The sequence below is a fragment of the Mirounga angustirostris genome, unplaced genomic scaffold (assembly GCF_029215605.1).
Source record: "Mirounga angustirostris isolate CCGP_5_RB_7025 unplaced genomic scaffold, mMirAng1.0.hap1 SCAF_12, whole genome shotgun sequence".
Taxonomy (NCBI): Eukaryota; Metazoa; Chordata; class Mammalia; order Carnivora; family Phocidae; genus Mirounga; species Mirounga angustirostris.
Genome location: NW_026991720.1, coordinates 35,404,716 through 35,540,808, shown reverse-complemented (window position 1 = coordinate 35,540,808; position 136,093 = coordinate 35,404,716). Strand labels below are relative to the sequence as shown.

General features: G+C 36.3%; 2 long non-coding RNA genes, 1 other non-coding gene and 1 pseudogene across 3 annotated transcripts; 1 reads left to right on the top strand and 3 right to left on the bottom strand.

Annotated features, from left to right (window-relative positions):
- The first annotated feature begins 64,672 nt into the window (after nt 1-64,672).
- On the top strand, nt 64,673-103,183 carry LOC135362082 (uncharacterized). The gene is made up of 5 exons (XR_010406419.1): nt 64,673-64,780; nt 67,820-68,019; nt 81,833-81,937; nt 91,886-92,042; nt 102,648-103,183. It is a non-coding gene; the product is annotated as an uncharacterized LOC135362082 (long non-coding RNA).
- Nucleotides 70,861-70,967, bottom strand: LOC123836239 (U6 spliceosomal RNA). The gene has a single exon (XR_006788916.1). It is a non-coding gene; the product is annotated as a U6 spliceosomal RNA (small nuclear RNA).
- LOC129045471 (uncharacterized) lies at nt 93,679-122,467 on the bottom strand. Its single transcript, XR_008505237.2, has 3 exons — nt 122,247-122,467; nt 101,638-101,809; nt 93,679-95,250 (listed from the first exon to the last, which is right to left on the bottom strand). It is a non-coding gene; the product is annotated as an uncharacterized LOC129045471 (long non-coding RNA).
- On the bottom strand, nt 112,147-112,224 carry LOC123836228 (U4 spliceosomal RNA; annotated as a pseudogene).
- Nucleotides 122,468-136,093: the final 13,626 nt, after the last annotated feature.

Below are 136,093 nucleotides of genomic sequence, written 5' to 3'. Positions count from 1 at the left end.
GCCTGAGGCAGTTTAGTTGTATTTTCTCTCATATACTTTCACAGATGATAGGATGGAATTGTAGCACTGGAAACAGATCTTAGAAATCACCTAGTTCTTCATTGTATAGGACATGTAAGTTTAGAGTGGTCAGATGACTCATCCAAAATTCGCACTTGTAGCAGAGCAAAGAGTCTAGAGCCTACATTCTCCAGTCAAATCTCTTTTAATTAGATGATATTTGTATTATTATTATAGTTGATTTTTAACTCTAAGTAGATAACTAACATGTCATTCATATTTACTCTACTGACAGGTAGAATATCTCTATCTATCTATCATCTATCTATTTATCTATCATCATCATCTATCTACCTATCTATAATCAGCTTTCTGTCTTTTAAGTCATTTGCCTTCTTATGGCTACTTGTTTAATAGGTCTGAGACACTTGTTTTTTGCATTTAGGCAACGTGCCATCTGGTGGTAGGTAAGCTGAATTACAGTCAGCAGTCCCACATTGCTTAATCGCTCGCCGATCAACCAGACACTAATCCAAATGTCTCAGACACATCAAGTCTCTCATACTATACAAGAACCTGAATGTGGCTTTTTGTTTTGTTTTGTTTTTAATCATAAATTTTAAAAATTATCTCGGTTTTCCAAACCAGACAGTAAGGACCAGGTCCTATAAGCCAAAAAAGGAGGATTTAAAAGGCTGTGAAGATGTCCAAATGTATCATAGTGTCTCAGAGCAATGCTGTGCCTGGGTATATTCTGGTATATAAAAAAAGTTTAGAAACAGAATGACGTTCCCTAAAATACTATTCTGAAAGTTTTCTGAGAACCTATCAGAGTGCTCAGAAGTTGATATGAAGTTCAGTTACTGGTTCTTTTCCAGTGAATATAAATATGGCTACTCAAGATAATTCAAGGGGCTAGGGTCTAGCTTAACATTTATTTTATTTGAAATAAATTTAACAACACTAGCTTTCTTTGTTTAGTATTTTCCAGTGTATCTTTTACTATCTCTTTCTTTCTACCTTTCTATTTTGATGCTGAGGTAGTCTCATGAGACAAAGCTAGACTAAACAAATCCAATCACATTTTTGTGATTATTATGATATATATGGACTTACTTCCAACACCTTATTTTGTTTACTATTTTACATGCTTTTTTCACTTAACTTTTCTGCTCAATTTTTTTAATTCGCTTTTTATTCCTTTACTAGTTTAGAAATGTCTTCCATTTTCATTACATATAGCAGTTGTCCTTTTATTTTTTAACATCCTCTCCTGACATAAAATCCAGCTTTAAAAAATATCTTTGCCATCTCAAAAAGATTAGAACAGTTTAATCTCTACCACATCCCTCATTCTTTTATGTTACTTGTCTAGTATTTTAGATTCTGCTTTTTTTTAAACTCCTCAAAGAAAGGTGTTTTTGCTTCTTTTTGTCTGTTTGTTTTGGCAATTAGAGCTTATTTAGTTTTACCAAAATATTTAAAATGGGGATTCTTTTGCATTGCAGTTCTTTCTTCAGAATACTCTTTTTTTTGTACTGAAATGCATAATTTAATATTTATTTCAGCAAAGTCCACAGATCGAAAAAGCTCTCAGACTTTGTCTTAAAAAAAAAAAAAGCCTTTATTTTATTTCTTTCTTAACCAATCATCTAGCTGGGTATAAAAGTCAATTTGTTCACTCATTTCTCCTGAGCTTTTTGAAGGTATCTTTCCATTACCTTGTGTAGCTTTTGACGCTAATAAAAAGTCTATTCTCATTCTGATTACCTTTCCTTATTAGGAGATCTGTCTTATCTACTGAAACCTTTTATTATTTTCTCTTTATTTTTTATGTTCTTCAATCTCACAATATGGCTAGTTGTAGATTTAATTTTAGTTTCTTGCTCTGAGTTTGTGTGCCACTTTAATGTAAAATCTCATGTTTTTCTTTCAATTGTGACAAATTTTCAGGCAATATTTCTGTAAGTATTGACTCCCTCCTAGTCTCTATCTCTCCTTCTAGGACACCATTCAGACAGATGTAATGTTTTCTCATTTTATCTTCCACATCTCTTAATTTTTTTCATTGTGATGGTTAATTTTATATGTCAGTGTGACTATGCTAAGGTGCCTGTTTGTTATGTTAAACAGCAGTCTAGATGTTGCTGTAAGGTATTTTTTAGATGTGATCATATCCAGATTTGGGGGAAGCAAAGTTTCTTGTGTTACCCCTGCTAAATCTTCATCATAGTTTGATTCTTCAGAGGAATGGGTTATTTTTCTGTTGAAGACTTGTGATTCTTAAGTTGTAAGAATGTCTCTACAAAGGTTGCTTCTCCTGAATTCTTAGGAGTTTCTGTGGTTCTCAGCTAAATGTGATCTCATCCTTGGACCTCCCTGACCCCTGGCTCTGTGTAATGTTCTTGATTCCCCATCACTCCTCACCCCACTATGTAGATTAACTTTCTTCATTACAAGATTTCAGAGAGTACTTTTTATTTGATATCACTTATCTGAGTTTGTAATTATACTTTTATTAGTACGGTTATTTGACAAAACTCTGTCACTGCCTCACCCTCAATAGACTCTTAGCTCAATGAGAACAGGGAATATATATGTTTTTAGTTTACTATGTAATCCCTAGCACTTGGCACAATGCCAGATACATAGTAGTCATCCACTTAAATATTTATTTGTAGATCAAATGAATGAGCAGGTAAATACACCCTTTTATCCTGCTAACCATGAAAAAGTTTCTCCTAGATGTATTTCATTCAGATATTGAATGGATCAGATTTATTGAAACTGTTTTTTATTCTCTCCTGCATCTGCTATTATTGGTGCTACTATGGTTAAAGCACTCAAATACCTGAAACATCCAAATACAGATACATTACTAATTATAGAGTTTCTCAGTTTTTGAAATTTTGAATTTGGAGTCATGTAAAAACACCAAAAGTTGCCTTTTATATAAGTCTACAAAGTAAATGAGTTTCTCCAATAGAAGAATTGCAGACTATCCTCTGCATGAAGAAACGTTAGATCAAAGTGAATGCCATGAAGTGGTTGCATACTGGAATGAGATTCCTAATTCATGATTTTAAGAACCTTAATCTTTATTGAAGTTGGAAGACTGCAGTCCAGGACTTTCTTAATGCTCAGGTGAGATGTTTGGTGCCAGGAAGTTTTTGACTTTTAGAGAAACAGCATGAGAAGTTTCCACTTTTTATAACAAAACATTATGAGACTGTTAATTTTAGAGTTTAAATGAAACTGCTGGTACCTCTTTCTGGCATCCTTCAAAATCACTATGTACTACAAGAGTCATTAAGGGATATAAATTTAGATACCAAATTCTGAAATCAAAGAAGGATCCTCCTTGCTTGATTACTGGTTGTTGACCTCCTATACTGGCTTCAGCTTCACAGTGATAAGGGTGTGTGTGTGTTTGTGTGTGTGTGTGTGTGAGAGAGAGAGAGAGAGAGAGAGAGAGAGAGAGAGAGTATTCTAACAGCCCCAAACATTTTAATCAGCTAGCTCTTTTTTTTTTTTTTTTAAGATTTTACTTATTTATTTTGAGAGAGAGAGAGAGAGAAAGCACATGCAGGGGGATGGGCAGAGGGAGAGACAATCTCAAGCCGACTCCCTGCTCAGCATGGAGCCCAATACGAGGCTCCATCTTATGACCCTGAGATCATGACCTGAGCCGAAATCAAGAGTCAGGCACTTAACTGACTGAGCCACCCAGACCCCCCAGTCAGCTAGGTTTTAGTGGTAGTATTCTTTTTTGATTGTTTGGGTATCCTTTCTGAAGAATTAGCATCCTAATTCAGTTAGTGGTTCAATAACTCGGTTGTTTAATATTTTGACTTGTATGTATGTACATGTACACAAGTTTGGATGGAAGGATGAAAGAGTGGGAAATGCACTTGTTGCATGCATTCATCTGGTTTAATCAATCTCTACATGGCTTCTGAACAATGAAATGAATTTCTTAAATATTCAAACCTTGACATTAAAAATAACCAGGTCTATAGGCCTCTGTTATATTGGCCTCTGTTATGTTGTCTCACTTAAAGAGAACTTGAATTAATTTTCATTTTATAACTGGCACAGTGCATAGATTTACTGTAAGTACAAAGCAAAACTTTTCATCAGAAGTATAATCTAATTATTGGACATTTAATGGTTGGTCAATTACAAATGGCCAGTAAATCTTTTTTTTTTTTTTCAGCCTCATAAATAGTCATCTGGCATTAAATATTTGTGATCTAGGCCAGTAAACTTTTTCAATCTCACAGGACCTTTTTTAATTAAACTATATCTTTGTCCCATGTCTGTAATCCTCTTACTGACATTTTATATACAAGACACCTTGCTGAAAAAAGGTCAAGCGGTACAGTTATAAATGGAAAAGAGATTAGAAGAATTCTCAAGCCATGGTGTGATCTAAGAGCGAGTTAAATATGGAGCAGTACTTAGTAGACATGCTCCGTGGACAAGGAGGAATCCTCTGGGTAGATTTTAACGATTGGAGCAGCAAATCAAATGAAAATTATTTTTATAGCAAAAAAATGAAAATTACACTTTTTTTTATAGTCTTCCATAATTATCATGAAAGACCATGAGGCTTTAAAAGCCATAAGATGTTCAGGAAAACAATTGTGAAATACAGTCATGGCGTTTGTGTAATTCTTGCCTAGAAAGACACTTTGGTTGCTCCGTAAACCTTGCAAATGTCAGTCTTGTGTTAAGGCTAATTAACTCTAGAAGTAAAAGAAACATGTTGAAACTTATATGCATCAATGAGAGTAAAAAAGGAGTGAAAAAACTAAGTAAGGAAGAGGGAGAGAGCAAATGTCACGTTACTGAAAAATCTATTTTAGTACATATATAAGAAGCTATGTGTTTGGAAGATAAATACATTCACAGAAGAAGTGACTTACATTATTTTCACCAGAACATTAAGCAGAAATTGAAAACGGATTTCCCCCCCTTAATATTCTCCAGCTGGCATGTTATGACTAAAACTTGCTGAATCCATGCCACACTGTGATGCATTTAATGGTGTACATGGGTACAACTAAACAATACATTACTTGTAATGTCTGAAATAACCTAGCAAAGCATGGTACTCAAGTGTTGAAATACCACTCTCTGTTTCTCAGAGGTTGCTTAGTTATACCCAAGAGGCCAACCTTCTCTGAAAAGCCTTTACTGCTAATTTCTTTCTGTCACTTTTATATAGTCCAGTGATAAAAGAGTACCCTTTCATTCCTATGTCATCAAAATGGCATTATTTAGATGTTAATGCTTGAGGCATAGTAGTTGACACCAGACTTTTAATCATAGGACTTATGCTTTCAGGGTTCTTCATTTGTAAATGGTCCGCTTGGTTGCAAATATCCCTTAATTTTTAAAAAGGAAAAGAAGATCTAAGATAAAATAAAATAAAATAAAATAGGACCAGACCTTTAAATTTGACTTGAGCTAAATCTCTTTTTGTGTCTCCCAGGCTTTGGGTTTCTGGACAGAATCTTTGTCGGTGCTAAATGAAAAGGTTACTGTGTGCAGTTTCCTTCAGCTATTATAAGACTTCTGGCAGTGACTGAACTTGTCAGGTTCCAGCAGGCCAGTCCCTGTTCAAAGTAACCGGATGCTGTGTTTGAGAAATGTGATAGTTGACGGGCTGACATTATGATGCTTGTGACCCAGCCTGGGCCCCAAGCTTTGAATCAGCTATCAATCCAAACAATAAGAACAGTTTCTAGGCATAAAAGCTTGTTTGTATATTTGCTTAATAGAAAAATACTTTCACTTAGTAAAGCTAGTTATGTTTTTAAAAATCAGTCAACTAAAAAAAGTTCATTGAGTTCTGATAATTTTCAACATGTTCTGTTGAAATCAGCTTTTTTTCTTTCAAAATGACTTGTTCATCTCGATAAAATTTTAGACTCAGACCATTTGAAAAGATAGAAAAATTCAGTTAATCAAATAGTTGCTTTTTCTAAATAAAAACTTTCAATTAATTTTCTGAACTGACAGGATGACTAATTATTTTGCCACTGGTTATGTTGAGCATTGGTCTGCAAAATGTATTGAACTTTTGTCTGAGATTATGCAAAATGACCCAGGCCAGTCAAGACAAATTGGGCATTTGATAAATGATATTTTTCACTTTGTTTCCTTAACAGATTAACCTGTCAAATAGTCAGAAACAAATTTACTGTGGGATAGATTATGAAAAATAATCTATTGAATTATATTCTGTACAAAGCACCTGCCAATAGCTCTATTACTCTTGTTGTTACCATCGTTGGTGTGTTGAAGTTCAGGAAACTAAGATACAGGGAGGTTGTATAATTGCCTTAGGGTCGTAAAAGTAGTAAGTTGGTTTGTCTCTAACTTCATGTTTTCCCAATAATATCAATACTCTCTTCCATTTACTCATCTGTCTGCAGTGTCATCAGGAATAGTGGTATTTTTCCCTTTTTTTATCATTTGCCCAGATATAATAGACAAGAATTTAATTATATTTGTCTACAGACCAATGAAATAAACAACTGAGAATATCAAATAAAGGCATATGTTAAAATTATATTCAAGGAGTTTTGTTTAAAAAGAAAAGCATGTAAATTTTATCTTGAGGCACAGTCTCTCTCTCTCTCTCTCTCTCTCTCTCTATATATATATATGTATATAAAATAAGCAGCATTTAAAAATGTAAATATGGAATATATTGTTTATGATTTATCTTTAAGGTTTTTCTTTTTCCCTGCTTCTTAAAAGCTGTAATTTTTCATGACTCTATAGATATTCAGAAATATATGTTCACTACTAGAAAAAGAACAAAATGTTTGTGATATGGTAAATACACTAAGAATTTGCTAGATGGTGCTGCAACATATATTTGTAATATTCTACTAAAAGTGTCATTTGGGAAATTTTCTTGCAATTAGAAACACATTGATATTGATATTTGGAGTCTTCTTATGATATAGGCATTATTTTTTTAAAACAAAATTATGTTACATCCTCAGACCCTAACTAGATTCCAACCTCTATTTTTATTAAGTTTGGGCTATATTTAACAAATTACTTTTTTATATTTATAGAATATTTTAACATATAGACCAGGCTTAACAGGCCACTGAACAACAATGAAGATTATCTGTAATACTGTTTCTTGGAATACAGATAATTTTTTCAGTCATCCTAGTAGAAGCTGAATATAGTTCAAAATCAGATGATTTAATTTTAGGTGTGCTAACTCAGAACAAAGTAAAATTACTTTAAAAGGCTCAATAATCTGAAATGCAAAACTATCCATTATACGCAACCTTTCTTCTCTTAAATAAATAAATATAAATTAAGTAAATTAAAAGCAACAGAAAAAGAAATGTTTCCTTTTTTTTAAGCCAAAAATCTTTTTTTTTCCTTTTTTTTATTCTTATGTTAATCCCCATACATTACATCATTAGTTTTAGATGAAGTGTTCCATGATTCATTGTTTGTGCCTAACACCCAGTGCTCCATGCAGAATGTGCCCTCCTCAATACCCACCACCAGGCTAACCCATCCTCCCACCCCCTCCCCTCTAGAACCCTGTTTGTTTTTCAGAGTCCATCGTCTCTCATGGTTCGTCTACCCCTCTGATTTCCCCCGCTTCATTCTTCCCCTCCCGCTACCTTCTTCTTTTTTTTTCTTAACATATATTGCATTATTTGTTTCAGAGGTACAGATCTGAGATTCAACAGTCTTGCACAATTCACAGCGCTTACCAGAGCACATACCCTCCCCAGTGTCTATCACCCAGTCACCCCATCCCTCCCACGCCACCCTGCACTCCAGCAACCCTCAGTTTGTTTCCTGCGATTAAGAATTCCTCATATCAGTGAGATCATATGATACATGTCTTTCTCTGTTTGACTTATTTCACTCAACATAATACCCTCCAGTTCCATCCACGTCGTTGCAAATGGCAAGATCTCATTCCTTTTGATGGCTGTATAATATTCCATTGTATATATATACCACATCTTCTTTATCCATTCATCTGTCGATGGACATCTAAGCCAAAAATCTTTTTAACATCAACAAGGTATTCTCTGTACTATGGCTAGCAACCTTAATCATGTGTTTGTCCTGTCTAGCCTACATTCTAGGCAATGTCCTGCAAAATTAAGTTATAATCATAGCGAAGTAGTGGCCATATATATAAGGGAAAAATGGGTGACTGTATGTCAACATTAGCTAAATTGATTTCACTGCAGATATTGTAATTATAGTATCTTTTGAACTTCAAAGCACTGGGGATCTATATGACCTTGAAAATAAAAAGAGATAAAAACAATGAATTCCTTTTTCCTAAGCCTGAGGCTCTCAGGGTCAACCCTTTGAACAGGTTCTCAAACTACGTATAGTGAAAAAACAACCAGATATGTCAGAAGATTAAGTAAAATATTAATTAAATTTTAATAACTATTTACCTTGGAAAAAAGATATTGTCTCTAAACATTCTACAATATCTATCTCATAAAAATATATTCATGATGCAATAATATTAAACAATATGTATTGAATTAATAAGCAATATAGTACTTTATAGTCGAACTAATTGGGATGACATCACACAGGTAAATACTAAGATTACGTTGTAGAATTCCCAAAACTTTAAACCCTGCTTAGTATGAGACAGAAATTTCCACACATGAGGAAATTTAAATTGCTATTCTAGAATTTTTGTACAGCAGGCTAGTTGTTATAACTCTTCTACTGAGAACAATTAGAAAAGCTAGATAATTTTTTAAATGTGTTTTAAGTCATTGGAAAGTTCACAAAGCAGCAACAAAGGTTTTGAGGGGCACAGAAGTGAGCCTGACATTTGGCTTTTCTTATTCCTTCAAGGCAGTATGCCAATTCCTAAATAGCTAAGAAGCTGAGCAAATCTTACTGAAGACTTACAGTTATAGAGAGAGAAAAACTGAAATACAGATCCTAAGAAGAAAGAGGGGCCCTGGTAATTACTTCAGGATTTTAGTTGAGACCCCAGAAGGGTTCTGATGCAGAACCATCAGAAGTAGCCTTCAAAATGAAAGTGAGGTAGAGACATGACAGGAGAAAAAACTAAGGAATTAGCATCTGCAAGCCAGCACTAAAGGAAATAACTAAAAGGATTGAGCAGAATATTAAAAACTCACAAGTGGCAAAATTATTAATTTATATCAGACATTTAAAAGTCGAGGGTGCATTTGTAATTTCTGGGTTAGCCATGAAAAGAAAAGTAAAAGACTGTGTAAGTAACACATTCATAAAGGATAAAGATAAAAAATAAAATAATTAAAATAGAGTAACCAAAGGGCACCTGGGTGGCTCAGTTGGTTAAGCGACTGCCTTCGGCTCAGGTCATGATCGCAGGGTCCTGGGATCGAGTCCCGCATCGGGCTCCCTGCTCAGCGGGGAGTCTGCTTCTCCCTCTGGCCCTCCCCCTCTCATGTGCTCTCTCTCTCTCTCTCTCAAATAAATAAATAAAATCTTTAAAAAAAATAGAGTAACCAAAAAAAGATAGAATTCTAGAAATTAAAGATAAAACAGTTTATAAAAACAGAAAACAAAGGGGCACCTGGGTGGCTCAGTTGGTTAAGTGACTGACTCTTGATTTTGGCTCAGGTCATGATCTCAGGGTCATGAGATCAAGCCCTTCTTTGGGCTCCAATCAGCGGGGAGTTTGCTTCAAATTCTCTCTCTCCCTCTGCCCCTCCGCTCATTCGTGCACTCTCTCTCTCTGTCTCTCAAATAAATAAATAAAATCTTAAAAAAGTAGAAAACAAAAGTAATATGGTAGATTTAAATGCAAGTACATTAGTAAGTAATTATTAGAGTTAGTCACATAGAATTGCAGGTATTCTATCTGTAAAGATGGCAATTGCATATGACTCAACCTAATGTATTAAAAAATTGAAATAAGTACTCCAATTAGAAAACAAAGATGGGGGGCGGAGCAAGATGGCGGAGGAGTAGGAGACCTGGATTTAGTCTCCTCTCAGGAATTCAGCTGGATAGGGATCAAACCATTCTGAACACCTACAAACTCAACAGGAGATCGAAGAAAAGAAGAGCAACAACTCTCTCATCAGAAAAGCGACCACTTTCTGGAAGGTAGGACGTGCGGAGAAGTGAATCCGAGGCGATATTCGGGAGGATAGACGGCGGGGGAGGGGCCTCCGTCGGCCGCTTCTGGCAAGTGATAGAGCCGCGGAGCACAAAATCGGAACTTTTAAAAGTCTGCTCCGCTGAGGGACGTCACTCTGGTGGCTAAGCGGGGGGTGGAACCCTCTGGGACAGTGTGGTCTCAGGACCCTCGGGGTCACAGAAAGACCGGGGGTGCCTGAGGGCGGCAGAGCTCCCAGGTATCGGAGCAGGGAAGCCGGCTGCAGAGGCGGAGCCCAGGCGCGGGCTCTCAGCTCGGGGTTGCCATAAACCGTGATCCGCGGCCCAGTCGGGCCCCTGCTCCTCCAGCAGGGACCCAACAAGCGGCAGATCCGGGGAGACTCACCTTCCTCCCCCGGGAGGAGCCGCGCGGGAGTGAACCGCAGGGATCTGCTGGGTTTGGAGACTCCAGACCGGGTCGGGTACCGGAGATAGAAACGCGTGGTCACAGGCCGGTTGAGCACGGAGTGCAGCTGCAGACCGGGGAGACGGGAGTGACTGGCGGCTTTTCTCTGGGGGCTCACTGAGGAGCGGGCCCTGAGTTCTCGGCTCCTCCGGGGCGGAGATTGGGAGGCCGCCATCTTCACTCTCCGCCTCCAAAGCTGTACGGAAAGCTCGCAGGGAACAAAAGCCCCGGAGACCAAACCCGAGCAGATTACTTAGCCAGGAGGGGGCAAGGGCGGGGCAATTCCGCCTCCGGCAGAGACATTTGGGAACCACGGCAACAGGCCCCTCCCCAGAAGATCAGCGAGAACAGCCAGCCAAGACCAAGTTTACCGATCAATGAGAACAGCAGAACTCCAGCGCTAAGGGACTACTGCACATAGAATTCATGGCTTTTTTACCATGATTCCTTAGTCTTTTAAAGTTAATTTTTTTTTTGAACTGTCTTTTTGTCTTTTTATTTCTTTTTGAATTTTTCTTTTTCCCTTTTTCAAACAACATCTTATCAATCCCTTTTTTAAAAAAAAAAACATTTCTATTTTTCATTTTTAGAGTCATATTCTATCCCTTCATAGTAGTTTCCCGTATTTTTGGCTTATATATATAAGTTGTTCTCTCTTTAAAATTTTGAGATAGTTTCTTCTAACAGATTAAAATATACCCTAAATCTCTAGTATATGGTGTTTTCTATTCCCCTGCCTGATCCATCCTCTCCCTTTTTTTTTCTTTTTCCTTTTTCTTTTTTAAATCCTCTTCTTTCTTTTTTCAAACAACTTCTTATCAATTCCTTTTATAAAATTTTTTATAATTTCCATTTTTACAGTCATTTTCCATCCCTTCATCATATCAAACCTTATTTTTGTACATATATAAGTTTTTCTTTCTTTAAAATTTTGGGAGACACTTTCTTCTAAAAGACCAAAATACACCCCAAATCTAGTGTGTGGCACTGATCTATATACCATATAGATCATATTTGATCACATTCTGGTTTTTCTTTTGTTGTTGTTGTTTTGTTTTGTTTGTTTTTGTTTTTATCTTTATCTTTTTCTTTTTTTTTCTTTTTCTTTTTTCTCTCTTTCCCCTTCTTATCCCACTGCTTCAGGTCTTTTCTGATTTGTTTAGAGTATATTTTCTGGGGACGTGGTTACTCTGCTAGCATTTTGTTCTCTCATTAATCTATTCTCCTCTGCACAAAATGACAAGACGGAAAAAATCACCTCAACAAAAAGAACAAGAGGCAGTACCGACTGCCAGGGACCTACTCAATACGGACATTAGTACGATGTCAGATCTAGAGTTCAGAATCATCACTTTAAAGATACTAGCTGGGCTTGAAAAAAATATGGAAGTTATTAGAGAAACTCTTTCTGGAGAAGTAAAAGAGCTAAAATCCAACCAAGTAGAAATCAAAAAGGCTATTAATGAGGTGCAATCAAAAATGGGGGCGCTAACTGCTAGAATAAATGAGGCAGAAGAGAGAATCAGTAATATAGAAGATGAAATGATGGAAAATAAAGAAGCTGAGAAAAAGAGAGATAAACAACTACTGGATCATGAGGGCAGAATTCGAGAGATAAGCGATACCATAAGACGAAACAACATTAGAATAATTGGGATCCCAGAAGAAGAAGAAAGAGAGAGGGGGGCAGAAGGTATAATGGAGCAAATTATAGCAGAGAACTTCCCTAATTTGGGGAAAGAAACAGGCATGAAAATCCAGGAAGCACAGAGAACCCCTCTCAAAATCAATAAAAATAGGTCAACTCCCCGACATCTAATAGTAAAACTTACGAGTCTCATAGACAAAGAGAAAATCCTGAAAGCAGCTCGGGAGAAGAGATATGTAACCTACAATGGTAGAAACATTAGATTGGCAACAGACCTATCCACAGAGACCTGGCAGGCCAGAAAGGACTGGCAGGATATATTCAGAGCACTAAATGAGAAAAATATGCAGCCAAGAATACTCTATCCAGCTAGGCTGTCATTGAAAATTGAAGGAGAGATAAAAAGCTTCCAGGACAAACAAAAACTAAAGGAATTTGCAAACACAAAACCAGCCCTACAGGAAATCTTGAAAGGGGTCCTCTAAGCAAAGAGAGACCCTAAAAGCAACATAGACCAGGAAGGAACACAGACAATATACGGTAACAGTCACCTTACAGGCAATACAATGGCACTAAATTCCTATCTTTCAATAGTTACCTTGAATGTAAATGGGCTAAATGCCCCAATCAAAAGACACAGGCTAACAGACTGGATTAAAAAACAAGATCCATCGATATGCTGTCTGCAAGAGACTCATTTTAGACCCAAAGACACCCCCAGATTGAAAGTGAGGGGGTGGAAAACCATTTACCATGCTAATGGACACCAAAAGAAAGCTGGGGTGGCAATCCTTATATCAGACAAATTAGATTTTAAACCAAAGACTGTAATAAGAGATGAGGAAGGACACTATATCCTACTTAAAGGATCTATCCAACAAGAAGATCTAACAATTGTAAATATCTATGCCCCTAACATGGGAGCAGCCAATTATATAAGGCAATTAATAACAAAAGCAAAGAAACACATCGACAACAATACAATAATAGTGGGGGACTTTAACATCCCCCTCACTGAAATGGACAGATCATCTAAGCAAAAGATCAACAAGGAAATAAAGACTTTAAATGACACACTGGACCAAATGGACTTCACAGACATATTCAGAACATTCCACCCCAAAGCAACGGAATACACATTCTTCTCTAGTTCCCATGGAACATTCTCCAGAATCGATCACATCCTAGGTCATAAATCAGGTCTCAACCGGTACCAAAAGATTGGGATCATTCCCTGCCTATTTTCAGACCACAATGCTTTGAAACTAGAACTCAATCACAAGAGGAAAGTCGGAAAGAACTCAAATACATGGAGGCTAAAGAGCAACCTACTGAAGAATGAATGGGTCAACCAGGAAATTAAAGAAGAATTAAAAAAATACATGGAAACCAATGAAAATGAAAACACAACTGTTCAAAATCTTTGGGATGCAGCAAAGGCAGTCCTAAGAGGAAAGTATATAGCAATACAAGCCTTTCTCAAGAAACAAGAAAGGTCTCAAGTACACAACCTAACCCTCCACCTAAAGGAGCTGGAGAAAGAACAGCAAATAAAGCCTAAACCCAGCAGGAGAAGAGAAATCATAAAGATCAGAGCAGAAATCAATGAAATAGAAACTAAAAGAACAGTAGAACAGATCAACGAAACTAGGAGCTGGTTCTTTGAAAGAATTAACAAGATTGATAAACCCCTGGCCAGACTTATCAAAAAGAAAAGAGAAATGACCCAAATCAACAAAATCATGAATGAAAGAGGAGAGATCACAACCAACACCAAAGAAATACAAACAATTATAAGAACATATTATGAGCAACTCTATGCCAGCAAATTAGATAACCTGGAAGAGATGGATGCATTCCTAGAGATGTATCAACTACCAAAACTGAACCAGGAAGAAATAGAAAACCTGAACAGACCTATAACCACTAAGGAAATTGAAGCAGTCATCAAAAATCTCCCAAAAAACAAAAGCCCAGGGCCAGATGGCTTCCCAGGGGAATTCTACCAAACATTTCAAGAAGAATTAATACCTATTCTTCTGAAACTGTTCCAAAAAATAGAAATGGAAGGAAAACTTCCAAACTCATTTTATGAGGCCAGCATTACCTTGATCCCAAAACCAGACAAAGACCCCATCAAAAAGGAGAATTACAGACCAATATCCCTGATGAACATGGATGCAAAAATTCTCACCAAAATACTAGCCAATAGGATCCAACAGTACACTAAAAGGATTATTCACCATGACCAAGTGGGATTTATCCCTGGGCTGCAAGGTTGGTTCAACATCCGCAAATCAATCAATGTGATACAGTACATTAACAAAGGAAAGAACAAGAATCATATGATCCTCTCAATAGATGCAGAAAAAGCATTTGACAAAGTACAGCATCCTTTCTTGATCAAAACTCTTCAGAGTATAGGGATAGAGGGTACATACCTCAATATCATAAAAGCCATCTATGAAAAACCTACAGCAAATATCATTCTCAATGGGGAAAAACTGAGAACTTTCCCCCTAAGGTCAGGAACGCGGCAGGGATGTCCACTATCACCACTGCTATTCAACATAGTATTGGAAGTCCTAGCCACAGCAATCAGACAACAAAAAGAAATCAAAGGTATCCAAATTGGAAAAGAAGAAGTCAAACTCTCACTCTTTGCAGATGATATGATACTTTATGTGGAAAACCCAAAAGACTCCACCCCAAAACTGCTAGAACTCATACAGGAATTCAGTCAAGTGGCAGGATATAAAATCAATGCACAGAAGTCAGTGGCATTCCTATACACCAACAACAAGACAGAAGAAAGAGAAATTAAGGAGTCGATCCCATTTACAATTGCACCCAAAACCATAAGATACCTAGGAATAAATCTAACCAAAGAGACAAAGGATCTGTACTCAGAAAACTATAAAATACTCATGAAAGAAATGGAGGAAGACACAAAGAAATGGAAAAACGTTCCATGCTCATGGATTGGAAGAACAAATACTGTGAAGATGTCAATGCTACCTAGAGCAATCTACACATTCAATGCAATCCCCATCAAAATACCATCCACTTTTTTCAAAGAAATGGAACAAATAATCCTAAAATTTGTATGGAACCAGAAAAGACCCCGCATAGCCAGAGGAATATTGAAAAAGAAAAGCAAAGCCGGTGGCATCACAATTCCGGACTTCAAGCTCTATTACAAAGCTGTCATCATCCAGACAGCATGGTACTGGCACAAAAACAGACACATAGATCAATGGAACAGAATAGAGAGCCCAGAAATGGACCCTCAACTCTATGGTCAACTAATCTTCGACAAAGCAGGAAAGAATGTCCAATGGAACAAAGACAGTCTCTTCAACAAATGGTGTTGGGAAAATTGGACAGCCACATGAAGAAGAATGAAACTGGACCACTTCCTTACACCACACACAAAAATAGACTCCAAATGGTTGAAAGACCTCAATGTGAGACAGGAGTCCATCAAAATCCTAAAGGAGAACACAGGCAGCAACCTCTTTGACCTCAGCCGAAGCAACTTCTTCCTAGAAACATCGCCAAAGGCAAGGGAAGCAAGGGCAAAAATGAACTATTGGGACTTCATCAAGATAAAAAGCTTTTGCAAAGCAAAGGAAACAGTTAACAAAACCAAAAGACAACCGACAGAATGGGAGAAGATATTTGCAAATGACATATCAGATAAAGGGCTAGTATCCAAAATCTATAAAGAACTCATCAAACTCAACACCCAAAGAACAAAGAATCCAATCAAGAAATGGGCAGAAGACATGAACAGACATTTTTCCAAAGAAGACATCCAAATGGCCAACAGACACATGAAAAAGTGCTCAATATCGCTCGGCATCAGGGAAATCCAAATCAAAACCTCCATGAGATACCACCTCACACCAGTCAGAATGGCTAAAATGAACAAGTCAGGAAACGACAGATGTTGGCGGGGATGCGGAGAAAGGGGAACCCTCCTACACTGTTGGTGGGAATGCAAACTGGTGCAGCCACTCTGGAAAACTGTATGGAGGTTCCTCAAAAAGTTGAAAATAGAGCTACCATATGATCCAGCAATTGCACTACTGGGTATTTACCCCAAAGATACAAAAGTAGGGATCCGAAGGGGTACGTGCACCCCGATGTTTATAGCAGCAATGTCCACAATAGCCAAACTGTGGAAAGAGCCAAGATGTCCATCGACAGATGAATGGATAAAGAAGATGTGGTATATATACACAATGGAATATTATGCAGCCATCAAAAGGAATGAGATCTTGCCATTTGCAACGATGTGGATGGAACTGGAGGGTATTATGTTGAGTGAAATAAGTCAAACAGAGAAAGACATGTATCATATGATCTCACTGATATGAGGAATTCTTAATCGCAGGAAACAAACTGAGTGTTGTTGGAGTGGGGGTTGGGGTGGGAGGGATGGGGGGACTGGGTGATAGACACTGGGGAGGGTATGTGCTCTGGTAAGCGCTGTGAATTGTGCAAGACTGTTGAATCTCAGATCTGTACCTCTGAAACAAATAATGCAATATATGTTAAGGAAAAAAAAAAAGAAGAAGAAGAAGGTAGCGGGAGGGGAAGAATGAAGCGGGGGAAATAGGAGGGGTAGACGAACCATGAGAGACGATGGACTCTGAAAAACAAACAGGGTTCTAGAGGGGAGGGGGGTGGGAGGATGGGTTAGCCTGGTGGTGGGCATTGAGGAGGGCACGTTCTGCATGGAGCACTGGGTGTTATGCACAAACAATGAATCATGGAACACTTCATCTAAAACTAATGTTGTAATGTATGGGGATTAACATAAGAATAAAAAAATGAAAAAAAAAAAAAGAAAACAAAGATTGTCATTTTGTATGAAAAATGCAGAAGTATGCTACTTATAAGAGACACACCCTAAACATAAGAATACAGAAAGGTTTAAAGTAACAGGGTGGAAAAGCTGTGTTCTATAAACACCAAACCTAAGAAAGTTGGTACAGCTATATTGATATTAGGAAAAGTAGATTTTAAAGTAAGAAGAGTTATTAAAAATAAAAAGGGATATTTCCTAGTGTTATCTTCTACCAGGAAAGGATAACAATTCTAAATTTGTATGCACCTAATAATAGCTTAAAATATCTAAATAAGAAGATAAATGAAAAGCAGTCAAATCTACAGTCAGGTTAGGAGAAATTCTAAGACCTCCCTCATAATTGAAAGAATATGTAGATTAAAAACATTAAAAACAATAAAAAACTTGACGGTAATGAGCATTAAGAGAACACTGAACACAACTGCAAAATATTTTTTGAGTACATATGAGTCATTTAATAAAATTTACCTTTTTCTCAAACATTAATTCTCAAAGATTGAAATCACACAGTGAAATAAAATTGAACATCAATGACAAAAAAGGCAAGTAGAAAGAAATCCAAATGTTTTGATATTAAGCAATTATTTCTGGATAACCACTGGATAAAAGAAGAAATCACAGTGAAAGTTATAAAATATTTTGTAATGTAATATAAAAATCTCCCAAAATTTGTGCGATACATCTGAAATGATAATTTGAATACCAATAAATCTGGGACTTTTTGCAAATTAAGAACTTCTGAAATAATATCATTTATGAAAACTGATATAGGAAGAAATAAGAAATCTGAATAGTTGGGTCTAATTAAGGAAACAAATATGTAAATAAAATCCTTTCTCAAAAGAAAGACTTAGGCTATGTTGGTTCCAGGAATGAATATTACTGACGTTTAAGATAACACCAAATTTACAAAAACTCAGAGCATAGAAAAAGAAACACTTTCCAACTCGTGTTATAAGCTAAATAACTTTGATGTGAAAACTTGACAAAAGCACTGCAAGAACAAATCATTATACGCTAATGATACAAAATTCAGATACAAAATTCTGAAGAAATATGCAAACAAATCCAGAGTTATATAAAAAGAAATTATATCAACAGCCAAATAGATTTACTCCCAGGATGGAAATACACACACAAACACACACACGTATGTATTTTTTATTTTTACTTATATATATATATATATATATATGCACACATTCACACACACATATGTACGTGTCTACACTTGCATGTATACAATTATTTCAACATTTGCTAATTTTTAACACTCATCATAATATAAGTTAACTAAGAATAGAAGGGAACTTTCCTAATCTGATAAAGGAACCTCTCATAAACCTTTTAGTGAACACCAGACTTATCATAAAATATTAAGTTTTCCCTCTGAGTTTCTACCTGAGAAGAGGATGCCTGCTCTCACCACCTATATTTAATATTGTATCAGAGTTATTATCTAGTGGAGTAAGGCAAGATAAAGAAATAAAACTGATAAAAATTGGAAAGGGAAGAAAATGCTATTATTATTCACAACTGTATTCACTACTATGTATTCAAAAAATTTTTAGTAATTATAAGTCAGAGAATATGGCAAAGTCACTATAGTTGATCCTCATTATTTATGAATTCTGTGTTCATGAATTTTTCTACGTGTTAAAATTGATTTGTGACACCAAAATCAATACTCATAAAATCTTCATAATGATGTGTGAACAAGCACAAAGGGGTGAAAAATTTCAGTAGCCCAACATACATGTTCCCAACTGAGGTCAAACAAGGCGATATTCTACCTTCTTGTTTCAGCTCTCACACTATAAATGATAGTCCCTTTTTGTGCCACAATTTTTACACATTTTTGTGGTTTTTTGTGGGTGACTTTGCTGTTTAAAATGAGCCTCAGTGAGCTCCCACCCTATGCTCAAGAAGGCTGTGATCTGCCTTACAGAGAAGATACACGTTAGATAAACTTCATTCAGTCATGAGTTATAATGCTGCTGACTGCAAATTTAATGTTAATGAATCAACAATATATATTAAATAAGATTTCTTTAAGCAGGGGCGCCCGGGTGGCTCAGTTGTTTAAGCGACTGCCTTCAGCTCAGGTCATGATCCTGGAGTCCCTGGATCAAGTCCGGCATCGAGCTCCCTGTTCAGCAGGGAGTCTGCTTGCTTCTCCCTCTGGCCCTCCCCCCTCAGGTGCTCTCTCTCTCTCTCTCTCATTCTCTCTCTCTCAAATAAATGAATGAAATCTTTAAAAAAAATTTCTTTAAGCAGAAACATAAATAAAACAAGGTTATGTGTTAATCAGTTGATGAAAACGTGACCAGAGGCTCACGCAAATCTTACTCCCAGGGGAGCCATGGTTCAGTATTCACTAATTCAATGTTCATGGTGATTTTATGCAACATAACTACTGTGAATAATGAGAATTAATTGTATATGCAAGATCTATATACAGATCTTTAGAGTTTTTATTTTTATCAGGAACAATTAGAAGATGAAAATGTTGAGATATCATATGTAATAGTTTTAAAAATAAGGAAACCTAGGAATAATTCTAGAAAGAGATAAATAAGACTCTACACAAAAAAGTACAATATATTATTAGGAGAGATTAAAGGAGCTACGTCTTTCCTATATTCAGCCTCATACAGACACGCATCCATAACATGCATGGAAATAAAATTTCATCCTTGTGTTTTCCTTATTACCCGTAACCTTCAAAGTCAGACTTGTCTTAAATATCTGTAGTCAAATATGGTGACAAACTTTCTGATTCAAACTTAAAGAACTTCCTTGGACAAATATACAACCCACTCAGTTTTTTCAAAACTCATCATTCCCAAATATTCTTTTGGCTGACGAGGCATTTTAATTTTTAAGATTTCCACATGAAATGCAAAATCTTTTGAGTGGGTGGAATCTGAAGCTACATTTCACTAGTACTAGTTAGGGAAGATCCTTTTGGAATGGGAGAGGGGCAGAATGGGAAAATTACAGGAGGAAGGAGATGTGTAAAAACCAGTGTTGCATAATAGTGCTTGATAAACCCTGCTCACACTTACAAGGTGCTTCCTTTTACTAAAATTTAATCTTACATTTGACAATTAAAATCCTTGTCTTCCTTCTGAACTGGGAGAAATGGAGAAAAGTGATGCTTTATTAAGGCACATTTTCTTAGGGAAGTCTGTTATGAAGATCTTGCTTCTTTTCACATGGTCTAAATCTATCTCCGTTTTCCTCTGTGGCCCCATTTTGACTCCTGAATCAGCTTTACTGCTTACTGAGTCTCTTCACTCACTGCTCTTCTGAATCGTTATGGGTATTATTAATATAAAACTGTTGCTTAGTCATTTTTGGGTTTTGCACTATTTGAGACACACATTATGTTACAGACTATAGATTCCACAGTCCCAAAATAGGAAGTAACATTTTTAAATGCTATTCTTTGAGGGATCTAAGTATTATAATGTATAATGTTAAGTTCTAGATGCTGAAAAAACATGCCTCTGGTCATATTTTTGAAACCTCTCAGTGGCTTCAATGTCTGAATGTTAGAAGAGAAACTGAGTCTCTATCAAGCTCAACTGTATCATATCCCAGATCAGGAAACTGAGCTTCCTCTACAAAAAAAAAAAAAAAAAAATTGCAAAATTATAAACAAAGAACCTAGAATCTTGCCTCGCTGGCAATTCTTCAAGTGCTATCTCGTGGTGAATAAGAATCATTCATTTCCCGCTCATCTTTGCCAAGTGAGTGTTTCATTGTTCAGCTGAGCTAACAGAACACATGAAGGCAAAGAGGCAATACTCAAGAGCACAGTTACTGATAAATAATTACAACAAGGACATTATAATTATTTAATTAAAATCTGCGCACGGGGAGAGATTATGAGTCTTTCAGCTTGCTACCTCATTTAGATGATACTAGTCATTAACCAATTTAGCTAGAGTCAGCGCCCAAATGTCCACATGCTTCACTTTCTCTTTGAAACCCATGCAGTCAGCAGCCGTGGCTGCATGCTCTGTGTCCCGCTGGTGGGGAGCACAGGCACCTCAATAGCTTTAGGAGACACTTGCAAGTCTTAACTACCCATAACCACCTCATAAACCTTCTCTGGGATTCTGAAGTTTTTCCTCTGAAACATAGTGCCCAGAAATTTTGGTGGCATTTACTTTTATTAAGAACTAACTGAAACTTCTGCTAAAGAATAGAAATCAATAGAATACAGGCTTGATGAAGCGCTCTCGAAAAAGGTTTATTTTCTGATGTATTGAAACCAATTGTTTTAAAGGAGGAGGGGTTCATCTATATGGCAATCCTACACCATCTACCCCAAAGACAACTCTATTTTTTTTTTAATTTTTATTTATTTGACAGAGAGATAGAGAGAGAACAAGTAGGCAGAGCAGCAGTCAGAGGGAGAGGAGAAGCAGGCTCTCCCCTGAGCAGGGAGCCCGACACGGGGCTCGATCCCAGGACCCTGGGATCATGACCTGAGCCGAAGGCAATCTCTTAACCAACTGAGCCACCCAGGCGCCCCCCCAAAGACAAAGTACCCCAGGGTACTAATATTTCAATCTCCACATAGAAATTAAAGTACCTGTTCTTCAGGTGTTTCCTTTTTGAATATATATAGAGAGAGAGAAAGAAAAGGCTACTACACTATTACTACAGAAGAGACTGTTGGGACAGAGGAAATAACAGAGAGAAGCACTGATCTTAATTTAATGGGGTCTCTCACTCTCTCTCTCTCACTCTCTCTCTCATACACACACTTTATTTATTTTGCTTTTACCTTGATAAGTCATTTATTTTACTCTGCTGTGGCCCAGTTCTGCAGATTCACCTAGTTTCTAAAAATGTAACAAATTACTCTATTTCTGAAATCAGCTTGAAGTAGGACATCTTGGCAAATCAATACAGTCCCACAGACCTCAGTACTTAAGAAAAATAAGACAACTTAAACTATGGTGAAGTAAAAATTTTAATAAAAATAAAATATGTGATACCTGGACCCTGGGCCACTTCCTTGAAAGTCTAATATGATATAGCTACCCAAACTGGTGAGTCTTCTCTGGGAATTAGAGAACTAACAACATTTTTTACATTTTATGTAATCTAAAGAAGCTGTGTAAAAGAGGCTTCTGGTTTTTCAATGCCTCCCCCAAAATACAAATTTTGGAAATACTAAATGGTAGCAATATGGTAGAACACAAAGAAAACCAAATCCACAAATACCCTCTTGAAAGAATTCCTTTACCTAATCCACTTCTTTGACATAGGAGATGACTGCTACTCAATATAGGAGAAATGAGACCTGGACTAAGTAGAAAAGGGCAGACTAGACAACTTTGAGGATTAGTTTTATCTGTATTAACTACTCACTGATATGTAGGTTCATGTGTTTTTTCTTATAAATTACTTCTTATAAAAAAAACCCTACTTTCCCTTTTACTCAACTTAAATACATAGTCTGCTACATTAACTCTCCCTGCTTCTAGGGACCAGTCTAGTTTCTGTCTCAGGGCTTTAACCATTGCTCTTCCATCTACCTGGAATGTTCCCTTTTTTTATGGATCTTTACATTTCTAGCTCCTTTTTGTGTGCTATTAGCTTAAATATCACCTCCTCAGAGAGGTCATCCCTTATCACTCTTAAAATAGGCAACCATTTGTTATTCTTCATTCTAACACCTACTTTTTATTATCTTCATAGTACTCATCAGTATTTTTAATTACATAACTATTCCTTTTATTACTCATATATAGACCGTTTCTGTAGACTATCACCTCCATGAATAGAAGTGCCATGTTGGCCTCATCCACTGTTACAGTCCCATTGTCTGGCACAGTGCATGAATGAATGAACCCCCAATCAGCTTGGAAGTAATAAATAGAAAGTTTCATTTAAATAACTTTGCTTCTTCTTTTATCTTCCCTTTTTATCTAAGCTGGTTAAATTATTGACTAGTGGTTGAATATGGTTGACAAGTATTGTCTAGACCTTTGTGCATTATTACCATGTAATTTTTACCTTTATTCCTACAACATGTTTTGTTTATTTTGACTTTTTGGTATTTTTCTCTATTGAATCCCATTCTGTTTATTTTTGACCAACTTCTGTAATTGAATAGTATTAAAATTTGAAATCTAGCTCATAAAATGATATTAAAATATGCTATTTTAAATTTCCTTCATTTTTGTTTTCTTTTTTTTTATCTCATTGGGATCTTGATTTCTATCATTTACAGATAGTTCCCCCAAAGAAACCCTCAATTCATCTTCTAGCTCAAGATTATCAAGTTAGTCACTATAGAATCAATCCATCCATACTTAGAAGATTACTTCACTGATAAATGAAACTAAAACAGTATTCTAGTAATTAGTCTGTCATTCGGGGGGGTTCACTAGATTTCTTCCTTTGTTAAAGTAGGCATATATCATTTTTTCTAATGATAAACATTAAGGTTTTTCTAAATTGATTTGTTTGCCTATTGTATAATAACATTACAATTCTACCCTGGGTAAATTTTTTTATCACATATATAAAATAATGAACAAGACTTGAACAATATTTTTGCTTATGCTGAATTAAAGTTACATGTCATTCTACCTGAAGCAAAGTATTATGAAGTATTAAAACTGTGGTTGGCCAAATCGTGACAGTTCAATATATTATATTGTTCCTGGGATTGGAATGACTAAGTTATTTGCAAAAAGACTGTTTGTATCACAAGGTCTGCTACAGTTTTATTTTCCTTTTTATATTATTGTAATTTAATTATGAGTATATTAACACTATTCCCTGGCATTTATTTTCTTTTACTACTCCATGTAAGCTATGGCTAAAACCTCTCAGAACTCTTAAACCATGAAGTTGATTATATACTGTTACTTTCAATACTATGGGTATAAAAGTTGTTGCTGTCTTTATCATGGAATGAGGAGCAACTGGGCAAGTTGAGACAGCAGGGCAACTTATCCAGTGTCTATGGGTTGGGTATTATAATGTAACTGTGAAATCTTGTTTGGAGTTTCATCCATTCCTGGAGTGGGTATGAGAGGACTATTTATACATAAGAACAAGAATTATTTTGGAGCCAAATATAAACAGTTTTCCAATTCTCCACTATTTGAAATTTCTCGCATATCTCCTAGTCTGAGACATAGATATTTATGTTTGTTTGAGTATCTTATTTTATAATTTTGATTAAAGCATTAATGAAGATCCCTCCAAAATCACTACAAATAGTAAAACATAGAAAACTTGCTAGAAAGTCAAACATCCCAATTTTACCCTGCATGTATTTCTGTGTTGTTTTATTTTCTTATCTCTGCAAATGGTGATCATCATGAGAGAAGTGATTTTTTTTCTCATTACTTTTGTGTACCTCTGAAGTTTCTACTCTGAGGCATAGACCTGGTAAGTATTCATTCAACATTTGTGGGGAAAAATGTATTAAAACTCCTTCTGTTATGAATGACCAACTTTAAAAATGCATAGGATATTAAATAATCTGACATTCTTAAGGTAAAAACTCATTAAAGCTATTGAGACTCTGTAAAATATCAGGGTATAAACCCAAATTTTGTTGAGTTTCCAATCTAAACTACTTGTTTAATAGAAAGAGGTTTTCCCCTCCAGACAACCTATTCAGAACAGATACCCATTTCTGAAATAGCACCATTTTGAAAACCTGTGAGGTTAGACTCAATATCATGCAAGAGATTAGCTGAGCCAGAAAGAAAAAGTTCCCATCCTCTTAAAAACCTTTAACATAAATAAGCAGCAGAAATAGTTGCAAAAAAAAAAATGTAGCTAATAACACAATCTCTTACAGATGAACTAGCATTACAGTTTCTGAAATATCACTGTGAAGTTTTGCTTCTCAACTTGAGGTTGACTCTCTTTATTAATGTAACCTCTTGGGGGATGATATTACATCACCTTGTACGTGCGATCTGCACATGGTTGTTAAAGACCTTTAAATCTAATGTGCACTGACCTCTTGAACATTTGCTCTCACTGGTGGTTTCCAATTTCTTCTATATCAAATGGTGACCTTAACATTCTAACTCATGGATATAACTATTAGAATTGAGCTGACATGATAAATGACTGTTCTTGCCATCCTGGTCATATTTTTATTTTTCAGAGATTCAGTTGATAGTTTGGTCTTTTCAGTTTGCCTTTTATTTATCCTGAATAATGGCCATTTCATTGTTAATTTGCCTCCCCCTACAGAAGAAAAAGAAATACTCAAATAATTTCATTAGCAAATATAATCTCTGCAATTCATGGTTTGATATTATTGATCAACTTATTTGATTTTTTTCAAAATTAATCTAAGAACAGTATAGGCAACCATGTCTACTCACGATTATTTAAAAATCTGTTATCTTCCACATTTGCAAATTTCATCATTTACTCTATCCTGCCCAGTCCTACAGTTCTCACAATTATCTAGTTATTTTTAAAAGCTTTTATGATTTAGGTGACTTTCAAATTTTTCTGTAGCCCTAACTCACCATTGGTTAGTTTCCACAGTTTAGCCCCCCATTGATGTTTATCTTCCTGCTACCTGATACTAAATATGTCTGAACCCAAATTTACTCTCTCTAGGCATTGTCATCACCAAACTGTCCGTCATTGATTATCATCAATGGTGGAACAGCCCTGTCCCAGCTTGGCAACAACAAATTGAGACTCATCCTTAAGTTATGTCCACATAAATTATCTGTACAACATGAAAGATTATTCTTCACTTACCAAGGTTTTAGCAACTCCAATTAACATATAATGGTTAGCTTAGATATTCATCAATTGGCTTAACTGAATTTGTAGCTATCTGATTGCCTAAATAAACTTGATATATAACTGCAGTATAGTCAGATAAGAATTTTTAACGTTAATGAGGATTTGTTAAATGGACAATAATAATTCCATTATTTAAACACTAAAAGGCTAAATGCTACAGTCAAAAATTAAACTAAGCCATTTCTTGAATTATTAATCTGTTTCCACTTAGGTGTCCTCCTTACAATGTTTTGTAATCTCAAACACTGTGACTGTTTTATGATTGTTAAATTTTTACTGAAGGGGTTAAAGCATTTTCTGTCTAATACACCTCCAAAAATAACCTTGTCTAACTTGACAAACATGGTCCAATATATATTTAAGCTATTTTGAAAATAATGGAAAAATCTTATTAATAACTGTTTTCTCTAGTGGGGTGTGGTGAATAGTAATTTAGGGCAGGTGAGAGCAAAGCAATTTAACATTTCCCTTGTTAGTTCCTTTGACCTACAAGTTTGGAGGTCTCTGCAACACCCTTGAGCTTTTTCCACAGGGTAAAGTAATAGTTGCTAAGACTTTGCCAAAAAAATTCTGTTTTGCTGTTAGGTTCTGCCTCTATCTTGTTCAGGTATTTATTTCTTGTATTATTTCTGTCTCCAAGAAGAGACAAAAAAACGTATGTGTATGTGTGTGTGCATTGCTTATATATATTATATATGGTATATACAGTTGGCCCTTAAACAACATGGGTTTGAACTCCATATGTTCACTTATATGTGGATGTTTTTCAATAAATGCAGTACAGTACTGTAAGTGTATATTACCTTTCTTATTATTTTCTTAATAATGTTTTTCTTTTCTCTAGCTTACTTTGTTAGAAGAATACAGTATATAATACATATACAAAATATGTGTTAATTAACTATTCATGTTACTGGTAAGTTTTCAGGTCAATAGTAGGCTATTAAGTTTTGGTGAGTCAAATGTTATACATGGATTTTCAACTGTGCTGGTGGGTCAGTGCTCATAAGCCCTGTATTATCCAACTGTATTATATTATAGGAGAGCATATATCCATATTATATGTTTCTTTCCACATAAATTGTCTCTTTGCTGAAGTTGATATTGTTCAGGGAATGATGCCCTCTAACCTGATCTTGTATAATGATCTATGTGTCTGATGAGTTAGGAATATATATTGCCTTTATTTTAAACAGTATGGCCATTGGCTTTAACCCATTTATGGAATCACCTCTTACAATTGTCTTTAATTTCTGTCTTGCTCTTCAACCAGATCAAAAGAATAAATCCATGCAACCAAGTAAATGACTACTAAAAATTACTTATTGAAGTAAACGACTTGATTACATTTAGGGCTTCTCTGAATCCTTTTATGTTCTGGGTTTGTGGGTGACTGCATATTTTTGCAATTCAGAGCAAATGCCAAATCAAAACGTTGTCCAGTAAAAAGTGCTCAGAACTATGAGTCAGCCAACCTAGAGTGCAATTTTAACTCTACCATTATCTAACTGTGAATTTTGATAATCCTTGAAATTTCCTGGATTTCATTTTCTTTGTTTGTAACATGAAGCAGTTAGATTATCTAAAATTTCCTGCTTTCCAAAAGTTCTGTGGTTGAGAAAATTGTAAACAGAATTGAGAAAAAGTAGTTTGACTTCAGTAAATTTCCATTCTCAATTTCACCTTTCCTCCCTCCGGAGGTGCCAGGTGTTCTCATGCTGCCCAAGGCCTCCTGAACACAGAAATTACCTGCCTGACTCCTAACAAGTTTGAGCTGGTGACTTCTGAGCCTAGCCATTGTCGACTTCCAATAAATGCAACCTGAGATGAAAGCAAAATCCTAATATCTTATCTTTATCATCTTCTACTCCTTGATCTATCTCACCGATGCCGACTTCCAATAAATGCAACCTGAGATGAAAGCAAAATCCTAATATCTTATCTTTATCATCTTCTACTCCTTGATCTATCTCACCAGCTCAGGAGTGTTGTACAATAATATTATCTACTAGTATAGAAAACTGCCATTTTCATATATTTCAGTGGCAGTTTTAATTAGTACAGTTTTTATACAAAGTAAATTGGTAATAAGCACCAAGAGACTTCCAATTTTTTCGTAATCATTGACCCACAGATTCAACATCTAAGACATTGTTTTCAAGAAATATTAGGAGGGACACATAAAGATATAAATACAGCACTATTCCTAGGAAGGTGAGGGGTAAATTAAAAACAATATAAATATCCAAAATATGACATCTATTAAATAAATTATGAGGACCTCTGTAATGGAATATTATATAGCCATAAAAATCATGGTTTAAAGAATAATAATATGGCAAAAAGGTGACTGATTAATCAGTATAATTTCTAATTGGGAAAATTCAGGGAAGAATGTAAAAATAAAAATATCTGGATTCCCACTGCTCAAGAGTATTATTGTTTACACATTTGTGAACTTCTCCTGTCTCTATTAAAACCAACTGTTGCTTTGTAATGTGAACAACAGCAAAATCAAACAAAAAAAACCTCATTTTAAAGGACTTTTCTTTGCCAATGGCCACATGTTAAGAAGAGACCAAGATATGTGTTTGTGTGTGTGTGTGTGTGTGTGTGTATTGAGGCATAAAAACCAGGGATATTGATTCACAGAGAGGGTTTATATACATGTAAATGTAAAAATCATATAGACACATGGAGCCTTCAACAATATTGCAGTTTCTCCCTCTGAGCAGGGTTTTTTCAACATCAGCAGATAATTACTTCAGGGAGGGATTTCTCTGTATATTGTAAGATGTTTAGTAGTATCCCTGACCTCTCTCTGATAGATGCCACTACTAATTCTCCCCTCGCCAATTTGTGATGACCAAAAATTCTTGCCAGATGTCACCAAATTTCTCTTGGGAAGGCAGTATTGTTACTTCTTGAGAACCACTGCTCTAAAGCTATATTCTCCCAGACTGTGTCTTTTAAGCAGCAAACAAGATATGTCATTAGATTGTTTTTAATAGTTAGGAAAAGCGGAAGATCCAGATAAAGTCATTGTTGGGAAAAATTGCCACATACTCCTGACTCCTAAGTGCTGGTTTGTTGTTGTTTTTGTTGTTTAAATGTTTCCAAGAACTGGCACAGTCTCCTAGGGTATGGCTCCCTCGTGCAGCAGCTGGGACAGGACAGGTCACAAACTTCTGATCCCCAGTACTCTCTTTCAGTCTTTAGCATCTGACAAACAGGCATAGTCTCAAACATTATTTTTATATCTCTAGATCTACCCCATCATTAGTCCAAGAGAAATGGAACTGCCACAGCCTCACCAATATCTCCCTGGCTTGGAGGGGTAGGGATGCCTCGATACTGTTCCCCATGAACTCTACTGACACCATGGGGGGATGGAGGGACCTCGTTACTGCTGGGCAATGGTGAATGGCCTGACTCTCCACTAGGCTTCTTTTGATACCATGCCAGGGAGGATGAGAAGGGCACCAAGTTATGCCAGTGACGGTAGAAGTCCCACATGGTCTCCACTGACTCCACAGGGTCCACCTCATCCTTGATAGCAGTCAAATTCCTGACTCCCTCCCTGGCCTTCTCCAACACTACCCTAGTTGGGGAGGGGTTGGGACACCTCATTAAGACTTGGCATGGGTGGGGGGCGTCTGGGTGGCTCAGTTGGTTAAGCGACTGCCTTCGGCTCAGGTCATGATCCTGGAGTCCCGGGATCGAGTCCTGCATCGGACTCCCTGCTCAGCAGGGAGTCTGCTTCTCCCTCTGATCCTCCCCTCTCTCATGCTCTCTCTCTCTGTCTCGTTCTCTCTCTCAAATAAATAAATAAAATCTTTAAAAAAAAAAAGACTTGGCATGGGTGGAATTCTAGGCTCCCCACATGGCCTTTGCTAGTGTAGGTGGAAATGGAGCTACTATTTTATAAGTGGTGTTTAGCTGGAGTAGAGCGGCTATTTACTAAAAGCTTTCTATCTTGCCAGGCTGCCCCTTCCCTCATCATTGGCTAGAGAGAGCAGGCTTTCCTTGGGACTATTTTTGTCTTCATCCTTTGGCATTTCCAGGTTGTCTGCTAATTCAGCTCCAGATCTGGGAAAAATGAAGTAAAAACATATGTACTTATACAATGTATAGTTTCCCCAAATCATCTATTTCATTGACATTTTCAAAGTTATTAGCATAAGAAGGAACAAAGAAATATCTTGATTTTAATCTTTTACATATCTGCAAATTCTTCACTTTTAATTTGTGCTCTTGTATTTTCCTGAGGTCAAGAAAAAATTTTGCACCTAGGCCACACAGAAGGTCTAGAATATTGTTTTGAATTGATGTATATTATTGCTCTTTTAGAATAGTATTATAAGGAAAGGTAAAATTACAATTAGACAGCTCAAGATTGGGACTGCTCATTAATCCCACATGGGTCTTATTTTCATCTTCTCAGATAGAGATGAAATATCTATCCTACAGTTTTGTAATGAAGCTGAAATAAAATTAAACAAATAATTAACACAACTTCTGGCTTTTAGGAGGTGCTTGATACATGCTAGATGTTAGTTGTTGCTGGGAGGAAAAAGTTTTCCTCAACCCTCAGGGTTCCTGGTCAGGTTTGAAAATTAAACTGACAAAGACAGATTAAGAGGAAAAAAGCATGTAAATAGGATTACATGATACAGGAGCCTTCATAAGGAAATGAAGCCCCAAAGACACAGACCTGTATTTTTATGCTAGGTTTTATGGAGAGTGGAGTTTGATAGCAATATGATAGGTAAAGGAGTATGAGGTAACTGTAGTAAATTGGGGGAAATTTAGCAAGTCCTGTCGTTAAGATTCTTCTTGGTGTCCCTTTGTCTTTGGAGAAAAGGATGCTCCTTTCCTTTGTATATACAAGGGCACCTCTCACAGGAGGATTTTATGACCTATTTAAGGGAAGAGGACAATATGGGTAGGTCAGAGTGACTTTTCTGCTTCTGCCATATTCTCAAATTCCTTCAGCTTAGTTTATTCATATTTTGGGTAGCATGTCCTACACCCCATCACTATTAGAATATAATGAATAATTATATTGATGGTGACATTCTTTATCTTTTCAAATTTATTAGTAAAATATTCTAATTTTAATTTATGTTCTCAATAAATTTGTTTTGAATACTATGTAATATTTAATATTAAATTATTTAATTATTAAATTAATTATTTAAATATTGATGTTAATTAGTAAGGAAGTTTCCCAATGAAGTAATTTCTCAAAAAGAATGCAAGCCAAAGTAAAGAAATTCATGACATTCAGCTTAGTGAGAGGTTATTCATTTTCTTATATGTCCATCCTCTTCTGTGTAAAATGGACCCTATTATGCTCTTGTTATCTTTACACACCCCATGTTTAATCCCCAGCTCTTTATGCTCTCTCCTGTGATCCTGTTCCCCCAGTCTATGCTTTAGTAGGCTACATCTATAAGAATTTTCAATATTAGAACACAAAAACAACATGGAAATTTGGGGCTTGGTGATCAGTGATAAAATAAGAGGTTCAGCTATTTTAAAGAGTCTGAAAACCACTTAACTCAATATTTATTTTTTCAGTCTAGATCTTGCCCTGCTACCTAATTGGTTGGACACAGAATCCGATTAGAAACAAAACAGACAACACAGACAAGAAAATCCAAGAATTCCATAGATTTACATGTCAGTGGGAAAAATAAATGGTAAATAAATTGGGATAAGAATGATAAAATAAAGTATGCAAGGAGTATAGTTGGAGAGTACAAACTGTACACTTTACCTAAGTATAGCATAAATGTAGAAAAGTGTACCAATTATAAGTGCCCAGCTTAATGTATTTCACAATGTGAACACATTTATATAACCATCATCTAGATTAAGAAGCAGACCATTAGGAGAGCTCCATGGCGCTTTCCAGGCACTGCCCACACCTGCTCCAAGGGTAATCTATTCTATGTTCATTCTGAAGCTCCATAACACTGGCAAGAGCTATATGCCATGACTTTTGGAAGAAGAGACCATTCTATTTGAAATCCAACATGAGATAAGATTTCCTCATTTTATGAATGCCATAATGTTTTTCCTATTATAAAGCAGCATTAAAATCCCCACACTCCATTCTCTCAAAAAAATCTTAAGATTAACCATATCATAGCCACTGTGAAGACACAGTTTTAACTAAGTTCCAGGTATGTTATGTAATCACAAAATGACCCAATAAAATAGGGACTATTTATAATTATCCCACATTTATTGTTGAGGAAACTGAGGATAAATTAATTGGCCAAAGTCTGTTTTAACAAGTAACAAAGTTGGGATTAGAATGCAAATTAATGATTCTAATGTGTAAATTCTTAACCACAAATTTGTTCTCACACTCTCACGCAGATACCAATAATATGTGTGATATTATTCAAATTCTCTCCTCTGTTTTGCCTCAGTTGTTTCACATTCGGTGGCTCATTGTAAAAATTGCTTCCATCATTTCGTCCTTTTAAAGTTAAGTTAAATGTAGAGGCAAAGATAAAAAAGAAAGCTGTTAGAAAAGATGTGCTCAGTAAAATCAAATATTCTGGAAGTTTTCATGAAGACTTCTACTTCAGATGATGGACTACATCCATGATTTTGAACTCTTAAGATCATAAAAACTTCCTCTTAGATATGGCGTTTGGCTTCAGGAATAATCATTGCATGAGAAGGTCATGTATTGTAGCTTCTGAAATATTTTCAAACTTTGTAATTAATAAAGGTTATTTGGAATTAAATAATTAAGTCTTCATGGGGTACTTATTTATATTTAAATGTTTAAAATCAAAGTACTTTTAACATGTGACCATCTTTTAATCTATGAAGGTAGGAGTTTCAGAGATTAGGTTATGGAATAAACAATGTTCCGTAATAGTAAATGAATTCATATGAAGAAAAATTATTTAAGATTTTACCTTTTTAACTTTTTACCTAGTATTGCACTTGTAGGAGATATAATATATTGTTACTCTAGTAAATAACTAAATGTCCCTACAGTTCAAGTGTAACGTAACAGGTTGATGATGAAATAGATTTATTCTATGAGATAAAACTCTCATATTATTCCTGATCCATTAATACACAATTCTTTGTGCCTTAGATTTACTCAGTCTTCAGACAAGAAGAAAAGCTTATTAAAATTAATTTTTCCCTTAAGACTTATTCTGGATTTTCACACACATTGCACAAGTGAAATGGCTTTTAAAAACTCATACTTTTTGTCATCCTAATTGTTTTACACATCTTGGCAACTTTCCACACCCTACATAAAACAGGGGTTCATTAGGAGTCATTAAAAGAAAATATTTTTCTTGTAAATGCATTAGAGAATTTGCACATTATTTTATGCCATTTTCAGAAGCTATGTAAATTATGACTAATCATGAAGCAAACAGGGTCACTTAACAATAATGTAGGAAAGAGTCTCTCAGCAACAGCATTTCAGAAATGAGAACTTGATGGGATTTGGAAATTGAACCATTATTACCTGTTGATGTTTAGTATTATGTTTTTATTTGATCATTTTTTGTTAAGTGATTAGTGATATTTTTATATATTCTTAGGTATTACAAGAAGAAAATAAACATAAGGAAAATGAATAATAAAATCAAAATCAGAGGTGAAAATTGTATTCTTAGTTTACTTTTACCAAATGATTTCTTACAGAAAGAACATAGATATGAAGTGAGATAGAGGCAGGGGGGTAGGTAAGGTAAATTTAGCAAACATATGCAGTTTAGGTGGTGAGATGTTGATGAGGAAGAAAAAAGACAGGCCTATATTTCAGTATTACCAACATATAAGTCATATAAATGAATAAATCTGATTTTACAGCCACTTTATAGAGGATCCAGGAGTAGTGTTATTTTTAGATCCTTAAGAACAAGGAAAAATAACCAAATCATTGCCATTTAAATGATGTGCATATATGAAGAGCAAATAAAAAGCATTCTCTAACTTTATTTCTCAGAGCAACTTGTATTTCTGAGTCATATGCAATTGCACACATGCTTAGGTCCTAAATAAATAGGTTGTTAAAATCATGTAGTGAACTTTATACATTCTAACTGTGCCTGCATATCTCCAGGGTAAGCTAGGCAATAAACCTGATCCCAACATATAAGAGAGCCAATGTAGCCTCATCTCCCCCCTTTTTGACATTTTTATAACCATCCTCTACTTATCAAAACTAAGAAATTGCCATTGATATAAAACTATTAACTAAACTACCGACTTTATTCAGATTTCTCCCAGTTTCCCACTCATGTCTTTTTCTGTTGCAGGATCTAGTTCAGGTACAATACCACACTGTATTTAGTTTAACACCTCCTCAGTCTCCTTTTGAGGAGTACTTGTCTAGTATTTATAGGATGCCTCTCAATTTGGGTTTGTCTGACATTTTTCTCATGACTAGGGTAAGGTTTTTGGATTTGGGGGATGAATAGCACAGATGTGCCCTTCTCATTCAATCTTATGAGACCAACTCCTCCTTTTAAAATTTACTTTAATTTGGTTTCCATGGGAAGGTTATTTGTGTCATGCAATTTGCTAGTTATGCAAGCTATAGTCATGTGCTTGACCTTTCTTGCCTAATAAGAGTAACTGAAAAAGTTGGAAGGAGTCAAGACAATTTTGTGGATCAACCAGAATATCAACAGGATCTAAGAAATTATGAAAATAGTTTTTAAGAAAGCCAGAGTCATTTTATGGCCCCTGCATCAGGAAAAAGGCTATGATTAATTTTTTGTAAACTTGGACTGATAGTGAGGATCATGTCCAAAGACATGTTATATTCTTCATTGGCTGAAAATCTGCTTTGTTACTTTTTGTTTACAAATCAGCCTTGGGTTTCACATAATTTGATTACACAGGAATACTTTGGAGCCAGACTGCTTGGGTTTACATTCTTGGCCCTCCCCTTGTAGTTGCCAAGTCACTGTCCCTTGCTACATAATTTGAGTAAATGCACACAGAGCCCTAACACAACAACACCTGGCACGCAGTAAGTATTCAATAAACATTAACTACTATCATTATTATTCAAAGCTACAAGACTTTATTAGTAAATACTTTGTGTCACATTTTAGTGTGGACAAATAAGGCATAGAACTTTTTTAAGGGGGAAGGAGCATTATACAAATAAAAGTATTCTTAAATAGTTTGCCTAGCCTTTTTGTTTATATCATCCATTATATGTATTTCTCTATATTCCACAATTAAATTCCTAGTTCCCTATTTAAGATTGAGTTCATATTTATTTTTCCAAATACATCCTTCTTTCAGTTCTCATTTATTTTACCAACATTCACATCATGTTTAGTTTTCAGATATCTGGCCTCTTGATGCCTAAACTTTCCCTGTTAATATTGACTTTTAGATTCAAAAGTTGGCTTAAAAATCTGGGGAATTTTATATGTATTTCTGGTACACCAGAGCAGTTAAAGCTATTTATTTAGCACTCTTGGTTTATTTAGCAATCTACACTACTAATAAAGATGGGAAAGCAAAATGTAAATAAACTCATTAAGAGTTTGCAGAATGGAATGTGAAGCACTGTTTACATAAATAAACAAATAGTGAATGTCTAATCATTTCTTTATGATCTGATTTGCCTGGTTTTGTTTGCGTAGGTAGGATGACCTTCTAGGTAAGATCACTCTTTGCTTTTCTGAATCAGAGATCCTGGAGGCCGTATGAAATAACTCTATAACAAATGTATACTCCCATGAAAATTCAGTTTCACAGTCTTCACTGTGATGAAAGTATATCCAGTATATGATATAAACACCTCTTCATTAAATGAAGGAGTTTCTTTTCACTCATTCCTGTGTGAATTCTGTGACTCCTATTGACAACGATCAGAAGAACAAAGATAAAGCTGTTCTTGAAGCTCTTGCAGAAAATAAAAAAAGGGCTTTCTCAGCCGTCTCTACCAAATCCCTCATCAAGTCTCATTGGCTCAAATTGAGTCACATGCCCATTCCTTGCTCACTGCTCAAGGGGATGCATCGCCTAGAGCTGGCATTGGTCCAGCTTGTCCTGACACAGGTCAGCTGAAAGGCAGAGGACAAAAGGTGAAACCTATGAGCTCTGTTAAGAAGAAGGACAGAGAATGGATGATAAATAGGCAATTAAAAATGCATATTAAGGTAAAAATTTGGATATATGTTAAACATACATCCCTATGCTATTTATTAGTGTGAGTAAGAGAAAGTTTCTGACCTAATGAACTTATATTCAATGGCGAATACAGGCAATCAAATTAAGATAATTTTAATATTTAATATGTGCAATGAAAAAACTGAAACAAGGTAATGGGAGATGATCATTTGGGAAGTGGCCTCTCTGAGATGGTGATGTTTTAGTCAAGACTGGAATGGTCAAAAGAGGCAGCCAGGTGAAGACCTGTGGAAAGAATCTTCCATTTCAGAGAGAAAAGCAAGTGCAAATTCCCAGAGACAAGCTTGGCCTTTTCAAGTGAAAGAAGACTGGCAGAGCTAGAACATCATGAAGGAGGTAAGAGATCGGGACTGAGAAGTCATTGGGACTAGCTCATGTCCAGGTCATAATGAAAAGTTTAGATTTCATTCTACTTGAACTGGAAGGCCACTGGGGTTGGATTTCTGAAGAGAAAATAGAAAGGCATCAAAGGGAAGTAAAGCTTTCTGATGGTTGTCTCACAATTTCACCTGTATTCATTTGTATTTCCCAAATCAGCTGATCTCTTTGACCTTGAAGTTTGAGACCAATCATCTGAGTAACCCAAATATTTTTCTGATTTTCTGCAGAAATGATTGGTTAATTTTTTACATGCAGTAATTCTATAAAATGGGTCACTTTCTAATTTGAGAAGACCCGTACAATTTTACAACTGTCCTATATGGAAGTTGGGCTTTATTGCAGAATTACTGAGGTAGTCAAAATATCCAGACTGGCTGGGAAGCATTTTAAATGAGCAGATTTGTCAAGGTGTGTACCACAAGTCAGAAGCAACTGCTATTCACTCAACAGTCTAAACTGTCAACTCCATCCTCCTCCTGCATAAAAATAAACATTTTCTCCACAACAAAGGCTTTTTATAAAAGCAATAAAACAACTCAAGGAAGCATTGTTATCATGAGCTAATCACACCCTTGGGGAATTAGAGGCACTTAACTGCACCCAGTGCCTCACAGCACCTGAGGGCTGTGATTATCTCCTGATAACCTCCCGGTCTGTCAGACCTTGTTGGTTAATTAGATAATATTCAACTTGGTAATAGTGTATTTGAAGATTCTTTTGAAAGTTGCATAAACAAGCACAATTTATAAAACACATACATACATGCACACACATATCAGCAAAAAATTGGATAATTATCATTTACTCCAAATGAACCCAAGTTTTAAATAACTATATAATATATATATATTTATATTTATATTTATAAAATAGAGTCCAAGAACTAAAAACCCTGAGGTGCTACTTTAACCATGAGTAATTCTGATGAGTTCGACCCAGGAAATCTTTTAGAGAAACTAGCTAAAATTATATAATGTAGTTTATTTGCAATCAGTAAATGGTTGTGACACTTCAATCCCTTTTATAACATTTAGTTGCCCATTGTTTAATAAAGAATTGGGGCAGAATTATGAACAGATATTGCTAATAATAAACCCAGGCATAAACATATACATTTAATTTGGAAAAGTTTGTCATAATAAAGCTTATGTTAGGGTGATGGAGAAAAACTTAGAAATAAACTTGAATATTGACAGTTATTTGGCAGTTCAAATGTTTTAATTAGTTTAAATATTTAAAGAAAAAAATATTTCTTTCTTATTTATATTCCCAGCATAGTGGGAAATCATTCATAGTGTCTATGAATCTCACAGATCGTGGTATTACATTAATAAATGAGTGACCTTTTTTAATAAAAGATGCCATATAACTGAAAATATTTTATAGTACTATCACTTTTCACAACTACCAGAAAATTAAGAAACAAGATTCAAAAGTTTAATTTTGCTTTTTTGGGTTTCTTACATAATTAAATAAGAATGGAGTAGATGGACCTGAAGAATAGTAATTCAAGGTAGAATTTAAGTTTTGGAAACTTAATAAGTTTATAATGTGGTATGCTAAGAGGTACACTAACAAAGGATGATGGGACTTTAAGGGGAACATCAGGAATCTAGGATAAGTAGTCTAAGGATGGATAAAAGAGATAAATTAGAATGAATTTATGAGGGAGATGGTAGAATTTTTTCCTCTTGGCATTATTAAAATGCCAACAAACAAAGCAAGATTTATTGAGTCACCACTATATGCCAAGTGCCATTACCACCTGATTGTGTATAGGAGTCAAAAATCAAATAAGGTAGAGCCCTTGCTCTCAAAGAATTTATCTTTTTTGTTCTACACAAAATGTCTCATATGCTTGAACTTAGTAGATATTTATATAAGTCAATACAAATAATCAAATTAGTCCAAGATTCCAATACCCATCCATCAAAATCACCAAGAAGCATTTAATTTTATTTTTTAAAATTTTTTATTGTTATGTTAATCACCATACATTACATCATTCGTTTTTGATGTAGTGTTCCATGATTCATTGTTGGCATGTAACACCCAGTGCTCCATGCAGAATGTGCCCTCTTTAATACCCATCACCAGGCTAACCCATCCTCCCACCCCCCTCCCCTCTAGAACCCTCAGTTTGTTTCTCAGAGTCCATCGTCTCTCGTGGTTCGTCTACCCCTCCGATTTTGCCCCCTTCATTCTTCCCCTCCTGCTATCTTCTCCTTCTTTTTTTTCTTAATATATATTGCATTATTTGTTTCAGAGGTACAGATCTGTGATTCAACAGTCTTGCACAATTCACAGCACTCACCATAGCACATACCCTCCCCAATGTCTATCACCCAGCCACCCCATCCCTCCCACCCACCCACCCCCACTCCAGCAACCCTCAGTTTGTTTCCTGAGATTAAGAATTCCTCATATCAGTGAGATCATATGATACACGTCTTTCTCTGATTGACTTATTTCCCTCAGCATAATACCCTCCAGTTCCATCCACATTGCTGCAAATGGCAAGATCTCATTCCTTTTGATGGCTGCATAATATTCCATTGTATATATATACCACATCTTCTTTATCCATTCATCTGTCGATGGACATCTTAGCTCTTTCCACAGTTTGGCTATTGTGGACATTGCTGCTATAAACATCAGGGTGCACGTACCCCTTCGGATCCCAAATTTGTATCTTTGGTGTAAATACCCAGTAGTGCAATTGCTGGATCGTATGGTAGCTTTATTTTCAACTTTTTGAGGAAACTCCATACTGTTTTCCAGAGTGGTTATTTTTAAACACAAATTCTTATGCCCTGAGAAATTCTAACTCAGCAGATCTGTGGAAGGAATTTGTTTTTAAGTCCCTAATATGACTCATAAGCACAGCTCTATTTGGGAAACATTTGAATATTTTTGGGGAAATAATATAATTAAAAGCAAAATTTTACCAATTCAGAAAACCTCTCCAAAATGGTAGAAAAGAAAATAAACAATTTTATTATTGAATAAGCATTAAGCCAGAATATTATGCACATCACAGGAAATCCACTAAGAGATGCAAAGACAGAAAAAAATCTGGCCATTTTTATATAGCCATGGAGATACAACTTATTACATACATGTTTTCAATATACATAATAATTAGTCCCCAAGTAAGAGAACTTGACAGCACCATTTGTCACATACAGTTTATCTGAAATTCACCTGGTAATTAGGTTCATACAAAGGAAAAAAAAATCCTTACATCTTTATGACAGGCGATTAGTTTTGCAACTTGGAGCTAGACTCCAATCTCCCACAGAAATGGGGAGATGGTGCACTGTTGCCCTTGGTGTTTAGATTCCAAAGGGATGGCTTCCAGGTCCTCGAGGAAGACATTCCTGGATTGTAAAACTGGCAAGAGGCTTTTTAATATTTACATACATCTGGAAGGGGCAGAGAAAGAATTTACAATGATAAGTTTATAAAAATGTTCTAAGAAATGGGTAGGGGGCATATCTTCCCTTAATTTTAACAGGGAAAATTAAGCCTCTTATTTTTAATTTGTATTCAACCTTAAAATATACTTCCCATAATTCCATCATCTAAGATGGTTTGTGAACAGGACCACCCGTGAGATAATGATTATTTTTAACTACTCTTAAATTTAAAATTCTAAAGAGGTATTAGACTTGGACAATATAAAACTGAACATTTAAATAAATGAATGAGTGAATAAAGGAATTGAGGAATGGATGAACAAATACCCCCTTCCTATAAGGGGAATTCCATCATAGGTGAGCTGTCCCACTTCTCTTCCGTGGACTTCAGTCTTGGATAGGGGAGATTTCTGTCTGATAGAAATTGCATTAGGTGGCCTCCAAGGCCCCTTCCACCAATGAGATTCTTAGAATATTTAGATGATGTTCAGGGACACATGGGTTTAAATAAAGCAGGCATGTTGGAACTACTAGTGTATTCTCTTGCAACAAGAGATTCCAGTCACTGGGACAAAGATATTTCAGGGTTTGAGGTACAAACTACTAGTAGAATTTATTGCCATTCTATTGGAAGTTTGCTATAGCCATTAAGGTCTTTCATATAAGCAATGAAAATTCTAAATGACCAGAAATACAAAAAAAATAAATTAATCTGACATCTTTTGAAATACAGTCATACAAGACTATGTAATTATGAAATTAACACAATGCCCTAGAAAGTGATAACCAATATTTACTCTGTGTGGGCTCTTATTTAAAAAGAAATACACAAAATTAAAAATCAAACGTTTTAACATAAGAGAAGCTACTCAATAACCAGGTAAAACACATTTCTGAAGGCAACGTTTTGAGTCAACTGTCAAGATGACAAAAATTTTAAGCCTTACTACATTTCTTTGATTATTCATGGATTATTTACTCCTATGTTTTGCTGCTCCAAAATAATGCATCCAGTCAATAAGATAGTCCAATAAATTATTTCCAAGGTTGTTCTGGGAATAACCCTTATGAATCTTTCTGAATCAACCTGTGCCTTATCTTCTCTTACACAAAATTCTGGATTGTTTTCCCACTGGCTAGCTATTTGCTTTATCTGCAAAAAGAAAAAAAAATACTGTTTTATGAGCAAAAAAAATATTTTTTGGAGCAAGCAGATCTATTACTGGAATAGTGATGCAAAAATATGACATCAGGCTTTCTTCTGAATTGTAACAGGGCAGTAATGTTAGCTATTGAATATAGATTTTGAGCTAGTCTTCCTTTTTGCATAGATTGATGTGGCTAATGTAACTACTTTTTTCAAAGTTTCAAAGAACTATTTTCCAAACTACTTTCCAAACTATTTAAATTTCAAATTAAAATTGACCAAACAAATTCATTGGAAATGTTAAAACATAAACCAAGACATATTAAACATATTAAACATTTTAAGAGTTTATTTGAGCAAAAATTGATTCGAATGTAGCAGCATGAAAGAAGTGGTTGGGAGCACTCCATCAACAGGAGCTTGGGGAAAGACTTTTATAGAGAAAAGGTAGAAGCAAAACAAGGATTGGTTGTAGCTTAAAACCTAGTTGGCTGTTTATGATTGATTATTCTTAGGTTTTGATTTCATAACCTTGAGGCATTTATTTACAGGCTTAGAGTTTGGTTTGCTTAGTAGGTTGCCAGAGCCACCTCAGTCTACTTGTCTCTTTGTTTAATTATTTTAACAAAAATTGGTCCATAAACCTCTCTGGAACAAAAGGACCATCGTTATTCTATCATTTCAAACATTATTTATATTGCCTTAATATTTTAATGGGATTTTCTTCAAGCTACTGTGGTATTTGGAATGTATTTCTTGACTGACCAGAAAGCATATCTTAAGCCTAGCTCCTAGCAGAGGCCTTTGTCTGTATATGCTCAGAAAACACTGAATAGATCAGAGGCATATAAGATCTTTAAGATTGTAGACTTTGAGGAATTCTTAGGAAGTCTGGGGAGTAACATATCTTTAAATATCACCTCCTTTCTTTCACACTAACTTTGGTTTCTCCAATAATAATAGGCATAAATAAAAATCCCAGAAGACAGTTGAGGAATCTAAAGTGATTGCATTTTCAGGCAGTTATCTATCTCAAAATAGACTAGCTCTACTTTGTGGAACTTTCCCAGGTATAGGAAGAGAATCCCAATGACATTATTAAACATATTGCCTAATACTTTGCCATTCTAGGTATTTGCTTATTTGCTTTATGTGGGTATGTATAATGCTTAACCTAGAAAGCTTTAACATATACAAATAACATTCCATTGGGTTCGTTGTTGAAATAACTTCCAAATAGAGATGCTCAAATCATAATTGTAGTTGCATAAAGTATTTTAATCAAAGTGGTGCATACACAGAGTTAACAATTCACCAGTGACTAAATTGCTTATATTTACAAAAATGTCAGTTTTCTACCCAGCCTTTTCATCACCACCACCAGACCTACTTTTTTAATTTTCTTTTTTTTTTTTTTTTTAGATTTTTATTTATTTATTTGAGAGAGATCACAGAGGGAGAGAGAGAAAAAGGCTCTGCGCTGAGTAGGGAGCCAAATGCGGGGCTCGATCCCAGGACCCTGAGATCATGACCTGAGCTGAAGGCAGATGCTTAACCAACTGAGCCACCCAGGCGCCTCACCACCAGACCTTCTTAAAGACAGGATCTTTCAAATTGTTTAGCTATTTCTTCAGGTATTAACTTAAATATTCCTAAATAATGTATTTACATAGATATGCTTAATTTATCAATATTATACAGTACCAATTTAATTTCTCAATATATAACTAGTTAATTAGTTAACTCTTTTAAACTACTGTACACTGGAGTGTCTAGGTGGCTCAGTCATTTAAGCATCTGACTCTTGATTTTGGTTCAAGTCATGATCTCAGGGTCATGAGATCGAGCCCTATGTCGGGCTCTACACCCAGCATGGAGCCTGCTTAAGACTCTCTCTCTCTGTCTCCCTCTGCCCCTCCCTCTCTCTCTCTCTCATAAAAAAAAAAATAAAATAAAATAAACTGTACACCTCCCTCACTCACTTCTGTTCCCTCTTTCCTCTCAGTTTATTTGGTTACACAGTAGTCAGTCTTTACATTGTTAAGACTATGCAACTCTTTTTCCATGCTGAGCTGACCAAAATAATGAACTAGACTATCTTTTTCAAAAAGAATGTTTAACTTTTTCATTTGCTTAGTTATCTAGGTATTTATTAATTTTAATGATGAGTGATGTAGTTTTCACTATTTTTTTACCCAGTCTTTCAATATACCTATCAAATACCTAAAAATATTTTTTTCAAATGTTTAAATTCATCTTAGGTCCATTTCCTTTCCCAGGAAAGGTCTTCCCCTTATATCTTCATCCCTGTCAAGTTTGGACTGATTCTGTCTAGGGCTGGAATAAATCTGTCATCCTTGGATTTTCCTTTACCAGTTTTCTATGTTGGATCACCTACTACCTAAATCCTAGGTTTTACCTATTCTTAGTTTATTTCTGTATTTTGCTGATACTTACCCTTTATTAGGTTCCTAAGAAAAGATATATTGGGAATATTTATTTTTGCCCATGCACATTAGAAAGTATCTTTATTCTGCTCTCATACTTGATTGATAGTTTTGCTGGGTATTGATAGTTTGGCTGGTTATTTTTATCAAATATTAAACTATTTGCCCTCAGAGATTTGAAAACATTACTTTGTTGTTTTCTAATTTCCAGCATTATTTTTGGGAGAATTTAAACTGTATTTTGGCTTTCAGTTATTGTTTGTGACCTGTCTTGTGTCCACCACTCTTTGGATCTTCTCTTTATTCCTTTATTCAGAAAATCTTTATGGTTTTCTAAAATGTCTTAATTATGTGCCTTGTTCTGGGTCTGCTTTCATTCATCATATTAGAAGGAGTGTGACATTTATGGATAAGGGGGGATCACAGCAAGCTTCACAGGAAGAATTAGGAACACCATGGACCTAGTTGCTCTGAAGAAGTCCACCATCACAACTCATGCTTCTTATCACCATGTTTTTCAGGGGTTCTTGGGGCAACTGTCTTACTGTTTTTTCTTTCTCTCTTTTTTGCTTTACCTTATAACTGCCTCAATTCCACCTTAAGTTAATTACCAATCCTCCTTCTGATATCCATCTTTCAAAATTGTGTTAAAATCTTTCATTCTTTTTTTATCTCTTCCCCCAACTTTTTCCTTTTTGTCTAACACTTTATTATTTCTTTGCTTTAATTTTAATGAAGTTTGAATAGGTATAGGAGATAAACACAAGAAGCCAGTCTATTATGCTTAAACAGATGTTGTAATTTAATTTCTAAAATGGAAGAACCAATGTACTTAAACCTTCCTAATGCTAGCCTTAAAATACAGCACTTCCTATCTGGTCCCGCAATAAAGAGGAGGGTAGAGGGCAATAGTATGGAAACTTAAAAGAAGTCTTTCTTCAATACCCCCCTACCTTTCTTCCACTACCATTCCTGTGCTCCATGGCATTTCCCTTCCTTTCCTAGGTGCTATTTCCACTGTTCATGTTGCTTTTGTTTTAAACAATTTTGTTGTACTTCTTTTTTACTTCCTAGAACATATTTTCTCCTTCTAATAACTACCTCTAGTAATCGTACTTTACATTGCTTTTGTCTCAAGCAGATGTTATTGTATTTATCTAATTTTAAGAATATTGGAATGTGCATAATCCACTTTAGAAAGATTTACACCAAAGAGAGAAAGTGAGTAATATTTCATAGCATATTTGTAAATATCATTTAAGTGAGCTTCTCATTTCTTTATTCCCAAATGAGACAAGACATCTCAGAAAAAAGGGACCAATGTGTTTCCTCACTTGGCCAGATAGTATAGCAATGATGATAATAGAAATTTAAGTATTTGATCAGAGAAATCTCCATAATCATGCACAGCCAACCTTCTTTTCCTTTGGTCCCATCATAAAAAAGACAAACATGATGATAAATAAGTAGAGTCAACATTTCTCACAGCGATAAAACTGTATTAAATTTATATTGGCATTAATCAGGTGTGACCTAGAGTGCTAAATACATTATTCACACAGATTTTTGTGGGCTCTGATTCAGTAGAGCATTATTCCCACAATGGCATCTTATGTTATTATAAAGACAATTGAGCTAAAAATAAATTAATAAAAGTGCCATGCAAATATAACTGAATCATGTAGGCTTTTTATTGTCTAACACCCACGGTATAATAATAATAAGCCCTTGTATTTATAAATGGGTTTTCTCTAAGGAATTCAAAAAACTTTCTAGACATAGTTTTAATATGCATGTTTTGCAATTACAATAAGACATGAAAAAAAAGAAAACACATATGGTGTCAAAGAACAATTTTACTTGTTCATCACCTCTTTAATAAGGAAATTGTGTATTTGCAACAAAAATATTAGGTATTGTAGAAATTATTTTAAATGGTTTGGAATGTTACCTGAAGCAACATCTATATAACTAGTTGTGTTTTTAAATAATGAGCTACCAGCGTTAGTGACACACTTTAGCTGGTTGTTTAACTTAGTTCAACAATCTCCCTTTTCCACTCAACCTTTTCCCATATCTTACCCCCTAGATATCTTATCTTGTATCTCGAACCTGGAAGATAATTGGTAGGTCTTCAACTTAAAAAATTAAAATGACACTATATACTCCCTGGGCTATGATGGGCATTAAAAAGCCCTAATATACCAGGGAGTCAAAGATTGCTTTGATCATAGGTGGGCAATGATTTCATGTGTCACTTACTAATCTCTACCACAATACCTGCCTACCACTATTCTCCCTTTAATTTTGGAATTATTAGTATTCAAGTCAGACCTCCACTGCACTCTCTAAATTTAGCATTTCTCATGTCCCACATCCTCCAAACCATCAAAACGGCTGCTGCCACTATTTGGCATGGCAAGGATGCATCAGTTTCCTAGTGATTAAATGGACACAACCAACGGTACTTGAACTTGAATTACATTGTTGGGACCCAGCAACTAGAAGCTGAGAATGGGCTTCTGGAACTAGAATTTTGTTCTGGAAGTAGGAGAGAGTTGGACAAGGCTAGGTTGGAGCAGCTGCAAGAACTAAAGCACATTCTCTAGAAGAGAACCAGCATTGGTCACTTCCCATACAGTGTTAATCAGTGATACCCCAGGAAGCAGCATCACCCAGCAGAGCATTCTAACCACATACCCAGTTAAGGAAAAATATTTTTGTCCTTTCTCTGTAATCCCTTCTCCCTGACTCCAAATTTAAGAAGCTAGAATCAGAGACAGGATAAAGGATAAAGTAGCAAAACAATTTTCTTCCCCTTTCCCTGACTCAGGTTCTAGCTGGGAGGAGATAAACTGGAGTAAGAGTGACTGAGATTTTTAATAACTGTAAATGACTGGAAAGCTATGGAAATCTGCTCAGATATTCTTAGGAGATGTGCTACCCATCAGGAAAATAAGATTTAACTTAGTTCTGGTTAGGGCAGTGACTGGTGAAAAAAGTAAAATAATTTCATGTTATGTCCTACTGAGCTAAACATTTTCAACATCCTACTTATACAAATCTCTTAAACCTTTGGATAGTGAGGCACAGTTATAGTGATGGGTTACTGTATTCATTAGTATTTGATTTTTAAAACTCAGAGAAAGCTGTTAACTCATTATAATGGCACGAGTTATGATCCAAAAGGATATTACACCAAACTACTGCTGAATATATATCTCTAACTGCTTACAGAAGTGCCTAGATAAGTAGATTCCAACTTTTTCAAATTATCAAATAAATTATTAAGGACACCTTTAATTATTTTTCTATTTTGTATCCAGTCTCCTGTTCTCCAACCCATCTTGAGTTTATTTTTTACTATCTGAACTTTTCTTGTTTATTTTTTATTTGTTTATCAAATATCTCTTCTAAATATTACTCCTAATTATTACCTCTTTGAAAGTGATAATATTGTCTATATTGTTCACTAATATATTCCTAGCTCCTTGCTTATAGTAGATATTCAATAAATATTTGCTAGTTGAATGTGACCTTTGCCCATAAATTTTCTATATAATTTCTACTAAACAAATGACATTTCATAAGTTCTAAGTACTTCATTTCCCATTAGCTCACCAGGATTGCTACACAGAAATGATGTCCTTCCAGGCCAGATCAGAGAACCTTAATAAATCTTTGCTTTATCATGGGCTTAATGTAGAATTTCCCAAGTTGGAAATGACTGCTCAGTAAAAATGAGTGATAACTATTGCCAAAATAAAATGAATGTGTTAGATCAAAACCATATAGTAAATGTATATAAATGCCGGATGTCAAGATGATGATAATGTTAATTTTCCTCAATTTTCACTTTTATCTGGTAAAATGAGTTATAATCTCATTTACTATGTCTTTATAGATATTAGTTATGATCAGAATAAGCATCAATATCAAGTAGGACAAGTACATTATGTTTACCAACGACATAACATTGGATACACTATCATTTATTAATCTTTCATTTCCAACAAGTTCTTGGAAACAATTCTTAACATTCACCAGAACTATATTTTGTCTGCATTTCTCTTCAATGTTAAGTTTGGAAATTATAAAATTTTAAGAAATTTCATAATAGGGCGCCTGGGTGGCTCAGTTGGTTAAGCGACTGCCTTCGGCTCAGGTCATGATCCTGGAGTCCCGGGATCGAGTCCAGCATCAGGCTCCCTGCTTGGCGGGGAGTCTGCTTCTCCCTCTGACCCTCCTCCCTCTCATGCTCTCTGTCTCTCATTCTCTCTGTCTCAAATAAATAAATAAAATCTTAAAAAAAAAAAAAGAAATTTCATAATACTTTGCATCCTTTTTCTGTATAAATCCAAAGCCATTGATTTTTTACAGTAAAGATGACTAAATATGAGAATTATTAATGTCACTCAAATACTTCTGTTTGACCCTTAGTCTAGCTTGGTAGGAAATCCCCAGTGTATACTCAACTTTAATTTGGGAAGGAAAAGGAAAACATAAATTTGAAACCTTTAGAAAACAATATAATCTCTAACACTTATTTTAATTAGAATGTACTAAGCGGGTAATATCCCTTACATTAAAATCAAGTAAGAAAACCTCTTGACACAAAGTTGGTATGTTAAACCAGTCAAGATTCTAACCAAATTCCTACAAGATTCAGTTGTAGGAATATAAACCTAAAGGATTTGAAACCTGTTTGAAATGGATTATATCATTCAGAAAGTGATAAACATAACTCACCATGAAAAAAAAAAATGGAAATAATCAGAATACTTTGGAGTTCTTCTGAAGATTTGTCTTAACTCTCAATGGCCACTAGATGGCACCTAGTATTTGGCAACCATAACACTCCTTTATTTCTAGAGCTTAAAATAACTATAGCACCAGGTCAGTTCTGACAGAGCAAAAATTAATCCAGCCACGGACATGTAACACTTCCTTGTCAGGTATCTAAATTTAAAATGCATGTGATTTTCTGGTCACACACGAAAATATATAATAGCTTGTTATTGTTCCCAGGTGTTCTAACTTATAAAGGAATTGTGAGATTTAAATTTTCTTAAATAATGTACTTGATTTACATCATTCTAAGGTAGGGATTGGGGCCATGTTGCTATAAATATGCTTCATTCTTTAAGCATTCATTTTACTTTTCCAAGGCCAAATATATTTATCATTTAAAATTGATGTTCTAAAATTAAAAGTCAATTGTGACCAACACTACCCTTAAAGGATTTAGACTAATAGTCTCCAGTTTTATTTGTTTATTAATTCTTCAAAAAACATTTTGAACAATATCTATGACAAAACTGTGTGCTGTGCGTAGTAGAATCTGAATGTACTACTGTTTTTCTTTCTGAAACACTTCATTATGAAATAAATAAAAATAAGTAAAAATTACCACCCATTTAAAGGCTTATCTAATGCCTACAGTTTATCTAAGAGAATGGCAACATTCCAATGATTGTAGATTTCGTCAGTGAATCTAGAATAATAATTTTTAAATTAAAAGAAGTTATTTTTAGGGTAAAACAAGAACACAGGGTTTTTTGTTTGTTTTTAAGTGTTAACTGCTACTACCAAGATGCCATTCTGTTTTCACATGGTTGTATATTTTCTTTTTGTTGTTGTTCTTTGGGGGAGGTTTTTTTGGTTTTTAACTTTTTGAGTATAGTTGATACACAATCTTACATTATTTGCAGGTATACAACATAGTAACCCAACTTTTCTATGCATTATGCTATGTTCACCACAAGTGTAGCTACCATCTGTCCTGATACATCGTTTTTACAATATCATTGATTGTATTCCCTATGCTGTGCCTTTTATTCCCATGATTTATTCATTCCATAACTGGAAGCATGATTGCATATTTTCATACTGAGGGACAATTTAGTTGTGATATGGCCAAGGGAAGAGAAATGTTCTCTTGCCTTCAAAAACACCATTTTCTCTTGCTTCTTCATTTTTATTTCTTTTATATTTTTTATCTTTTCTTATCATTCTATTTTGCTGGCTCATTTCCTTTGCCATCTTCTTCTCATTCACCACATTCTCTTCTCTTCTCATCTTGCATTCCCTCAAGTTGCTCTCATCTATTTCCATGGCTTTGACTAAGAGATATGCATAATAATATTTCTCTGTTCCTCCTATGCAACTTTTTCTACTGAGCTCTAGGTTAGATATAAATTTGCTGAGCAAACCACCTGGATATTTGATGGACAACTCAAAATCACCATATCTAAAACTGAAATTTTCATCATCCCATAGAACTCACTCACCCTTTGAATGATCCACCCATAAACCCAAGCCAGAAACCTGGAATTCCTCAGACTTCTCCCTTTCCCTCACCTCTTATATCACTAAGTCCTATGACCCTTATCTTTTAAATATCTCCTACACCTAATCCGTCCCTTTATCCTATTCAAACTTAGTATTGCAAGTAATATTTTCTTTCCTTGGTTGGCCATCTATCTGTCCCTCAATATTCATCTTTGCTCTCTATCTTGACCCTAAACTTGAGATTGACTGAAATATTAGTTCCTCTCGTTTTCATTTCTCCTGCCTTTTTATACTGAATGTTCCCTTTGCCTCTCCACTGCCTTGAATCTTTTCCTGGTGAACTTGTATTCTTTTTTCAGGGTTTAGCACACCTGTGATGTTTTCCCTGTAATCACCAGGTAGAGCTGGCCATGATGCCAAACCAGCATGTTGACTCAATGGGTATCTATCTGAGTTTTAGTTTTGTCATCAATAACATGAGAAAATAATGCATTTGCATTATTGCATTTTTAAAAGCAATAAAATGAATAAATTGCTTATGAAAGTGCCTGGTATATAGTAAGTATTTAGTAAATGTCAGGCATTAGTAATAATAGTACTAGTAGTAGTAGTAGTAGTGTTGCTACTCCTATCACTATTAAATTGCCTTCTGGAGGCACCTGGGTGGTTCAGTCCCTTAAGCATCCGGCTCTTGGTTTCAACATAATACTAGAAGTCTTAGCCTCAGGAATCAACAAACAAAAAGAAATAAAAGGCATCCAACTTGGCAAAGAAGATGTCAATCTCTCACTCTTCATAGATGACATGATACTCTATGTGGAAAATCCAAAAGAATCCACTCCCAAAATTGCTAGAACTCATACAGGAATTCAGTAAAATGGCAGGATACAAAATCAATGAACAAAAATCAGTCACATTTCTATACACTAACAATGAGACAGAAGAAAGAGAAATTAAGGAGTCAATCCCATTTACAACTGCACCCAAAACCATAAGATACCTAGGCATGAACCTAACCAAAGAGGCAAAGGATCTGTACTTGGAAAACCATAGAGCACTCATGAAAGAAATTGAGGAAGACACAAGGAAATGGAAAAAGGTTCCATGCTCATGGATTGGGAGAACAGATATTCTTAAAATGTCTATTTTTACATAGAGCAATCTATACATTGAATGTAATCCCTATCAAAATACCATCAACTTTTTTCACAGAGCTGGAACAAATAATCCTAAAATTTGTATGAACCAAAAAAAAAAAAAAAGATCCGAAATAGTCAAAGGAATGTTGAAAAAGAAAAACCAAAGCTGATGGCATCACAATCCAGACTTCAAGCTATATTACAAAGCTGTAATCATCAAGACAGCATGGTACTGGCACAAAACAGACACATAGATCAATAGAACAGAATAGAGAACCCAGAAATGGACCTTCAACTCTATGGTCAACTAATCTTCGACAAAGCAGGAAAGAATATCCAATGGAAAAAAGATAGTCTCTTCAACAAATGGTGTTGGGAAAACTAGACAGCACCATGCAGAAGAATGAAACTGGACCATTCCCTTACACCGTACACAAAAATAGACTCAAAATGAATGGAAGACCTAAATGTGAGACAGGAATCCATCAAAATCCTTAAGGAGAACACAGGCAGCAATCTCTTTGACCTCGGCTGCAATAATTTCTGGCTAGACACGTCTCCAAAGGCAATGTGAACAAAAGCAAAAATGAGCTATTGGGACTTCATCAACATAAAAAGATTTTGCACAGCAAAGGAAACAGTTGACAAAACTATAAGACAACCAACAGAATGGGAGAAGATATTTGCAAATGTCTTATCAGATAAAAGACTAGTATCCAAGATCTATAAGGAACTTATCAAACTCAACACCTAAAGAATAAATAATCCAAGAAATGAGCAGAAGACATGAACAGACATTTCTCCAAAGAAGAGGTACAAATGGCCAACAGACGCATGAAAGAATGCTCACATCACTTGGCATCAGGGAAATACAACTCAAAATCACAATGAGATACAACCTCACACCAGTCAGAATGGCTAAAATTAACAAGTCAGGAAATGACAGATGTTGGCGAGGATATGGAGGAAAGGGAACCCTCTTACACTGTTGTTGGGAATGCAAGCTAGTACAGCTACTCTGGAAAGCAGTATGGAAATTCCTCAGAAAGTTGAAAATAGAGCTACCCTATGACCCAGCAATTGCACTACAGGGTATTTACCCCAAAGATACAAATGTAGTGATCCGAAGAGGCACCTGCACCCCAGTGTTTCTAGCAGCAATGTCCACAATAGCGAAACTATGGAAAGAGCCCAGATGTCCATCGACAGATGAATGGATAAAGAAGATGTGGTATATCTTGCAATATACCACATCTTGCAATACTATTCAACCATCAAAATGAATGAAATCTTGCCATTTGCAATGACTGTGGATGGAGCTAGAGGGTAGGATAAATGCTAGGTAAATTAAGTCAATCAGAGAAAGATAATTATCATATGATTTAACTTATATGTGGAATTTAAGAAACAAAACAGGGGAGCATAGAGGAAGGGAGGGAAAAATAAAACAAGATGAAATCAGAGGGGCAGACAAACCGTAAGAGACTCTTAACCATAAGAAACAAACTGAGGATTGCTGGAGGGGCTAGGGAGATGGGATAACAGGGTGATGGGCATTAAGGAGGACACATGATATAATGAACATTGGGTATTATACACAACTGATGAATCACTGAACTCCACCTCTGAAACTAATAATACACTATATGTTAATTAATTGAATTTAATTTTTTTTTTAAAAAGTGAATACCCTAAAGAGAGCACCTATATTTCTCTGTTCCCTTCATTAAGATCCACCAAAATGACTCTAAGACATCTGAAGGGGGAAAAAAATCCATAAATGATTTGAGAATGAGAACTTTCCATTCACCTTTTTCATCAGATAAATTTCTAAGAAGGATTCACTTTTTTGAGTTACATAATAACATATGTACTTTTTTTCAGTTCAACATAATGACACTAACATTTATTTATTTTAATTTAACAACACTAAAGTGGGGATTTAAAATTAATAAATTAATATGTAACTGGGTATTCATAAAAATATATGAGAAGTACAAGTAAAATAATAATTCCACTCGAAGGGAAACATTTATTTACACTAATGATTTCATACCCACATCATAAAACAGACATTATTACCATCAATAATGAAACTAATAAAGGAAAGGAAGATATGGGGAGTTGATGGCTAGCTCATTTGAATGTTCTAATGTAAGAAATCAATGTTTTAGTCAGTTCAGAAGTGTTAATAATTGAAATGGAGACAACCAGTGTGACCTCATTATCTTAAGAAAAAAGAAGAATTTGAGTTGTTCTAGAATATTATGTCTAGCTCAATCTAAGATAATTATTGTTCAATTAAATAAATTATTCATGAAAGTTATGATCATAGTTCTGAAAATTTGGAATATGTAGAACAAATGTTCCAAATCACTCATAACCTGCTATGCATTATTGCCTTGATGAATTGATCTCCAGAATATTTTCTCTTGCTAATTGTGCTAGAGAATCTCAGTTGTCTCCCAAACTTACTTTCTTACTGGAAGACTACTTTCCACAACAGAGGTTGAAAATACCAAAGGTTTGTTTTCCCAGACTTCTTTGCAGCAAGGGTATGTGACCCAATCCTGGCCAATGAAGGCTGAGGGGTAGTCTGATTCAGGAAATGCAGTTATGTCTTCTGGGAAGTATTTTATTTCCTGTTAAAATAGAGATGTGTGAAGATTTGAGGTGAGAAATGTTCAACCATCTTATGATCACGAGATGATGGCTAAGAGAAACTGACACAGCACTGACATTGTTGAGTCAACATTGAAACAGTACACCTCTAATGAAGTACATACTTACTGAATTGAGAAAAAAGAAGCACTTAGTTTACACCACTTTTATTCAGGTATTCTGTTACCTACAGCCAAAAAACATTGTAAATGACATATGTTTATATATACAATTATGATCACAGTATGTGTAAAATTTTGTATCTTCTTTTTGTCACATAATATTTCATTATCATTTTCTAATTTGATGCATTCTCCTCAAAATTATTATTTAATGGCTGTATAATGTAACATTGTATGAATATAATGAGAATTTCCACAAGCCTCCCAAATATTATGGCAAATGAAACCATATTAAGACTAATATCTCCAGTTCCAGTATTTTTGAATCCCTACTGCTTACATGACACTCTGTTTTGTAAAGCAAGGGTCTATGAATGGGCTTCAGGTTTCAGAAAATCCCCTGTAATTATCAACAGTATTTAGGGTATATTTTGTGCCTATGTGTACTCTTTCTAGGGAGACAGTCCATAGTTTCTAGACCCCCATTCTCAAAGGGAAATAATAAGGCTAAAAGTTTAAAAGTGAAGTGTTCTCTTATTATTTAAGTCTCCTTAAAAGATAATGGCCTGCTTAAAAAATAACAATATTGTATGAAGTTTAGACCATGTGTTAAAATGAACTGCATGGCAAAAGCACAAGACCAGGAGAAAAATGGAAGTATATAATTATGAGGCTCATATACTATATATGAAGAACTTGAAGTTATTCCCTGATTAAAGATGTTTACTATAAATTCTAATGCAATAACCAAACAAAACAAAGACCACCAAAGGAGAAAAAATACAATCATAAAAAACACTCTGTAATCTAAAAGAAGACAGAAAAAGAAGAAAAGAGGAATAAACAATAGATGGGACAAAGAAAGCAAATAGCAAGATAATAAACCTAAAACCTGACCATATCAATACCCAGACAAAATGGAAATAACCTACTCACCCCAATTCAGTAACAGAAGCTGTTAGAGTGAATAAAAAGGAAGACCCACCAATATGCTACCTATAAGAAATTTGCTTTAAATATAAAGACATAAATAGATTAAAAATAAAAGTGTAAGAAATGTTATACCATGTTAACATTAGTTTTAAAAAGAATTGCTATATTAATATCAAAGTGATTTCAGAGCAAAATCTGGTAAGGAGGATAAAGTTATTCCATAATGACAAAATGGCAGTTCATCAAGAGCACAAAACAGTCCTAAACATTTATGCATTTAATACAGAGCTCCAGAATTCCCCTGGGCAGGAGGAATCTGACAGAACAGCAAGGAGACATAGATAAATCTGCAATTAAGGACAGAGATTTAAAATAGATTCATAGTCATCAACAAAATATTAGCAAATAAAATCCAGTAATATATAAATATGATAACATATTCCAATGAGATTTATTCCAGAAATGCATGGCTGGTTTAACCTTGCAAAAGCAAAATGTCTTCTCTTATCCTACACAGCCCAGTAGATAAATCTAAAGCTTTTCTTTCTCTGACCTAAAGAAATTTTTATACTATGGAATCAATTATTTTCCATCCTCTCCCTCAACTCTTTGCTATTATGGACCAATTGTTCTAGGCATGGATATATGAGATATAACTTACTGATGAATGGTCACCTACTAGGTACACTACTCACATTATTTTATTTAATACTTTCTGGAAAACTGAAAAGTGGATGGCTGTTATTTCATAGGAGGCAAAAATCAGGTCTAAGACGTTAATGAACTTACTTTACCTGGATGTGAAGGCAACAGAGCAAGGATATTTAATCCTTTACAATTTGTCAATCCATGATTTTCCATGTACTAGTGAACCTCTTATAACTCCCCAAATACATATTTTGAATATGTCTTTGCAATTTCACCTACAGTTCCTTCTGTTTGGAAATAATTTTTTCCCTTCTTCATCACCACTTTTATTCAACCTCCAAGATACAGCATATATCAGGAGAAACTGATATTCTCAGAAACTACTAGTAATCAGTATAAACTGGTACACTTGCTGGATGACAATTTGAAAAAATGTAAAAGCTCAAATTGCATTTTTTCATACCAAAAGATTCATATGTTTTAATTTATTCTAAGAAAAATGAATTAAACTAGTGTGTAAAGAACACACAGAAAAATTTTATAACATTACTATTTTATGCTTTCCAGCAACATGGAAATATAAAGATGTACTAGACAAAATAAAAATAAATAAATAAATCACAGCCAACCTTAAAAAAAAAAAAAAAAAGGAAAGGAGAAGGAAGGGACAACATAAAAGAGAGGAAAATTGCCTGGTCTCAAAACTGAAGAATATTCTCAAAGCCATACCTATGTAACTGACACCATGACAGGGCATAGGGGTATCAGACATGACACAGCACCAGAGCAGGGGGGAATGAGTTACCTGCCCTTAGATGGGAATAGGAGAATACCTTTAAACCAGTGCAGGGAGAGTAGTTGGAACCAAGTGTCCTGGGGTGCCTGGCTCAGTTGGTTAAGTATCCAACTCTTGATTTCAGCTCAGGTCATGATCTTGGTGTGGTGAGATGGAGCTCTGAGTCGATCTCCATGCTCAGCAGGGAGTCTGCTTGAGATTCTCTCTCTCTCCCTCTGCCCTTACCCCCTCCCCCACTTGCATGTGCTCACGCTCGCTCTCTGTCAAAATAAATAAATAAATCTTAAAAAGAAAAGAAAAGAAAAGAACCAAGTGTCCTGCAAATACCATGTAAAGGGGTCTTGAAAACAACATCACAACAACCAGAGAAAGTTGCAAAGTATCTTGCTGAGCCCTGAATTTTAAAATGATTGAAGAAATACATGAAAAATAAAAATTGTAATAAAGTAATAGAGTATAGTAAAGGCTAGGAAAAGGAAAGAACAGGGAAATAATGATAAATAACCTAAGAGAACTTCTAAAAGTGAAAATAGTGTCAGTGATGTCAAAAACACAGTGGATGGGCTAAACCAATTCATGATAAAATTTTAGCAATCTAAGGCTATACAAGGGCTTCTTAAACAGATAACATGCATCTACCAAAAATACACAGCAAATTTAAGTTGGCAGTGGACAATCTCCTGGGCAATATTAGTTATACACTTAATTAAGTTCATGATCAGGAATCACAAATATCTGGAAGCACCAATGCCATGAAGGACGGGGCAATAAAGCCAACAACCCGAATTTACACCTGAAGAAACAGAATTAATAGAATAATTAGAATGAGACTTTTAAATAAGTAAAATTACTATCCTCAAAGAGGTATTATAATATAAAAAAGGAGCAGATAGTTAAAGAGAAGCTACTTGTTTTTTTTTTAAAGATTTTATTTATTTATTTTGACAGAGAGAGAGAGAGACAGCGAGAGAGGAAACACAAGCAGGGGGAGTGGGGAGAGGGAGAAGCAGGCCTCCCGCAGAGCAGGGAGCCTGATGCAGGGCTCGATCCCAGGACCCTGGGATCATGACCTGAGCCGCAGACAGATGCTTAACGACTGAGCCACCCAGGCGCCCCACTACTTGATATTTTAAAAAACAAATTAGAAGCAAATATTTTTGTATTTACATTTTATGTAAAATATTTTATATTTAAGCAAATTATGCTTAACAAATAATAACAAATATTTTACTGAACTCAAAAGCTGCCATACTTATTCTATTTTCTATCTTTTATTTCTCTACTGCTTTTTAAAGCCAATTTCTGCTTTGCAGATTAGGAAATGAAGAGGGGAAATCATGAGGATAGTAGAAGTAATAGAAATGAAGAACAAATCCAGCTGTCTTAGCTTTAGTGAGGAGAAAATTAAAACCAAGAGTGAATAATTTGTCCAAGATCACATAGTCTCTTGTAGGGAGCAAGTGTAAGGATTAAAAAAAAAAGGAAGAAAGAATAGTAGAGAACATCAGTTGATCTCATTTTTCATTCCTCTCTCTACCATCCCAGACCAAGTTTCCAAAACTATATGGGAATCATTTCTGTAATTCTTAAGTTGGCTGAGTCTCACTTGGGGGAGAGGTTGTGATTTCCAGTTAAAAAAGATGTTCTGATCTTTCTTAGGTGATGGTTAAACTGGTTTCTTGGTTCTCATGTTTAAGTGCCATTTATTTACATTCAGCGATAAGTTCCCTATCACCACTCAGAATTTTTCCCAGTTCTACCACATCTATTCTTCAGGGCCTTATGGCAACACCTTTGCAGGATGTATAATGTTATACACAGAAAATCTGAAGCAGTAAAAACATCATCAGTGTTAAGCCTATCCATTAAGGACCTCTTTAATTCTTACTTTGCTTTTTCTCTTTGACAGATGATGATAAGAAATGATATATTCAACACCATATTCATAATGAAGGCCTATGGTTTGCAATCAGAAACCAGAGAAAATCAGTTTATATTTGACAGCTTAGTTTCACCCCAGGGTCACAAATGATTATGAGGGTCAAAAGAAAGAGGCCAAAGCTATTTTCTAACTTACATCCAATTCTTTTTCTTTGTAAGATACAGGTGTCATTCTTTTCAAATATTTGCACTTCATAACTTGTATGTAACACATATCTGCATGTAAAACCAAACAAAGATTCTTTATTTCCATTTTGTCTAATAATTTCTTGGGTTCTAAAATGCCTGTGTTACCATTTCTGACAAATTATAGGCATTATTTTTCACTATAGTTCCAAATATATTTAGGAATGTGGGTTTTATTAAGCCTGGTCCATCATTTTTACAAGCTATTCAATAGAATCTTCAATTTCCAGCCCATCTAAGCCTGGGAAGTAACAATGAGCAATGACAGGAGTAATTGTAGTAATGAAAGGGATTATTGGTCCTCAGATTCTTCACAAAACCTCATAGTTCATATCAGTCTTTTGAGACAGCAAATCTGGGTCTTCCATTTGTATCCATGTGATCTTTACCAGCACTTTAATTTGTTAAGCCTAGGTTCCATAATTTGTGGAGTGGGCATATTGATAATAGTATCTACTTTGTAGTTGGTCTATAAGGATTAAGAAAATAATAATGTATATGTAATATTTAGCAGGGTTCCTGGCTCACAGAAGGAACTTTATAAAGTTTAGATGCTACATTATCACCATCATCATTACTGTAACTGCCCTATTCCCGAGGTGGTCCCTTCTAATAATAGGATTATGGAGTGTGTAGATACCTTCTTCTTGACAGCCATTATAAGCATTCTGCAGAAATGTGTGCTCCTCTCTGTCTACTTCAGAGCCTCATGGACTCAGCTATTATTGCATGAGAGTTGCTGATGACACTGGACCTCATGACTTTGCCAATTGCCATAATTGGAGCCTGCCAATGTCACTCAAGTTACTGTCCAGCTGCTGCCAACACCACTCACATTTATTTTGGCAGGTCTCCTCCACGTCTTCACCAGTGGTATTCTTCTCACTTTCAGTTTACTATTTTCAGCTTTCAGTTTACTATTCTTGCTCTCTTGGTTTTTAAACAATGTTACAGTCCTATTGGAGTCCGCCTTGCTCCTCCTCCCATAACAATGATAAATGAGAAAATGTCTTTGTAAGCACATTGCTCAGAATCTAGCAAAGGAGATGGACATATTAACAACTGGCTATTAAACAATGTGATAAATTTCATTTGCTATAATCTTACTTGCTTTTCTTTTCCCTCTTGCATGATGTTTATGTTTTTGTCTTTCCAGTTCTCTTGTCACAATCATAGGTCAGATCATAGGCTTGTTTAATTTCTCTTCCTGTCTCTAGATTCTCCCTCCTCCTTTTCATCCAACATGTCACTGTTGGATTAATCTTTCCAATGGACTATTTTAATCAAGAGATCTTCTACCAATTGCTAAAGAAAAGGGGCCTTTAAGTAATAAGGAAATTGGACTCAAAAGTTTTTTTAAAGTAGTAGGTATGATTAAACTCCCACTGGCATTTGAGAGAGTGCATTTCTTACCATCCTACCCTTACCTATTTTTTTTTTTTAATTTACAAAAGCATTAAAGAGATAGACTCCTCCATCTACTGAATGGTGCTCCACGGCTATCCTCCAGACCAGCTGGCTCATCGGGATGGACTGCTCAGTGACCAGTTGAAATGTAGGCTGGTGGGCAAACTCTTCCAGTTACTGACTTACAGTTGAAATTAAAAGGTTTCTCTCCTTAGCAAGCCCCTTCCTCCAAACACAGAGCCCAAGATCTTCCTATTTCCATTTGTGCTGCTTAATAAACTATTTTCTCTTGTCTCTAAACCCACTATTTTATGCTAGGCTTTGTGATGCTAGTGCTCAGATTCCACAAAGAACATTTCTACATTCTACCTTCATGGTGAAGGCTCTTGGGCTCTGCCAATAGAGGACACTAGAGGAATTCTGCTAGGTTACATCAGGAAAAAGAGGCTTACTCTCTTGTTTTTCTTCTTATTCCTCTGAGTGTTGTCCTAGCAGTGATCCTTCATCTGGACAGAGGGGATTCCTTCCTCTAGAAGCAGCTGAATCTGGTTTGTAGATTTTTGCATACTTGCAAAACCAGATTCATCATGGCCCCCTTCCTCCACCATGAAAAACAATACCAGCAGTATGATACCTCTTCTTCAGATGTTTGGGTTTTAGGCTCATGGGGATGTTCTTCTGTAGTCTGAGTCTCAACTCCATGGAACCCTTCTTCTAAATTTTAATGATTGAAACCACTTCCCTTCTTCCTCTTTAGTAACTCATCCTGCAGTAGCTAACTCAGTGACACCCTAGAGTTCCCTGTTAGCCCTATAGATTGTCTAGTTAATGAGTTTCTACTGAATTAGCAATTCTTTATATTAAATTTCTCTGTACAAATAACTGGTGCATTTTTGTTGCCTGACTAGAATCTGACTGATACACCATTAATTAGGCTATGAGTCTGATGATCCTTTTTGCCTCCTCCCAATTTCTCCAGAAAAATGTAGAGTTGAGTATACATCCAGCCACATCACACCCATTCTGTTAGATGGTGGTGAGACTTAGGGAGACTATGTGTGTTTTATTGTCCCTCTGCCTGTAAATTTCACCAATGAACCTGCTTTACACCTACACCATGTTTCATTTGTAAAGTTTGTCCCATCTGTGGCCTAACAAACAGAAGCAGGTACAGTATAGGAGTCATAGCAGATATCCAGAAAATGTTTAATGAATGAGTAAATTAAAATCCATTAGTTGGGGCACCTGGGTGGCTCAGTTGGTTAAGTGACTGCCTTTGGCTCAGGTCATGATCCTGGAGTCCCTGGATCGAGTCCCGCATTGGGCTCCCTGCTCGGCAGGGAGCCTGCTTCTCCCTCTGACCCTCCCCCCTCTCATGTGCTCTCTCTCTCTCTCTCTCTCATTCTCTCTGTCTCAAATAAATAAATAAATAAATAAATAAATAAATAAATCTTTATAAAAAATAAAAAATAAAATCCATTTGTTGTTTTAAGAAGAAAAATTAAGATGTTAAATTGCTTAGAAATGTTTCAGACAAATAAAGCAAGTTTCTGTTGCTAATACCAGCTCCTTCTGAGAATCTTGATAAGATCAGCCCCCAATGAAGGGACACCTTCTAATAGGCTCTGCACATATAAGTCAATGTTTTGGGTTATCAAAATACCTTTTTCTCAGCTCCAAATGCACCCTTCTACACTCAAATATACTCTGCTTTTCTGCTCTTTTCCTCTTCTTTTTTTCTGCTTCAGGGTTGGTACCAGTGCTAGCTCAGGTAATACCTTCTGAGTATTTTGATTCCTTACTCTGCAAGTCCCTTCCTCCATGTTTTTAGATTGGTAAACCTAGCCTCATTTCATTTTGTTTGCAAACCACATTTCTTCTTTGCCAGCTGGCTCCCTGTTAGGTTCTTTAAACAGAGGGTACTACAGAGAAACTAGAAGCCAGGATGACAAGAAAAGAAATTTTCTTATTACTGTTTGCTTGTTCCTATCCACATCTCTACAACAAGAGTTCTTCACCCTGGTAGTGGCTGTTGGCTCTTGTGTCTCCCATAGTCCCTGAAATAGACTCATGTAATCCCTCCAAAATACTAGCATCAGTTGGCAGGCACTCTTCCTTAGAAGTCTGAATTCCAATTCTTTGGGCAACCTCCTTTATGATATTAAGATGCCAGCACCAGCTAGATGACCCTTCCTCTTCAGAGGTCTGAATTTTAGTTCTGTAGGATCTTTCCTCCATGTTCCTGAGGTAGCATCACCAGCTAAATAACCCACCCAGCTCAAAATCCTGCTCCTACCTCTGCAAGTTACTTCCTCCAAGCTCCTGAGGTACCAACCCAGCCAGGCAGTATATCCTCAGCATTTTGAGTCCCAGCTCTTTGGGGTCCCTTCTCTAAGTTTTATGATTCTAATAACTCAACCTCTGTATAACCTCCATATTTCCCTTTGTATTTTCCATCCTCCAATCCTGATTAATATTTCTCTATTAAATGAATTATGCTAAATAATTTGTTTTTCCATCTGGATCCTGACTGATACAGCCACATTCTTGGTACAAATAATGCCACCATTATTGCCACAGCTAACTGGACAGAGGATGAATTCTGGCCCCAAGAACTCAGGCCACAAAGCCAGATTGCCTGTCTCCATATCCCAAGTCTAACACTTACTAGCTGTGTCAGATTGAGCAAGTTACTTAAGCTCTCTGTGCTTTTCTTCATTTATTTTAATAGGATAATAATAACACCTTCATGAAGTTGTGAGAATTAAGTGAATTGATACATGTAAAATACTTAGAATAATGATTATCAGTAAGTATTAGTTATCATATTGTAGGGGAAGAAAAATAATTTTCCTTCTACCCTTCTAGGTTCTTGGCTGAGAACCCCCTGTAATAAAGGATGGATTGACAGGAGAAAAATAGAAGTTTAATAACCTTATATCTCCTGTATACATGGGAGATACCCAGGAAAACTGAGTAACCCTCCCAAATGGTCCAACCTACCACCTTAATACCATTTTCAGCTAAAGACAGAAGATGTGGGGGGGGGGGGGGGTGATAGGGGAAGGCCAATTATGGGAAGTTACCAGGAAAGACACAGTAAACAAGGGTAAAGTTATGTAGATTTAAGTTCTTACCTTCTCATTGAGAAGAGTGTCTAGAGATTTGGTCATGCTTTTCTTCCTGATCCAGAGAGAGAGACTTCCTTACAGATGGATATTTCCCTTATCAATGTAAGTGTCTCTTACAAAAGGGTAACTTCTGCTTGATTTTCTAAGCTTCTCTAGGGACTACTGCTTTTAAAAAATAACCAGCTCAAAATGATTCTTAAGGCAAAGAGGCATATTTTGTGGTGGTATATTCTGCTCCCCTTTCATATATTATTTTTTCCCTTTCATGTATTATTAAAAATTTTTTTGTAAAGAATAGAGTTATAGTAAACATCACTTAATGAAGAGCAGTGTATATAAAAGAAGGAGCATGAGAGAACAGGAGAAACAAAGGAGGTGAGCAAATACTGTAGTGAGTGTTTGGTATACAGATTGCTCTCAGACCACTAGGCCTATAGCATCCTGAATGAAAATGAAATCAGCATGTCTCTGCATTTTCCTGTCCTATCTTCAAAAAACTTATAATCAATTATACTACAGCATTCTAACTGCTAGAATAGAAAAATACAGAAATTTATAGGGTCACAGGAGAAAGGCTGGAGAGTATTTCCTGGAGTTATGATGTAGACAGGGAAACTCAGTGAAGAAAGGGGGAAGAGCATATGCAAAGAGCTCAAGAGAGCACGGTATTTTAGATAAGTGAAAACAGTTATCCTGCACCACAGGATATGTGTGGGATGTGGGAGAAAATAAAGCTGGAGACGTAGACAGATGCCAGACTATCTAGAGTCATAGTTACACACTAAGGAGATTGAAAACTGTGGGGAGTCCTCAATTTAGTCCCTTTCCCAATATCATGATAAGGTAAGACATGTTTATGTGTTTATCACACTGTTTCATTTTCCTCCTGTGTACACAGGAAACTGCATTTCCCAGCTCTCCCCTTTCAAAATAGATGTGACTATCTGACTGGGTTCAGGCCAGTAGAATATAGGCAGAAGTGGTATACACTACAGGTGACTCTTGAAGAGCCATGGGTTTGAAATCTGGGTTCTACTTATACATGGATTTTTTTCAATAAGTATATGTACAGTACTGTAAATGTATTTTCTCTTCCTTGTGATTTTTTAAATAACATTTTCTTTTTTCTAGCTTACTTTATTGTAAGAATATAATAAATAATATATATAATATACAAAATATGTGTTAATTGTTTATATAATTGATAAGGATTCTGGTCAACAATAGGCTATTAGTAGTTAAGTTTTGGGGGAATCAAAAGTTATATGCGGATTTTGGGCTGCATAGGAATCAGTGCTCCTAACCCCTACATTGTTCAAAAGTTAATTGTTCTTAGGGGCGCCTGGATGGCTCAGTCGTTAAGCATCAGGGTCCTGGGATTGAGCCCCGCATTGGGCTCCCTGCTCAGCAGGAAGCCTGCTTCTCCTGATAAGGAAAATCTGTGTCCTAAGATGGCTGACTGAGCCAGCAAGAGAGTCCCAGTCCTTGCCCTGGGGCTCTTCCAGGTTCTTGTCCCTGCTCTGCTTCCCATGCACACCAATCCGGATTCTTCTCCCTGCCCCGCTTCGCACCAAAAGTGCCAAGTATGCAGAAGTAGTAGTATATAAATTGCCCCCTTTGTGCTCGAGGCTCAGACCTTTGGAGACCATTCTCTTCTGAGCTAGCCAGTGTTAAATAAACCTTCTGTCCTCCAAGATCTCCGAGTGCCGCTTGGTTCTTCCATCTGGAGATCCAGTCCAGGTTCCGTAACATTTGGTTCCCTGACCAGGAAACCCAACTGTGCTGGCCCATTGTTGCCACCGGTTTGGGGGCAACAGTGGGGCAGTGACAGAAGGAGGGATCATAACGGAGAAGGCATGCCCTGCCTAATTTTCGGCAGTCTCCCGCCCAGGTCGCCTCAGGCCAGCCCCACTCCACTGTTCCCGCCGGACTTGAGGAGACTTGGCAGGTGAGGACCTGGTCCTGACGTCAGACGCCGGTAAGACCTGGAGCCCCAGGACCCAGACAGGCACACCCCCACTGGGGTGTAAGGGGAGACTGATCACCTCCCAGAGACCTCTTAGAGGTCTCACAGGTAGGGATTCCCAGTGAGGGACTGTAATAACTTCTGGAGTGTGAATGTGTGAGTGAATGTGCAGTCCAACCTGGCTTGCTCAAGCGGACTAATTCTGTGGCTCCATGGGTGGGCACCCTTAAGGTCCCCAGAAGCCTCCGGAGTCTGAGTGGGCCTGTCTGCCATTCCGTGGTGAATGGCATATGGTCTATGGCAGCATCGGAATAGTTTCCGATCCTGTCACAACGCTGAGACAGCTACGGCTAAGCCTCACCTAAGCTCCTTCAGGACATGGCCAGGCAGGCATCTGATTGGTCTCCTCATCTCAGAAGATACCCCCCCTTGTCTGTCTCTGCGCCAGTGCACACGGGGACATCACCATGGGGTCAGGGCAGAGTAAACCTATGGTTCTAGAAACCATGATCAAAAATTTCAAGAAGGTCTGGACAAATTGTCTAAGCCCAGTCGTGTGTGAAATGCTTCAGAACACTTGGAGACAAAGCGGAGCAACCAAAATTGAGATCATGAGACAGTTCTGGGGGTCTGGAATTTGCAGAGGTCAGAGGACCTGGGAGTCAAGTCGGTCTTCTCTAACAAGGCAAGATCTCCAGCTGTTTAGGCTCTTTAGCTTCACAGAGCACCTTTCCCTGTCGTCTCTGGGTGGTGGGAGGTTGGAGCAAGGATCCCCCAGGGATGGGACAGGTCTCAGGTAGGGATAGGCAGGGGACACGGGCTCTTCTGGAGAGGACTGGGGCAAGGAAGTCACGGGAGGAACCCTACTAAAATGAAAACAGAGAAGAGGTCAGATCAAAAGCCTAGCTACTACACTGTTCAAAGGCCGATTCCAGTTGTCTGTCTGGGGTAGGGCTGACATTGGTGATTTAAACAAGATACCCCAGGTGATACAGATCCTGCTGGTCCCCTGGCCGCCCTCTGAACAGCAAGGCTTCGACATTGTTTCCAAACCTCCTTTATAAGAGTCACCTGGAAGGACCTTGTTAAAAAGGCAACTATTTGGGGGATGGGGTAGCCAGGTGATGGGTATTACAGAGGGTATGTGTTGTGATGAGCACTGGGTGTAATACTATCTGGCCTATGCAAACCCACTGAATCATAATGGATGGGATGGGGGGAATATCCTAGAAACTGTGTGTTTAAAAAGCAACCCCTGGGGTCACCTAAGTGGCTCAGAAAAAAACTGTCAGACTCAGGACACTGAACCTCATGGAAGAAGGCACAAATCTGCCAACAACAGGTCCGATACCTTGGTTTTCTCCTCACCTAAGGGAAAAGAGAACTAGGGCCAGGGAGGAAAGGGATCATTATCTCCCTGCTACAGCCCCAGACAAAAAGGGGCCTATGAGAATTCCTGGGGGCTGCAGGATTCTGCCACATCTGGATCCCTGGGTTCTCGGCAATAGCAAGACCCCTTTCTGATCTTTTAGGGGGACCAGATCGAGAACCCCCTGCCTGGACTCAAAAGGAAAAAATAGCCCTTGGGGTACTCAGCCAGACTGTTGGACCCTGGCAACGGCCAGTTGCTTACCTGTCAAAGAAGCTGGACCCCGTGGCAGCGGGATGGCCACCATGCCTCAGGGCGCTGGCAGCCACAGTCCTAATCATCAAGAAGGCGGACAAACTTACCCTGGGGCAAGAACTTAATGTCAAGGTGTCTCATGCAGTTGTGTCCCTCATGAACGCACAGGGACACTGTTCCTTTCCGACTTTCAGTTAGCACAATACCAAGGGCTCCTCTGCGAAAACCCGTGGGTCACCCTCGAAACAGTCAGGACATTAAATCCAGCAAACTTTCGCCCCATGGAAGAGGGGGAACCAGACCATGACTGCTCCGAGGTGACTGATGAAGTCTATGCGAGCTGTCCAGATCTGCGGGATCAAGCTGTAAAGAATCCAGAGCTCACGCTGTTCAGCGATGGCAGCAGTTACCTACAAGAGGGTGCCCGGAAAGTGGGTTATGCAGTAACCACAACCACTGAAGTCCTAGAAACAAAGGCATTACCAGCTGGATGGTCAGCTCAATGGGCTGACGAGAAGATACTGAGACTCCTTGAAACCATCTGGCTTCCAAAGGAAGTAGCAATCCTGCACTGTAAGGGACACCGAAAGCAGACGACCCCATAGCGTGGGGAAATCATCCGGCAGATAAGGCAGCCAAGACAGAGCCCCTTCCCTCACCATGGCCCTAACACCCCCGGAAGAAGTCCCTCTGCCCAGTTACACTAAAAAGGAATGGGCCATGGCTGAGAGGGCCACCCTGACTGAAAAGGGTTGGTGGATGATGCCAGATGGGCACATCTTTGTTCCAACAGCAACTGGAGGGCATCTAGTCAAGGAACACCACTGACTCACTCATCTGGGAAAAACTGCATTAGAGGCCCTTCTCAAGAAGCACTACTACATCGGTGCATAACATGTGCTAAAAATAATGCTCGGTCTGCACCATGGTCCCTGCCAGGTGTCCAGAGGATGGGAGCAACCCCCTTCGAAGATCTAGGGATAGATGTCACAGATGTGCAGCCAAGCAGGGAGTTCAAATATCTCCTAGTAATAGTATGCACATACTCTGGGTGGGTCCAAGCCTTCCCGACCAGGTCGGAGCAAAGCCAGGAAGTAGCTAAAGTCCTCTTGCTGGAGATCGTGCCCCGGTTTGTCCTGCCATTAACAATCCATAGTGACAATGGACCCGCATTTGTGGTAGACATTGTACAGGTCTTGACCAAATCTCTCAACATCACCTGGAGACTCCACACTGCTTACTGGCCCCAAAGTTCAGGGAAAGGGGTTTTTGGGAGACTATGGAGTCAGGATGAACCCAGGCAAGTTAAGAACCCCAACCACTGAAAGTGGGGAAGCCCAGAACCCCCTTGGCAAGGGATCAATGTTATAACCAGTATTTATTTATTTGTCTGTTTTTTACAATGTAATTTTCTCTGCTGTTTTCAGCTTAAGGTGTTTCTGGAAGTTGGAAGACACTTCCCATGAAGTAAGAAAGTTATCCCAGCATCATCAAATGGGAAAATATGGATGGAGCATATAGAAGATGATATACCATATCGTTGCAGTATTTTAAAGCAAGTGAAATATGGATAAAATGAACACCAAGAACAGCAATGAATGGAGAATGAGTTCATGACATGTAACAGGTAAGCAGAGAATGTGTTGTAAAGTGGAAAGGAAAAGTCCTGTTTTGGTAAAAGATTAAGGTTCATAAAAGCAAGCATTATCGCCCCTTAAAGCAAACAAACAAAAAGAAAAGAATCAATAGAAATTTTTAAATGTTTTCTTATACTGCTTCTTTCTTCCTGATTCATGTGCCAGTCACAGGCATATAGTAAAAAAGAAAAAAAAACTTTATTTTCCTCCCACTGCCCATTCAGACCCACTCTTTAGGGTTATTTGCTCTGCTACTCAGATGAAATTGAGAGGAAATCCTGTGACTTTTTGGTCACTCTTAGGTAATAAAAAGTCCTCTGATCACCTCTCATCACAAAAGGAAAGTCTCATTTCAGCAATTAAAATGTCTAGTCCGTGTAAGATCAAACTTCATCCAAGTCAGAGCTTCTCCTCAGCCCCAGCTGGCCTGCTCTAGGTTGTTACCTGAAGGGGGAAAAGGGCCTTGTGTGTTCCTTCTCTATTTCCTGTATTTCTTTGCAAGTCCTACATAGGTGGTCTAACTTTAGAATGTGGAATAGTTGGCAAATATTGTCTTGGGGCTTTAGCCAAAACAGAGTCAGAAATAGTTCAATTTTAACATCCTGTTGCATATCCTTGGTAGCACAACTAAAACACACAATTTTCATACAGCTTTCAACTCCATATATTGGAAGTTGAGATGGAGAATCCAGGAGCAGGCACTAGAATAATAAAGTAGGCACGTTTATGCGCTTTACAGGAAATACCTAACCACACATGTCACAATCAACTGTAGTGTTTTCTAAACTTCCCCACCAACTTACCCTGAATCACTGAGAAAGAAGACAGACCTCTGTAGGTAATGAGGTCTTAGTCTAAAGAGGCATTTTTATTTATGGTATTTCTTAATAAGTGTGTGTTTTACTAATTAAAGCACACAGACTTTGTATTCTATACCATAATATCTCTGCTTATTTTAGCATAAAAATTACTAGTTTCTTCTAAAATTTTCTTAAAATTGATTCACTAGGGATATATACCACATTTAACTGTTAATTCCAGTTAAATTCTAGCAAAATGTCATAGTCCCCAGTTTGAAAATCATGAAACCTATAGAAATAATGGTATTCATGTAATTTAAAGGATGCTTTTGGACTTAGGTTTTCTTGTGTTCCCCTTATTAATATTAATATTAATGACCAAGCTGTTTTTAGCAGAGGACTTTACATTCCAAATCAGAGGTGAGCAAATATTTGTTGGCAGTAAACATATTACCCAAATAAATCCCTGGACACTTTTACAGACATTGGTTTTTCCCTTAAACCTCTCCTCTTAACATATCCCATTACGATCTCTGATTAGTCTCCAGTTTCTGGAAGCACTTGACTTAAAATAGAAATAAGAATATCCGGGGCGCCTGGGTGGCTCAGTCATTAAGCGTCTGCCTTCGGCTCAGGTCATGATCCCAGGGTCCTGGGATTGAGCCCCGCATCGGGCTCCCTGCTTGGCGGGAAGCCTGCTTCTCCCTCTCCCGCTTCCCCTGCTTGTGTTCCCTCTCTCGCTGTGTCTCTCTCTGTCAAATAAATAAATAAAATCTTTAAAAAAAAAAAAGGAAACAATATCTTTGGAAAGGGAAAGGAACCTTTAGAAATACAACTGCTTTACTAGTTCAGAAGAAAACTGGTCCTGCAAGAGAACCAAGCTAAAAGTAGTACTGAGTTGAGAGTACACTTACAAATACATTTTATGCCACTTGTCCTGCTATTCCTATTGTGGATTCATTTACCCATTAGAGTTATCTATAGTTTTCCATCCTTAAAACTCCAACTATCATGGGAACGGGGGACCCCCTGCATAATTTCATAAGCTCAAAGCTGATACTCTGGTGAGACAGATACTCAAAGATAAGTAGAAACTATTCAGCTCTATTTCAGTTCAAAAAGAAAAAAAAAAAAACTAACTCCTGTTATTCCAAGATAAATATCCCTGAAGAGTTATTGGTGAATACCACACTAGGAAGTGAATGGCTGTATGACCTAGCTGCAGAGCTAGAGTCAAAGAGGAAGAATAAGAGAATAAGCTAGTTAGTTCGTTCTATGTTTAAAAAACAATGGGCCTCGAAAATCCATGAGATTAAACCTGGAACTAGTGATATTAGTAGTTTACCATAGTGAAAGGTGAACTCAAAGTCTAGAACAGTATTTTCAAAGTTTGAATCTCAAAACTTTCTGTATCAGGATCGCAGGAGAGGATGGGGTTGACCAGCTTGTTAAAATGCAGATTTCTAGGCCTTACACTAGACCTACTGAATAAAAATTTGAGAGTTGAAAACTACCCCTAGGGGATCCTTATTGATGTTGAAGCTTAAGAACCATTGGATTAGGATCTAATAGATGAATAATGTAAAGAGGGGGAAATTATGAATCTGACAGTAAATGAAACTATTAGTAATAGTATAAAAGATAAACAGTGCACATTTCTCAAATCCATAAAGTTCTGAAAACCAAAAAATTTCGCTTTATTTTTTGTTTGTTTTGTAATATATTTAGAGATAATTCCCAGCATGATCTAGACATATTTTTGGCAAAAATTGACCTATATTTATGTGAGATCACGTAGCCTCTATTTATCCTACTTTGTATGCATGTTTGGGTTTTGCTGCATAGTTACTGTGGAGTACCCCAAATGGAGTTTACTATATAATATAAAGTTGATGCACCATATTCCCTCTCTCTCTCTTTTTTTTTTTTTTTTGAGAGAGAGAGAGAACATGTATGCATGTGTGAGCAGGGGAGCTGGGGAGGGACAGAAGGAGAGGGAGAAAGAGAATCTTTTTTTTTTTTTTTTTTTTTTTAAATATGGAACGCTTCACGAATTTGCGTGTCATCCTTGTGCAGGGGCCATGCTAATCTTCTCTGTATCGTTCCAATTTTAGTATATGTGCTGCCGAAGCGAGCACAGAAAGAGAATCTTAAGCAGGCTCCACGCTCAATCTCATGACCCTAATGAGATCAAGACCTGAGCTGAAATCAAGAGTTGGACGCTTAACTGACTAAATCACCCACGTGCTGCAGGATGCACCATATTCTGAATTCAGAAACACATTTGGCCCAAAGAGTTTCAGAAAAGGGAATGGGTACCTCCAGTTGTTCAAAAACTTTTCAGTTACAAGAAAATAATGCACTCATATGAGCCTGAACCTATAGCAAATATTAAAGAGAACATTTATGAAAGGTAAAGGGGAGAGGGAGAAGGAGACATGGGGAGAGCCTTTGGGCTTCAATGTAGTTCTGATACCTCTGGACGGAGAGCAGGAAGGAAGGAGGAGAGAGTGGGGTATGCTCCAGACTGCAGAGCATCTCTGAGAAGTCTCAGTCAAGGCAATATGGAGTTCTTGAACAAAATCTCCCATTAAGGGAGTCTTGCACTCGACAGAAATGTCCTGGCTCTGGTGCCCCTGTCATGCTTATTCATTGGCTGGGAGTAGCCTGGGCATTAGTGTAGCCACAACATGAATGTCTGGGCAGATCTGAAGGTACACCAGCTAGTCTCACAGCAGGTTTTCTTTAAGAAAGTCTGGGTGGTAGACTCAGTGGCCTCCACAATTCCTGACTTACCAGATGGAGCAGAGCAGCCCAGCAGCTGGGAGCTTTACTTAGGATTGGAATATTGCAGCAAAATATACTTCGTTGTTCCGTAAACTTCTGTTTTATTGGGTATTTTTATCGCAGAATCTAACCGTTTTCTAGCCAATTCCATTCACATTTCTAATTGTCTTTCTCCATATATATTTGTCAAACCATTTGTCTTCATTTAGGATTTAGAAAATATGATTGCTATAGGTTAATTTTTTTTTCATTTTTTTTGACCTATCCTAGTCATCCTTGAGGGAAAAAAAAGCTATCAAAGGAACTGTTGGGCCCTAGATCATCTGGAGAAACCTTAAAACATTTGGCTCTCTGCTTTAATTCACATTAAAGCAGAGCCTGAGCTGAAAGAACCTACTTGGTTGTTACAAACCAAGATTAGTAAACAAAAGTAGATTTTATAAAGTTTGTTACTAACCCCACCAATCTAGATGTTATGCACATCCTCAGAACACAGCTTGGTCTTTTTCTTTAGAGCCAAACAATGCAGAATTTTCCAGATAAGTCTTATGAGGTACTGATAAAGGCTATTGCTTGACAAGAATCAAGGGATAAATTGGGACTCTGTGCTGAACTCTTGATAAGATACATAGAAAATCTGATATGTTTTAGTCAGGTCCTTTCATAAAATAAACATTTATAGGGCCAATTTTTTCTTTTCTTTTTTTTTTATAAACTGTTTGTTAATGAGGTTTACATTCAGCCCATTTTCTTGTTTCTTGGCTATTTCAAAATAGTGGTCGTCTTGAAAGTCAAATATAAAGAAATTACTTAAGAACTTAAGTGTTCTCATTTTGGTTTTTCATGGGGACTCTGTGGGGTTTAGGTATAAGAAAAGATGGGAAAAAATGTTCACTAGTCGGTGCCCTTGCCTCAGAGTTCAGTTCTAGTTGTTCTCAGAGATTTTAGCATCATACTCATTACTTATTTATATCTTCCCTCTTTTTTCCACTTTGCAGATAATTGCTACTTAATTGATACTGCCTCTATGCAAACCTAGTCACAAGACACACTGCTAAATAGAGGCATCATTAATCTGCGTGTATGTTGTAGATTTCCTTTAAAGGTTGGCTGGAATAAGCAAAGTCATTAGCAGTTTATTTGCAACAGTGCACTTATGAAAAGCTCTGTGGAGAACACATCAACAGTCAGTCTGTAACTGAGCAATTAACACAGGACTCCTGTACTTTTAGGGTGTTAGCATGGAAGTAAACAGAAGCAGATGTGAAGTGTTTGTACTGTTAGCATGCACGGTCTGTTCTGACATATGCAAATACCACTCATGCTTACAGAACCTGCAACCCCTGTTGTACTGTGACCTTACTGATGAAGCCCTATGACAGAAGTACTTCATTTGCACTGGGTGCTATTAATTATTAACAGGCCAGTACCACCTTTCCTTGTTATTAGAGCTTAGCAGAAAGCCAGGTAATAAAGCATCACAAACAAGTTGATAACACTCTAGTTCCCAGCTTGCCTTGACTGCTGCTCTCTTGCCAGAAGAGAAAATAAGAACAATTAAGGCCAGAGAGAGCAGAAAGGGTCTCAAAAGACTGACAGATGGGATCACCTGTGCAATCCAGGCATGAGTTTGAATAGTTTTCTCCATGGGACTCAGGTAGACCCTGTGATGATCCAGTGGTTTCTGTATGAAGGCAGGAGAATTCTGGTCTTGGGACAGGTTTGTACATAACTTAATTTACCATTCCTTGACAGGGAGCTGGAAAATTGTTGCTGACTAGAACAATTAAAATTAGAGGGAAATGGCATGACTTTCTGTCCTTGTATCTTTAAAGGACATGTCAGAGGCCTCACCTTTCATGTCACTTGCATTCTAGAAAAGAAACCAACTTTTATGGTGTAAAATATAATTCCTTCCACCTCACTGTCAGTAAATGCTGAGATTTCTCATTGTTAAAGAAATAGGAAGTATTCCTAAAGTCATATACGCATCTCAGAAATGGTAATACTTCATTACAAAAAAAGAAAAAAAAAACTGCAAAAGGATTATTCTAGAGCTTTGTTATCCTGTAAATGGGCATGCTATTCATGAGTAGTTTGACAAAAGACAAGTGGTTGATATTAACTAATTAGGATTTTTTTTTAATTCTCTAAATTACAATACAATATACTTTTAGAAAAAGAAACAATACACTCTACTTTAGGACGATGAGGGGAAACTTACCCTCAGTTCATTTTATAAAGAATATTTTTTTGTGATCATACATTGCTCGATATATGTATATACTCCAGACTTCTAATGTTTTCCTATGACTGCGCTAGACATAGTTTAAGTGCATCCCATTGGAATGAATTAATTTGAACCATTAGTGCATTCTGCTATAAATATCCTAATATTTACTCTGATCTTATACCAAAACTCTGGTTTTCCATCATCTTTTTGTGTAAGCATCTTACATAAAACCTGACTAAAGCTGTTAAGGTAAGGGGTTGAAACAACATATCTTAGAGTTATTGAATTGAAATCCTATCTCCTCTATAAAACTTAATCAACTAAATGAAATATGAGGCAGATTGCTCACTCATCAACTTCATATAATGCAATTCTCATATTTGAGGGGAAATCACAAATACTAAATCCTATGCACAGTGTAAATCTTCCTTTCTCATAACCTTAACAATATTTATTTAATTTGAGTACAGCCTATATTTTTCTAGGTTTTTAAATTGCTGTCCGGAATAAAGCGGATTTTTTTTGCTAGTTGTGTTCTAAACATACTGAGTATAATATTGAATAAAAGAAAATCTTTATTTATTAAAACAGTACTTTAATTTTAGGAATAAATCTATCAAGTAAGAAACCTTTTCCATGAAAGGGTAAGAGGAGGAGTGAAAGGAAGTAGGAAGACTAGAAAAGTGAATAAGGATTTATGTTGTACAACATACTTTGCTTTGAATGCCTTGATTTTTAAACTGGCATATGTCCTAATAGAACAGGAATTCTGAAAGGAGATGTTTATGATCTAGGTGATCTATTAACTATGTGAGATGAGATAGATGTAAGCATTCAGAGTCCTGGAATTGGGTGCCTGGTTCCTGAGCTGTGGGGTGTAGAGAGGAAAGAGATGAGAGAAAATCCCCATGGGTCTTTCATGTTTCTTTGTGTCTTGGGAGCAGAGCCTTTTGTTCTAGGCTAAATTTTTAAGGATGTTTGTATGGAAACAGACTTGGAAGATAGAAATGGTATTTCGCTCCAGAGGAAGAGGCAGATTAGCTTGCTGTCTGGTATAATAAAGATAATGTCTCCTTCCAGGGCATATCAGGCATGCTTACTGCCTGGAGCACAACCATTGCGTGTGCAGTTATTTTCTAGCCCTCTTTGGTTTGCTCTGTGAGAACTTGGTCTCAGTGCCTCAGTACAATTTTCATGCTGGTTGCTGTGCTATGAGTAGTTGAGTTCTTTGACTTGGAAAAAGATTTCTGACATCCATGATGAGCACCCCTAAAACTGTGGCAGGCTAACCTGTTAGTTCCCAAGTAGAGTAAAATCTCAGACCCTTCACAGTTCTGTACAGTTTGGTGGTGGGATACTGACAAAGACACACTTTCTGGAAGAGGAAAAGTTAGGGCCTTATGGGGCAATTAATGGTATCTGAGGGAAACTCATAGGAATCAATAGTAAACATAGCAACCAAATTGTATGGCCAGCCTGGCAATAAATGATCCTTTGTTTTATTATCTATTAATGAGGAAGTGTTAGGGAGCTGTTTGTAGGCCAAGTACCAGGAAGTACGCTCATAGACAGATATACATGAATGGTGGTCTGATTGTTGCTAACTCTTCCTCTATGGTGGAGGGGGAGGATTCCTTGACAATATAGCAGTCAGTCTTAGGTCTGCCCCACTGTAACAGCTAGCAACTAATCCTATGAGTCATCCTGAGTAAATAGAATTTTCCAACCCATTTCAGGTAACTAAAGAATGTACACTACAATGGGCTGAAAGAAGGAAAAACCATGAATAGTATGGGTAGGACCTAGGGAAATTTTAGAACATTATCTAGTTTACTAGAGAGATGAAGGGATGAGAAGCCTGTCATTTACAACAACTGAGCAGTTTCGTGACTCAGTCTCTCCATAGTCTAGCATGACTAACTTAGATCCATTCAGAGATGACAGTAAAAGGTCATAAGTTTTTTGTTTTTGTTATTGTTGTTGTTGTTGTAGTTGTTGTGGGTCATGGCTGCCATAAGGGAAATTAGGCCCCCGCAGGGAGATTTCCTAGACAAATAAATTCCATTGAGAAACCATAGATGAGACATTGACTAAACTTTGGACTCTTACTGCCCTGATTGGGCTAACAATACCAATGGAGTTCACTCACTAGAGAATGAAAAACTGACGCAGAGAATTTTAGGTAAATTATTGCAGTCAGCTCTGACACCATGGGAAACTCCCATAGCCTTTATGTTGAAACTAGGTATGAACCTAAGCTATACTATTTTGGCAATGGGATAGCAAATATTATAGATTAAGATGGATTCTATTAAAAAAAATGACTACTGGTGCAAGTCAATCCCAAGTGAATCAAAGTGTACAAACCTGACAGCAACAATCTCAAAGCAGTATGTCTATGGCTACTAAATCCAAGGGTCCCCAAAGCTAAAATATTCATGTAAGTGATAATGAACTTGGTTGATAAAAGCATTTGGTGCATCACTAACTTTGGAATTTTGTTTGGTTGAGCCATGAACAGCCACCATGTCACTGGAAACCTAAAGTAAATGTGCCTTACTTAAAAGCACAACAGTTTTCCACATTTCCTTTCCCTCCTTTCCTCTCTAGCTTGATCTCAGCTGCTTTAAAAGGAAGATAATTAGGGAGAAAAGCTAAAGTTTCCTTGTCCCCACGGGGGAATGAAGTCCATACCTATTCATCCTAGTAACCTGCAAAATTTTGGAGAGGGTAAGCACTCAAATTTTTACAGCTCTGTTTGGTACAGCAGAATTGTATTGTCCTATACAGTCCCATGGTGGGGAAAAGGATGCCCAAATTCAACTAATGGGGTTTGGACAAGGTTTGCAGTGGGGAAAGGAAGTTAAAGTGAACTTGTAGATGGGACCCTCTGGGTTAACTCAATCTACTGTTGTTGTGGCTTCCCTTGCTGAATGTGTAATTGATACTAATTTTCACATGCTTGTACTGTGAATGTTCATAAAGTCCTGGGGATTTTTCTGATCGGTAAGAGCCACATCTGGAAAAGTGCTAGTGGGACACATAAAATACTTCCTATCATCTCTCTCTGTCATCTCTGCAGCCAAAAATAAAGCTACTGGTTATGTGCCCTGAGTGGTGCCCTGAATTCACAGAGCTTCCCCTAAAATATCTGGGCCTACTTCATTGATGATTCAGATGAGTAGAAACACAGTGGTGTCTACTAAGCAACTCTGGCTACTCAGTCTCAGTGCCAGCCATATAGAACCAAAAAATGACTGTGGTTATTCCTCTCTGTGGGCAGAGCATAAGACAGTTCTCATAGCTCTCGCCATTACTACCCTTGATGAACCTAGTTATAGATTGAATGATTCTTGGACTTTGCCTAGATGTTTGCTCTGCTACTTAGAAAACTGTAGTCTGGCAGATTGTAAGAATCTTTATGGCAGATTGGCTAAAATTGGCCCTTGACCCCCTCTCAGGGTTACCAATGGTACCTTACCACTATTGACATTTTTCAGATTGTGCTGTTGCCTTTCCAGTCCAATGAGCCAACTCTGGCTACTAATAGGTATCAGGTTTTCAGCTTTCCAGTTCATTTGCAGTTTGACAGTCATGTAACTCTTACCACAGAAGGCAGTGAACAAGGGTTAATAGCAAGGTTTTGATGATCTTCCATGTACTTGACCATTCACAATCATCTGATATTATTGATTTTTAGAATATCCTCATAAAATATTGACTTCAAAAGCTCTCTGACATTAACTCCCTCACCTCATCCTGGTCCACACAGTTTAAAAAGACACTTTGATCACCAAATATGTCTTTCTACATAAGTGGATCATCTTCCCCTGACCACTTACTGGATAATTGTCATAATGATCAGGACAAAAGGAGACGCTATATAAACCTATTTTGAAAATTCAGATTTCTGAGCTATTCTTAGGCATAATGAATTTTCTTGTCCCTAATAGCAACCTCAGGATGGCCTGGTTGATAACCCTCTTGGTGGCAGCCCAGCCAAAAGGGGACCTAATGAATTCTAACTTAATTTTGGTCAGCTACTTGGTTTATCTTATTGAATTGACATGGTCTTAGAACATAAAGATAATAACTACTTGGTTGAGTACACTGCTTGGAGTGTCCTCCTACAATGGCCAACACATGTCAAAGTGGGAGACATAGGGTTTTGATAAGTTTTATAAAAATGCCCATGTCCTGCTGCTTTCTGTATGAAAGGCCTGGGTACGAGCAGGAGATGATTATAAAAAAAGGGGAGGATATAGCTATGCACAGATTTTGTGGTGGTTGAGGGACAGCAACATCCCTGTTTTCTGGGCAAGGAACACTTCAGACCCCAGAAAGTATGAGCGAGAGTGAGCATTAATGAATTCTGTCTTTTGTAATCACCCCTGCCACTTTATTTATGAAGGAAAATGTCCTGTTGTGGCTCTCCCAAGCTGTTGCAAATACCTTGAATAGAACTGACTACTAGATCTGTCATGTCCTGTCAGATGGGCCTGACCATTATTTGATTACTCTTTCCTAGAACCTAGCTGAAAAATCTATGGGAAAGAGCAGATTATGATCCCAGCTCATCTACCAACCACACAAAACATCTGTGAGCACTTTGGGGATACTTGCCTTTCCCCAGGGCTGTAGCTGCCTGTCATTCCATGGGGCAGCTAAGTGCCACCTGACTGGTGCTGTGGACAAATAAGTTGGGTTGGAAGAACAGCCTGAGAACTAGATTCAAAAATTCAAACAGAACCGGGAATCATAAGGGTTAACAGCCAGTGGAAGGCCATATTTGATTACTGTCAGACTATGCTCCTAATTGATGTAGGTCCTACTGATGGAGATGGACAACTAGAGATAGCATGTTCTTTCTCTAAGCACCACACACATCTCTAGGACTATACTATCTATGTTGAAGTCAGACATTACCTTGCCTCCCTCCCCAAAATTCAGTGACTTGTGCCTGATGGGTTGTCATAAGATGACCTTCCAGTGTTTAAAGAAACCACCAATAGATAATTTTGCCCTTAGATGACTGTGAAGATCTCTCCAAAATAAGCCATCCTTGATTACTTGGGGAAGCTTCTGGAGGGACTCCTCCTTCATTATTACATATACCCTGGAGACCTCTATAATAGGGATCATCTAATTAGAAAAAGTGGCATGAAATTTGTCCCTGTCATCAGCTGAAATGATTAATGACACCACTGGTCAGTGTTGTTATAAATGACGGATTTTCCAGATGATCTAGATTTTCTCCATGCAGCCAGATACCTGGATTAATGCTTCCAATTTGTGGGAAGGTCAAAATAGAGACTTAATGAGAAAGCAACCTGGTTTCCTGAGGGTAGGCCATGATGCTTTTATGGGACTTATTCAGCTGGTTGGGCATGGGATTTGGGGGGGCTTGGTAGATGTCAATCCCACAAGTTAGCCTTGTCCTCCTGCTTGAAGTCTTACTGATATCAACCTTAATTAAATTTTGTATGAGACAAATTGAAAGAATTTTGCCCCAGCCTCTGTTGGTCAAATCACAGTGGCTGATGCAGTCATGTACTCCTGGGAACATTTGCCAGAAGCCAAGATGGTTTAGAAGGAATGAATTGTGGGGAGACCATCCATGGGTCCCTCACATTTCTGTTTGTCTTGAAAAGTGAGTCATTGACTGTCTTTTGCTCCAAACTATCCTTTCAAGAATGTTTGTCTAGTGAACAGCTTTGAAAGATAGAGATAATGTCTCTATCTGGAGCAAAGAGCGAGCTTGCTTAGTCTTGGAAGTTAGTGTCTTTCTCCAGAACAAAGGACAAGCATCCTTGCTCCCCATAATGTCTCTCTTCAGGGCAAAAAGCAGGCATCCATTTTAAAAGATCCAGATTCAAGAATCTCAGTGTCTCTTTCCTCCCATGCAACACTCTACATGTTCAGGTGTCATCTGCTCCTTGTTGCAGTTACCCTGTGGACTTGGGGCTCAGAATTTATCTTATGGAGATAATCACGTAGTGTAAAAATATGAAGAACTATATGCACAAGGATAGTCTTTGCACCATTGTTTATAATAGTAAAGATTATAAATCTTATCAATAGAGAACTACTAAAATATGTTATGGTTTGTATATACAATGCAAATTTGGTAGCTATTAATATGGGCTGCTAAAATATGTAGGTATTTTATTTGATATGGAACTATGCCCAAAATAGTTAAGTGATACCATAAGTGGTAAGAGATGAGGATGAACAGGTAGGCAGAGGCCAGATTTAGAAGGAATTTTAAAAGTATGTATCAGGAGACTTAATTGAAGGGACTTAGAGGATCATATTTTCATAAAAATATGAAAGTATATACAGATTACATTGGAATCACAAATCATGTAGGACATTCTTACAATAATTTAGGCAAGAGATGGCAAGACATTGTAATAGCACTACCAGTGAAAATAGCAATGATGGGATGACTCCAAAAATCCTATCAGAGGGAAAATTCACAGGATTTGAAGAATCGCTGGATGCCACTATGTGAGGCAGGGATGAAAGGAAACTGTGAAAGAATGGAAGGTGTTAAAAGTGAAACCCAGGTCAACTGTGATATCTTGAGAGATGGAATCTGGGAGAATGAGCTGGTCTAGATTTGGTTACCAGAGAATAATAGCCTTCTTTAGGAATATGTTGAATAAACAGGTGGATATGACCTCTAGTATGAAAGCTGAAGAGTGAATTCTGGGCTGGAGGTGTACATTTGGGAGCTATTGATACAAAGAAAGTATTTTATTTTATTTTTTAAAGATTTATTCATTTATTTTAGAGAGAGAGTGTGGGGTCAGGGCTGGCGGGGAGAGGCAGAGGGAGAGAGAGAGAAAGTCTTAAGCAGATGCCACACTGAGCGTGGAGCCTGACACAGGGCTCCATCTCATGACCCTAACATCATGACCCTGACATCATGACCCTGACATCACGCCCTGAGCCAAAACCAAGAGTTGGACACTTAACAGACTGTGTCACCCAGGCACCCCACAAAGAAAGTATTTTAAATTATGGTACAGATGAGTTTCCCCAGACAGAGCATTTGAAATAAGACAAAAATGCCAAAGATGGAAAGGTAAAAAACAACATTTTTTGTGGTCAATAAGAGAAATTTAGACAATGTAGGCAGGAGTATTGAATCTAGAAAGTGACTCTTAGAATGAATATATTTTAATCTGAAGAACAGGGAAGAGATTCCTTAGAGAAATGCAGCCTCTCTTATTGGCACTCATTACTTTGTAATATTAAATCATTTTTTCCATGGACATTTTGAAAAGCTCAATGAAAGTACAAAGAGATTTATGGTGAAAAATTGTCAGTGGGAAGTATAAATTATATATATTTTTAATTCTCAAAATACAACACATTTCTTTTGTAATAAAAATGCCAAAACAAAACTCTATATAATCTTTTTGGCTAGAAGATATGTGTAGGAGAGAGTGATATTCAAAATAAGTGACTGAAGGAAGATGTGATATATTTAACTTCCTAAAAAACGATGGCATTGATTTTTAAATGTCTTGAAACTTGTCTAACAGGAAGGGAGATCCACTGACTGTGCCCATCAAACCACAGATGAATGCTTTTTCCTCAGTCACTCTGGTTTTCCCAGCGAGGTGGGAAGAGAAGGCTGAGAATGCAGATGTATATAACCCACCCCTATGTCTAGGGGTGGGAGTGGGGTCTCAAGGCCTATTTTATTTCCTCTTTAAAAATAAGGTTTTTTTCTTTAAAAATAATAATGGCCAGCAATAAAGAATATTCTAGAGAAGTGGCAACTATCATGCGGTTTACCTTTGCCCATTCCTTGTCCCACTAAAAAACTGGAAGAGAGTATTAAATTTGGTGTAAGATTACAAAGACTGTTTGGAAACACTATGGAAAGTAGTCCTTGAAAATACAACAAAACATCAAAGAATTAATTACAAAATATCTGCCCTCTCATGCTCTCTGCTTTTCCATCCTCAGCACCCTTCCACCACCACTAGCATCTCATAGAATTGAAAATCAGAACAAAGGGGTGAGAAGAGATCAACAGAACGCAGGACCTGACCTGTTTGTGAAGAATGACAGGTAAAGGGGTTGCCTGTGTTATTTGGAGGAAGGTTCATTATAGGATGGTAATTAAAATTATCTCTCACACCGGTAAGTTAGAAGAAGCGGGGCATACTATTTCTCTGAATTATTTCATAGTCTACTAAGACTCGATCCCTCCTGTGCCCTCCTGACAATTTGTGCAATGTTCCCAGATTCTCTCCTCATCAATTTTCTTCTTGGTTTTTGAAAGAGAGAAGCCCAAGTCATTTTCCAGAGCTAGTTCTTTGTGCTTACTATTGCAGATTGCCTTAAAAGGTATGTGCCGGGAGACTGTACATATTAAGGACAAGGGAGGCTCACTGTATAATCTATGCATCACATGAAGGATTTATAAAATAAAAGGCTATTTATAGATTATGATCTAAACTTTCATCATGTTCTTTTCCCTCCCAGAGAATCCCACTTGGATTTCTCTCCTGTCTCCTTCCTTGCTAATTGAATCTTCTTTTTTTAATGTTTCTTTCCATTGTCTTTTCCTTGCTTCCTTTGAAGAGAAAGTTAGGTTTTTATTCTCATTTTATCCCTTTTCATCTTATTTTCTATTGAATAGATGGTCTGTTGTTTTGTATCTCACCGCTAAGTTGGAAAATTCTCCACATCATTTATTTAATGAACTAATTACAATTCTTCTGACTTTAATTTGGTCAATTACAATTTATGTTTGGTTACCTCGAGTTCCTAGACTGACACAAATTGTGTCACTTCTAGCAGCTACAAATGCCATTGAAAATAAAAATTTGGTGTCGTTCCAATCAGTCAGCTCTCCCTTCTCCTTTTTAATTATTTATTTTATTTTTAAGGCTCAAACTTCTGTCATTATGAAGAGGGTTGTTCATTATTCCAAAAACTGCTAAGAACAGGATTGCTACCCAAGCAGAAGAGAATCTGTTTTAAGTGGTGAGACATTTGGGTTGATTATGGAAGAAAAAGGTGCTTCATACTCTCCCTTCACTGGTAGAAATGCTTCTTTTTAGAATTCTGAGACCTGGTCCTTATTCACATTATTCTCAAAATAGAATGTAGTGACATTTATAAAAGGAGGAATGAATTCTACTTTGTTTCTTTACACCTAAATACTTCAAAATTTAAACACTTCATGAAAAAAGATTAAAAGTGTATCTATTAACACTAATATACTTAATTTAGTGGATTCAATACTGTGGAATGTTAAAACAATAAGATTAAGTGTTGAAAGAGACATTCTAAATATTTATTTAGCCCCATCTACCTATATCACTGTAATTGGTGTTTCCCTGAGATACAAAGAAAGCACAATTTAATCTGATTCTACAAATATTTATTAAATTACTATTATGGCCAAGACACTGTGCTAAGTACTGCATGGAATACAAATATAGGAAATGTTAAGTCTGGCAAAGGCTTGAGGTCAGTTCTGTTATCTCAGACAAGATTTATTGAGCATCTAGGTACTATGTTAGGTGTTGAAAAATACAACACATTATCTGTAGGCAAAGAAATTTAGAGTCTGGTAAGTTGGGGTTGATGAATCCTTAAAATTACATTCAAAATTGTGTGTGTCGGTGGCGTGTGTGTGTGTGTGTGTGTGTACGTGCACGTTTTTTTCTGAGAAGAGAGGTACTATCTTCAAGATTCTCCAAAAGTTCAGTGACCCCCCAAAATATTAAAATTCATGTGTGCAGCTATAAGAGAGATCCAAATAAAGGACTCTTCCTGACCCTGGTCCTTCAATTGCCTACATGGTGCTTAGGACTGAGCTATGTGCTGAGATGATCATTAGCAGAGGATTTTACAAGGAAAAGGACGATGGTCCTTAGAATCAGAAGGAAATTTTAAAAGTTAGTGCTAAATAGAGGGATATTAAATGTTACAGGAGAGAAGGGAATAGTCAGTAAATCCTGGAATAGGGGCAACCAGATTTTGGATCCCTGAAGGAATACAGCTCTGAGGAGCCTTGAAAAACATGTAGGGCTTAAGTAATTGGAAACAGAAGACAGTGCATGCCTGGTTTGTGGAGATGGCCTAAACAAAGCTAAAGAGCAAGGAGTAAGCAGGAATGGACAGTGATTCTTTCCTTGATGCTCTTGGATGCATCCTGAACTGATGGAGTCCTGGACCCACACTCTTTGGAGTCCAACTGTCCTTCAACTCAGCTCTGAAAGTTACCACACCTGTTATACCACTGCTGGCTGAGCCAGAAGCAGAGATTTTGTGTGCATAAATTTATACACATAAACACACAAACATGTTAGCATCACATATATATGGGTATGCAAATATATATATATTACCACACAGCTCTTTTGATCAATGTTCCTCAAGAAAATAAGTGTCTGTATTATAAGTATATTTTGAAAATGCTTCTTGTGAAATTGTCTATAGAATAATATTTTAATCAGTGAGTAGAATGAGATAAAAAGAACAATTTTAAATGTATTCTAAGACTATATTGGGTATATATTTTAAAGAGCAAGAATTGCAAAAAAATAAATAAAGAGCAAGATTTGCAATATTTCTGCCTTGTCATATTTACCAGAAAAATACCAGACTTCCATTTCACTTTATGTTGAAAAAAATCATTGTAGTTTGTAATGTATTCCTTTAATGTTACTATCAAATCCTTAACTAGTCCTTCTTAAACCACTCTCATATAAAGAATGGATCTTACTATAAACTTCTGCATTTTGTACTATTCCATATTTTGTGCCTTGAATGAAGTTATTCAAAAAGAATGTCACTGAGAAGTTTATCACTAAGAAAAAGGGGCATTTGAATAGACAACTGAGCCATATTCATGAGCTAATGGTTTCAAAATTATGATTAAATCAAAACAGATGCACCCTTTGTATGCATTAATTAATGAGACCAGGGCAGAGAACCTATCTATGCTTGCTTATAAGCATCACTTGCTATCCACATTAACTCAAACATAGATTCAGAGCACAAGAGCATGAGTATTTTACAGAAGTACTAAAGAAAGAACTGTCACTAAAATTGAATACAGTAAGGACAAATACATGATGAACACAGAGAATGACTATTGGGTTTTTTTTTTCAGTGTAGTTTTATTACTACTAAATTTCCTATGCCTCTTATATTGACTCTTGAAAATTATTTTCCTCTATTATTATTTTTTTATTGTTATTTGGTTATTATCTTTAAATCTGCCTTTTTCCAAAAGATTTTCAATCTTTTCTACATTTCTTGGCACATTATTTATATATTTTCTACCCAATGATATTATTTATTTTCTAGCATTTTGCTTCTTAGGAAAGAAAAATATATTTGAAGGAAAGATAGATAATATTCCAGAGAACATGTCCATCTAAAATAGTACTTTGATGCACATTCTAATATTTGTATTGGGCTGAATTTCTAATTACTCTGTCATTTCAGAAGCAATGTAACAGAGTGGTCTGAACATGAGAAAAGTATTTCCATTTGGAAGACCCAATGCTCTATTTAGAGATGGCCCCTGCATATTAAAATACTACAAATAGATTTTTGATTAGATTATTTAAATAAATAAATGCAAATGATAATGTGCTTGGCGTTTGTAGCTAACATAAGAGCATAATTATAATTGCCAAGATAAATACTTCTTCAGCCATATTCTTGTTGCACTTAATGACTGTCTCCTTCATTGGATAACACTTGATTTCAAAGCAAAAATTCTAGATTTTTAAAAAAAATCTGTCATATCACAATAAATTTCCTATTTAATGTCTTAACACTAACTTTACCTTTATAGACCAGCTTTAGTATCAATCCTTTAAAATGTATTCTCAAAGAAAACTATTTCATAGGTAATAAGATCATCATCTCTTTAGTCTTGGACAATTTTGCTAAATGGATACAACATCGGTAAAAATTTTTAGTTGCATTTTACTTTCGGGGGGAAATTTACTCCTGGCTGTAGAGGGACCAAAAAAATAATACATGGTTAAAATATTCTTAATACTGTCCTCCCACTCATTTAATTACTTAGATATTTTGATTTTTGAAATTCTATGCTTTGTTTTTCTTAGAATGTGGGTATGGATATTAAATCCAGCATACACTAAGATCACCAAAAGGAAAGCAAACATTTTATGAGAACATATGATTCTTCACCCAACCAAAAGTCACACAATGGGTGCTCAGCTTAGAACAACTATGGGATAGTCAAGGCTGAACTCAAACTTCACTATGGGAAGTGACTGCTAGCCTCTATTAATTTATATTCCTGACTCATTAAGTAGAGGGGAGAACTTAAACCTAGCTTTTGCTCAAAGTACAGCTGGAAGAACAGCTGCAGTCTTCAGCCTACTTCCCAGTTAATCAAGAGTTAAGTCCAGAAACACTGGAAAATGACTGAGTAGTCTTACTTTTTCACAAGTATCTTTACCATTTGCCAGAGCTTTTCAGAAATAAAACTTGTTGGTTTCTACATGTATCACTCATTTCTTTCTTTCTGTATTCTTTTTGTATAAATCATAAACAATCTAGAGTTTAACCAAGTCTTGTGAGTTACATATTTTTGGTTGATTTGTTTGCATGCTTGTTCTCCAACCATACCGTATCCCTCAACACTCCACATACACATGCTACACTTAGACTGCCAGGTAGCCAAACAGAAAAAAAATCCCCAGTCTCAGAAACTTGTTTCCTAAGTTAGGCAGTATTTTCAACTTTCCTAAAGATGTTTTCTTTCATCGCTTCTTGATGAAAATACCATATGTCCCCATGGTTCACATAATAGAAAATGTAATCATACACATCTGGGCAAGGTGAAGAATGCCAAGACTGACCCAGGAGCCAAATTATGTTACCTTAATCTTCCACACTTAGTTCAGGAAAAAATGTTAAAACTTAAAATAATAGGGTTTAGAAGCACTAAAATGGCTCTATTTCGTAGAATTTGGAATTGTAATTTTAAAGTCTTTTACAGTTTTCTAAAAAGCTACCAATTAAGCTGCAAAAATTCAGAGGGTTTTTGCTTCAGTATAACTCCCCCCATAATTTAATTTTCATTTGAGCAGTCAAGAAATATATATACAGGACCTGGGTGAATTATGAGCTTTGCCCCTTTTTTCCCCCCATTTACAGCCTCCATACTTTTCATCTTCCCCAACCCTATCCTTTGGCCTATTCCCTACATTCCTTTTTGCTGCTGATAATCTTTTCTGTTTTGATACAGTTACATAGTAACTGGGTCTCCTAAAATTCCAAAGGCATTGTCACATAATACCAAATATAAAGTACTTGAGAGGCTGTGAACAAAGCTATTTCTCTCCGTAAGTATGCTCCAGTTATCATCTTTATCTCTAAAATCAAGTTTCTGTCTGTATTGGTTATTAGATCATAGGAGAATGGATTTGGTTGGATTTGGAAGGTGCGTTTGGGATGGTACAAACAAAATTCATTATGGAGTACTATGGCCAATGGTGGTGATAAGGGGCATCTCAAAGAGAAGGCAGTTATCCACAGGTGGCTGCTGAAAGCAGGACCCTTAGGGCTGCTATGCAAAAAGAAACAACAGTTTTTTCAAAAGTGAACCCCAAGAGGCAGGGGTTGACTTGCAGTTGGGTTGCTTCTCTTATGGACATTCCCATAGGTGAGCAGTAGCAGGGACTTTTATATTTAAAGACAGTTTTTGATCGTTCAAGCAATTTTAGAGCAGTATATGAAGAGCTGGTATATGACAATACTATATTGTAACTTTCATTTCTTAAAAATTATTTACACTTTAATTTCTTAAAAACTATATTAAAATTTTTTGTTTTGCTATGTATAGTAGATTGAAAGAAATAATTAAAATGTGGTCCTTGACTTCAAATAGCTGACAGCCTTATGAGGTAGAAGACTAAATTTGCCTCCTGTAATCCATGACAGAGAAGAGGTTTAGACAGTGTACTATGTCAACACTGATCAAAGTTTACTGGTCTTGACTGGGCATATAGAAAGGCTTTATTAAAGTATCTGATTTCATATATGAAATCTTTCAATTTTAACTGTAAAAATTTTTTACAAAGCAGCTATTCATGCCACTAGTAGTTTGAAGAATTTTTGGCAACACCAGACAACAGAAAAAATCTGCATATACATACCTTTAAATTCATTTTGTTTAATCAACGAAGTTTTACACAGAGACAATGTGACTTTACTATTTTTTTCTTTCTTCCTCCTACTTTCCATCTCCTGTCCCTTTTAGCTGTCCAAGCTCCTGTTCCCACAATTCCTTTGTACTGGTCACCATCTCCCAAATTAAAGGAAAGGGCAGACTCTCCAGGGAGAAAATGGATGACAATGGCATTTAGGGGTCAAGAAGCAATAAAAAGGTGGCTTTGGATCAGACCATGAAAGGCCCTGTCTGCCATATGTAGGGGTGTGAATCTTACATAACTCTGTAGGTGTTTCAGCGAAGGGCTTTAAGCAAGACATTGACAAGACCAGATCCGCATTTCAGAAATATGATTGCAACAGCACAGAGATAGGAGACACAGAGAGATAAAGGTCTGGAGGGCTGTTATAGAATGATTTCATTATCACCTTTTGGCATTAAAGAAGCTATATTAGTTTGCCAGAGCTGCTGTAAGAGAATACCACAATCAGAGTGGCTTAAACAACAGAAACTTACTGTCCCAAAGTTCTGAAGACTAGAAGTCTGAAATCAAGTTGTTGTCAGGGCAAATTCCTTTTGAGGGCAATGAGGGAAAGATCTGATCCAGGCTTCTGTCCTGTTTTTATGTTCACATAGTTCTCCCTGTACGTCTGTATTCAAATTTTCCCTTCTTAGAAGATCATCCATCATATTGGATTAGGGTCCACCTAATGACCTCATTTTTAATTTGATTACCTCTGTAAAGACTCTATCTCCAATAAGGTCATATTCTGAGGTACTAGGGCTTAGGACTTCAACATATGAATTTTGAGGGGATACAGTTCAACCCATGACAGAGACCAATAGACAAGAACTAATTAATTTGAAATCATAGGATTAATCAGGATTAAAATCTAGATCTGTTAACTCCTAGTCCAGGATTCTGTCTACTATACTCCTAGTCCAGGATTCTGTCTACTACACTAGAGGTGATGCAAGAAAGCACTCTGTTACCAGCCATCATTGTGGTTTCAGTAAGGTAACTTCTAAAGTGCTGATATTGCCCATAAAGAATCAGTTACTCACAAAGGGATTGACTAATGTCTTGAAAAAATTTTTAAATTACAGTCCTGATTTTAGCAACCAAATTGATTTTTTAATAGAATTCAGAAAGCAGAGTTACTCTTCTTAAAGCAAACATCACGAGGTTATTCAAAGTACTACACCCAAGCCCTCACTCATGCAGTATTATTCAGCATCATCCATTGATGCTTTCAAACATCCCAGGAGCACAGTTTGTGAAAAAATTAGATGGGATAGCTTGTTTTTACTGGTTAAAACTCCACTTTTCTTTTATATGAAATAAGAACATAGCATTTTTTGTTTTTCTAATAATGTTATAAAGCTTACATCACAGTATTCAAAACAAACCAGGACAAAGGACTAAGTGGAGATAATAATATGGAGCCTAAGTTGGGAACAAATCTCAAATTCTTTCCCTGATGTCATATGTCAGGTCATATGATGATTATATAGGATTTGTCTGGGTGGTGCTCAGATGCTATATATCTTTCCACAGATAGTTATTACCACAGGTAATTCAAATTATTCATTATACTAAATCATTGCACCATCAATGGAAATTTGTTTAACACTACTAAAAGGACTTCATTTATTGAAGAGGTAGAACAGTTTGATCAACTGTCAGAATTTTGTTACGCCACGTGATTTATCCTTTTTTTTTTTTTTTGGTAAGAGAAAGTATATAATAACATTTAATTAATAAGTATAAGGCTACACAGAGATATCCCTCAAAGATTTTGGAAATAAGTTAAGCGAACTTGTCCATGGAGAAGTAAATTGTAAAAGCAACAAGTAATGAATTAGTAAAGAGACAAGCAGTTGCTAGAAAGAAACAGGATGACTGATAGGCCATACAATCAGGCTTAACTCCAGTCCAGTTATACACACACATGCATTGCACACACACACACACATTCAAAAGAACTATGTCCATCCAAAAGGCAACTGATCAGTATAAAAATAAAAATAAAAGTCATATAGGCTGCTGTTAACAGTACCCATTCAAACACTCTGTATGGTAGAGAAAGACTCATCTCTCAGCCATCGGGTATTTCCAATCCAAACGGCAAGGCTGTTCCTCCAGTGGAAATGGATGGAGGTGATGATAGCTGATAGACTACTGATTTCTGGTGCCATTGGCAAACCCCTTACTTTTTGAGAGAGGTGTGTTAAGCCACCTTAGAATGAGGCAATTCCATATTTAATTCATTTAACTCCTTTTGTTCAGATTCTACTCTGAAATAGCATCTTCCTGATTATGATTTAGTTTTACCTACAGAGCTTGACTATAGAGAGAGAATACAATACTAGAACAGAATATTCTAGTACCATATGATAGTCCCCATTCTAATTGCAAATTAATACATTGACAGCCTGGCATCAGTCCCTCAAACTTTTATGCATCCTAGTTATCCTAAAGAATTTTCTTAAGGCTATCTTTAGGATAATGTTGGACGTTTAGAGAAAATGGACAACTTAATCTGGACTTTATCTGGTTCTGTCTGGCTCCAGGAGGTTTTCCCTTAGATGACACCATTATCACTTTCTTCTCTTTTCCTATTCATTTCTACTTTGAGCAGTAAGAAAGTGTTCTCACCATTATGTTTCCATGAAGTTTTTCTCTTCCTCTATTCTTAAGCAAGAGAAACATGTCTAATTGTCCTAATGTCAACCATATGCATTATCTCAGTCAAAAAATCATTCTCTTTAAAACACACACATTGTTACTTTTAAGAACTTAAAAGATTTCACTCAATTAACACTAAATCAGTTTCATCATAGAACTAATATTGTACCCTATGAGAAATACAATTTGCATTCCATTAGTTCATATTCTTAAAATGCTTCAAATGGAAATGTCTTTGAGTGTTAAGTATTTTAGTCTCCTGAAGGCTTGTTATTTATCATTAATGCTTCATCAAGAAATGACTTTTTTATAACCTAGTTTTAAAATTCCATCAATAAGTACAAAGCTTCACAATAGGTCCTTGAACCTCCATTCTCAATAATAAGTAACATTTATCTCTGTGTTTTATACACATTATATGGAATTAGAGCCCCCCGTAGAGACATTAGATTAGGAATTATAAAACCAATGTGGCATGCAGTCATTGTCCTGATATTTTCAAACCATCAACAAAGAATGGAAAAAGGGGCATCTGGGCCCTGACCTACCATGTGGGACCATATTATGCAGCAGGATATCTCTATAAGAGTCACTAACTAGACTGCCTGTGTAAAGTTAGATAAGGGGTAAGCTTAATAGTGAGAAACTCTATAAATAATTATGCAGTTCACCAAGCAAGGTAACACTGTACCCTGCAGGGTCTGAATCAGATGACTCAGTATGTGAAGAAAAATATTTGTATTTAACTGGAATTTAATTTAGTTTCACATTCTCACTATAGGTTAATCTTCCTTAAAAGTAGGTCACTAAATTGGTAGTGTTTTGAAGTGTTAATTTCTTTTGCCATGTCTGTCATGTCTGTAGACCAACTTTTGTAGTTTATAGTGTAAATCCACACTGATCCAGACTAATTTGAGGGGTTAATTCCATGGTGATCAATGAAATGGCTAAAATGAAGACTACTTGTCTAACTGTTAACAAGAGGATTTCAAGTAAAGGTCCTTCAAAATATAATTTAATGAGAAGGGATTCATATGTAATTAACTCCATCATTCTTAAATATGTGTTAAAAAACTATCTCCAAATAAATATTTTCTGAAGTTAAATATATATGTCTCCCTTCTTGTTTTATCAAAAAGTTTTTTCTTTATAGATATTTTCCGAGAAATCTTCAGATCAACCTGGATCCAATTTTCTTAACTCATAAATGGTTTTTGAGCACACAGTGGATGGTGGACATTTATATTATGTCTCCTTACAAGCAGACAACGTCATACAGAATCAGCGAGAGCTTCTTGCTGCCTTGAAAGGTACGTCAGTTTTCGCATCCATCAGAAGAGCAACCTTCATCAATATTTTTATCATTACCTTATTAATTTCCCTCCATTACTCCCAGTATTCTCTTATTATAGAGCCAGGTAATGCTATGATAAGTTCTGCTGGTTAGTAGAGATGTTTCTAATCCAACTGACAAATATCCTCTAAAACATTTGAGCTCTTAAATTAACCTGGTAAGTCATGCTTCGTAAGAGCCAGTGAATATCCCGGTTCATTTTGGCAACCCAAGGAGATTTTTTATAATCTGGAAAAGGTTAAGAGATGCAGCTCCAGTTCCTAGGACAGTATTTGACATACACTGACCTTACCCGAGAAAAAGCTATTTTTCCCTAGAATCTCAAGGCAAATACATGATTTATTCTGTATCATTAGGCTGTGTACATAGAGTACAGAAAAAGGTGTTGGCAAGAGAGAACTAGTATTTATTGAACAACTATTTTAGCTGTCCAATAGCTATAATATTCCAGCAAGTGATGGCGTTTTACACAGGTAGGCTTATTTCATACTCACAAAAATTCTACAAGGTAGATAGGGTCAATGTATCAATTCATTCCACGAATAAACATATATAGCTGATAACACTCTATTGTATAATGAAATTTGCTATGAGAATAGAACTTAACTGTTCTCATACATATACAAAAAGAGATAAATATGTGAGATGATGGATGTGTTAATTAACTAGATAGTGGGGGAGAATCCTTTTACAGTGTATACATACATCAGATCACCATGACGCACACCTTAAATATCTTACAGTTCTATTTGTTCATTATACTTCAATGAAGCTGAGATTAAAAAAAGAAAGGAAGAAAAACTCAGAGATAATAATAACTTGGCTCTAGGAGAAGAGAGATTTGAGCCAGGCTCTTTATACTATATAGGTTTCAACATGGTGGACTACATAAAAATAATTTTTATTTGGTATATCAAGACACACGTAAACAGACACACACACACACACACACACACACACACCCATGACAGCAAAATAAAAAGACAAGTGAGAAACTGGGACAAAAATGATTTTTAATTTATGTCACAAAGAATTAATATCCTTAATATATAAAGGGCTTCTAAAATAGAGAAGAAAATAATCAACAACACACTGGAATAATGGACAAGAGATATGAATAATGAGATCGTAAAAAAAGATCCCAAGGCATGTGCTCTCAAATATGTGAAAAGATGCTCAATATCACACATAATCTAAAATTCACTGAGATATACTTTCTCATCTAATAGACTGGTAAAATTCAAAATTTTGTTACTATTTACTAGTGATGCAAAAATCTAGATTCTAATGGACGTACAGTCCATTTTTATAAACATGTAAATTTACAGGAAAAAAAAAGAAATGGAAAGGAAAGCTTTGTAGTAAAAGAAATTTAAGACATCTATGAATCAGTTGCAGAATTTGGAACTTATCTGGATCTGAACCTAAAAGTTAAAAATATTTATGAGACAATTAGGAAAATTTGAACACTGGCTAGATGATTATGAAAATAAATTATTGGTAAAATTTATGTGTGATAATGGTATCATGAGGATTTTTTATTATTTTGTATCTTATATTGTAAAGAAATATACTGAAATATTTATGAATAAAATGATACAATGTTTGGCATTTGCTTCAAAATAGTCCAGGGCAAGCAAGCAGTGGAGGATGCAGTGGAGTTTATAAACCAAAATCAGCTATGAGTTGATCGTTACTTAAGTTAGATGATAATTATATTTATCGCTACCTTTTTATGTTACTGAAATTTTCCACAATAAAAATTTTTTTCAGAGTGTCAAGGCAATATGTGTTAAAAATAAATATAGTTGTCCTTCTGAAGCTCACTTGACTATAGTAAATATCAAATTTTTTTAATTGTGATAAAAAATGACAATTTCTCTACCAAACTCTGAAAGTCTGAAGACAAAGACAAGGTTTATTTTTTCAGGATTGCATAACAGACAACTTCTAGTTCAAGATGAAATCCCTTGTGTTTCACGTCCGCAAGCCATTTCCCATTATTGATACACTCTCCCTAGGTCCTCTCTTCCTGTATTCTGCATGCTTCTCCTTCCTTACTCTCTGTTTACCTTATTCTGGGCCCCACCAACCCTTCTCTCAGCAGTCGTCCTAGGAAATTAAAAAGTTCTTAATGCACATTAATTAAATTCTCTCTCTTTTTCTCTCCCTGTTAATTGGGGGACTGCCCTGAGAATCATCTTTATATACACAGAGTGACTGTGAAATTATTTCTTTTAAGGAAATCTTTCCCCACATTTACATCAACACTCTGCTATAAATGTATTGCTTTATGTATTAAATAGATGTATATTTTTAAAATCTTAGGGTTTTGATATAGTCATTGACCTATAGCATTCATATTTCAGAGCATCAGTTTGTTAGGAATGAATTATGTTTTTTATTTAGATTTTTTAATTTATAAAGACTTATTTTGGTCACTGTTAGGAAAAATATATGTAAGAGGATATGCATCAAATATATGTATATACGGAAAAACATATGTCATCAAAGAAACAATTATCTTGGAAGGCAGCTATGCTCACCACTATACCACCAACGCAAAGAAACAATTATCTTTAAGTAGTTCAGAATTAGAAAGTCATCACATAACATATAGTAAACTTCTCATCTTTTATGCTTTAATTTTTAAAAAAATCACTTTATATCATTTTCATCGTTTTATTTCCCCCATCTTCTTCCAAAATGTAATGTATTGAGACATTACAACTGCACAAGTTTCAACTTACTGGAAAACTTCTGTATGATTTTATAGTTAACTTTAATTATCTGTAGCAACTTTTTGTGCTGTGCAGAATTATTCATAACTGCCATATCAAAAGTCATCCTTATTATTTCAACAAAAATTTATTGAGTTCCAGGCAATGTGTTAGTTCCTGACAATACAGAGGCATCACTTCTTTTCCCTCCATCCCTGAGGCTCTCCACACAGCATCTTGTCTCTCTCGCAGGGTGTTCAGCTAGTGCAACTCCAACTTCCCCTGCAGCTTCTATAGTTCGGATCAAGAAGGTGCCCTTGATTCTTTTCTGTGTTTCTTTAGTGCAGGAAGCCCTTGACTCTTTTGGAATTCCTGCATCTCAGAAGTACACCATTTATTTCTGTTCACTTGTTTTAGGCTTGGGCAAATTTTTTTATATTGCTTCTGGAAAAAAAAGTAAAATGTGTTCAAGGGAAGATCCTTAAACCCAAATGCAAACTTACACACTAAACTATTGCTTAGTTTAAAGGGAGGCGAGTGGCATCCTTGGAAAGGCTAACTATAGACAGAACAGTCATTTTTAGAAGAAGCTAGAAACAGCATCATAACTTTTGGGAATGGTCCACAATGAATTTGCTTCCATGATGTAATGTGTCCAATATTAGGTCACCTGGTAAGTGTTGGAATACATTTTTTTTGCCACAGTACAAGGAAGTTTCTTTTCACCATATGCACCTTAGCTGATTAGTTATCAAATTCACTAGTGTAATTGAATGTGAAATGGGAAAACAAACCTAATTCCTTTTTCCTAGAAGCAAGTTCTTTTTGAGAAATAGCACACCATTAAGCTAGCTGGTTTGGAAAAGACTCAGTAACTTTTTATTGGAGTCCTCCCAAAGACAATAGCAACATTATTCCCCATAGTTTAGGTTCTTTCCTAGTTCCTCTTACTCTGAAATTTCTGATTTAATGCAAAAGCTATGTCACACATTTTAGTCCTGAGGGGAATTAACCTGTTTTTTTTACTTTCTTCAGGGAGTTTTTCTCCACTCCCCCTTCCCCCACTTGTTGGGTATTTCTCACCAGCTACACTCCTCTAAATCCTTGTTCTGGCAGGGCTTGCCAGCTGTCTACTGAGGATGCATCTGATCTTGGCCCCTGTCTGTCATTCGGCCTTTTTACAATGGTCCCAGTTAAACATGTTGTGTAATAAAAATAAATAGGTTTGCCTCCCTGAGTGCTATGACTCACCCTCATTAAAGCCACTGCTGCCTTAAAGGACACTGATTTTACCTTTCTCTTCAGAGTATAAAAGCTAACACATGTGTACTTTTCAATAGAATTAGGGACGGAAGATTCTTGTGTTTTAGTTAATCCGCATTTATGGATCACATCCTACATGCATGGATCAGGAACATGCAAAAAAAAAAAAAAAAACTGCATAAAGGGGAAAAAAAATCCACCAACTATTTCATTCCAGCGTACTTAGATTTAATATCAACAACCTGAAATCCACAAATCTTTCAGGAGTTGGTATCTCAGGAATCCCTTCAGCTGTGCATTCTTGGCTTTCACAACCCTGAACAGAATATATATTTTAGTTGCTTTTGCTTTCCTGTGGTCACGTTCTCTTCCTACCCCCCTTGCATGCCTCTACAGCTTCTGCTACTTCTCTGACAAACCGTCCTAGGTGCTGGATACACTTCGGCAAGTTCCCCTCCCCCCAGCCCCCATATGTCCAGATTTCTGTAAATAGTGTGTGCATTATACTTGAGTTCTTTTTTTTTTTAAAGATTTTATTTATTTATTTGACAGAGAGAGAGATAGCGAGAGCAGGGACACAAGCAGGGGGAGTGGGAGAGCAAGAAGCAGGCTTCCTGCCGAGCAGGGAGCCCGATGTGGGACTCGATCCCAGGACCCTGGGATCATGACCTGAGCCGAAGGCAGACGCTTAACGACTGAGCCACCCAGGCGCCCTATACTTGAGTTCTTTTAAATTATAAATTATTAATACTAGCTGGAAAGTATTAAACAGCTACCTCTATTGTTTTGTTCAGGACCTGTCTGAGTAATTGATTTTATAAAGGAATGAACATGAATCTAAGGGAGAAAAGTTCTATTAGGAATTTGACCATTTGTTTTATGATTTTCTATGATATGTTATATAATTCATCCTAGTAAATTTTCAGATATATTACTTGCATGTTATACACAGATGAGCCAAAAAAAAAAAAAGCCACTGTGTAGTATTGATAAAAGTTAATACTAATTAAGACGCAGATGGAAATTTTCTTTGAAAAAGCAGCTTTTAAAATATTCATTATAATCAAAATCAACCTTTTAGGAGTTTTTTTCCTAGTATTCAAGTAAATGTTCCTACCTTGAAACCAATCCCTGGGTCTATATGGGCAAATCATTTGTTTAAGTAGTATGCAGTAATCCCAGACAGTTATCTGCCAATTGTTACACATTGAGGCCATTCGATATAGACAATCCTTTCTAAAAGGAGAACGGAGAGGCTGATTAACAGTTTGCATCAATGGCCAAGTTCACACACTTAGAGGGCAAAATAGAACTTTAAATATGTATGCCAGAGAGTAGATAAAAAAATAAATAAAGGAAATTCTAAATTATAGCTTTACATGCTAAAGGTCAGGATTCTTTAATAGAAACTTCCTTTGTGGGTCAGTGATTCTCCTTCCATTTTTTTGGCTCTTAAAGCACTGTTTCTTTAGAATAGAAAGTTAAACAAAATTCAAAATAGAAGGTTAAATTTCAAAATGATGGGCTGTTACCACCTATTTTGCATAAAAATAGCTATCTCACCAGGAAGAGAATTGGCCTTGGCTCTAACTAGTTTCTCAAACTGTTTTCCCAGGATCTCTGGAAAACTTGAAAGGAGACAGGACATACAACCTCAGGGTCAAAATTTCCACAATAATGTTTTCAAATTTGTGTTTTTACTTTAATGATAATCTTTTAAAAAGTACCAGTTATAAAAGATCTCTTTTGTGTATACATTCTTTTTTAAAGATTTTATTTATTCACTTGTCAGAGAGAGAGAGAGAGAGCAGCAGGCAGAAGGAGAAGCAGGCTCCCTATGGAGCAGGGACCTGAGCCGAAGGCAGACACTTAACCAACTGAACCACCCAGGTGTCCCTTGTGTATACATTTTAAATAAAAAGATGTTTCCATAGGTTAGGAGGTCTGCAAGTAGTTTATTTTCTACCCCTCTTTAAAAAGGGGGTCTATACCATGACTCAAGTTTGATACTAGCTTTTGTAAAGGAAATGAACAAATTGGTTCCTGCTATGTTACAGGGCGACAGAAACTGAAGAGAGAACAAAGACACATGATGGGAACTATCAAGGGAAAATTGCACTAGAGAAAGTTTAGCAAGGAAGGCTTTATTTAAGAGTATTGTAACAGAGATCACAACTATTGCAATAAGGTAGAGATACTGAACTCAGTTTAGGGGAAACAACAGAGGAAAGAGTTATCAAGCACTGGGGTGAGCTAGTGGGAAAGTACTGGAAAGCATTATGGGGAAGGTTGGTCAATGTGATTAGGCCATCTGTGTTTGCTAATTGGTGCTTATTCTAGACTGATAAATAATTTAAATTCTGAACACCTAGTGCAATACCTTGCACAGTGAAGACCACTCAATGCATTTTCTCATGGCAAATGTTAATTGAGCATACTCTAGTCGCACCGTATCCTAAGCATTAAGATAAGACAGTTTCTGTCCTTCAGCTGTTGACAGTAAAGTGGGGAAAAGGAGCAAATAAATTGATTTTCATTAATGCAGCATGCTGTAAGAGGCCATAGAGGAACACATGTCTCCCTGATTGTAATATCTACAGAGACTATAGCTTATTGTGGTTAGTGCCATTCAGTCATCCAAAATACAGTTGTTAATCACCTACTATGTGTCGGACATACTCATAGGTGCTGGGATTTAGCAGTGAACAATACAGGCAAGATTTCATAGAGTTTACATTATTCTGAGTGGGACAGACAATAAACAACCAAATATGTAATACAATGTCAGAATAATGGTAAATGCAACAAGGAAATTAAAAAGTCTGGAAAGAAGGGGCGCCTGGGTGGCTCAGTCGGTTAGGCATCCGACTCTTGATTTCAGCTCAGGTCATGATCTCAGGGTCATGAGATCAAACCCTGCATTGGGCTCGTGCTGGTAGTGGAGCCTGTTTAAGATTCTCTCCCTTTCCCTTTGCCCCTCCTGCTCCCATTCTCTCTCTCTAAAAATAAATATATCTTTTTTAAAAAGTCTGGAAAGAAGAAAGAGAGTAACAGGAAAGTCCTATTTAGATACGGTGTTTAGGGAAGGCTTTTCAAAGAAGCAAGTTTTAAGCAGATTTTAGAGTGAAGTAAGGAAGCAAGTCATGCTAGTATGTGAAGAAGAGCATTTCAAGCTGAGATAACAGCAAATGCAAAGGTCCTGGGACAGGAGCATATTTGGCATGTGTCAAAACATCAGGAGGGCAATGTAACTGGAACAGAGGGAAGAATAAGAAGACTAGAAGGAAATGAACTAGGAAAGTTGGGCAATGGTGAAATCATATAAAATCTTGTAAAAACCGTAATAAGGACTCTGGATTTTATTCTAAACATGCCAGAATGCCAATGGAATATTTTGAGCAAGAAATCAATCTGATACAGTTTTATTGGATTTGTTCTGGACTTGGGGGTAGGGCTGGTGCATTAGACAGGGAAAGATTTCTGGCAAAAGACGAGTCTGAGTTTCCTTTGGCAAGACACATAAGAGTTAGCTAGGTAAATAAATTCAACTGGGTTTCAAGGAGTAGGGAATGGAGTAGAAAATTGTGGCAGGCAGAGGGAGCAGCATGTGAAAGTTTAGGGACAGGAATGATAGTAGTACCTTAACTGGGCTACTTAACCAGAAGATAGTACTAGAGGCATGGTGCTAAAGGCCTATGAGCTTTCAAAGGATGGCAAAAATGTTTGAGACCTAAAAAAATCTATTGGGTTTTTGTTTTTTTTTTTTTGGTTCTGAAATATAAAAAAGGGAAATTTGTAAATTAAGTCAACCATGAATTAATTATAGCAAAACATAGTTAAAACATAGAATGTAGACTCTACAAAAGTAGGAACTTATCTATTTTGGTGACTGAAGAATTTCAGAATCTAAAATAAAAACTAGCCTGTAGTAGCCACCTAGTAAGTATTGAATGAATGAATGAATTTAATTCAGTTTTATAAAATGTGGTATTATGTCAACCAGTCAGCTACAACTCTGCTCAAATCTTAGTTTTTTGTAAGCTATTCTTCTTGTGGAATGTGGGTCTAATATGTCTGATAAGATGTAGATTTCCAAAAGGAATTATTTTCAGGGCCTGTGAGTATCTTTAAAAGAGTCTGTGTCCTGGAAACCAGCACATAGTTAGAGTGTATTGCATGAGCTGGTGGAATAGTAAGAAACCAATCTAGAGGCATCAGCAGGAGCCAGGCTGTGGAGGGTTTTGTAGTGCCATAATGAGAAGCATCAAATTCATCCTGGAGGGAATAGGGAGCCATTAAAAAAATATTAGGAATGGAAGCCAGAGTCACATGTTAAAACGGACACTCTGGTTTTCCCTCTGACGATGGGTTTGATTGAGATAAGACTGTAGTAATTGACTGGTGACAAGGTAAGAAGGTGGTTGTCTCAATCTGAGGGTAAAATGAAGATAGATTAATCTATAAGGTCATGCCCCTGGGAATAATGAGAAAGGAACTGACTTCAGTCTATTAAGGAGATAATATTAGTAGGAATTGGTAACTAATTAGTTGTAGAAGTAGAAAGAGGGAAGCATTATGAATGATTCTCAGGTTTGTAGCTGAGGTATTAGATGGATGGTAGTGCCTCTCCCAGAGAAGGGGAGTAGTGGAGGAAATGTGTATTGAATTAACTAATTGTTTGATTAATGAAGAGAAGTTTCTAGTCCTTCTCCAAAATTTACCATCAATTAGACCTTAGGTAAATTACTCACATATCATTTCCCTCATCTGTAAAAAAAGGCAGTTCTATCCAGTCAGCCTGCCTCACAGCGTTGGTTTGAAAAACAAATGTAATAATTATTTTCTAATTTTGAAAACATTTAACACTTTATATATACAAAATATTACATAAGATATAAAGCACATTTTAAAAAGGGACCTTCTTGAACTCACCATAAACATATTTTTAGAAGAATATTACAAATACTGTTAAATTAGTGTGCTTCTCTCCATCTTATCCTCAGCAATAATCACTTTCATGCATTTTATGTTTAACATTTTGTTACTTAAAAAATATTTTTCTTGGGGCGCATGGGTGGCTCAATTGGTTAAGCGACTGCCTTCGGATCAGGTCATGATCCTGGAGTCCCGGGATCAAGTCCCGCATCAGGCTCCCTGCTCGGCGGGGAGTCTGCTTCTCCCTCTGACCCTCCTCCCTTTCATGCTCTCTGTCTCTCATTCTCTCTCTCGCAAATAAATAAAAAATCTTAAAAAAAATTATTTAAAAAAATAGTTTTCTTTATATATGCATATACCCCCCAAACAAGATATCACAAAGTTTTTCTTGTTTTTGAGCTTTATGCAAGTGGTATCATCTAGTCTGATGCCCCTTGCTTTAATTCATTCAATTTATGTTTTCATTATAATTATAGAAAAATTGTGTATAAAAGCAAAAAAAAAAAAACTAGACACAACCCAGATGTCTAGCCACAAAATGATAAAATTGTGATATATTCTCCCAATGGAATATTATATAACAGGAAAAATTATAGCTAAATATAGTAATAGAGAATATGTATTATTACTTACTTTAAAAAAATTGCAGCCGCCTGGATGGCTCAGTCGGTTAAGCGTCTGCCTTCGGCTCAGGTCATGATCCCAGGTTCCTGGGACTGAGTCCCACATCAGGCTCCCAGCTTGGCGGGTAGACTGCTTCTCCCCCTTCTTCCCGCTTGTGCTCTCTCTTGCTAGCTCTGTCTCTCTCAAATAAATAAATAAAATATTTTAAAAAATAATAAAAAAGAAAAATTTCAAGAAAGTATGCAAATAAAATAATGCTTTTCTGAATTTTATGTAATTAAAAATAAGTAAGTTTCTGAGGAAAGTCTATCCTATTAAAACAACACAGGATAAGAATTTAGCAATTAAAAACCAAGAAGGAGATTCTTCATTGATAAGAGTCCTAGATGCTTTCCTTTTGAGCTTTTCTTTTTGCCTTTATGTTCTACTTGGAGTTGCTCAGCTGTCAACACCACTAGCTGCCAGGCATGCCTGCTTTCCTGAACTCTAAGGCCTAAGCATGTATTAAGAAATATTTTTGTATATAGCAGGGTTTATGAACTAGCCAATCTGTTTATTTTGTCCCACTCAAAGGTCAATTTTATTAAAATTAAAACATTACCTGACTCAAATCAGGGAGACTTAGTGTTTTATTTCAGTAAAGAAAGCTGCTCTATTTATCTGAGGTTTTTTTAAAAACATCAAGAATTTTCATATGCCCTAAATTAGATTCAGACCTGTAGAACTTATTTTTTTAAGCTCTATAAATTGATCTAAGTGTTGTAGTGCTAGATAATAATTCCCATGGACAAGTTATTAAAAATATAAATGTCTATGACTAGGAATTATTCTATTTGATTTACATCTTTCCTTCCTGTATCCTCAGTATTTAAGGAGTACAAGAGTGTATCCTAAAACATGCCAGTCCAAGTCAACAGAGTTTTGCTTTAACCCGTATACATTATAAAAAGATAAAGTTGTAATTTTTGGTGAGAAGACAAAGGAAAAAGTCTTGTTTATGCTTCCTCTTTTTTTTTAAGATTTTATTTATTTGAGAGAGAGAGAGAGAGAGAGCACGCACAACGGGCAGCAGCAGCAGAGGGAGAGGGAGAAGCATCGAGCAGGGAGCCCGATGCAGGGCTCAATCCCAGGACCCTGAGATCACGACCTGAGCCGAAGGCAGACACTTAACCGACTGAGCCATCCAGGTGCCCCAATTTACTAGATTTTTAAATGTATTGTAATATTTTAAGACACTGAAATAGCTGCTGAAAATCCGTATTTGAATAAAATTCTGTGTTTGTAGTGTTAGACAACATTATGGTATCATCAGAATGCTATGTACTCAAATTTCAAATTCAATTTTTGGGCCCTGTTAAAATAATCACAAGAATAATCTCTGATAGTTTATGACTGAAGGGCACAAATGATAGACTAAGCTAATTAAATTAGTGATTTTTTTTTTTACCCAATGAAATAGATTAATACAGGCTATTCCTTTGATTAATGGAGACCAAAATATTTTATTGTTTCTCAAGAACAAAATTTCTATCTGAAGCATCCAGTTACCCTAACCCTTCCTTTAATTTGCCAATTAACTGCATCAGTCATTCTTTTATTTATTTTTTCAACAATGTTTTGGGTGTGTGATGGGCAATACATCAGGCTCAGGAAAAATAGAAATAATTAAGAGTGGTCTTTTTTTTTTTAAGATTTGATTTATTTATTTGACACAGAGAGAAAGATATCAAGAGCAGAAACACAAGCAGGGGGAGTGGGAGAGGGAGAAGCAGGCTTCCCGCCAAGCAGGGAGCCGGATGTGGGGCTCAATCCCAGGACCCCGGGACCATGACCTGAGCCAAAGGTAGACACTTAACAACTGAGCTACCCAGGCACCCCAAGAGTGGTCCTTATGTTGGAAGAGGTCATAACTGCATAGGGGGAAAAAAAAGTATACCTACTTAATGAAGGCAAAAAGACTTTGCAGATTAATTTTCAGAGTAACTAGCCAAGTTCAAAATATCTTCTTTGGGTTGGGCAGCTAGCCTAACTCTCTACACTGATATTTGAAATGGCTTCATTTCATATAGGTGTTTAGTAAAGGCAATGTAGGGTAAGGTTTGAGAGCATGGAACCTGGAGCCAGACATGTGGGTGTGGATCCCTGGTCTAATCCTTATGAACAGTGTGACCTTGATCTTATTACTTAATCTCGTTGGGTCTCAATTTCTTCATCTGCAAAATGTAGATAATAAGAGTACCTCACCTCACAAGCTGCAGGTTTTCACAGCAAAGCACTTAGAAAAGTGCCTGACACAATATAAATTATAGAGGTATTAACTATACCAGAATAAGCAAAATATTTGTTTAAATAAACTATGATAATTGTAATTATCTGATACATGATAATTATATATATTATATAGATATCTATATGCATAGAAATGGAGATGACATAGATAATATAGATGACAAACGAAGCAGTGTCCTAGTACTAGTAAACTGAAAGTTATGTCTTAGACAAGGAGCATACTACTTGTATTGAGATAGAAGCATAAAAAAAATCTACTAAATTACTAATTCCTACTGAAAACCAGTTTACTTATTGTGATGAGCACTGGGTGTTGTAAGTGCTGAATCACTAAATTCTATACCTGAAACTAATATTACACTGTATGTTAACTTGAATTTAAATAAAAACTTGAAAAAGAAAACACCAGTTAAAAAGATACAAAATTTTCAAATGAAGACATATTTAAAACATTTGCTACTATGTACAAAAAAGCCTTAGCATTGGTGAAATAATTCTCAAATTATCTTAATGGAGAGAAATATGAGGCAAGCATTTGTATGTTTCCTATGTTCCTGGCACTTACAGATATAAATACATGTAAAGGAGGTAAGTCAGACTCCTATCCCTCCAATCTCTGTCTAGCAAGGCTGGGCCAGTTATCATAATGGTTCTGTTCATTCAGCTAATATTTATTGACCACCCAATTATATAAAAGCCACTGTACTGAATGCTCTGCAATAACATACTGCATGCATATGATATTTTAAAGTGCTTCCAACATTCACAAGTAGTATCATGTTTTAAGTTATGAGGTACAGTAGGCAACACTGGTGTCCTACAAATGTGGAAACTGAGGCCCAGCAAGGTTAATTGTACTACCCAAAGTCACAGCAGTGGTAGTGAATCAGGCTACAGAAGCAGTAATAGTAATAATAAAAAGGAGAGAGGGAAGAAATAGCCCATCAAAACGTTCTGCTTCATAAAAGTCTTGATTTGAAAGCAGTGTTAAATGGCTTGGTCAGACATGGAATACAGACCAAACACACTTTATCATTAAGGGTTAAGTTTCTTTTGATTAATACAGACCAAGTTCCCATAATAATACTGTTTTTAAATATATTCTTAAGTTATACTTTTCTCTCTTCTTGCTTAAACTTAATTGAAAAAACAAGCTTCAAAAAAGGCACCCTACGAATAAATAGGGTATGTAATGAGCAACCATTATACATGATTTCTTCACTCATGTGGAACTCCTATAACCCACTAATGAGTTCACCACTTGTGAGGTACTAAGGCCTTTTGTTTCAACTAGGTTAATCATATTTTATGACCAACCATTATGTCTCTTCTATTCATGTATACTACTATTTCATCGCTAGGTATAGTATTCATACTTTATGGTCCAATTTATTATTTGGCTGCATCTGAAAACCAAGTCTATATGAATATTTTATTTGATATGCAAAATACACTAAAGTTACTGTTACCTTTATAAACATATAATAAATCGTATAAAAAGGCATATTTTAGAAAAATAAGAAAATTGAATAGGAAGTTTTTGAGCTTTCCCATCCTCAGTGTCAACACACTAAGCATGCAGAAATTTATTTGGCTCAGTATTGATGGTAATAATGTCTACTATTTATTGGGCACCTTCTCTGCACCTTACTCTTTATGTATATATATATTCATTATTTCACCTAACTGAATCTTTAAATTGGACATATTACAATAGTTATCTTCATTTCACAGCTGAGGAAAGTGACATTCAGCAAGGGTAAGTAACTTTTCCATGTCACAGAATGGCAAATTTGAGCTTTTATTCCATCCTGAACACATTGTCTCCTACATCATAGCTCTTCCTTACTCCCATTCCTTCCACCCTCTCAGACCAACAAGTTGATGTTCTGTCTTAATTTCTACTCCATCATCACTGCAACTCATTTATTTAGTTGTTCATTCAACATACATTTATTGAATACCTACTACAAGCCAGGCATGGTTTTAGGAACTCGGGGCACAAAGGTAACAAGACAGTCTCAGCTCTCAAGTACTTAGAGACTCAGGGCAAAGGCAGGCAATAGGACATAAATAAACAAGATAATTTCAGAAAGTGATAAGTGCTGGGAAGATAAACAGAGAAGAGATAGAGAATGCAGAAAGGGGGGCTGGTGGAAGTGGAGAGTGTCTATTTTAAATTGGAAGACCTTTCTGAGGAGGTGACATCTGAGCTGGGCCATGAATTATGTGAAAAGACACCAGGTGATCTGGGGCTGGGCGTTCCCAGCAGAGGGAACACCAAGTGCAAAGGCCTAAGGCCATAACAAGGTTATCCTGTTCAAGAAATAGCTAGAATACCAATGGGGCTGAAATTTAGTGAGCTGAGAAGAAAGTCATAGTATGAGATGGGGCTGAAGAAATAAACAAATGCCTGATGCTGTAGAGCCTTATAGGTCCTGGTGAAGAGTTTGGATTTATTTTAAGTGCTGTGGGAGAACACTGGAGTGTGTGGAAATGTCCCAGTCTTATCACAGCCAGTTAAGCTCCTGTTTACCCCTAGCCGTTCTCTGTTATCTTATTGTGGTGAAGCAGCTGCCTCAACTATCATTCACCCTCTTAGAGCCTCTTCTGTTTCCTATGGGTTTACCTGACAAATTTCACCTTTTGATACTGATGCCAGAGCCACATTAACTTGATAACACATTTGGGATGCCTCGGAACTGCCCAGAGCCCATTCTACCATTCACTAAAATTATCTTTACTTTCTCTGACTCACTGCTGATAATCCTGGCTAGACGTTAGAGAAACATCAAGGGGGTGAAGGTGGAGATAATTGTGGGAATTCGCGGTGCCTGGATAGTCAAAATGTGACTTGTATATGCCACCCTGGGTGAGACAACTTGAAAAATAAAGGAGTGCCCGGAACGCTGGGCCTCCTTTGAAGTTGCTTGGCTGAAAGCAGCCAGATTCTTACTGCGGCTCAAGGTTCTCATCTAGGGAGTAAATGTTTAAATTTTGAAGAAAAACAGGCACCTGTGGTGGTCACGTACTTCATGAACTCCTTGCCTCCTTGTTTTGCGCTTGTGCTTGGTGTATTGCTACGACCCCAATAAAAGTGGAGACAAAGCTTGGCTCGAGGCCTTTCGCCATTAGAGCGTCTGGTCCCCAGGTCTCTCCTTTCTCCTACTAAGGTGTCTGGAGTAATCTTTTCATTCATTGTCTCAGGGTTTGCTGGCCAAACCCGACAGATAATTAATTTTGAAGTGTGGCAATCTGACACCACTTTACCAAACTAAGAAAAGTTCACTTTTTTTTTTAAGAGAGACAGCGAGTGGGGGAGGGGCAAAGGGAAAAGGAAGAGAGACTTTTTTTTTAAGGTTTTATTTATTTTTTGACAGAGACACAGCGAGAGAGGGAACACAAGCAGGGGGAGTGGGAGAGGGAGAAGCAGGCTTCCCGCGGAGCAGGGAGCCCAATGTAGGGCTCTATCCCAGGACCCTGGGACCATGACCTGAGCAGAAGGCATATGCTTAACGACTGAGCCACCCAGGTGCCCCAGGGAGAGAGAATCTTAAGTAGACTCCCGCTGAGTGCAGGGCTGGATCCCATGACCCATGAGGATCATAACCTGAACTGAAATCACGACTCAGACGCTTAACCGACTGAGTCACTCAGGCGTCCCAGAAATGTTCACGTTTTTGAAAGCAATATTAACCCAAATGAGTTTTTAATCTGTAGACTGTCATGACTTTAAGAAAGTGCCTTGGGAATCACCACATATACAGATGTTCCCAGGATTAGTCCTTCTAAATTCTGTTTTTCAAAGTTCCTTGACTTTCTTACCTCTGATCAGTACTTTGAAAGCTCCAGAATTTTTCTTACACTTACTCTCTTGGCGGTGGTATTGGGGGGAAGGGAACCAATGGGAAGAAGAGGATGAGTCAGAGGCAAATGTTTTATTTTTTTTTTTAAGATTTTATTTATTTATTTGAGAGGGAGTGAGTGACTGAGAGAGACCACAAGCCAGGGAGGGGAGGGAGATGCGGAGGGAGAGGGAGAAGCAGATTCCCTGCCGAGCAGGGAACCGGGGATGCAGGCCTCCATCTCAGGACCCCAGGATCATGACCTAAGCCAAAGACAGTTGCTTAACTGACTGAGCCACCCAGGCACCCAAGAGGCAAATATTTTAATTAAAAATTAGTTTTAACCTAAGGATTTGTATTGTAGGTATATGCACACATATAAATTTACACTTAGTATACAAACCATTTCTAGAGAGAATGAATTCTAGTATATAGTAAAAAGCTTTGATATTAATTAAAGTTTGCTTCCCAAGTTTGTTAATAAAAAAGATTCCAAATCATTTCTGTGAACTTTAAAAGTAGTTATCATTTCTCTAGTATATTGCCCATAATTCAAACTGATTAAGGGAAAGGAGCTAGGGAAAGCAATTATTTTATTACACACATTTGAATGGAGTGGCCTAGTAATTACTTTAGAGTTTATGTAAAGATTATCCTTTAGAAATTTTCATACATGTAAAATTTTATTTCTCCTATACCTAACATTAGCAGGTACCTTTAGTGACACTGGAAATCAAGAAAGAGAAAGACATAAGACCCAAGAGAAATAGATCCTGCCCCAGAAAACAGTGAAATGAGGCTCTAGGAGAACTGCTAGACAACAAACCTGGAAAGCAGGTAGTCTTGACTGCAGCAGGAAAACTGGAAGAAATTTGGGGGGAAAATGTCATTTGATAGAATTTTTGATATGACAGTGTTTGAAAAAAACATATACATCAGAGATAAATAGTGTAAGAAAAGGGAAATGTGGCGTGCCTGGGTGGCGCAGTTGGTTAAGCATCTGTCTTCAGCTCGGGTCATGATATCAGGGTTCTGGGATGGAGCCCCACATTGGGCTCTCTGCTCAGGGGTGAGTCTACTCCCTCTCCCTCTGTGATCTCTCTCGCTTTTGCTCTCCCTCAAATAAATAAATAAAATTTTAAAAAAAAGGAAATGCAAGAAGTAACACCATGAAAACCAAAAAGTAAAACAATAAATGAAAAGAAATCAAACTAGAAGACTAGGCTCCATAGTGTACACTATTTGCAGACTAAATTACATAAATTCTTCATGGATTTCTCTAAAACAGCTACATGGTTATCTAAGAATGGGTGAGGGAAGGTGTTAGGATCATACATCAGTTAAATCTCTCATCTGTCTTCTCAGGAATTGAATAGATGTCTCAGATAAATCAAGAATGGTCTGTGTATTAATAGAGATGAAGTATACTATCTCCACTGTTAGAAACAGTCAAAAGAGTTAAAAGTGATTCTAACTTTCAATGTTATGATCACTAGATTCCTGTATCCCACTATATCTTCTGAAGTATATGACTTGAGTCTGTCCTGCTATGTATCTTTATGGCATTTCTGATGTCCATCTCATTTGAGGAACTTTAAAGAATCACTGAGCTACAGTTTTATTACCATCTTGTCTCATTCATTCAAGAAATACATTGAATGCCTGCTATATGTGTGTGTGTGTATCGTACATATATAGTATATATAAATACACTAGGTACTATGGTAGGTACTAAACTATGAGGCAGTAAACTTACTACTGAGAGATTGATTGCATTTCTTTAATAATTTTGCCTTACTTGTAGGTAGATATAGAAGAAAACAACCAGAAACGTGGTATGTGGTATGTAGGGAGCAAGTTCAAAGGTGTCTTTTCTTTTTATTTTGAACTTGACTGATGTGTATATCTTTTAACAAAATAAGCAAACCAAAAGAAGCAGAGACAAGCAAATAAAAATCTTATATTTCCTACTTCTTTCCTATGAAAGCATTATTAGAAAGTTTGTGGCCTAGGGACCACAGTTTTAGTTACTTGTTCTATGATAATCTTTATCTATTTCTGTCAGTTACTCTGCTCAGTCATTACATACATTGTGCATACGAAGAAATTTATTAACAGAGTGAATTGTTAGAAAACAGTCCTGCTGATATTTCCAAAATGCACTTTGGATCATATCAGCCATCTGTTTAAAAATGTCCAAAATTTCTATTTTGTCCACAAGATAAAATCTAAGTTTCCTCCTCTATATCTTACCCTCCCCTTTCCTTCTATTTCTTTCCCTCCCTTTCCTAAACTAGTCAGTGACAAAGCCATCTGGTAGGCAGAGTAAGCCAGGTATAGGGATTGCTCAGTGTGAAGAGTCAAAGCCCAAGCCAAGTAAGTAAAACATCCATACAGAAGTGGGGGCAGTCTGGTATTGAGTGTCTGATAAGGGTGAGGAGATCTATCTCAAGGTAGCAAGGTCCAAGTAGAGTCAGGAGAGCATCCACATAGAAGAAGGTGCAATATAAGTTTTAAAAGATTAGTTTTATACAGGAGGATTTATCAAACAAGTAAAAGATATTAAAGAAAATGGAAGTCAGTTTTCCCAGTGTGAGAAGGGAGTTACAAATACAGAAAGAGAGGCAACTAGAATGAATCCAGTGGCATTGTATAATTGGAAGTATGTGATCTTGTTATGTACTGATACATTACAAATCATCTCCAAATGCAGGGGTTTGAAACACAACGATAATTTTGTTATTTCTCATGATTTCTGTGCATCAGGACCTTGAAAAAGTCACACTGGGACAGTTTATCTCTGGGGACTCAGATGAAAAGACTTGAAAGCTGGAGATTTCTTGGTAACTGGGAGCTAGAATCACCCAAAGGCTCATTCACATGTCTAGAGTTCCATGCTGTATTACCTGGGGTCTCTACTGGGGCTCTTGATAGAACATACACCTGTCCTTTCTTTGTGGCTCTCTGCTTTTTTGCAGGATGATGACTGGGTTCCAAAAGGACCAGAAAGAAGCTGTATAATCTTTTAAGACCTAGATTGGAAGTCCCTTAGTCGCATTTCTGCCATACTGACAAGTATTAGTCAGCTTAGGATGCCATAACAAAATACCAAAGACTGGGTGGCTTTAAAAACAGAGGTTTAGTTTATTTTCTGACAGCTTTAGATGCTGGGAGATCAGGATCAGGGTTCCAGCATGGTTGGGTTCTGACAAGATAGCTGCCTTCTCTCTCTAGTGTCTCCTTATATAAGGGTACTAATTCTATGTTGAGGGCCTCACCTTCATGACCTTATTTAAACCTAACTAACTCCCAAAGGCCCCATTCCAAATACCATAACACTGAGGGGTTAGGGCTTCAACATATGAATTTAAGGGGACACAATAAAGTGCATAGCACCCTGATTCAAGATAGGGGATGGGCATAGATCTAATTTCCAAATGAGAGGAGCATTAACATGCTACATAAAAAAAATCATGTAGTTCATGTGTAATGGGAGACCTTGTTATGGCCATCTTGGAAAATGCAATCTGCCACCTTATATGTGCATGTATGCACACGCATATACATATATATGTGCATGCATAGCACCCTGATTCAAGATAGGGGATCGGCATAGATCTAATTTCCAAATGAGAGGAGCATTAACATGCTACATAAAAAAAATCATGTAGTTCATGTGTGTTGGGAGACCTTGTTATGGCCATCTTGGAAAATGCAACCTGCCACCTTATATGTGCATGTATGCACACACATATACACATATATGTGCATACATGTATGTGTGTATGCATATTCCCTAACTTTGTCCAATGAGAGGGCCCAAGAGCAGTAACTGTGCCCTACTCCAACGGCATTGAGTACATCCAGATCTTGACTTCTAAATATCACTCTTCATTATAGAGAACTGAGAATCCTTGGGGAAATGGCTGACTCAAGAGCTAAGGAAAGAACAAGATGAGTTTAGAACCAGTTGTGATAGAAACAAAGAATGATGAGGGGTACCAAAAGGGTATTTATTTATTTTTAAAGATTTTATTTATTTATTTGAGAGAGAGAATGAGAGACAGCACAAGAGGGAAGAGGGTCAGAGGGAGAAGCCGACCCCCCGCTGAGCAGGGAGCCCGATGCGGGACTCGATCCCGGGACTCCAGGATCATGACCTGAGCCGAAGGCAGTCACTTAACCAACTGAGCCACCCAGGCGCCTGGATGTTGATTTTTTAATTTTGAGATTGTATTATGGTTATATTGGAAAATATTTTTATTTGTAGGAGACACAGTAAAGAATTCACGAGGGATGTCACATCAGCAATGTACTCTCAAGGGGTTCAGGAAAAAATTTGTTGTTGTATACTTGTGATTTTTTTGTAAGTGGGAGAGTGTTCCAAATTACATTTTTCAATTAGCAATAATCGCGCCTCGGATAAACCTCATTGGCTACGATACTGCCACTGCGCAAAGCTCCAAATTATATTTTTAAAAAAATAACACAAGGCTTAGTACACATTCAAATTGCTTATATATCTTATCTTGTGTATCTAATCCACAAACCTTCCAATTTTGTATATTACCCTATATCTTACCACTTACATGGAATAACCCCATGCTTTAGTCCCAGAGCTGGTCAAGCCTTCTCTCATCCTTTTACAGGAATACTGATACCTCTTTCCCTTCTCTCTCCTAGAAAATCTTTCCTTATTCTCTATGACCCATTGAAATGGTTTTTCCTGTGGAAACTTTTCAACTCCCCTGAACACCATTACTTAGGCCCTCTATTCCCATCAGCTTTATACATTATTTTGTGGGTATTGTCTGTAATAAGGTACTTGTCACGAAGGAAAGACCTATAATACATTCATCTTCCCATTCCTGGGACTTGTCACAATCCCTAGAACATAGGAGCAGCTCAATGCATTGTGTTGAATGAATGAGCACTAAATTAATGGATAAAGTGTTGGAACTGTTTGTTAATATTGTGTTTCAAAAGGAGTGCTGTTGTAACTCTTAATCCTATATATCCCATAAACTTATGGACATATGATCTCTTGGGGAGCTTGTAGTGGTCCTATTATACATGTACTTCATGATATGTCCCTTCAAATCATATTTTTATTTTGGAGTAGAATGAAAATAGAGGGAAAGAGAGAGAGAACACTGAGCAAGGGAGAAAGGAAAGAAGAAAGGGGGAGAGAGTAGAAGGGAGGGGAATAATTTTGAGTTTGGGAAATCCAGTGAATTGGTAAGACTTATCATCTCTAATATCTGGTCAGCACAATTGCTTGGGCACAGCAGACTGCACACTTACTTTAGGGTAGACAAACCTGCATGTGACCGCCAACTCTGCCACTTTTCAGTTATTTCATCTTGGGCAAGTTAGTTAACTTCAATGATTCTCAGATACTTCATCTTTTAAATGAAAATAATACTATGAACTCCATAGGTTCATTGTGATGATGAGAGGGAATATTTTAAGTAAAGAGCTTAGCATTATGCTTGGAATATTATAAGTTCTTAGAAGGCAGTAGCTCTTATTTTTAATATACCTAAGATTTTGATGCTCTGTACTCTCTAACTGATAAACTGTCACCTTGTTGTACCTTATCAATAAGTTAATTCACTAGAATAAATACTTGAAAGTATGAAGCAGCAAAATCCTACTACTGAAAAATCTAAGTTTTATTTTTTTATCTATAAAAGTGTCATGTTTATGATTACCGGTTTTACTTTCAATTTGGTTATGTTCCAAGTAAGATGTATTTCCAAGTTAGTTGTGTATGAGAATAGACAATTGGACATTTTGCACATGTAAAGTATCTTCTTTGGTTTTGACAAGATGAGAGGTATATTGTGCTTGGTTCTTAGGATCATTTTCTTACTTTCCAGACAAAAGGTTTTTTGTTGCAAATCTGTCAGTCTTAAGTCTCATGGGATATGCTCCCTTCAACCCACCTCTCTCTTGTTTTTTGAGTAAATAATTATACTATGTTTTCCTCCTAATGCATACATTGCTCTAAATCAAAGCTCTCTACAAGAAAAATTTACATAGAAATGAATCACATAGTAAGTATTAATGGTGTTTTGAAATAATAAACAGCAGCTATAAAGGCTTTTAGGCAAGTCAAACTAAAAAAATAAAATAAAGTAGAGGTTACCAAGTTCAGGCTGATGTTATTTTTCACATCACTTCTCTTAGAATTCAAAAATCCATAACAATAAAATCTCCCAAACTGGAGGCAACAAAAGATTTCAAATAGTAAGCCCAAGATATCACACTTCTAGCTTTAAGGTCACGGAAAGTGAGAAACCTAAGCATAGAGACCCATTCAGAGTCTGTATTTGCCTGTAACCTCCCGTATTATATGTGAATTTCTATGGTGTTGATGTCCACATTCCTCGCGTGAATTGCTAAAGGTTTTCTGCACACCACCTCCTTCAGTATTTACTCTAAACAAGTCAGCAACCACTATTCACTCTTTTGACTTTGAAGAACTTTCTTTTTATGTGCTTTGAAAAGTGTTGTGTAATACTGGAAATTTCCAGGGTGTTGCTTGTGTTCAAGGACAGATTTAAACAATGAGGAGACAACCTACCACCTATATCCTGTATGAGGAAAAAAACGTTGTTTGGAAAATGCTGTGAGTCGATGTATCATGGAACACACGTACACCAGTGTAATTATTACTGGTAAGTCCCTCTTCTCATGCTCTACAGCTGTATTGCTGGGTCTTTAACAGTGCTCAAGAGCTACACTTTGCACTGTGGATTTCAGAGGCCTCCCAACAAGCCACCCATTTTTGGAAGCAGTGAGCAGGAGGATTAATGAGTTGCTTAGCCCCCCCGCCCCTTTGAATGAGTATTTATTGATTCTGACAGAGGCATAGGGAAGTGAATGATAAGAGAGTAGAGTTGCATACCTCACCTGGCTCTCTGCCTTAATTTGTTTGTGAAAATGAATTAAGACTGATGGCAAATAAGATTGTGCAGGAAAGATAGGACACAGAAAACTATAATGGTCACAGAAAGGGAGAGCAGCGACTAAAAAAATCCAGTTTTTAGCCAGGTGCTATTTTTATAATCTAGGATTTTAGGCACACATAAGCTATTTTAATATCATGCGTATGAATACATTCACAAAGTTATATGCAGTTTACAGCCTTAAAAACAAGGTTTTCCTAACTTGCAGCACTGTAAGCTCGATTTCACGTACCTGAGTCTGAAAAAAAAAATCAGATTGTGTTCTTTTAGTCACGTACATCATCACCAATAAAAGAGATTTCTGGTGTTCGACCACAATGGCACCCTTGTTAAAGATGCATGAAGTCAGTGGAGTAGACCTTATTTCTCTACAGCTGTGGAGGCCCTGGAGGTCTGGCAGTGATAAACATTTGTCTGTCACTTAATGAGGCATAAATGACTCAGAAGAGAAGATATAATTAATGTGTGGGGGCCTGGGGGTTGATTGTTTGCTTTTTTGTTTGGTTTGGTTTGGTTTTTGTTAAGGCATGCTGTTGGCCAGATCAAAATTAAGGTTAAGAACTCAATGCTCTTGGTATCCTCTCATTCCATGTGGTCTTTAGCGTCTCTTGTTTTGATGGGGTAAAAATTAGAGTGAAGACTACAATCAGCTGGGCCTCCATGTGGCTCTACTCTTGTATTAACTTCCTAGGGCAGGTGTAACAAAGTACTACAAACTGGGTGGCTTAAAATAACCAAAATGTATTGTCTCCTGGTTCTAGAGGCTAAAAGCCTGAAACGGGGTGCTGTCAGGGCTATTCTTTCTCTGAGATCTGTGGGGAAGAATCCTTCCTTGCCTCTTCTAGCAGCTGCTGTTTGTCTGTAGTCCTTGGTATTCCTCAGCATGTAGACACATCACTCCAATCTATGCCTCTGCTGTCACATCGCCATCTTTTACCTGAGTGTCTCTGCCTCTGGATTCCCCTTTTTAAAAGGACATCAGTCATAATTGTATTAAGAGCCCATTCTACTCCAGTATGAGTTCGTCTTAACTAATTACCTCTGCAAAGACCCTTCTAAATAAGGTCACATTCTGATGTACTAAAGGTTAGAACTTCAGTATATGTTTTTGAAGGACACAATTTAACATACAATTCTCAGTTGTTTTTTCCCTAAACCTACTTATGTTTTGGATGATATGTTTACATGGAAGAGGGTAAGAAGCACATCCCAGTAAGAAACAAAATTGTTTGGAGTACTTAGTGTTATGTTTGAATTTCACTGACTCTCTTACCTTCTCAGTCTAATTACTACATTCTTCTCACTTTGTTAGATTTTAAAAATTCTAAAATGTTTGAAGAACAGAATTTCCTAGTTTATGATTTGCCTGATGAAATTTTTTAAATAAGTTGAAATTAATCTCTTTTATTGACTAACTGCTAATGACTCAGCAAAGTTTCCATAAACCCCTAAATCTATCTGTCTCTGATCCCGATTCTCTTCAGATAGGCCCCTAACTCTGGTTATAAACCATATGCCTACTATGTGCCTGGGCTCTGGGCAGGACACTTTTCATACAACTCTCCCTAAATCCCATTATGCTGGAATTGTTCTATCCATTTTACATATAAATGAACAAAGTAATTATAGTTATGTGAGTCAGTCACTTCTTATAAAGTGTTAAATGCAGAAAACCCACCCTTCTGAATTCTCCCATAGCCATATAACTGGCTTGACTAATTTTCCTCACTGACTTGACTGTTAGGCATTATGTACAGACTGTTTTGTTGCTATTTTAATTTGGCCCGTGCTTGTTATAGTGGGGGAAAAAAAAGCACCCTGAATTTACCTCCTGAAAGATTTCTTTTCTCCACTAATCTTTTTGAAGACTGATCAATTTTTTTCTGCTTCTCTTTAAATTAAAAGGGATATAATTTTGCTTTAGTTAATTGTAGACCACAGACTCAGCATTTGTAGCCATTGTCAGTATGACTGTGCATGTATTTACCTGGTATAACCAATATTGAATTCAATGCAATCACAAATTTTTTACTTTAGCCTTAATATGGCAACTGATATTTTTAAGACAATATCCCCAGTCCTTGTCAACTTATAGGAACGTGAGGAAATAACTGACTTTTTTCCAATGGTAAGATTAGGTTTTATCCACTGAAATATCCTTTCTTGACTCCCCATTCTAATCATCTCCATGTGTAATTTATCACTACATAGCAGCAAGAGAAGCTTCTGTTAGTCCCTACCTGAATATTACACATTAAATGAGACTCTGACTCCCCATCCTGGTTCGTAAGTCGCGTCCGGCTCTGAACTCAGTTCCTTTGTGCTACTGCTCATTACACCCTGCACACCAACCATCACCCTAGCTAGCTTGGGGTTAGTTTCTGAGCACGAGCTGGTTCTTTCCTTCCCAGGATCCTCCATTCACACTCTTCCCTCTGCTTTTCCAGGGCTGTCCCTTCTATTTATTCAGGCCTCAGTTCATATTTGGAACATTTCTTCATGGCTGCCTGCCTTGCTTACTCTATTAGATTCCCCCATGTCATTCTCCTTCATGTCACCTTCTGCTTTGTTTATTTCCTTAGGAGCACTTAACACCCTTTATAATTTGTTTACCTTTTATTGCTAGGTCTCCCTGTAGACAGTTAAGCTCTGGAGAATATGTTTGTTTTGTTGACCACAATACACCCAGTTTCTGTCTCATTGCCTGGCCCATATTAGGTGTTCATTAAATATTTATGGAAAAAATGAATAGGCATTTAATACCTGGTTTCCCTGTGAAGTCTTGGTACATTTTTATTATGTTTGGTTTTGGCAGTCTGCTTACTATTATATGGAGGAAATCAAAGAAATATCAAGGTGTGGAATATTCTGCTTTTATTTTTGCTTTTTGTTATGTGTTTGAGTGACGAAGTTAAGATTTTAGGAATTTTATAGCTAATTGAAAGCTCTTTGTTTATTTTTTTAAAGATTTTATTTATTTATTTGACAGAGAGAGACACAGAGAGAGAGGGAACACAAGCAGGGGGAGTAGGAGAGAGAGAAGCAGGCTTCCCGCGGAGCAGGGATCCTGACGTGGGGCTCGATCCCAGGATCCTGGGATCATGACCTGAGCCGAAGGCAGACGCTCAACGACTGAGCCACCCAGGTGCCCCTTGAAAGCTCTTTTAAAGACAATATTTTAGGGTGCCTGGGTGATTCAGTTGGTTAGGCATCTGACTCTTGATTTCAGCTCAGGTCATGATCTCAGGGTCATGAGATTGAGCCCCGCATCAGGGGGCATGGAGCCTGCTTTAGATTCTTTCTCTCCCTCTCCCTATGCTCTTCCCCCACGCATGCACACATGCACTTTCCCCAAAAAAAAAAAATAATAATAATAATAAAGACTGTGTTTGACCATAATATACCTCCATCACTATGTTCTAAGAGTAACAAAAGTCATCATTCTCCTGTTCGTGCCTCACATTTTACATAGGTTAATTGGGAACATAAAAGACAAAGATAGGGGCACCTGGGTGACTTAGTCTGTTAAGCATCGAATGCGTGATTTAGACTCAGGTCATTATCTCAGGGTCATGTGATCAAGTCCCACTTTGGGCTCCACACTCAGCATAGAGTCTGGTTGTGATTCTCCCTCTCCCTCTGCCCCTCCCCTTGCTTGCGCTTGCTCCCTCTCTCTCTCTCTCTCTCTCTCTCAAAATAAATAAATAAAATCTTTAAAAAAAAAGAAATGAAGATAAACTTAATACTGAATTCCAAAGCACAAATTAAAAAAAATGGAACTTTCTATCCCTTCTGAAAAACAATATAAGAGATCATGAAAAATGTTTAGCTATAAAAACTATTCATACCTCTCATAGGTTTCTGGGGAATTATAATGTTGATATAAGTACTACAAATAATGACTCAATTATATATATGAAATGGTTGAATTGATGGCTACTCTCTTTATTACCATCAGAGTGTTAAAACTGCATTTGTTTAAACCATTAATGTGATACATTGTTCTTTTAAAAAATTCCCCATGCTAATTGTTGGCTATTTTTCATATCTCTTCAGGACCCAACCCATAATGATATATTAAATAAGCACTCCATACATATTAAACAAATGAGTAGGCATTAAGTATATGCCATTAAATTGAGATTGAAGTATACGTATCCATATTGTGAACTTTCCTAGAGACACTGTGTGCCGTGCTGCATACATCTTAAGCACCCAGTTAGCTGGTTATTGAAACTAATTATCAGGCAGGCTATAAAACAGATAGCCATTTGTGATCTCTTCTAGCTCTTTAATCAAATAACTTCAAATACCTTTTTAAAGGCCCTATCTGGACAGAGTTTTCTAGAAACTCTAGGTACTATGCATAAGGTAAATTTGTTCAATAATAGCTAAAATATTAAAATATATGCTTGATTTATTCTATATACTACAAAATTTCCAATGGCAATTAGAAAATAATAACAAGTCTCATTGGGAGTTACTGATAAATGTTATGCTTTGGCATTAGCTAACTACATTCTAATATGCAGTAGGTATCTTTTGCCCAATTACAGTGTACATTTCTTTAATTTTACCTGTAGGGGTCACTGGTGTCACAGGGCAATCTTCCTCTCTGTTTAGGTTTTGATGGGTAATTACCTGCTGACAGGTAATGTATTATAGGAATAAGGTAATATATTCTTACGATTTACTATTCAGTAAGGAATTCATTAACATAAAGATTATGACCTAGAATATACCCTTGGGAAACTTTCATGTTGATATGCTTTTATTTGGAAGGTGAGTCACTATGTTTGCTAGTGGAAAATAGTTGACAGAAACTTCATTTTTACCTTACTTCTTACTGGATATAACTATGGGGTTCAGTCAAATGACAATGAACCAAGAAAAAAAGTGAGTCATTCATTTAAAATTTATTAAATGGATATATCCTTGAATATCATAAGAGGTATGATTGTCATAAGAAAAATGCATTATGTAAACCTAGTTAATGAAACTAACTTTACACATTTTACTAGGTATGTTAGTAAATTCTAAATAGTAGCCTTCATTCCATTCAGGTTGTTAATATAGAGACTATGAGATGCTTCGCATGAATTATTTAGTTAAGATGGTGACAATAAACCTTAGCATTTGATAATCTAATGCAAATTCAGTTTTTGTATTCATATAACTAATTCTTTTATATATGGTATTTGCCTAAGTATCAAATAATTAATCTTAAAATAACAAGTTTTTTTTTAATTGGTGAAAATAGCCCAATTAGACTTATTGTTGATCTGATTCTTCTCTTTGAACAAATGTGAAGACTTTGAACAAATGTGAAGATACGGAGTTTAGAGACAAATTGGACTAAATCCAATTCATTTCCTTTTCTAGAACAAAAATGATGTCAGCCAGGGAGACACCTTAAATGTAGAAAATCTCCATGCAACTCCTGACTGGGGAGAGTGTATCATCCACAGGCAATAATACCTCTGCTGTGTTGGTCAGCGAATAGTACAATTCATTGCTGCTGTGTTTGTTTTTTTGTGGGGAATAAACTAAGGTGACCAAAAGAATAAAGGAAGTTTGGTTATTTTTCACTAAGGTTTATATTGGCAATAAAATCAATTCAGAGAGTTTATTTTTAAGAAACTGATTTTTTTTTAATTCAAAGCCAAAAGTGGCAATGACACACCATCCCAAATCCATAAAATAGTTATGTAACTCTATGATTGTTAGAACTGGATCCATCAGGTTCTTGCAAAATTAAAATAGGATTTTAAAAGTTAATTTTTAATTCCTTGGAAATTTCTTCATAACCTTTCCCTATTTCACAATGAAAGACAAACACTATCTTGAAGTTGAAATGCAAGTAAATTCTGAAAAAAAAATGTATTTGTACTAGAATGGCAAATGTTGTCAGAAATTGGAAAGTGGCTCTTAAAGAAACTCTCAGCAGGAGAGCCATAATTAGTTTTAAGATTTACTTCTAGTGGTTTCTCAGATCAACAGGACTTTGTTTACTGTAGCATCTTGAGGTATCTAGGGGACATTCAGTCTTCAAATATCAAGGGATCTGTGTTTTACTGTAGTCAAAGAGCAATGTGAAAATATATGTGAAAGTCACAACAAAAGTTCCAAGTAGAAGTCATTTAACTTGAGGTCAGCTCTCTTTACATGGAATATATATTTAGACTTTTCAATCTTAAAAATAATCATTATATAACTGTCCCATACTGTATGGATTTGTATATATTTATTTTGAGAAAAAAAATCCTCTTCCACTCTTTTGTGTGGTATATATTCTGGTTTTGGAGATAAGATATAAAAATACATACAATAAAAATATGTATTTTTTAGCTTACATAGCAGTGATGGGAAAACAAATTATCATTTTACTTTTATATATCAAATTTGTCTGAAAACTAAGTCTGGTAAATTTTAAAACTCACTGGAAAAGGACCATAAAGGCAGAGAACTTCATAGTGGCATTAATGAATTAAATAAGTATTTTTTGAGCCTATATGATATGTTAATTTTTATTTAGATATGGAAGTATAAAATGTGGCTTTCAACTTACCATTAGTTGATAAGAAATGCAAATAAGGTAAAAAATGATCAAAATATAGAATTATTTGCCAAATGAATGAAAATATTAAAAATAATTTGCCAAGAAAGGAATGATATTCCTATCTGTCAACCATCATCATGAACAAAAATTATTCGTGACAGTTTAAGCACAAAGTCAAGCACAGCGAGTCCATGACTTCTAGAAGCTGGTGATCATATCCTTATTTTATAGATGAGGAAACAGAGGATCACAATAGTAAGGGACTTGTCCAGTGACACACATAAAAATTAATGATAGAGTGTGCCATTAGAATAATGAAGGTGAAATGAACTATGGCAACAAGCCTGAATTGGTTTTCATGCCTATAGTGATACCTCTGCCCTCCTGCCCTCCACTTTATGCCCTGCTCCCAAAATAATCTTCCAGAAATGCCTTTGATCTATCACTGACTTGTTTAAAGACCTCTTCCGGGCTCCATGAAATCTAAACTTAAGGCTGCTTTCCTTACTTTTTTTCTTACTGCCTTTCTCTCCCTCTATGCAAACTAAGTACAAATCAAGCTATTCTCCAAAACACTCTGAACATTTTTAAATGTATGCCTTTGTGCATACTGTCCTTTCACCCCGTAATGCCTTGCCTCTTATCTCTGCAAATGCAAGCTTACCCATCCTATGTTCTGCTCAAAAACCACCTCTGGGGCCTTCCTTAATCTCTTCCAGTTGGAATTAATCTCTTCCATACTAAGCCTATTATACCTCTGGGGTATATATCTATTGCTCCTAAAAAACTGAAAGTTCACTGAAGACTGAGACCTTCAATCTATCATATTTGTATCATCTGCAGTTCATTGAATAACTTACACAGAGCCACAGAGAAGTAGCAATGACATAGCAATTTATTAGTAATAACAATAAACATAATTAAAATAGATGACTTTTATTAGGCACTCACCCCATAGCAGGCAGTAATCTAAGTGCTGTAGATGGAATCAGAATTCGAAGCCAGACAGTCGACTCCAAGATCCTTGTTTTTAGCTGCGTAGGTTCTGGAGTCAGCTGCTCTGGACTGAATCCTGATTCTACCACTTACTGGCCGAGTGATCTCTCTGTTCCTCAGGGCTTCATCTTTAAAGTGAAAATATTAATAGTGTTTGCCTCAAGTTTTTAAATAGATTAAGTTAGATAATTTGTGTTAAATGTTTAGGGTAGTGCCTAGCACATAGCAGTGCTGATTTGTAGTTAACTCTACTTATTATAGATTGTTCTAAGTATTTGGTGAGTTAAATTAACTCAACTATCTTGGGTAAAACACTTCTTACTTTCTCACCTCCTATCGCTTTAAGGACCTACCCGTGAGCCACCTCCTCTTGGAGTCATTCCCAATGTCAGGATTATTCTTTCACAGGGTGGTACACTCCTGATTTTCCACAGCATCTAACTATAACATCTGTTAGCTTCAGGAAATAGTTATGGCCAGCTATGGTTAGCAATAATGTAAGAAACAGCTATGGAATTACCAACTTTTTCTCAGGATAATAGAAAAATGATTATCTAATCTTTTGTGTTTTGAATCTAATCTTTCCACTGACTCACCTAAACATGTAAAAACTATTCTTGTGGTTGGCAGAATACTTTGAAAATCCTGAGTAGGAATATTTAAAACAAAAACTCTGTACTTGGTCACAACTACAGCAGAATTCTAATTTATAAATTGGAAAGTAAAAACCTCACAAGGTCCCCAGGTAGCGTTAACATATCAAAGATGAAGTGTTTACTCAATATTCTAGTAAAATCCCAATTTAATTCAATCTTTTCCCATACAAGAATTGTTTTGGTATCTGAGGAACCATACTCAATTTTCTAGGTTATATTAAAGCATGTTTTTGATGAGGTAATACATAAAGATGTATTTTCCTATAATGAAAAGTAAACATATAGTAGGCATTTTCCCTGAATAAGATGAAAGGGATTTTACACTTGTCAGGACTTGATAGCTTGTTAGGTCAGCCATACGCCATGATATGGTTCAGGAGGGTGACACAAATAACCAGAGGAGTGGTCGCAATGTATTTTGATGTTGCTATGTTTTGGTCATGCGTTTTGGAACTGAAACATGATAGTAGTCTAAGTCAGTCACTGGCTAATTGGTTTTCAGCACTAAAATAACTTTTTATTTCTTTTCTCTAGTTATTTAATGAGAATAATTTATACAATATTAGGTATTTTATATTTTAGTATTAGGTGTTTTTTTTTTAAGATTTTATTTATTTATTTGAGAGAGAGAGAATGAGAGACAGAGAGCACGAGAGGGAAGAGGGCAGAGGGGGAAGCAGACCCCCCGCTGAGCAGGGAGCCCGATGTGGGACTCGAACCCAGGACTCCAGGATCATGACCTGAGCCGAAGGCAGTCGCTTAACCAACTGAGCCACCCAGGCGCCCGTATTAGGTGTTATTTTATATTTTAGTAGGATCATACTTTCGTGGGATCATAGCAAATACTAACCTGCTTTGACTCAGTCCTAAAATCTTGCAAGATGATATATATATATATATTTAAGTATCTGAGATCATCTTAAGGCAGCAAAGATTATCGTCACAATGGCAAAGATTAGGAAGAAAGAAAGGGAGAGTGTGACATAAAATGAAGTGGAAAAGAAAAAGCCTAGAAATCTAAAAGCTGAGTTCTCTCTCAGGTTTCTCTATGGGATTGTGATCCCTTATACAGGCCACTTTCAGCTTTTCTGCTACAAGTGTGAGGAAATGAGAAAATAATATCAACTACTTCAAATGCATGTACCTGGATTTCATGACAAAGGAGATTTGATTCCATTAGGCATTTGGACATAGACCTTTCAAGCCCTAAGGAATCCTTGGAAACAAGCATTTTAGTGAAGGCCTAGGAACCTCTAATAACAAATCATTTCTTTCTCTTTAACATAATGATGTTCAAATGTAAGTTCTACATATTTTGAATTCCATAAAAGGATATGTGGTAGTATAATTTATGGATAAATCATAAATATTTGAAAAATCAATTCCACAGCATTTCTGATCTAATTCTAACTTCTTTTTCTATTTTAAATTTTACTAATTTTTTATTTTAATTCCAGTACAAATATAAAATTCTAAATTCTTATTACTTAAAATTTTAGCACTAATCAAAGAGAATAAAAGACAATATACTCAACCAATATCTGTTGCTATTGTTAAAACTGGCATTGATCAATGAAGCTTTTTAAACAAAGCCTTTCTTAGGAGTAAACTATCTCACTATATTACTGTGAGATAATCCTAAATGGACATTATTAAACAGAGACAGACAGTGCACATATTGTTCTTCTCCCTTTAACACCCTTTTTAGCTAATATGCAGGACTGAATTTTTCTCCCCTCCAGTTCCCATTCCTGCCATTTCCTAGGATATGACACATACAATACTGGGATAAATACAAACATTTGATAGTGTTCACAATTTGAATCCAACAATTGGAAGTGGTGCTCTCTCATGAGAAAACACAAACCGAAACCTGGAATGCAACTTTAACAAGCTGCAAGTCTAAAGACAGAGCCTCCCTGTTAAGAATAGCACAAAAACAACCAACTGACTTTGCAGCTGACAGAATCTGCAATGTTTCTATTGTCCCCACAGCACAGAAGCCCCCAAATCTGATGATATGATTAGGTTGTTCTGCATGTGAGGATCAAGAAGCCAGGTGAAAAGAACCACAAATTAGGATGGAGACAGGGAGAAATAAACTCAGAGAAAGAAAGTGACAATGAGCTTATAAACAAAAATTCTAAAGCACATGAAGAAATCAAATACCAAATACAGCTAATCAAATCAAGAATTAGCACATTCACTTCAAGCTAAATTAATTTTATGAAATATTCTAATAAAGACTTTGGATATCTACATTTATAATACTGAAATTGATAAATGGAAGAATACTTCTATTTTTTAAATGGCAAGGAATTATTTTTTTAAAAGAACAATGAAAATGGCTAGGCATGAAAGAGAACAAATCCTATACATTTAAATAAAAATCATGGTTATTAAAATTTGAAAAATAATTTCTACATCAGAGTAGAAGAGAAAAGCAGTGAATTGGAAGAATAATTTAAGGAATTCATTAAGAATGCAGTATAGAGAACAAAGAGATAGAAACCATAAAATATAAACTCAAAATAGCATGGTACAAATAAATTCAAATATATTAGTTAATTAAAATACTGTGAATGGCTCAAACTCATCTATTAAAAGACAGATTACAGATTAGATTTTTTTTTTAATACAGCTATAAGTTGCTAGCAAGAGGTATGATAAGGTGATGTGAATACTAACCATAAGAAAACTAGTACAGCAATATTAATATAAGATGGCATAGAATTTAAGGTAAAATATTAATAAGGATATCATGGACAAAAAGAAAGGGAAAAATTCACTTAAGAAATGTTAACAATATGAGCTTATTTGCAACTAAGAACTAAGAGTCTTGAAATATTTAAAGTGAAACAGGCATAATTACAAGAAGAAGTGGATTCCTCCATTATATTAGTAGATTTCAAGGAATGCTAGTTGAAGCAGACTAAGTATATAATAAATATGTACAGAATTCTATACCCAAAAATGCATACATAGAATAATAATTAAATTGATAATGTAGTAGGTTACAAAGGAAGTGTTAACATAGTTCAAATAATTGGCAATAAATCATATTCTATGACACTAATAATCAGAGATCATAAAAAAATTAAATGTCCTGTTAAATAACACATTTATGTGTTAAATTATAGTGGGAATTCTGGGAAACAGGAAATAATTAGAAGTGAATGGAAAATTTTAAAATATTATATATATACACACACACATACATGTTTTGAGATATAATTATCTCAAAACCAGTTCAATGCAGTTAAAAATGTTAGCTTTATTTTATAGTATTATATGAACTTTTTTTAAGAAAAAGGATTAAAAATAAATGAGGTAAACATTCACCTCAAAAGAAACAAGGAAAATGATTAAAAATAATACAAACTAGTTGTTCTAATGTGAGAGTTTTTGCAAAGTGCATAAAAGAATATGCAAAAATCCATAGTGTTCTTATACACTATTGGAATAACTAACAAAATGTCAAACTAATAACTATTAGGACTAGTGAGAGAGTTTGGCAAAGTAATTGAATAAGTGACACATAAAAATCAAGTCTTACAATATATTAATAATTTCCCAAAAGAAATATAGTGGGGAAAAAATAACTCATTCACAATAGCACCAAAATCCATAGATTTATAGGAATAAATCTAATAGTAAACGGGCAATGCATTCATGGAGAATATTGTAAATCATAGTTGAAAACAAAAATACACTGTTCTTACAGATGGACTCAATATTTTTAAAATGTCAGTTCTTCTCTACACATTCATTAAATTCCACTAAAAACAAGTTTTCCATGAAATTTGATAAGCTGATCCTATAATTCAGATGGAAAAACAAAGGGCCAAGAGTTGTAGAATTTTAAAGAACAAAGTATAGGAAACTTACCCCACCGATAAAAAGATCTACTTTGCCCCCTTCTGATATCAAGATCTATAAATCTATAGAAATTAAGGCCTTATAGGAGGGCACTTGTGATGAGCACTGGGTATTGTATGTAAGTGATGAATCACTAAATTCTGCACCTGAAACTAATATTACACTGTATGTTAACTAACTGTAATTTAAATAGAAACAGGAAAAAAAGAAATCTGGGCCTTATAGATTTACAAAAGGAAAAAGAGAGGCAGAAACATATCCACACACACAAAAAAATTGGTGCATTACAGATACATATTACAAATCCCTACCTACCCTTGAGAACTTGGAAACATTTCCTTTACAGGAAGTCCTCATCACTCTCTGCCTCCAGTTACTGGGATACAATGGATTCCATCTGGAATGAACATCTTATTCAGATGGAGCCAAATGAATTTCTCTCTCCTAGGAGTTTAGAACTGACATCCAGAAAACTCTAACCAGTTAAGTTTAGGACATTTATAATCAGGTTGTAATACTGTTATTGGATAATTCTATTTTAGGAACCATATATCTAGAAGAGTAAGTCAAAAGAGAAAATCCACTGACCAAAACAGGAAAATGAAGTGGACACAGGGAAAAAAAAAAATGGGAAAATATAAAAGCCAAGAGAAACTCCATTTCTGATGGCTTTTCATGTTCTTATTGATGCCTGTTTTCACTCTAGCCCTTCCTTATGATATGTTCTTTTTTTTTCCCTTAAACTACTTTGAGAGGTTTTGGTTATTTCCAGACAAAGCACTTGGAGTGAATGAGTTGACTACTATCAAATTTCCATTGGCTTTAACAATTAAAAAAATGATGCCTAACTTTATAAAATATTAGGATCTCTATAACTTTAAGGATAGAACAGCTTTATACATACATAAAATTGACCCCAGTGATTTTTTTTTTTAAATGAGGAAAGAGTATACATAGAAAGACCAGTATTCAAAAACTGCCCATCTAGGTCTTGTGTGGGTAAGGTTGGGTTGAAGTCAGTAAAGGCACAGTTAAAGGCTTTTAAGGCAGTTATGCTAGCCTTTTGCCATTCGTTCGGCAGGGACATATTTTGTGGTCTTAAATTATGATAGTAGTTCTTTGGGTAAAATTGCAAACACACATCTCGTAAGCAGAAATGAAGGGAATGCTTCCATTTGAATCCATTGCCACTCACAGCCCTAGCACAGCACACCTGTTTTGAGTGAGGCTAAAAGTTAAGGTTATTGCAAAGGCCAAAACTAGATGGAGGGACACTGGTTCTGTCTTAAAATGTCTTTGTCTCTCACTGAGTATCTTAGGTCATTTTTTTATATTTTAATTTATTTTGGCTATTGTAATGCTATTGACTTACCTCATGTTTGTTAAATGCCAGTAGTATGATCTAATTTCTTTCCAAAAAATTCTTCTTCCTCTTACAGATAATGAGAAAAATGTATATTCATAATATAGCTTCCAGAAACATAGACTATTATAATTTTGAGTAACATAACATATAGTTTTGAGTAACACACAGCTTTGGCAAAGCTTTCTTTTATCTTGAAAGGTCCACTTTGGCTATCATGTATAATGGAGTTATGTCCTGAGCCCTCTGAATAGTGTCTGGTTCCACAGTGTTATAATTAACTTGTGTCCTTAGTGTTAATGACTTCTTTCCAATGGTTTTTGACCAGTGCATTCTTTAAACAAGTCCCTGCTTTTGTTTTTTAATCACTGCCCTCAGCATTACTGAATTGGCAAAAAATGTTGCAGTTCTTTACCTAGGATAACCAGGTGCTGGTATATCTGAATTATATTCGACAACCCTAAGTACAAGAATTTTGTCTGTAGGTTATAGAGGTATTCATATTGGAAGCTTCCCCTTTTATTCATGTGACACAGAGAGATTTATACCTACTGGCTAGGATATTTTATTGGATTTTTAGGCAGACCTTGTCATTTTTCAGTCAAATCATGTAACTTTTGAAATTGAAAAGAGTACTATTAATAATTAGAGTGAGACATCAGGCAAATATAAGCACTATACCATTCACATCAAGATGTATCTTCATTGTAGTTGTTAAGATTGTAACACTTAATTGTAATGAGGTATTTGGAGGGTCTTATTGTGGTTTCCTTGATGCCTAAAATTATAGTGTTAAAAAGATGGCACATCTCTGAAATTGAAGAAATGAAGTGTTTACAGGAACAAACAGTCCTTCCTTTATGCCACTTCTTTTCCTAAATCTTACCTCTATTATTAAACTGGTCACAAGATTGCAATTGTTGGTTTATGTCTCCATCTCCTTTGCTACACTCAAGCTAAGTGAGACATGGGACTGGTGCGTTTCTTGGGGCCTGGAAGGGAATCAATGTATACTTTTTTTTTTAATTGAGGTCATCTGAATAAACTGAAAAGAACATAATAGTTTTAGGAACTTTTTTTTTAGGAGCATTAATAAAGATAGGATTATCTGTGAAAAAGATCATGTGTTACATGTAATGTTTTTATATACAATTTGGCACCATGTAGCATGCCAGTATATAACTGTGATTTACATGATAACTTGGTATGTCTGGATTGAAGGAGCAACACAATACAATAGTTAAGAGAGAAAATCTACTGGAGTCTGAATCTAGATTTTGCCACTTACTAGCTGTGTGACCTTGGAAAAACTAGATTCTCTGTGCATCCATTTCTATCTGTAAAATGGGATGATATGTACTTCTCTCATGGAGTTGTAAACATAAATGAGTTTTTGCACATAAAGTGCTTAAAACAGTGCCCAATTATTGTAAATGCTTAAGAGTTGGCTATTGCTTTGTTGTTATAATAACTCTTATTATAATAATTATAATAAGTGTTATTATTATTGCTATTATTATTAAAGAATGAACCTCACATGCACAGATCAATAGAGATACAGATGTAGATATTATACTCAAATATCGACTAACTGGATACTGAGCAAGAATGATTTTCATTCATGTTGCACTTAAATTAAATACTGATTTAAGGATGGGAATAAGACCAGGTAAGCTAAATAACTCGCATGGGAGAAGATAATTCATTAAAACCGAAATCTATAGGATTTACCCCAAATATTGAAGACTATGAAATGAGGGACATTTGTATGAAGGGCATTTATAATCTCTTACCTTTACTTCCTATTTCTCTTTTCAATTTTCAAAGAATAGAAACATATTTAAAATATTTCCACTTATATCTGTGAAGGTGGAAAATAAATTATCTTTTCTTTAACCTTTATTCATTCCTTAGGTAAGAGTCAGAACTTTTTCACTTGAACATGGGGATTTTACACACATAATTAAAATGACAATTGAATTTCCCCAAAGCTCATGGATTAATTGGGAAGAGTCATTTGATGTATAAAAAACATGATATTAATATCATTTTAGAATGTATGTATAAACATGATTTAAATGTGTGATATTTTCATAAATGCTCCTTGCTAAAAATATTTTATATATTGAACATTAAAAGCCTCCTACATAAAACTATTAAAAGTAGATTATGGTTTATTTAAGTGTTTACAAAGAGAATGTTTAATTTCTTACAGTGATTTTTAAGTACCACCTCTCTGCTGTTTGAGATTATGTTTTACAGAGTTTGTCTTTAGGAAATTTTAAATCTGTTTCCACTCAGAACCAAATAAATACATAACATTGATGAATTCTACAATGCAGTAGATGTGTATCTTTTTTTTTTCTTTTAAGATTTTATTTATTTGACAGAGAGAGACACAGCGAGAGAGGGAACACAAACAGGGGAGTGGGAGAGGGAGAAGCAGGCTTCCCGCTGAGCAGGGAGCCCGATGTGGGGCTCAAACCCAGGACCCTGGGATCATGACCTGAGCTGAAGACAGACGCTTAATGACTGAGCCACCCAGGCTCCCTGGTAGATGTGTATCTTACTTTAAATCTTAAGAGACTAATTGCTGATAGTCTCAAGCTGTTATGTGACATGATACTACATTTCTAGGCCATATACTGCTTTCCTTTAGACTCTGCTACAAAAATAGGCATAGTTTTATGTTACTGTTTTAATTTCATATCTAATATATGAGTGTCTTCAAGGAAAGGATAAATCTTTTACATGTTATATCATCTGCATCACTACACATTGTATTAGTAGACTATCTTCACTGCCATTAGTGTTATTTGTCAGATGTTGGAATACCCATGTATCTGTGTGTGTGCATGTGCCTGTGTGCTTGTGTGAGTGTATTTGTGAATATATATATATATATTCACAAGAGTTTGTATATATATATATATATATATATATATATATATATATATATATACACATACTCTTTTATATGTTAATAAGGCAAATGTTTTCTTAAAAAAAAAATCCAGTGACTATTTTTGCTGGTTGTGTTAGTTGCTTAACCCGAAAAGTTGACATGCAGAACAGGTGTGAAATTGAGAGATCAGCCATTTTCAAAGGGCATGGCAGCAGTTGAGAAGATTGAGTTTCTTACACTTTATACCTTGTGATGTTTGTTGGTTTTTAAGCTACTGCACTACTTTATCTGAAAGCAGGTCTTGTTCTTTTTTTTTTGTATTTTTTAAAATTTTCTATTGTTATGTTAATCACCATACATTACATCATTAGTTTTTGATGTAGTGTTCCATGATTCATTGTTTGTGCATAACACCCAGGGCTCCTTGCAGAACGTGCCCTCTTTAATACCCATCACCAGGCTAACCCATCCTCCCACCCCTCTCTCCTCTAGAACCCTCAGTTTGTTTTTCAGAGTCCATCATCTCTCATGGTTTGTCTCCCCCTCCGATTTCCCCCCTTCATTCTTCCCCTCCTGCTATCTTCTTCTTTTTTTTTTCTTAACATATATTGCATTATTTGTTTCAGAGGTACAGATCTGTGATTCAACAGTCTTGCACAATTCACTGCACTCACAATAGCACATACCCTCCCCAATGTCTATCACGCAGCCACCCTGATTGACTTATCTCGCTCAGCATAATACCCTCCAGTTCCATCCATGTCATTGCAAATGGCAAGATCTCATTCCTTTTGATGGCTGCATAATATTCCATTGTATATATATACCACATCTTCTTTATCCATTCATCTGTCGATGGACATCTTGGCTCTTTCCACAGTTTGGCTATTGTGGACATTGCTGCTATAAACATCGGGATGCACATACCCCTTCGGATCCCTACTTTGTATCTTTGGGGTAAATACCCAGCAATGCAATTGCTGGATCATATGGAAGCTCTATTACAAAGCTGTCATCATCAAGAGAGTATGGTACTGGCACAAAAACAGACACATAGATCAATGGAACAGAATAGAGAGCCCAGAAATGGACCCTCAACTCTATGGTCAACTAACCTTTGACAAAGCAGGAAAGAATGTCCAGTGGAAAAAAGACCATCTCTTCAACAAATGGTGCTTGGAAAATGGGACAGCCACATGCAGAAGAATGAAACTGGACCATTTCCTTCCACCACACATAAAAATAGACTCCAAATGGTTGAAAGACCTCAATGTGAGACAGGAGTCCATCAACATCCTAAAGGAGAACACAGGCAGCAACCTCTTCGACCTCAGCTGCAGCAACTTCTTCTTAGAAACATCACCAAAGGCAAGGGAAGCAAGGGCAAAAATGAACTATTGGGACTTCATCAAGATAAAAAGCTTTTGCATAGCAAAAGAAACAGTCAACAAAACCAAAAGACAACCGACAGAATGGGAGAAGATATTTGCAAATGACAGATCAGATAAAGGGCTAGTATCCAAAATCTATAAAGAACTTATCAAACTCAACACCCAAAGAACCAAGAATCCAACCAAGAAATGGGCAGAAGACATGAACAGACATTTGTCCAAAGAAGACATCCAAATGGCCAACAGACACATGAAAAAATGTTCAACATTGCTCGGCATCAGGGAAATCCAAATCAAGACCTCAATGAGATACCACCTCACACCAGTCAGAATGGCTAAAATTAACAAGTCAGGAAATGACAGATGTTGGCGGGGATGCGGAGAAAGGGGAACCCCCCTACACTGTTGGTGGGAGTGCAAGCTGGTGCAACCACTCTGGAAAACAGTATGGAGGTTCCTCAAAAAGTTGAAAATAGCAGGTCTTGTTTTATCAGTTTTCACATTAGTGAATTAAGGTATGCATTATTATTCTTTTAATTTACAATCTTTATATTATTTCCCATGAAATAGAATAAAGGGAATGTTTCCTGTGCTAAGAAGAATTCCTAAATATAGAGAATCAATTTAATTATTAAGAGAAACAGAGAAAAAGGATTGTTTCTCTCTTTCCCACATCCTAAACCCACTGCATTACTCTGTCTTGTTATTCTCTTTCCCCCCTCTATGTGGTCTTTGCTAGTGTACTAAACCATCCTGACTTTGTTTAGATTAAGTTTACTCATTTTAAAATCAGACTTCAGAGTATCCTGTCTACATTTTAGAAATAGGATAGGAAGGAGACATCACTGCAATTCAATTCTATCCATGAGTACTAAGTGAGGATTCCTACAGACTAGACCTTGTGAGGTGATGGGAGGGAAGAAGAAACCATTGTCCCTATCCTGAACAAGCAGGCAGTCCAGTTAGGATAATTACTCAAATGCCCACTGCATGCAGGAAGATGAGTGTCAAAAGAGATCTGAAAACAAAGAGATCCCACAACCTGAACTAGGAGGAGACTTCAAAAGAATAGGGGCTTGAGGTGTATATAGAAAAAATGTGCAGAGTTGGATACGAAGAGTAAAGATGCCTGAAAGTGCCCTAGACAGAGGGGTGTACATGAGCAGCCACAGAGGAACAGATGTACATGGCATGTTCTAGGGACAATATGACTTGCTTGACTGACAGAGGACTTAAGGCAGAGAGCAGTGGGAAATAAGGCCTCGTGGTTCAGGTGGGGTGATAAGGATGATGCACTAAACCAAGACCAGTAACTTGATTAGGCATTGAATGAAATGTGCTGCAATATCAGATTGTGGAGGCATCTCAGTCAAATAAAAATGAGTTCTCTGTAATCCACTATTGATTTACCCATACCACTCTGTATTATCATGAGTATAGAGAATTGGATATATTAGGGGGAAAACTTAGGGAATTTTTCCTTAAATTTTCACATAATATATTGTTTCACATTGAAAAATGAAGGTGTGGCGCCTGGGTGGCTTTATCAGTTGAGTGTCCAACTCTTGATTTCAGCTCAGGTCTTGCTCTCCAGGTCGTGAGTTCGAACCCCCGTGTTGGGCTCCATGCTGGGCGTGGAGCCTACTTAAGTTAAAAAAAAAAAATGAAGGTAATATATATGCATTGAACAAATATAGAAATGACACAAAACAAAAATGCTGAACTTTTTAAAGAGTTGTTTGTTTAATAAGTTTTTAGCATACTACAATGATGACATCTCATGAAAACATATGAGTGTTCAAAGCTAGGCTAGTGAAAATTTAATTTGCTGTTTAAAGAGGTTCGGATAAAGTTATGGAAATGTATTAGATTCATGACCAAATCTATTTTTAAAAGATGAAAAGTAGATTATGTTGCTATGATTTTTATTATGATCTATTTCTGAAAAGAGAAAAGAATAGGCAACTTAATTAAATAAATAGAAGTAACTTTCTTAGCTGTTCTCTTCATACATGTGTACAACTGTGAAGACACTGGAAGAGCATGACCTCCCATATTTCTTTCATACCTTGTTGTAGAATCCAGTTTGACCCTATTCCTCAGTTCCACAAGAACTAGCTGAGACAGGATTCAAGGAACAAAAGACAGTGCTTATTGCATAGTTTGATTTCTGTATTCACTTGGTGAAAATTTGAAAGAAAGGGCAGAGATCCTGGTAACAGGAATCAGTGGATGAACTGGCCCTGGGGATGACAGTCCTCCTGCCTGTGTCTTTACTAGTTCTGCTAGTTTGTTTTTTTGCTTTGTGTGCTTTTTTTATTCATTTATATGCAAAAGTCAGCCAAATACAAAAGGCAACAGTCCTGGTAATACCAAATAACACTCATGACTGAAAAAAATTATCAAGAAAGTGCCATGAATGCTGTCTGGGAAAAATAAAATAGTTTATGTCCCCAAATTTGGTCTGCATATTTTTAAGTTTCCGTTTACATAGCAGACTAGTTTAAGATAACAAGTAAAAGATGATCCTGTTTCTCTCACAAATGGTACACAATGGTCACTATTTCATTATCAAAATATTAGAACTCAGCAGGGAAGCAGAACTGCATTAACCCAACATTCTTGAATGTTGGGAGGTGAGTCATTTCACTGATTCATTTCCTTTTATGTGGAAAATCTATTGGGATATTGATGACTTATGCAGATGTGATTTTTTTTTAAATAGTTGATTTTACTACCTATACTTGCCAATTAATTTTCAGAATTTTGTTTCTAATAGTCAGAAGCCCAGCAAAATAAAAGGTGATAGTTATATCACATTTCTTAGCCACTATAGGAGGCAGATGTACAATGCAGTTCTCTTTGCCTATTTTCATGCCACACCCTCTCTTTTGGCCCTTAACCCATATTTAGGGGGAACACAGTGAAGGCAGCTATACTTATAAAGATTACCTTGTCATGATGATTCACAGTCAAATCTTTATTAACCAGGGGCTCCCAGTTCTTTCTGAGATCCATTTCTCTTGCTTATCATAATGCTGCGATCAAAATGGGTTGCAAAAATCTACCTCTCCACCTAGCAGTAGTTTCCTAAGTTCTTAAGACTTTATCTCAAATTCTTCATAAGAAATGTTTGGAAAGTCAGTTAAATCACCAATTATTTCTTCACTGCATGCAGAGAAATACACAATTAAATATTTTAAATTCTTTGAAACTTCTATTGTCGTATTACAAATACGCAATGAGAAGGTTTAGTAAGTTAATGTTACCAAAGTCAAGTAAAAGAGATTTAAAAAATTACATTCCTTTATGTATAAGGGAATAATTATAGTTTGGGCACCTGTGTTAATAAGTAATGTAGTTTCTTTGCATTAATAAGATATGGCATATTGACCGAAACTCTTAAAGGTAGAATGCAAAAACCAAGCCATTAAGATCTGAAGAAATACTAACCTTAACTCTGCTGTAATTTAGACCTGTCAACAAAATTATCAGGATAGCAATTTTAGAGATAATATTCTAGGTATGGCCTACAGTGTTCTACTTGTATTTAATGAAAATGTGCTTTTTTAAGCAATCAAGTATTTGCCCTAAGTTCTACTTCAGGA